Source organism: Pan paniscus, chromosome 22 (genome assembly GCF_029289425.2).
Source record: "Pan paniscus chromosome 22, NHGRI_mPanPan1-v2.0_pri, whole genome shotgun sequence".
NCBI classification, from domain to species: Eukaryota; Metazoa; Chordata; class Mammalia; order Primates; family Hominidae; genus Pan; species Pan paniscus.
In genome coordinates, this window is record NC_073271.2 from 4,779,928 (window position 1) to 4,924,106 (window position 144,179).

Below are 144,179 nucleotides of genomic sequence, written 5' to 3' on the forward strand. Positions count from 1 at the left end.
AGTAAATATATTTCATATATTGTTCATATAATATTAACTAAAATTACACCAAATACATTTTATATACTGTAAATAAATTATCAAAAAGTACAGTAAATATATATTACATAGTTTACATAAAATATCAAAAAATACACGAAATATGTGTTATATATACTGTAAATAAACTATCAAAAACTACAGTAATTATATTGAATATACTGTACATAAAATATCAAAAATTTCACCAAATGTATATTATATACTGTAAATAAAATATCAAAAAGGACAGTAAATATGTATTACATACTGTACATAAAATATCAAAAAGTACACCAAATATGTGTTATATATACTGTAAATAAACTATAAAATCTACAGTAATTATATTTAATATACTGTACATAAAATATCAAAAATTACACCAAATGTATATTATTTACTGTAAATAAAATTCCAAAAAGTACAGTAAATATATATTACACACCCTATGTAAAATATCACAAACTACACCAAATATATATTATATAATTTACATAAAATAGCAAAAGGACATCAAATATATCTTATATACTGTACATAAAATATCAAAAAGTACAGTAAATATATTTCATATATTGTACATATAATATTAACTAAAAGTACACCAAATACATTTTATACACTGTTAATAAAATATAAAGAAGTACAATAAATATATATTACATACTGTACATAAAATATCAAAAAGTACACCAAATATGTGTTATATATACTGTAAATAAACTATCAAAAACTTCAGTAATTATATTTAATATACTGTACATAAAATATCAAAAATTACACCAAATGTATATTATATACTGTAAATAATATGTCAAAAAGGACAGTAAATATATATTACACTCTATGTAAAATATCAAAAACTAAAAATATATATTATATAATTTACATAAAATATCAAAAGGACACCAAATATATCTTATATACTGTACATAAAATATCAATATGTGCAGTAAATATATTTCATATATTGTACATATAATATTATCTAAAATTACACCAAATACATTTTATATACTGTAAATAAATTATCAAAAAGTACAGTAAATATATATTACATAGTTTACATAAAATATCAAAAAATACACGAAATATGTGTTATATATACTGTAAATAAACTATCAAAAACTACAGTAATTATATTGAATATACTGTACATAAAATATCAAAAATTTCACCAAATGTATATTATATACTGTAAATAAAATATCAAAAAGGACAGTAAATATGTATTACATACTGTACATAAAATATCAAAAAGTACACCAAATATGTGTTATATATACTGTAAATAAACTATAAAATCTACAGTAATTATATTTAATATACTGTACATAAAATATCAAAAATTACACCAAATGTATATTATTTACTGTAAATAAAATTCCAAAAAGTACAGTAAATATATATTACACACCCTATGTAAAATATCACAAACTACACCAAATATATATTATATAATTTACATAAAATAGCAAAAGGACACCAAATATACCTTATATACTGTACATAAAATATCAAAATGTACAGTAAATCTATTTCATATATTGTACATATAATATTAACTAAAAGTACACCAAATACATTTTATATACTGTAAATAAAATATCAAAATTTACAGTAAATATATATTACATACTGTACATAAAATATCAAAAAGTACACCAAATATGTGTTAAATATACTGTAAATAAGCTATCAAAAACTACAGTAATTATATTTAATATACTGTACATAAAATATCGAAAATTACACCAAATGTATATTATTTACTGTAAATAAAATAACAAAAAGTACAGTTAATATATATTACACACCATATGTAAAATATCACAATCTACACCAAATATATATTATACAGTTTACATAAAATATCGAAAGGACACCAAATATATCTTATATACTGTACATAAAATATCAAAATATACAGTAAATATATTTCATATATTGTACATATAATATTAACTAAAAGTACACCAAATACATTTTATATAGTGTAAAGAAAATATCAAAAAGTACAGTAAATATATATTACACACCATATGTAAAATATCACAATCTACACCAAATATATATTATATAATTTACATAAAATATCAAAAGGACATCAAATATATCTTATATACTGTACATAAAATATCAAAAAGTACAGTAAATATATTTCATATATTGTACATATAATATTAACTAAAAGTACACCAAATACATTTTATACACTGTTAATAAAATATAAAAAAGTACAATAAATATATATTACATACTGTACATAAAATATCAAAAAGTACACCAAATATGTGTTATATATACTGTAAATAAACTATCAAAAACTTCAGTAATTATATTTAATATACTGTACATAAAATATCAAAAATTACACCAAATGTATATTATATACTGTAAATAATATGTCAAAAAGGACAGTAAATATATATTACACTCTATGTAAAATATCAAAAACTAAAAATATATATTATATAATTTACATAAAATATCAAAAGGACACCAAATATATCTTATATACTGTACATAAAATATCAATATGTGCAGTAAATATATTTCATATATTGTACATATAATATTATCTAAAATTACACCAAATACATTTTATATACTGTAAATAAATTATCAAAAAGTACAGTAAATATATATTACATAGTTTACATAAAATATCAAAAAATACACGAAATATGTGTTATATATACTGTAAATAAACTATCAAAAACTACAGTAATTATATTGAATATACTGTACATAAAATATCAAAAATTTCACCAAATGTATATTATATACTGTAAATAAAATATCAAAAAGGACAGTAAATATGTATTACATACTGTACATAAAATATCAAAAAGTACACCAAATATGTGTTATATATACTGTAAATAAACTATAAAATCTACAGTAATTATATTTAATATACTGTACATAAAATATCAAAAATTACACCAAATGTATATTATTTACTGTAAATAAAATTCCAAAAAGTACAGTAAATATATATTACACACCCTATGTAAAATATCACAAACTACACCAAATATATATTATATAATTTACATAAAATAGCAAAAGGACACCAAATATACCTTATATACTGTACATAAAATATCAAAATGTACAGTAAATCTATTTCATATATTGTACATATAATATTAACTAAAAGTACACCAAATACATTTTATATACTGTAAATAAAATATCAAAATTTACAGTAAATATATATTACATACTGTACATAAAATATCAAAAAGTACACCAAATATGTGTTAAATATACTGTAAATAAGCTATCAAAAACTACAGTAATTATATTTAATATACTGTACATAAAATATCGAAAATTACACCAAATGTATATTATTTACTGTAAATAAAATAACAAAAAGTACAGTTAATATATATTACACACCATATGTAAAATATCACAATCTACACCAAATATATATTATACAGTTTACATAAAATATCGAAAGGACACCAAATATATCTTATATACTGTACATAAAATATCAAAATATACAGTAAATATATTTCATATATTGTACATATAATATTAACTAAAAGTACACCAAATACATTTTATATAGTGTAAAGAAAATATCAAAAAGTACAGTAAATATATATTACACACCATATGTAAAATATCACAATCTACACCAAATATATATTATATAATTTACATAAAATATCAAAAGGACATCAAATATATCTTATATACTGTACATAAAATATCAAAAAGTACAGTAAATATATTTCATATATTGTACATATAATATTAACTAAAAGTACACCAAATACATTTTATACACTGTTAATAAAATATAAAAAAGTACAATAAATATATATTACATACTGTACATAAAATATCAAAAAGTACACCAAATATGTGTTATATATACTGTAAATAAACTATCAAAAATTTCAGTAATTATATTTAATATACTGTACATAAAATATCAAAAATTACACCAAATGTATATTATATACTGTAAATAATATGTCAAAAAGGACAGTAAATATATATTACACTCTATGTAAAATATCAAAAACTAAAAATATATATTATATAATTTACATAAAATATCAAAAGGACACCAAATATATCTTATATACTGTACATAAAATATCAATATGTGCAGTAAATATATTTCATATATTGTACATATAATATTAACTAAAATTACACCAAATACATTTTATATACTGTAAATAAATTATCAAAAAGTACAGTAAATATATATTACATAGTTTACATAAAATATCAAAAAATACACGAAATATGTGTTATATATACTGTAAATAAACTATCAAAAACTACAGTAATTATATTGAATATACTGTACATAAAATATCAAAAATTTCACCAAATGTATATTATATACTGTAAATAAAATATCAAAAAGGACAGTAAATATGTATTACATACTGTACATAAAATATCAAAAAGTACACCAAATATGTGTTATATATACTGTAAATAAACTATAAAATCTACAGTAATTATATTTAATATACTGTACATAAAATATCAAAAATTACACCAAATGTATATTATTTACTGTAAATAAAATTCCAAAAAGTACAGTAAATATATATTACACACCCTATGTAAAATATCACAAACTACACCAAATATATATTATATAATTTACTTAAAATATCAAAAGGACACCAAATATACCTTATATATTGTACATAAAGTATCAAAATGTACAGTAAATATATTTCGTATATTGTACATATAATATTAACTAAAAGTACACCAAATACATTTTATATACTGTAAATAAAATATCAAAAATTACAGTAAATATATATTACATACTGTACATAAAATATCAAAAAGTACACCAAATATGTGTTAAATATACTGTAAATAAGCTATCAAAAACTACAGTAATTATATTTAATATACTGTAAATAAAATATCAAAAATTACACCAAATGTATATTATTTACTGTAAATAAAATAACAAAAAGTACAGTTAATATATATTACACACCATATGTAAAATATCACAATCTACACCAAATATATATTATATAATTTACATAAAATATCAAAAGGACATCAAATATATCTTATATACTGTACATAAAATATCAAAATGTTCAGTAAATATATTTCATATATTTTATATATAATATTAACTAAAAGTACACCAAATATATTTTATATAGTGTAAAGAAAATATCAAAAGGTAGAGTAAATATATATTACACACCATATGAAAATTTCACAATCTATGCCAAATATAGGTTATATAATTTACATAAAATATCAAAAGGACACCAAATATATCTTATATACTGTACATAAAATATCAAAAAGTACAGTAAATATATTTCATATATTCTACATATAATATTAACTAAGAGTACACCAAATACATTTTATATAGTGTAAATAAAATATCAAAAATTACAGTGTATATATATTACATACTGTACATAAAATATCAAAAAGTACACCAAATATGTGTTATATATACTGTAAATAAACTATCAAAAACTACAGTAATTATATTTAATATACTGTACATCAAATATCAAAAATTACACCAAATGTATATTATTTACTGTAAATAAAATACCAAAAATTACAGTAAATATATATTACACACCCTATGTAAATTATCACAAACTACACCAAATATATATTATATAATTTACCTAAAATATCAAAAGGACACCATATATACCTTATATATTGTACATAAAATATCAAAATGTACAGTAAATATATTTCGTATATTGTACATATAATATTAACTAAAAGTACACCAAATACATTTTATATACTGTAAATAAAATATCAAAAATTACAGTAAATATATATTACATACTGTACATAAAATATCAAAATGTACACCAAATATGTGTTAAATATACTGTAAATATGCTATCAAAAACTACAGTAATTATATTTAATATACTGTACATAAAATATCAAAAATTACACCAAATGTATATTATTTACTGTAAATAAAATATCAAAAAGTACATTAAATATATATTACACACCATATGTAAAATATCACAATCTACACCAAATATATATTATACAGTTTACATAAAATATCGAAAGGACACCAAATATATCTTATATACTGTACATAAAATATCAAAATATACAGTAAATATATTTCATATATTGTACATATAATATTAACTAAAAGTACACCAAATACATTTTATATAGTGTAAAGAAAATATCAAAATGTACAGTAAATATATATTACACACCATATGTAAAATATCACAATCTACACCAAATAAATATTATATAATTAACATAAAATATCAAAAGGACATCAAATATATCTTATATACTGTACATAAAATATCAAAAAGTACAGTAAATATATTTCACATATTGTACATATAATATTAACTAAAAGTACACCAAATACATTTTATACACTGTTAATAAAATATAAAAAAGTACAATAAATATATATTACATACTGTACATAAAATATCAAAAAGTACACCAAATATGTGTTATATATACTGTAAATAAACTATCAAAAACTTCAGTAATTATATTTAATATACTGTACATAAAATATCAAAAATTACACAAAATGTATAATATATACTGTAAATAAAATGTCAAAAATCACAGTGAATATATATTACACTCTATGTAAAATATCAAAAACTAAAAATATATATTATATAATTTACATAAAATATCAAAAGGACACCAAATATATCTTATATACTGTACATAAAATATCAATATGTACAGTAAATATATTTCATATATTGTACATATAATATTAACTAAAATTACACCAAATACATTTTATATACTGTAAATAAATTATCAAAAAGTTCAGTAAATATATATTACATAGTTTACATAAAATATCAAAAAATACACCAAATATCTGTTATATATACTGTAAATAAACTATCAAAAACTACAGTAATTATATTGAATATACTGTACATAAAGTATCAAAAATTTCACCAAATGTATATTATATATTGTAAATAAAATATCAAATAGGACAGTAAATATGTATTACATACTGTACATAAAATATCAAAAAGTACACCAAATATGTGTTATATATACTGTAAATAAACTATAAAATCTACAGTAATTATATTTAATATACTGTACATAAAATATCAAAAATTACACCAAATGTGTATTATTTACTGTAAATAAAATTCCAAAAAGTACAGTAAATATATATTACACACCCTATGTAAAATATCACAAACTACACCAAATATATATTATACAGTTTACATAAAATATCGAAAGGACACCAAATATATCTTATATACTGTACATAAAATATCAAAATATACAGTAAAGATATTTCATATATTGTACATATAATATTAACTAAAAGTACACCAAATACATTTTATATAGTGTAAAGAAAATATCAAAAAGTACAGTAAATATATATTACACACCATATGTAAAATATCACAATCTACACCAAATATATATTTTATAATTTACATAAAATATCAAAAGGACATCAAATATATCTTATATACTGTACATAAAATATCAAAAAGTACAGTAAATATATTTCATATATTGTACATATAATATTAACTAAAAATACACCAAATACATTTTATACACTGTTAATAAAATATAAAAAGTGCAATAAATATATATTACATACTGTACATAAAACATCAAAAAGTACACCAAATATGTGTTATATATACTGTAAATAAACTATCAAAAACTTCAGTAATTATATTTAATATACTGTACATAAAATATCAAAAATTACACCAAATGTATAGTATATACTGTAAATAAAATGTCAAAAAGGACAGTAAATATATATTACACTCTATGTAAAATATCAAAAACTAAAAATATATATTATATAATTTACATAAAATATCAAAAGGACACCAAATATATCTTATATACTGTACATAAAATATCAAAATATACAGTAAATATATTTCATATATTGTACATATAATATTAACTAAAAGTACACCACATACATTTTATCTAGTGTAAAGAAAATATCAAAAAGTACAGTAAATATATATTACACACCCTATGTAAAATATCACAAACTACACCAAATATATATTATATAATTTATATAAAATAGCAAAAGGACACCAAATATACCTTATATACTGTACATAAAATATCAAAATGTACAGTAAATATATTTCATATATTGTACATATAATATTAACTAAAAGTACACCAAATACATTTTATATACTGTAAATAAAATATCAAAAATTACAGTAAATATATATTACATACTGTACATAAAATATCAAAAAGTACACCAAATATGTGTTAAATATACTGTAAATAAGCTATCAAAAACTACAGTAATTATATTTAATATATTGTACATAAAATATCAAAAGTTACACCAAATGTATATTATTTACTGTAAATAAAATATCAAAAAGTACAGTAAATATATATTACACACCATATGTAAAATATCACAATCTACACCAAATATATATTATACAGTTTACATAAAATATCAAAAGGACACCAAATATATCTTATATACTGTACATAAAATATCAAAATATACAGTAAATATATTTCATATATTGTACATATAATATTAACTAAAAGTACACCAAATACATTTTATATAGTGTAAATAAAATATCAAAATGTACAGTAAATATATATTACACACCATATGTAAAATATCACAATCTACACCAAATAAATATTATATAATTAACATAAAATATCAAAAGGACATCAAATATATCTTATATACTGTACATAAAATATCAAAAAGTACAGTAAATATATTTCATATATTGTACATATAATATTAACTAAAAGTACACCAAATACATTTTATACACTGTTAATAAAATATAAAAAAGTACAATAAATATATATTACATACTGTACATAAAATATCAAAAAGTACACCAAATATGTGTTATATATACTGTAAATAAACTATCAAAAACTTCAGTAATTATATTTAATATACTGTACATAAAATATCAAAAATTACACAAAATGTATAATATATACTGTAAATAAAATGTCAAAAATCACAGTAAATATATATTACACTCTATGTAAAATATCAAAAACTAAAAATATATATTATATAATTTACATAAAATATCAAAAGGACACCAAATATATCTTATATACTGTACATAAAATATCAATATGTACAGTAAATATATTTCATATATTGTACATATAATATTAACTAAAATTACACCAAATACATTTTATATACTGTAAATAAATTATCAAAAAGTTCAGTAAATATATATTACATAGTTTACATAAAATATCAGAAAATACACCAAATATCTGTTATATATACTGTAAATAAACTATCAAAAACTACAGTCATTATATTGAATATACTGTACATAAAATATCAAAAATTTCACCAAATGTATATTATATATTGTAAATAAAATATCAAATAGGACAGTAAATATGTATTACATACTGTACATAAAATATCAAAAAGTACACCAAATATGTGTTATATATACTGTAAATAAACTATAAAATCTACAGTAATTATATTTAATATACTGTACATAAAATATCAAAAATTACACCAAATGTGTATTATTTACTGTAAATAAAATTCCAAAAAGTACAGTAAATATATATTACACACCCTATGTAAAATATCACAAACTACACCAAATATATATTATACAGTTTACATAAAATATCGAAAGGACACCAAATATATCTTATATACTGTACATAAAATATCAAAATATACAGTAAATATATTTCATATATTGTACATATAATATTAACTAAAAGTACACCAAATACATTTTATATAGTGTAAAGAAAATATCAAAAAGTACAGTAAATATATATTACACACCATATGTAAAATATCACAATCTACACCAAATATATATTTTATAATTTACATAAAATATCAAAAGGACATCAAATATATCTTATATACTGTACATAAAATATCAAAAAGTACAGTAAATATATTTCATATATTGTACATATAATATTAACTAAAAATACACCAAATACATTTTATACACTGTTAATAAAATATAAAAAGTGCAATAAATATATATTACATACTGTACATAAAACATCAAAAAGTACACCAAATATGTGTTATATATACTGTAAATAAACTATCAAAAACTTCAGTAATTATATTTAATATACTGTACATAAAATATCAAAAATTACACCAAATGTATATTATATACTGTAAATAAAATGTCAAAAAGGACAGTAAATATATATTACACTCTATGTAAAATATCAAAAACTAAAAATATATATTATATAATTTACATAAAATATCAAAAGGACACCAAATATATCTTATATACTGTACATAAAATATCAAAATATACAGTAAATATATTTCATATATTGTACATATAATATTAACTAAAAGTACACCACATACATTTTATCTAGTGTAAAGAAAATATCAAAAAGTACAGTAAATATATATTACACACCCTATGTAAAATATCACAAACTACACCAAATATATATTATATAATTTATATAAAATAGCAAAAGGACACCAAATATACCTTATATACTGTACATAAAATATCAAAATGTACAGTAAATATATTTCATATATTGTACATATAATATTAACTAAAAGTACACCAAATACATTTTATATACTGTAAATAAAATATCAAAAATTACAGTAAATATATATTACATACTGTACATAAAATATCAAAAAGTACACCAAATATGTGTTAAATATACTGTAAATAAGCTATCAAAAACTACAGTAATTATATTTAATATATTGTACATAAAATATCAAAAGTTACACCAAATGTATATTATTTACTGTAAATAAAATATCAAAAAGTACAGTAAATATATATTACACACCATATGTAAAATATCACAATCTACACCAAATATATATTATACAGTTTACATAAAATATCAAAAGGACACCAAATATATCTTATATACTGTACATAAAATATCAAAATATACAGTAAATATATTTCATATATTGTACATATAATATTAACTAAAAGTACACCAAATACATTTTATATAGTGTAAAGAAAATATCAAAATGTACAGTAAATATATATTACACACCATATGTAAAATATCACAATCTACACCAAATATATATTATATAATTTACATAAAATATCAAAAGGACATCAAATATTTCTTATATACTGTACATAAAATATCAACAAGTACAGTAAATATATTTCATATATTGTACATATAATATTAACTAAAAGTACACCAAATACATTTTATACACTGTTAATAAAATATAAAAAAGTACAATAAATATATATTACATACTGTACATAAAATATCAAAAAGTACACCAAATATGTGTTATATATACTGTAAATAAACTATCAAAAACTTTAGTAATTATATTTAATATACTGTACATAAAATATCAAAAATTACACCAAATGTATATTATATACTGTAAATAAAATGTCAAAAAGGACAGTAAATATATATTACACTCTATGTAAAATATCAAAAATTAAAATATATATTATATAATTTACATAAAATATAAAAAGGACACCAAATATATCTTATATACTGTACATAAAATATCAATATGTACAGTAAATATATTTCATATATTGTACATATAATATTAACTAAAAGTACACCAAATACATTTTATAAACTGTAAATAAATTATCAAAAATACAGTAAATATATATTACATAGTTTACATAAAATATCAAAAAATACACCAAATATGTGTTATATATACTGTAAATAAACTACCAAAAACTACAGTAATTATATTGAATATACTGTACATAAAATATCAAAAATTACACGAAATGTATATTATATACTGTAAATAAAATATCAAACAGGACAGTAAATATATACTACACACCCTATGTAAAATATCAAAAAATACACCAAATATATATTATATAATTTACATAAAATATCAAAGGGACACCAAATATATCTTATATACTGTACATAAAATATCAAAAAGTATAGTAAATATATTTCATATGTTGTACATATAATATTTACTAAAAGTACACCAAATACATTTTATATACTGTAAATTAAATATCAAAAACTACAGTAAATATACATTACATATTGTACATAATATATCAAAAAGTACACCAAATATGTGTTATATATACTATAAATAAACTATCAAAGTCTACAGTAATTATGTTTAATATACAGTATATAAAATATCAAAAATTACACAAAAAGTATATTATATACTGTAAATAAAATATCAAAAATTACAGTAAATATATATTACATACTGTACATAAAATATCAAAAAGTACACCACATATGTGTTATATATACTGTAAATATCAAAAACTACAGTAATAATATTCAATGTACGTTATATAAAATATCAGAAATTACACCAAATGTAAATTATATGCTGCAAATAAAATATCAAAAAGGACAGTAAATATATACTACACACCCTCTGTAAAATATCAAAAACTACATCAAATATATAGTATATAATTTACATAAAATATAAAAAGGACACCAAATATATCTTATATACTGTAGATAAAATATCAAAATGTACAGTAAATATATTTCATATATTGTGCATATAATATTAACTAAAAGTACACCAAATACATTTTATTTACTGTAAATAGAATATCAAAAAGTACAGTAAATATATATTACATACTGTACATAAAATATCAAAAAGTACACCAAATATGTGTTATATATAGTGTAAATAAACTATCACAAACTACAGTAATTATATTTAATATACTGTACATAAAATATCAAAAATTACACCAAATGTATGTTATTTACTGTAAATAAAATATCAAAAATACAGTAAATATATATTACACACCATATGTAAAATATCACAATCTACACAAAATATATATTATATAATTTACATAAAATATTAAAAGGAAACCAAATATATACTCCACATAAAATATCAAAATGTACAGTATATATATTTCATATATTGTACATATAATATTAACTAAAAGTACACCAAATACATTTTGTATAGTGTAAATAAAATATCAAAAAGTACAGTAAATATATATTACATATTGTACATAATATATCAAAAAGTACACCAAATATGTGTTATATATACTGTAAATAAACTATCAAAATCTACAGTAATTATGTTTAATATACAGTACATAAAATATCAAAAATTACACCAAAAGTATATTATATACTGTAAATAATATATCAAAAATTACAGTAAATATATATTACATACTGTACATAAAATATCAAAAAGTACACCACATATGTGTTATATATACTGTAAATATCAAAAACTACAGTAATTATATTCAATGTACGGTATATAAAATATCAGAAATTACACCAAATGTAAATTATATGCTGTAAATAAAATATCAAAAAGGACAGTAAATATATACTACACACCCTATGTAAAATATCAATAACTACATCAAATATATATTATATAATTTACATAAAATATAAAAAGGACACCAAATATATCTTATATACTGTAGATAAAATATCAAAATGTACAGTAAATATATTTCATATATTGTGCATATAATATTAACTAAAAGTACACCAAATACATTTTATTTACTGTAAATAGAATATCAAAAATACAGTAAATATATATTACATACTGTACATAAAATATCAAAAAGTACACCAAATATGTGTTATATATACTGTAAATAAACTATCACAAACTACAGTAATTATATTTAATATACTGTATATAAAATATCAAAAATTACACCAAATGTATGTTATTTACTGTAAATAAAATATCAAAAATACAGTAAATATATATTACACACCGTATGTAAAATATCACAATCTACACAAAATATATATGATATAATTTACATAAAATATCAAAAGGACACCAAATATATCTTATATACTGTACATAAAATATCAAAATGTACAGTAAATATATTTCATATATTGTACATATAATATTAACTAAAAGTACACCAAATACAATTTATATACTGTAAATAAAATATCAAAAACTTCAGTAAATATATATTACATACTGTACATAAAATATCAATAAGTACACCATATGTGTGTTATATATACTGTAAATAAACTATCAAAAACTACAGTAATTATAATTAATATACTGTACATACAATATCAAAAATTACACCATATGTATGTTATTTAGTGTAAATAAAATATCAAAAAGTACAGTAAATATATATTGCACACCACATGTAAAATATCACAATCTCAACCAATATATATTATATAATTTACATAAAATATCATAAGGACACCAATTATATCTTATATACTTTACATAAAATATCAAAAAGTACAGTAAATATATTTCATATATTGTATATATAATATTAACTAAAAGTACACCAAATACATTTTATATACTGTAAATAAAGTATCAAAAAGTACAGTAAATACATATTAAATACTGTACATAAAATATCAAAAAGTACACCAAATACGTGTTATATATACTGTAAATAAACCGTCAAAAACTACAGTAATTATATTTAATATACTGTACATAAAATATCAAAAATTACACCAAATGTATATTATATACTATTAAATATCAAAAATTACAGTAAATATATATTACACACCCTATGTAAAATACCAAAAACTACACCAAATATATATTATATAATTTACATAAAATATCAAAAGGACACTAAATATATCTTATATACTGTACATAAAATATCAAAAAGTACAGTAAATATATTTCATATGTTGTGCATATAATATTAACTAAAAGTACACCAAATACATTATATATAGTAAATAAAATATCAAAAGGTACAGTAAATATATGTTACATACAGTACATAAAATATCAAAAAGTACACCAAATATGTGTTATATATACTGTAAATAAACTATCAAAAACTACAGTAATTATATTTAATATACTGTACATAAAATATCAAAAATTACACGAAATGTATATTATATACTGTAAATAAAATATCAAACAGGACAGTAAATATATACTACACACCCTATGTAAAATATCAAAAACTACACCAAATATATATTATATAATTTACATAAAATATCAAAGGGACACCAAATATATCTTATATACTGTACATAAAATATCAAAAAGTATAGTAAATATATTTCATATGTTGTACCTATAATATTTACTAAAAGTACACCAAATACATTTTATATATTGTAAATAAAATATCAAAAACTACAGTAAATATACATTACATATTGTACATAATATATCAAAAAGTACACCAAATATGTGTTATATATACTGTAAATAAACTATCAAAGACTACAGTAATTATGTTTAATATACAGTATATAAAATATCAAAAATTACACAAAAAGTATATTATATACTGTAAATAAAATATCAAAAATTACAGTAAATATATATTACATACTGTACATAAAATATCAAAAAGTACACCACATATGTGTTATATATACTGTAAATATCAAAAACTACAGTAATAATATTCAATGTACGTTATATAAAATATCAGAAATTACACCAAATGTAAATTATATGCTGCAAATAAAATATCAAAAAGGACAGTAAATATATACTACACACCCTCTGTAAAATATCAAAAACTACATCAAATATATAGTATATAATTTACATAAAATATAAAAAGGACACCAAATATATCTTATATACTGTAGATAAAATATCAAAATGTACAGTAAATATATTTCATATATTGTGCATATAATATTAACTAAAAGTACACCAAATACATTTTATGTACTGTAAATAGAATATCACAAAGTACAGTAAATATATATTACATACTGTACATAAAATATCAAAAAGTACACCAAATATGTGTTATATATAGTGTAAATAAACTATCACAAACTACAGTAATTATATTTAATATACTGTACATAAAATATCAAAAATTACACCAAATGTATGTTATTTACTGTAAATAAAATATCAAAAATACAGTAAATATGTATTACACACCATATGTAAAATATCACAATCTACACAAAATATATATTATATAATTTACATAAAATATCAAAAGGACACCAAATATATCTTATATACTGTACATAAAATATCAAAAAGTACAGTAAATATATTTCATATATTGTACATATAATATTAACTAAAAGTACACCAAATACATTTTATACACTGTTAATAAAATATAAAAAAGTACAATAAATATATATTACATACTGTACATAAAATATCAAAAAGTACACCAAATATGTGTTATATATACTGTAAATAAACTATCAAAAACTTCAGTAATTATATTTAATATACTGTACATAAAATATCAAAAATTACACCAAATGTATATAATATACTGTAAATAATATGTCAAAAAGGACAGTAAATATATATTACACTCTATGTAAAATATCAAAATCTAAAAATATATATTATATAATTTACATAAAATATCAAAAGGACACCAAATATATCTTATATACTGTACATAAAATATCAATATGTGCAGTAAATATATTTCATATATTGTTCATATAATATTAACTAAAATTACACCAAATACATTTTATATACTGTAAATAAATTATCAAAAAGTACAGTAAATATATATTACATAGTTTACATAAAATATCAAAAAATACACGAAATATGTGTTATATATACTGTAAATAAACTATCAAAAACTACAGTAATTATATTGAATATACTGTACATAAAATATCAAAAATTTCACCAAATGTATATTATATACTGTAAATAAAATATCAAAAAGGACAGTAAATATGTATTACATACTGTACATAAAATATCAAAAAGTACACCAAATATGTGTTATATATACTGTAAATAAACTATAAAATCTACAGTAATTATATTTAATATACTGTATATAAAATATCAAAAATTACACCAAATGTATATTATTTACTGTAAATAAAATTCCAAAAAGTACAGTAAATATATATTACACACCCTATGTAAAATATCACAAACTACACCAAATATATATTATATAATTTACATAAAATAGCAAAAGGACATCAAATATATCTTATATACTGTACATAAAATATCAAAAAGTACAGTAAATATATTTCATATATTGTACATATAATATTAACTAAAAGTACACCAAATACATTTTATACACTGTTAATAAAATATAAAGAAGTACAATAAATATATATTACATACTGTACATAAAATATCAAAAAGTACACCAAATATGTGTTATATATACTGTAAATAAACTATCAAAAACTTCAGTAATTATATTTAATATACTGTACATAAAATATCAAAAATTACACCAAATGTATATTATATACTGTAAATAATATGTCAAAAAGGACAGTAAATATATATTACACTCTATGTAAAATATCAAAAACTAAAAATATATATTATATAATTTACATAAAATATCAAAAGGACACCAAATATATCTTATATACTGTACATAAAATATCAATATGTGCAGTAAATATATTTCATATATTGTACATATAATATTATCTAAAATTACACCAAATACATTTTATATACTGTAAATAAATTATCAAAAAGTACAGTAAATATATATTACATAGTTTACATAAAATATCAAAAAATACACGAAATATGTGTTATATATACTGTAAATAAACTATCAAAAACTACAGTAATTATATTGAATATACTGTACATAAAATATCAAAAATTTCACCAAATGTATATTATATACTGTAAATAAAATATCAAAAAGGACAGTAAATATGTATTACATACTGTACATAAAATATCAAAAAGTACACCAAATATGTGTTATATATACTGTAAATAAACTATAAAATCTACAGTAATTATATTTAATATACTGTACATAAAATATCAAAAATTACACCAAATGTATATTATTTACTGTAAATAAAATTCCAAAAAGTACAGTAAATATATATTACACACCCTATGTAAAATATCACAAACTACACCAAATATATATTATATAATTTACATAAAATAGCAAAAGGACACCAAATATACCTTATATACTGTACATAAAATATCAAAATGTACAGTAAATCTATTTCATATATTGTACATATAATATTAACTAAAAGTACACCAAATACATTTTATATACTGTAAATAAAATATCAAAATTTACAGTAAATATATATTACATACTGTACATAAAATATCAAAAAGTACACCAAATATGTGTTAAATATACTGTAAATAAGCTATCAAAAACTACAGTAATTATATTTAATATACTGTACATAAAATATCGAAAATTACACCAAATGTATATTATTTACTGTAAATAAAATAACAAAAAGTACAGTTAATATATATTACACACCATATGTAAAATATCACAATCTACACCAAATATATATTATACAGTTTACATAAAATATCGAAAGGACACCAAATATATCTTATATACTGTACATAAAATATCAAAATATACAGTAAATATATTTCATATATTGTACATATAATATTAACTAAAAGTACACCAAATACATTTTATATAGTGTAAAGAAAATATCAAAAAGTACAGTAAATATATATTACACACCATATGTAAAATATCACAATCTACACCAAATATATATTATATAATTTACATAAAATATCAAAAGGACATCAAATATATCTTATATACTGTACATAAAATATCAAAAAGTACAGTAAATATATTTCATATATTGTACATATAATATTAACTAAAAGTACACCAAATACATTTTATACACTGTTAATAAAATATAAAAAAGTACAATAAATATATATTACATACTGTACATAAAATATCAAAAAGTACACCAAATATGTGTTATATATACTGTAAATAAACTATCAAAAACTTCAGTAATTATATTTAATATACTGTACATAAAATATCAAAAATTACACCAAATGTATATTATATACTGTAAATAATATGTCAAAAAGGACAGTAAATATATATTACACTCTATGTAAAATATCAAAAACTAAAAATATATATTATATAATTTACATAAAATATCAAAAGGACACCAAATATATCTTATATACTGTACATAAAATATCAATATGTGCAGTAAATATATTTCATATATTGTACATATAATATTATCTAAAATTACACCAAATACATTTTATATACTGTAAATAAATTATCAAAAAGTACAGTAAATATATATTACATAGTTTACATAAAATATCAAAAAATACACGAAATATGTGTTATATATACTGTAAATAAACTATCAAAAACTACAGTAATTATATTGAATATACTGTACATAAAATATCAAAAATTTCACCAAATGTATATTATATACTGTAAATAAAATATCAAAAAGGACAGTAAATATGTATTACATACTGTACATAAAATATCAAAAAGTACACCAAATATGTGTTATATATACTGTAAATAAACTATAAAATCTACAGTAATTATATTTAATATACTGTACATAAAATATCAAAAATTACACCAAATGTATATTATTTACTGTAAATAAAATTCCAAAAAGTACAGTAAATATATATTACACACCCTATGTAAAATATCACAAACTACACCAAATATATATTATATAATTTACATAAAATAGCAAAAGGACACCAAATATACCTTATATACTGTACATAAAATATCAAAATGTACAGTAAATCTATTTCATATATTGTACATATAATATTAACTAAAAGTACACCAAATACATTTTATATACTGTAAATAAAATATCAAAATTTACAGTAAATATATATTACATACTGTACATAAAATATCAAAAAGTACACCAAATATGTGTTAAATATACTGTAAATAAGCTATCAAAAACTACAGTAATTATATTTAATATACTGTACATAAAATATCGAAAATTACACCAAATGTATATTATTTACTGTAAATAAAATAACAAAAAGTACAGTTAATATATATTACACACCATATGTAAAATATCACAATCTACACCAAATATATATTATACAGTTTACATAAAATATCGAAAGGACACCAAATATATCTTATATACTGTACATAAAATATCAAAATATACAGTAAATATATTTCATATATTGTACATATAATATTAACTAAAAGTACACCGAATACATTTTATATAGTGTAAAGAAAATATCAAAAAGTACAGTAAATATATATTACACACCATATGTAAAATATCACAATCTACACCAAATATATATTATATAATTTACATAAAATATCAAAAGGACATCAAATATATCTTATATACTGTACATAAAATATCAAAAAGTACAGTAAATATATTTCATATATTGTACATATAATATTAACTAAAAGTACACCAAATACATTTTATACACTGTTAATAAAATATAAAAAAGTACAATAAATATATATTACATACTGTACATAAAATATCAAAAAGTACACCAAATATGTGTTATATATACTGTAAATAAACTATCAAAAACTTCAGTAATTATATTTAATATACTGTACATAAAATATCAAAAATTACACCAAATGTATATTATATACTGTAAATAATATGTCAAAAAGGACAGTAAATATATATTACACTCTATGTAAAATATCAAAAACTAAAAATATATATTATATAATTTACATAAAATATCAAAAGGACACCAAATATATCTTATATACTGTACATAAAATATCAATATGTGCAGTAAATATATTTCATATATTGTACATATAATATTATCTAAAATTACACCAAATACATTTTATATACTGTAAATAAATTATCAAAAAGTACAGTAAATATATATTACATAGTTTACATAAAATATCAAAAAATACACGAAATATGTGTTATATATACTGTAAATAAACTATCAAAAACTACAGTAATTATATTGAATATACTGTACATAAAATATCAAAAATTTCACCAAATGTATATTATATACTGTAAATAAAATATCAAAAAGGACAGTAAATATGTATTACATACTGTACATAAAATATCAAAAAGTACACCAAATATGTGTTATATATACTGTAAATAAACTATAAAATCTACAGTAATTATATTTAATATACTGTACATAAAATATCAAAAATTACACCAAATGTATATTATTTACTGTAAATAAAATTCCAAAAAGTACAGTAAATATATATTACACACCCTATGTAAAATATCACAAACTACACCAAATATATATTATATAATTTACATAAAATAGCAAAAGGACACCAAATATACCTTATATACTGTACATAAAATATCAAAATGTACAGTAAATCTATTTCATATATTGTACATATAATATTAACTAAAAGTACACCAAATACATTTTATATACTGTAAATAAAATATCAAAATTTACAGTAAATATATATTACATACTGTACATAAAATATCAAAAAGTACACCAAATATGTGTTAAATATACTGTAAATAAGCTATCAAAAACTACAGTAATTATATTTAATATACTGTACATAAAATATCGAAAATTACACCAAATGTATATTATTTACTGTAAATAAAATAACAAAAAGTACAGTTAATATATATTACACACCATATGTAAAATATCACAATCTACACCAAATATATATTATACAGTTTACATAAAATATCGAAAGGACACCAAATATATCTTATATACTGTACATAAAATATCAAAATATACAGTAAATATATTTCATATATTGTACATATAATATTAACTAAAAGTACACCGAATACATTTTATATAGTGTAAAGAAAATATCAAAAAGTACAGTAAATATATATTACACACCATATGTAAAATATCACAATCTACACCAAATATATATTATATAATTTACATAAAATATCAAAAGGACATCAAATATATCTTATATACTGTACATAAAATATCAAAAAGTACAGTAAATATATTTCATATATTGTACATATAATATTAACTAAAAGTACACCAAATACATTTTATACACTGTTAATAAAATATAAAAAAGTACAATAAATATATATTACATACTGTACATAAAATATCAAAAAGTACACCAAATATGTGTTATATATACTGTAAATAAACTATCAAAAATTTCAGTAATTATATTTAATATACTGTACATAAAATATCAAAAATTACACCAAATGTATATTATATACTGTAAATAATATGTCAAAAAGGACAGTAAATATATATTACACTCTATGTAAAATATCAAAAACTAAAAATATATATTATATAATTTACATAAAATATCAAAAGGACACCAAATATATCTTATATACTGTACATAAAATATCAATATGTGCAGTAAATATATTTCATATATTGTACATATAATATTAACTAAAATTACACCAAATACATTTTATATACTGTAAATAAATTATCAAAAAGTACAGTAAATATATATTACATAGTTTACATAAAATATCAAAAAATACACGAAATATGTGTTATATATACTGTAAATAAACTATCAAAAACTACAGTAATTATATTGAATATACTGTACATAAAATATCAAAAATTTCACCAAATGTATATTATATACTGTAAATAAAATATCAAAAAGGACAGTAAATATGTATTACATACTGTACATAAAATATCAAAAAGTACACCAAATATGTGTTATATATACTGTAAATAAACTATAAAATCTACAGTAATTATATTTAATATACTGTACATAAAATATCAAAAATTACACCAAATGTATATTATTTACTGTAAATAAAATTCCAAAAAGTACAGTAAATATATATTACACACCCTATGTAAAATATCACAAACTACACCAAATATATATTATATAATTTACATAAAATAGCAAAAGGACACCAAATATACCTTATATACTGTACATAAAATATCAAAATGTACAGTAAATCTATTTCATATATTGTACATATAATATTAACTAAAAGTACACCAAATACATTTTATATACTGTAAATAAAATATCAAAAATTACAGTAAATATATATTACATACTGTACATAAAATATCAAAAAGTACACCAAATATGTGTTAAATATACTGTAAATAAGCTATCAAAAACTACAGTAATTATATTTAATATACTGTACATAAAATATCGAAAATTACACCAAATGTATATTATTTACTGTAAATAAAATAACAAAAAGTACAGTTAATATATATTACACACCATATGTAAAATATCACAATCTACACCAAATATATATTATACAGTTTACATAAAATATCGAAAGGACACCAAATATATCTTATATACTGTACATAAAATATCAAAATATACAGTAAATATATTTCATATATTGTACATATAATATTAACTAAAAGTACACCAAATACATTTTATATAGTGTAAAGAAAATATCAAAAAGTACAGTAAATATATATTACACACCATATGTAAAATATCACAATCTACACCAAATATATATTATATAATTTACATAAAATATCAAAAGGACATCAAATATATCTTATATACTGTACATAAAATATCAAAAAGTACAGTAAATAGATTTCATATATTGTACATATAATATTAACTAAAAGTACACCAAATACATTTTATACACTGTTAATAAAATATAAAAAAGTACGATAAATATATATTACATACTGTACATAAAATATCAAAAAGTACACCAAATATGTGTTATATATACTGTAAATAAACTATCAAAAACTTCAGTAATTATATTTAATATACTGTACATAAAATATCAAAAATTACACCAAATGTATATTATATACTGTAAATAATATGTCAAAAAGGACAGTAAATATATATTACACTCTATGTAAAATATCAAAAACTAAAAATATATATTATATAATTTACATAAAATATCAAAAGGACACCAAATATATCTTATATACTGTACATAAAATATCAATATGTGCAGTAAATATATTTCATATATTGTACATATAATATTAACTAAAATTACACCAAATACATTTTATATACTGTAAATAAATTATCAAAAAGTACAGTAAATATATATTACATAGTTTACATAAAATATCAAAAAATACACGAAATATGTGTTATATATACTGTAAATAAACTATCAAAAACTACAGTAATTATATTGAATATACTGTACATAAAATATCAAAAATTTCACCAAATGTATATTATATATTGTAAATAAAATATCAAAAAGGACAGTAAATATGTATTACATACTGTACATAAAATATCAAAAAGTACACCAAATATGTGTTATATATACTGTAAATAAACTATAAAATCTACAGTAATTATATTTAATATACTGTACATAAAATATCAAAAATTACACCAAATGTATATTATTTACTGTAAATAAAATTCCAAAAAGTACAGTAAATATATATTACACACCCTATGTAAAATATCACAAACTACACCAAATATATATTATATAATTTACATAAAATAGCAAAAGGACACCAAATATACCTTATATACTGTACATAAAATATCAAAATGTACAGTAAATGTATTTCATATATTGTACATATAATATTAACTAAAAGTACACCAAATACATTTTATATACTGTAAATAAGATATCAAAAATTACAGTAAATATATATTACATACTGTACATAAAATATCAAAAAGTACACCAAATATGTGTTAAATATACTGTAAATAAGCTATCAAAAACTACAGTAATTATATTTAATATACTGTACATAAAATATCGAAAATTACACCAAATGTATATTATTTACTGTAAATAAAATAACAAAAAGTACAGTTAATATATATTACACACCATATGTAAAATATCACAATCTACACCAAATATATATTATACAGTTTACATAAAATATCGAAAGGACACCAAATATATCTTATATACTGTACATAAAATATCAAAATATACAGTAAATATATTTCATATATTGTACATATAATATTAACTAAAAGTACACCAAATACATTTTATATAGTGTAAAGAAAATATCAAAAAGTACAGTAAATATATATTACACACCATATGTAAAATATCACAATCTACACCAAATATATATTATATAATTTACATAAAATATCAAAAGGACATCAAATATATCTTATATACTGTACATAAAATATCAAAAAGTACAGTAAATATATTTCATATATTGTACATATAATATTAACTATAAGTACACCAAATACATTTTATACACTGTTAATAAAATATAAAAAAGTACAATAAATATATATTACATACTGTACATAAAATATCAAAAAGTACACCAAATATGTGTTATATATACTGTAAATAAACTATCAAAAACTTCAGTAATTATATTTAATATACTGTACATAAAATATCAAAAATTACACCAAATGTACATTATATACTGTAAATAATATGTCAAAAAGGACAGTAAATATATATTACACTCTATGTAAAATATCAAAAACTAAAAATATATATTATATAATTTACATAAAATATCAAAAGGACACCAAATATATCTTATATACTGTACATAAAATATCAATATGTACAGTAAATATATTTCATATATTGTACATATAATATTAACTAAAATTACACCAAATACATTTTATATACTGTAAATAAATTATCAAAAAGTACAGTAAATATATATTACATAGTTTACATAAAATATCAAAAAATACACCAAATATGTGTTATATATACTGTAAATAAACTATAAAAAACTACAGTAATTATATTGAATATACTGTACATAAAATATCAAAAATTTCACCAAATGTATATTATATATTGTAAATAAAATATCAAAAAGGACAGTAAATATGTATCACATACTGTAGATAAAATATCAAAAAGTACACCAAATATGTGTTATGTATACTGTAAATAAACTATAAAATCTACAGTAATTATATTTAATATACTGTACATAAAATATCAAAAATTACACCAAATGTATATTATTTACTGTAAATAAAATTCCAAAAAGTACAGTAAATATATATTACACACCATATGTAAGATATCACAATCTACACCAAATATATATTATACAGTTTACATAAAATATCGAAAGGACACCAAATATATCTTATATACTGTACAAAAAATATCAAAATATACAGTAAATATATTTCATATATTGTACATATAATATTAACTAAAAGTACACCAAATACATTTTATATAGTGTAAAGAAAATATCAAAAAGTACAGTAAATATATATTACACACCATATGTAAAATATCAGAATCTACACCAAATATATATTATATAATTTACATAAAATAGCAAAAGGACATCAAATATATCTTATATACTGTACATAAAATATCAAAAAGTACAGTAAATATATTTCATATATTGTACATATAATATTAACTAAAAGTACACCAAATACATTTTATACACTGTTAATAAAATATAAAAAAGTACAATAAATATATATTACATACTGTACATAAAATATCAAAAAGTACACCAAATATGTGTTATATATACTGTAAATAAACTATCAAAAACTTCAGTAATTATATTTAATATACTGTACATAAAATATCAAAAATTACACCAAATGTATATTATATACTGTAAATAAAATGTCAAAAAGGACAGTAAATATATATTACACTGTATGTAAAATATCAAAAACTAAAAATATATATTATATAATTTACATAAAATATCAAAAGGACACCAAATATATCTTATATACTGTACATAAAATATCAATATGTACAGTAAATATATTTCATATATTGTACATATAATATTAACTAAAATTACACCAAATACATTTTATATACTGTAAATAAATTATCAAAAAGTACAGTAAATATATATTACATAGTTTACATAAAATATCAAAAAATACACCAAATATGTGTTATATATACTGTAAATAAACTATCAAAAACTACAGTAATTATATTGAATATACTGTACATAAAATATCAAAAATTTCACCAAATGTATAATATATATTGTAAATAAAATATCAAAAAGGACAGTAAATATGTATTACATACTGTACAAAAAATATCAAAAAGTACACCAAATATGTGTTATATATACTGTAAATAAACTATAAAATCTACAGTAATTATATTTAATATACTGTACATAAAATATCAAAAATTACACCAAATGTATATTATTTACTGTAAATAAAATTCCAAAAAGTACAGTAAATATATATTACACACCCTATGTAAAATATCACAAACTACACCAAATGTATATTATATAATTTATATAAAATAGCAAAAGGACACCAAATATACCTTATATACTGTACATAAAATATCAAAATGTACAGTAAATATATTTCATATATTGTACATATAATATTAACTAAAAGTACACCAAATACATTTTATATACTGTAAATAAAATATCAAAAATTACAGTAAATATATATTACATACTGTACATAAAATATCAAAAGGTACACCAAATATGTGTTAAATATACTGTAAATAAGCTATCAAAAACTACAGTAATTATATTTAATATACTGTACATAAAATATCAAAAATTACACCAAATGTATATTATTTACTGTAAATAAAATAACAAAAAGTACAGTTAATATATATTACACACCATATGTAAAATATCACAATCTACACCAAATATATATTATACAGTTTACATAAAATATCGAAAGGACACCAAATATATCTTATATACTGTACATAAAATATCAAAATATACAGTAAATATATTTCATATATTGTACATATAATATTAACTAAAAGTACACCAAATACATTTTATATAGTGTAAAGAAAATATCAAAAAGTACAGTAAATATATATTACACACCATATGTAAAATATCACAATCTACACCAAATATATATTATATAATTTACATAAAATAACAAAAGGACATCAAATATATCTTATATACTGTACATAAAATATCAAAAAGTACAGTAAATATATTTCATATATTGTACATATAATATTAACTAAAAGTACACCAAATACATTTTATACACTGTTAATAAAATATAAAAAAGTACAATAAATATATATTACATACTGTACATAAAATATCAAAAAGTACACCAAATATGTGTTATATATACTGTAAATAAACTATCAAAAACTTCAGTAATTATATTTAATATACTGTACATAAAATATCAAAAATTACACCAAATGTATATTATATACTGTAAATAAAATGTCAAAAAGGACAGTAAATATATATTACACTCTATGTAAAATATCAAAAACTAAAAATATATATTATATAATTTACATAAAATATCAAAAGGACACCAAATATATCTTATATACTGTACATAAAATATCAATATGTACAGTAAATATATTTCATATATTGTACATATAATATTAACTAAAATTACACCAAATACATTTTATATACTGTAAATAAATTATCAAAAAGTACAGTAAATATATATTACATAGTTTACATAAAATATCAAAAAATACACCAAATATGTGTTATATATACTGTAAATAAACTATAAAAAACTACAGTAATTATATTGAATATACTGTACATAAAATATCAAAAATTTCACCAAATGTATATTATATATTGTAAATAAAATATCAAAAAGGACAGTAAATATGTATCACATACTGTACATAAAATATCAAAAAGTACACCAAATATGTGTTATATATACTGTAAATAAACTATAAAATCTACAGTAATTATATTTAATATACTGTACATAAAATATCAAAAATTACACCAAATGTATATTATTTACTGTAAATAAAATATCAAAAAGTACAGTAAATGTATATTACACCCCATATGTAAAATATCACAATCTACACCAAATATATATTATACAGTTTACATAAAATATCGAAAGGACACCAAATATATCTTATATACTGTACATAAAATATCAAAATATACAGTAAATATATTTCATATATTGTACATATAATATTAACTAAAAGTACACCAAATACATTTTATATAGTGTAAAGAAAATATCAAAAAGTACAGTAAATATATATTACACACCATATGTAAAATATCACAATCTACACCAAATATATATTATATAATTTACATAAAATATCAAAAGGACATCAAATATATCTTATATACTGTACATAAAATATCAAAAAGTACAGTAAATATATTTCATATATTGTACATATAATATTAACTAAAAGTACACCAAATACATTTTATACACTGTTAATAAAATATAAAAAAGTACAATAAATATATATTACATACTGTACATAAAATATCAAAAAGTACACCAAATATGTGTTATATATACTGTAAATAAACTATCAAAAACTTCAGTAATTATATTTAATATACTGTACATAAAATATCAAAAATTACACCAAATGTATATTATATACTGTAAATAAAATGTCAAAAAGGACAGTAAGTATATATTACACTGTATGTAAAATATCAAAAACTAAAAATATATATTATATAATTTACATAAAATATCAAAAGGACACCAAATATATCTTATATACTGTACATAAAATATCAATATGTACAGTAAATATATTTCATATATTGTACATATAATATTAACTAAAATTACACCAAATACATTTTATATACTGTAAATAAATTATCAAAAATGTACAGTAAATATATATTACATAGTTTACATAAAATATCAAAAAATACACCAAATATGTGTTATATATACTGTAAATAAACTATCAAAAACTACAGTAATTATATTGAATATACTGTACATAAAATATCAAAAATTTCACCAAATGTATATTATATATTGTAAATAATGTATCAAAAAGGACAGTAAATATGTATTACATACTGTACATAAAATATCAAAAAGTACACCAAATATGTGTTATATATACTGTAAATAAACTATAAAATCTACAGTAATTATATTTAATATACTGTACATCAAATATCAAAAATTACACCAAATGTATATTATTTACTGTAAATAAAATACCAAAAATTACAGTAAATATATATTACACACCCTATGTAAAATATCACAAACTACACCAAATATATATTATATAATTTACTTAAAATATCAAAAGGACACCAAATATACCTTATATATTGTACATAAAGTATCAAAATGTACAGTAAATATATTTCGTATATTGTACATATAATATTAACTAAAAGTACACCAAATACATTTTATATACTGTAAATAAAATATCAAAAATTACAGTAAATATATATTACATACTGTACATAAAATATCAAAAAGTACACCAAATATGTGTTAAATATACTGTAAATAAGCTATCAAAAACTACAGTAATTATATTTAATATACTGTAAATAAAATATCAAAAATTACACCAAATGTATATTATTTACTGTAAATAAAATAACAAAAAGTACAGTTAATATATATTACACACCATATGTAAAATATCACAATCTACACCAAATATATATTATATAATTTACATAAAATATCAAAAGGACATCAAATATATCTTATATACGGTACATAAAGTATCAAAATGTTCAGTAAATATATTTCATATATTTTATATATAATATTAACTAAAAGTACACCAAATATATTTTATATAGTGTAAAGAAAATATCAAAAGGTAGAGTAAATATATATTACACACCATATGAAAATTTCACAATCTATGCCAAATATATGTTATATAATTTACATAAAATATCAAAAGGACACCAAATATATCTTATATACTGTACATAAAATATCAAAAAGTACAGTAAATATATTTCATATATTCTACATATAATATTAACTAAGAGTACACCAAATACATTTTATATAGTGTAAATAAAATATCAAAAATTACAGTGTATATATATTACATACTGTACATAAAATATCAAAAAGTACACCAAATATGTGTTATATATACTGTAAATAAACTATCAAAAACTACAGTAATTATATTTAATATACTGTACATCAAATATCAAAAATTACACCAAATGTATATTATTTACTGTAAATAAAATACCAAAAATTACAGTAAATATATATTACACACCCTATGTAAATTATCACAAACTACACCAAATATATATTATATAATTTACCTAAAATATCAAAAGGACACCATATATACCTTATATATTATACATAAAATATCAAAATGTACAGTAAATATATTTCGTATATTGTACATATACTATTAACTAAAGGTACACCAAATACATTTTATATATTGTAAATAAAATATCAAAAATTACAGTAAATATATATTACATACTGTACATAAAATATCAAAAAGTACACCAAATATGTGTTAAATATACTGTAAATAAGCTATCAAAAACTACAGTAATTATATTTAATATACTGTACATAAAATATCAAAAATTACACCAAATGTATATTATTTACTGTAAATAAAATATCAAAAAGTACAGTAAATATATATTACACACCATATGTAAAATATCACAATCTACACCAAATATATATTATACAGTTTACATAAAATATCGAAAGGACACCAAATATATCTTATATACTGTACATAAAATATCAAAATATACAGTAAATATATTTCATATATTGTACATATAATATTAACTAAAAGTACACCAAATACATTTTATATAGTGTAAAGAAAATATCAAAATGTACAGTAAATATATATTACACACCATATGTAAAATATCACAATCTACACCAAATAAATATTATATAATTAACATAAAATATCAAAAGGACATCAAATATATCTTATATACTGTACATAAAATATCAAAAAGTACAGTAAATATATTTCATATATTGTACATATAATATTAACTAAAAGTACACCAAATACATTTTATACACTGTTAATAAAATATAAAAAAGTACAATAAATATATATTACATACTGTACATAAAATATCAAAAAGTACACCAAATATGTGTTATATATACTGTAAATAAACTATCAAAAACTTCAGTAATTATATTTAATATACTGTACATAAAATATCAAAAATTACACAAAATGTATAATATATACTGTAAATAAAATGTCAAAAATGACAGTAAATATATATTACACTCTATGTAAAATATCAAAAACTAAAAATATATATTATATAATTTACATAAAATATCAAAAGGACACCAAATATATCTTATATACTGTACATAAAATATCAATATGTACAGTAAATATATTTCATATATTGTACATATAATATTAACTAAAATTACACCAAATAAATTTTATATACTGTAAATAAATTATCAAAAAGTTCAGTAAATATATATTACATAGTTTACATAAAATATCAAAAAATACACCAAATATCTGTTATATATACTGTAAATAAACTATCAAAAACTACAGTAATTATATTGAATATACTGTACATAAAATATCAAAAATTTCACCAAATGTATATTATATATTGTAAATAAAATATCAAATAGGACAGTAAATATGTATTACATACTGTACATAAAATATCAAAAAGTACACCAAATATGTGTTATATATACTGTAAATAAACTATAAAATCTACAGTAATTATATTTAATATACTGTACATAAAATATCAAAAATTACACCAAATGTGTATTATTTACTGTAAATAAAATTCCAAAAAGTACAGTAAATATATATTACACACCCTATGTAAAATATCACAAACTACACCAAATATATATTATACAGTTTACATAAAATATCGAAAGGACACCAAATATATCTTATATACTGTACATAAAATATCAAAATATACAGTAAATATATTTCATATATTGTACATATAATATTAACTAAAAGTACACCAAATACATTTTATATAGTGTAAAGAAAATATCAAAAAGTACAGTAAATATATATTACACACCATATGTAAAATATCACAATCTACACCAAATATATATTATATAATTTACATAAAATATCAAAAGGACATCAAATATATCTTATATACTGTACATAAAATATCAAAAAGTACAGTAAATATATTTCATATATTGTACATATAATATTAACTAAAAGTACACCAAATACATTTTATACACTGTTAATAAAATATAAAAAGTACAATAAATATATATTACATACTGTACATAAAATATCAAAAAGTACACCAAATATGTGTTATATATACTGTAAATAAACTATCAAAAACTTCAGTAATTATATTTAATATACTGTACATAAAATATCAAAAATTACACCAAATGTATATTATATACTGTAAATTAAATGTCAAAAAGGACAGTAAATATATATTACACTCTATGTAAAATATCAAAAACTAAAAATATATATTATATAATTTACATAAAATATCAAAAGGACACCAAATATATCTTATATACTGTACATAAAATATCAAAATATACAGTAAATATATTTCATATATTGTACATATAATATTAACTAAAAGTACACCACATACATTTTATCTAGTGTAAAGAAAATATCAAAAAGTACAGTAAATATATATTACACACCCTATGTAAAATATCAAAAACTACACCAAATATATATTATATAATTTATATAAAATAGCAAAAGGACACCAAATATACCTTATATACTGTACATAAAATATCAAAATGTACAGTAAATATATTTCATATATTGTACATATAATATTAACTAAAAGTACACCAAATACATTTTATATACTGTAAATAAAATATCAAAAATTACAGTAAATATATATTACATACTGTACATAAAATATCAAAAAGTACACCAAATATGTGTTAAATATACTGTAAATAAGCTATCAAAAACTACAGTAATTATATTTAATATATTGTACATAAAATATCAAAAGTTACACCAAATGTATATTATTTACTGTAAATAAAATATCAAAAAGTACAGTAAATATATATTACACACCATATGTAAAATATCACAATCTACACCAAATATATATTATACAGTTTACATAAAATATCAAAAGGACACCAAATATATCTTATATACTGTACATAAAATATCAAAATATACAGTAAATATATTTCATATATTGTACATATAATATTAACTAAAAGTACACCAAATACATTTTATATAGTGTAAAGAAAATATCAAAATGTACAGTAAATATATATTACACACCATATGTAAAATATCACAATCTACACCAAACATATATTATATAATTTACATAAAATATCAAAAGGACATCAAATATTTCTTATATACTGTACATAAAATATCAAAAAGTACAGTAAATATATTTCATATATTGTACATATAATATTAACTAAAAGTACACCAAATACATTTTATACACTGTTAATAAAATATAAAAAGTACAATAAATATATATTACATACTGTACATAAAATATCAAAAAGTACACCAAATATGTGTTATATATACTGTAAATAAACTATCAAAAACTTTAGTAATTATATTTAATATACTGTACATAAAATATCAAAAATTACACCAAATGTATATTATATACGGTAAATAAAATGTCAAAAAGGACAGTAAATATATATTACACTCTATGTAAAATATCAAAAATTAAAATATATATTATATAATTTACATAAAATATCAAAAGGACACCAAATATATCTTATATACTGTACATAAAATATCAATATGTACAGTAAATATATTTCATATATTGTACATATAATATTAACTAAAAGTACACCAAATACATTTTATAAACTGTAAATAAATTATCAAAAATACAGTAAATATATATTACATAGTTTACATAAAATATCAAAAAATACACCAAATATGTGTTATATATACTGTAAATAAACTACCAAAAACTACAGTAATTATATTGAATATACTGTACATAAAATATCAAAAATTACACGAAATGTATATTATATACTGTAAATAAAATATCAAACAGGACAGTAAATATATACTACACACCCTATGTAAAATATCAAAAAATACACCAAATATATATTATATAATTTACATAAAATATCAAATGGAAACAAAATATATCTTATATACTGTACATAAAATATCAAAAAGTATAGTAAATATATTTCATATGTTGTACATATAATATTTACTAAAAGTACACCAAATACATTTTATATACTGTAAATAAAATATCAAAAACTACAGTAAATATACATTACATATTGTACATAATATATCAAAAAGTACACCAAATATGTGTTATATATACTATAAATAAACTATCAAAGTCTACAGTAATTATGTTTAATATACAGTATATAAAATATCAAAAATTACACAAAAAGTATATTATATACTGTAAATAAAATATAAAAAATTACAGTAAATATATATTACATACTGTACATAAAATATCAAAAAGTACACCACATATGTGTTATATATACTGTAAATATCAAAAACTACAGTAATAATATTCAATGTACGTTATATAAAATATCAGAAATTACACCAAATGTAAATTATATGCTGCAAATAAAATATCAAAAAGGACAGTAAATATATACTACACACCCTCTGTAAAATATCAAAAACTACATCAAATATATAGTATATAATTTACATAAAATATAAAAAGGACACCAAATATATCTTATATACTGTAGATAAAATATCAAAATGTACAGTAAATATATTTCATATATTGTGCATATAATATTAACTAAAAGTACACCAAATACATTTTATTTACTGTAAATAGAATATCAAAAAGTACAGTAAATATATATTACATACTGTACATAAAATATCAAAAAGTACACCAAATATGTGTTATATATAGTGTAAATAAACTATCACAAACTACAGTAATTATATTTAATATACTGTACATAAAATATCAAAAATTACACCAAATGTATGTTATTTACTGTAAATAAAATATCAAAAATACAGTAAATATATATTACACACCATATGTAAAATATCACAATCTACACAAAATATATATTATATAATTTACATAAAATATCAAAAGGAAACCAAATATATACTCCACATAAAATATCAAAATGTACAGTATATATATTTCATATATTGTACATATAATATTAACTAAAAGTACACCAAATACATTTTGTATAGTGTAAATAAAATATCAAAAAGTACAGTAAATATATATTACATATTGTACATAATATATCAAAAAGTACACCAAATATGTGTTATATATACTGTAAATAAACTATCAAAATCTACAGTAATTATGTTTAATATACAGTACATAAAATATCAAAAATTACACCAAAAGTATATTATATACTGTAAATAATATATCAAAAATTACAGTAAATATATATTACATACTGTACATAAAATATCAATAAGTACACCATATGTGTGTTATATATACTGTAAATAAACTATCAAAAACTACAGTAATTATAATTAATATACTGTACATACAATATCAAAAATTACACCATATGTATGTTATTTAGTGTAAATAAAATATCAAAAAGTACAGTAAATATATATTGCACACCACATGTAAAATATCACAATCTCAACCAATATATATTATATAATTTACATAAAATATCATAAGGACACCAATTATATCTTATATACTTTACATAAAATATCAAAAAGTACAGTAAATATATTTCATATATTGTATATATAATATTAACTAAAAGTACACCAAATACATTTTATATACTGTAAATAAAGTATCAAAAAGTACAGTAAATACATATTAAATACTGTACATAAAATATCAAAAAGTACACCAAATACGTGTTATATATACTGTAAATAAACCGTCAAAAACTACAGTAATTATATTTAATATACTGTACATAAAATATCAAAAATTACACCAAATGTATATTATATACTATTAAATATCAAAAATTACAGTAAATATATATTACACACCCTATGTAAAATATCAAAAACTACACCAAATATATATTATATAATTTACATAAAATATCAAAAGGACACTAAATATATCTTATATACTGTACATAAAATATCAAAAAGTACAGTAAATATATTTCATATGTTCTGCATATAATATTAACTAAAAGTACACCAAATACATTTTATGTACTGTAAATAGAATATCAAAAAGTACAGTAAATATATATTACATACTGTACATAAAATATCAAAAAGTACACCAAATATGTGTTATATATACTGTAAATAAACTATCACAAACTACAGTAATTATATTTAATATACTGTACATAAAATATCAAAAATTACACCAAATGTATGTTATTTACTGTAAATAAAATATCAAAAATACAGTAAGTATATATTACACACCATATGTAAAATATCACAATCTACACAAAATATATATTATATAATTTACATAAAATATCAAAAGGACACCAAATATATCTTATATACTGTTCATAAAATATCAAAAATTACAGTAAATATATTTCATATATTGTACATATAATATTAACTAAAAGTACACCAAATACATTATATATAGTAAATAAAATATCAAAAGGTACAGTAAATATATGTTACATACAGTACATAAAATATCAAAAAGTACACCAAATATGTGTTATATATACTGTAAATAAACTATCAAAAACTAAAGTAATTATATTTAATATACTGTACATAAAATATCAAAAATTACACGAAATGTATATTATATACTGTAAATAAAATATCAAACAGGACAGTAAATATATACTACACACCCTATGTAAAATATCAAAAACTACACCAAATATATATTATATAATTTACATAAAATATCAAAGGGACACCAAATATATCTTATATACTGTACATAAAATATCAAAAAGTATAGTAAATATATTTCATATGTTGTACCTATAATATTTACTAAAAGTACACCAAATACATTTTATATATTGTAAATAAAATATCAAAAACTACAGTAAATATACATTACATATTGTACATAATATATCAAAAAGTACAACAAATATGTGTTATATATACTGTAAATAAACTATCAAAGTCTACAGTAATTATGTTTAATATACAGTATATAAAATATCAAAAATTACACCAAAAGTATATTATATACTGTAAATAAAATATCAAAAATTACAGTAAATATATATTACATACTGTACATAAAATATCAAAAAGTACACCACATATGTGTTATATATACTGTAAATATCAAAAACTACAGTAATTATATTCAATGTACGTTATATAAAATATCAGAAATTACACCAAATGTAAATTATATGCTGCAAATAAAATATCAAAAAGGACAGTAAATATATACTACACACCCTATGTAAAATATCAAAAACTACATCAAATATATAGTATATAATTTACATAAAATATAAAAAGGACACCAAATATATCTTATATACTGTAGATAAAATATCAAAATGTACAGTAAATATATTTCATATATTGTGCATATAATATTAACTAAAAGTACACCAAATACATTTTATGTACTGTAAATAGAATATCAAAAAGTACAGTAAATATATATTACATACTGTACATAAAATATCAAAAAGTACACCAAATATGTGTTATATATAGTGTAAATAAACTATCACAAACTACAGTAATTATATTTAATATACTGTACATAAAATATCAAAAATTACACCAAATGTATGTTATTTACTGTAAATAAAATATCAAAAATACAGTAAATATGTATTACACACCATATGTAAAATATCACAATCTACACAAAATATATATTATATAATTTACATAAAATATCAAAAGGACACCAAATATATCTTATATACTGTACATAAAATATCAAAATGTACAGTAAATATATTTCATATATTGTACATATAATATTAACTAAAAGTACACCAAATACATTTTATATACTGTAAATAAAATATCAAAAATTTCAGTAAATATATATTATGTACTGTACATAAAATATCAATAAGTACACCATATATGTGTTATATATACTGTAAATAAACTATCAAAAACTACAGTAATTATATTTAATATACTGTACATAAAATATCAAAAATTACACCATATGTATGTTATTTAGTGTAAATAAAATATCAAAAAGTACAGTAAATATATATTGCACACCATATGTAAAATATCACAATCTCAACCAATATATATTATATAATTTACATAAAATATCATAAGCACACCAATTATATCTTATATACTTTACATAAAATATCAAAAAGTACATTAAAGATATTTCAAATATTGTACATATAATATTAACTAAAAGTACACCAAATACATTTTATATACTGTAAATAAAGTATCAAAAAGTACAGTAAATACATATTACATACTGTACATAAAATATCAAAAAGAACACCAAATACGTGTTATATATACTGTAAATAAACTATCAAAAACTACAGTAATTATATTTAATATACTGTACATAAAATATGAAAAATTACACCAAATGTATATTATATACTCTTAAATATCAAAAATTACAGTAAATATATATTACACACCCTATGTAAAATATCAAAAACTACAACAAATATATATTATATAATTTACATAAAATATCAAAAGGACACTAAATATATCTCATATACTGTACATAAAATATCAAAAAGTTCAGTAAATATATTTCATATGTTGTGCATATAATATTAACTAAAAGTACACCAAATACATTTTATGTACTGTAAATAGAATATCAAAAAGTACAGTAAATATATATTACATACTGTACATAAAATATCAAAAAGTACACCAAATATGTGTTATATATACTGTAAATAAACTATCACAAACTACAGTAATTATATTTAATATAATGTACATAAAATATCAAAAATTACACCAAATGTATGTTATTTACTGTAAATAAAATATCAAAAATACAGTAAATATATATTACACAGCATATGTAAAATATCACAATCTACACAAAGTATATATTATATAATTTATATAAAATATCAAAAGGACACCAAATATATCTTATATACTGTACATAAAATATCAAAATGTACAGTAAATATATTTCATATATTGTACATATAATATTAACTAAAAGTACACCTAATACATTATATATATTGTAAATAAAATATCAAAATGTACAGTAAATATATATTACATACAGTACATAAGATATCAAAAGTACTGTAAATAAAATATCAAACAGGACAGTAAATATATACTACACACCCTATGTAAAATATCAAAAACTACACCAAATATATATTATATAATTTACATAAAATATGAAAAGGACACCAAATATATCTTATATAGTGTACATAAAATATCAAAAAGTATAGTAAATATATTTCATATGTTTCATATAATATTTACTAAAGTACACCAAATACATTTTATATACTGTAAATAAAATATCAAAATCTACAGTAAATATACGTTACATATTGTACATAATATATCAAAAAGTACACCAAATATGTGTTATATATACTGTAAATAAACTATCAAAGTCTACAGTAATTATGTTTAATATACAGTATATAAAATATCAAAAATTACACCAAAAGTATATTATATACTGTAAATAAAATATCAAAAATTACAGTAAATATATATTACATACTGTACATAAAATATCAAAAAGTACACCACATATGTGTTATATATACTGTAAATATCAAAAACTACAGTAATTATATTCAATATACGGTATATAAAATATCAGAAATTACACCAAATGTAAATTATATGCTGCAAATAAAATATCAAAAAGGACAGTAAATATATACTACACACCCTATGTAAAATATCAAAAACTACATCAAATATATAGTATATAATTTACATAAAATATAAAAGGGACACCAAATATATCTTATATACTGTAGATAAAATATCAAAATGTACAGTAAATATATTTCATATATTGTGCATATAATATTAACTAAAAGTACACCAAATACATTTTATGTACTGTAAATAGAATATCAAAAAGTACAGTAAATATATATTACATACTGTACATAAAATATCAAAACGTACACCAAATATGTGTCATATATAGTGTAAATAAACTATCACAAACTACAGTAATTATATTTAATATACTGTACATAAAATATCAAAAATTACACCAAATGTATATTATATACTATTAAATATCAAAAATTACATTAAATATATATTACACACCCTATGTAAAATATCAAAAACTACACCAAATATATATTATATAATTTACATAAAATATCAAAAGGACACTAAATATATCTTATATACTGTACATAAAATATCAAAAAGTACAGTAAATATATTTCATATGTTGTGCATATAATATTAACTAAAAGTACACCAAATACATTTTATGTACTGTAAATAGAATATCAAAAAGTACAGTAAATATATATTACATACTGTACATAAAATATCAAAAAGTACACCAAATATGTGTTATATATACTGTAAATAAACTATCACAAACTACAGTAATTATATTTAATATACTGTACATAAAATATCAAAAATTACACCAAATGTATGTTATTTACTGTAAATAAAATATCAAAAATACAGTAAGTATATATTACACACCATATGTAAAATATCACAATCTACACAAAATATTTATTATATAATTTACATAAAATATCAAAAGGACACCAAATATATCTTATATACTGTTCATAAAATATCAAAAATTACAGTAAATATATTTCATATATTGTACATATAATATTAACTAAAAGTACACCAAATACATTATATATATAGTAAATAAAATATCAAAAGGTACACTAAATATATGTTACATACAGTACATAAAATATCAAAAAGTACACCAAATATGTGTTATATATACTGTAAATAAACTATCAAAAACTACAGTAATTATATTTAATATACTGTACATAAAATATCAAAAATTACACGAAATGTATATTATATACTGTAAATAAAATATCAAACAGGACAGTAAATATATACTACACACCCTATGTAAAATATCAAAAACTACACCAAATATATATTATATAATTTACATAAAATATCAAAGGGACACCAAATATATCTTATGTACTGTACATAAAATATCAAAAAGTATAGTAAATATATTTCATATGTTGTACATATAATATTTACTAAAAGTACACCAAATACATTTTATATACTGTAAATAAAATATCAAAAACTACAGTAAATATATATTACATACTGTACATAAAATATCAAAAAGTACACCACATATGTGTTATATATACTGTAAATATCAAAAACTACGGTAATTATATTCAATGTACGTTATATAAAATATCAGAAATTACACCAAATGTAAATTATATGCTGCAAATAAAATATCAAAAAGGACAGTAAATATATACTACACACCCTATGTAAAATATCAAAAACTACATCAAATATATAGTATATAATTTACATAAAATATAAAAAGGACACCAAATATATCTTATATACTGTAGATAAAATATCAAAATGTACAGTAAATATATTTCATATATTGTGCATATAATATTAACTAAAAGTACACCAAATACATTTTATGTACTGTAAATAGAATATCAAAAAGTACAGTAAATATATATTACATACTGTACATAAAATATCAAAAAGTACACCAAATATGTGTTATATATAGTGTAAATAAACTATCACAAACTACAGTAATTATATTTAATATACTGTACATAAAATAACAAAAATTACACCAAATGTATGTTATTTACTGTAAATAAAATATCAAAAATACAGTAAATATGTATTACACACCATATGTAAAATATCACAATCTACACAAAATATATATTATATAATTTACATAAAATATCAAAAGGACACCAAATATATCTTATATACTGTACATAAAATATCAAAATGTACAGTAAATATATTTCATATATTGTACATATAATATTAACTAAAAGTACACCAAATACATTTTATATACTGTAAATAAAATATCAAAAATTTCAGTAAATATATATTACGTACTGTACATAAAATATCAATAAGTACACCATATATGTGTTATATATACTGTAAATAAACTATCAAAAACTACAGTAATTATATTTAATATACTGTACATAAAATATCAAAAATTACACCATATGTATGTTATTTAGTGTAAATAAATTATCAAAAAGTACAGTAAATATATATTGCACACCATATGTAAAATATCACAATCTCAACCAATATATATTATATAATTTACATAAAATATCATAAGCACACCAATTCTATCTTATATACTTTACATAAAATATCAAAAAGTACAGTAAAGATATTTCATATATTGTACATATAATATTAACTAAAAGTACACCAAATACATTTTATATACTGTAAATAAAGTATCAAAAATTACAGTAAATACATATTACATACTGTACATAAAATATCAAAAAGAACACCAAATACGTGTTATATATACTGTAAATAAACTATCAAAAACTACAGTAATTATATTTAATATACTGTACATAAAATATCAAAAATTACACCAAATGTATATTATATACTCTTAAATATCAAAAATTACAGTAAATATATATTACACAACCTATGTAAAATATCAAAAACTACACCAAATATATATTATATAATTTACATAAAATATCAAAAGGACACTAAATATATCTCATATACTGTACATAAAATATCAAAAAGTTCAGTAAATATATTTCATATGTTGTGCATATAATATTAACTAAAAGTACACCAAATACATTTTATGTACTGTAAATAGAATATCAAAAAGTACAGTAAATATATATTACATACTGTACATAAAATATCAAAAAGTACACCAAATATGTGTTATATATACTGTAAATAAACTATCACAAACTACAGTAATTATATTTAATATAATGTACATAAAATATCAAAAATTACACCAAATGTATGTTATTTACTGTAAATAAAATATCAAAAATACAGTAAATATATATTACACAGCATATGTAAAATATCACAATCTACACAAAATATATATTATATAATTTATATAAAATATCAAAAGGACACCAAATATATCTTATATACTGTACATAAAATATCAAAATGTACAGTAAATATATTTCATATATTGTACATATAATATTAACTAAAAGTACACCTAATACATTATATATATTGTAAATAAAATATCAAAAGGTACATTAAATATATATTACATACAGTACATAAAATATCAAAAGTACTGTAAATAAAATATCAAACAGGACAGTAAATATATACTACACACCCTATGTAAAATATCAAAAACTACACCAAATATATATTATATAATTTACATAAAATATGAAAAGGACACCAAATATATCTTATATACTGTACATAAAATATCAAAAAGTGTAGTAAATATATTTCATATGTTTCATATAATATTTACTAAAGTACACCAAATACATTTTATATACTGTAAATAAAATATCGAAATCTACAGTAAATATACGTTACATATTGTACATAATATATCAAAAAGTACACCAAATATGTGTTATATATACTGTAAATAAACTATCAAAGTCTACAGTAATTATGTTTAATATACAGTATATAAAATATCAAAAATTACACCAAAAGTATATTATATACTGTAAATAAAATATCAAAAATTACAGTAAATATATATTACATACTGTACATAAAATATCAAAAAGTACACCACATATGTGTTATATATACTGTAAATATCAAAAACTACAGTAATTATATTCAATGCACGGTATATAAAATATCAGAAATTACACCAAATGTAAATTATATGCTGCAAATAAAATATCAAAAAGGACAGTAAATATATACTACACACCCTATGTAAAATATCAAAAACTACATCAAATATATAGTATATGATTTACATAAAATATAAAAGGGACACCAAATATATCTTATATACTGTAGATAAAATATCAAAATGTACAGTAAATATATTTCATATATTGTGCATATAATATTAACTAAAAGTACACCAAATACATTTTATGTACTGTAAATAGAATATCAAAAAGTACAGTAAATATATATTACATACTGTACATAAAATATCAAAAAGTACACCAAATATGTGTCATATATAGTGTAAATAAACTATCACAAACTACAGTAATTATATTTAATATACTGTACATAAAATATCAAAAATTACACCAAATGTATGTTATTTACTGTAAATAAAATATCAAAAATACAGTAAATATATATTACACACCGTATGTAAAATATCACAATCTACACAAAATATATATTATATAATTTACATAAAATATCAAAAGGACACCAAATATATCTTATATACTGTACATAAAATGTCAAAATGTACAGTAAATATATTTCATATATTGTACATATAATATTAACTAAAAGTACACCATATACATTTTATATACTGTAAATAAAATATCAAAAATTTCAGTAAATATATATTACATACTGTACATAAAATATCAAAAAGTACACCAAATATGTGTTATATATACTGTAAATGAACTATCAAAAACTACAGTAATTATATTTAATATACTGTACATAAAATATCAAAAACTACACCAAATGTATATTATATAGTGTAAAGAAAATATAAAAAAGACGGTAAATATATATTACACACCCTATGTAAAATATCAAAAACTACACCAAATATATATTATATAATTTACATAAAATATCAAAAGGACACCAAATATACCTTATATACTGCACATAAAACATCAATAAGTACAAAAAAAATCTGTTATATGTACTGTACATATCAAAAACTACAGTAATTATATTCAATGCACTGTATATAAAATATAAAAATTACACCAAATGTAAATTTTATAGTGTAAATAAAATATCAAAAAGGAGAGTAAATATATACTACACACCCTAGGTAAAATATCAAAAACTACACCAAATATATATTATATAATTTACATAAAATATCAAAAGGACACCAAATATATCTTATATAGTGTACATAAAATATCAAAACCTACAGTATATATATTTCATATATTGTACATATATTATTAACTAAAAGTACACCAAATACATTTTATATACACTAAATAAAATATCAAAAAGTACAGTAAATATATATTACATAGTGTACATAAAATATCAAAAAGTACACGAAATATGTGTTATATATACGGTAAATAAACTATCAAAAACTACAGTAAATATTTTTAATATACTGTACATAAAATATCAAAAATTACTCCAAATGTACATTATATAGTGTAAATAAAATATCAAAAATACAGTAAATATGTATTACACACCCTATTTAAAATATCAAAAATTTCACCAAATATATATTATATAATTTACATAAAATATCAAAAGGACACCAAATATATCTCATATACTGTACGTAAAATATCAAAAACTACAGTAAATATATTTCATATATTGTACAAATAATATTAACTAAAAGTACACCAAATACATTTTATATACTGTAAATAAAATATCAAAAATTACAGTAAATATATATTACATACTGTACATAAAATATCAAAAAGTACACGAAATATGTGTTATATATACTGTAAATTAACTATCAAAAACTACAGTAATTATATTTTATATACTGTACATAAAATATAAAATATTACACCAAATGTATATTATTTACTGTAAATAAAATATCAAAAAGTACAGTAAATATATATTACACACCATATGTAAAATATCACAATCTACACCAAATATATATTTTATAATTTACAAAAATATATCAAAAGGACACCAAATATATCTTATATACTGTACATAAAATATCAAAATGTACAGTAAATATATTTCATATATTGTACATATAATATAAACTAAAAGTACACGAAATATATTTTATATAGTGTAAATAAAATATCAAATAGTACAGTAAATATATATTACACACCATCTGTAAAATATCACAATCTACACCAAATATATATTATATAATTTACATAAAATATCAAAAGGACACGAAATATATCTTATGTACTGTACATAAAATATCAAAATATACAGTAAATATATTTCTTATGTTGTACATATAATGTTAACTAAAAGTACACCAAATACATTTTATATAGTGTAAATAAAATATCAAAAAGTACAGTAAATATATATTACACACTATATGTAAAATATCACAATATACAAAAAATATATATTATATAATTTACATAAAATAACAAAAGGACACCAAATATATCTTATATACTCTACATAAAATATCAAAATGTACAGTAAATATATTTCATATATTGTACATATAATGCTAACTAAAATACACCAAATACATTTTATATACTGTAAATAAAATATGAAAAATTATAGTAAATATATATTACATACTGTACATAGCATATCAAGAAGTACACCAAATATGTGTTATATATACTGTAAATAAACTATCAAAAACTACAGTAATTATATTTAATATACTGTACATAAAATATCAAAAATTACACCAAATGTATATTATGTACTGTAAATAAAATATCAAAAAGTACAGTAAATATACTACACACCATATGTAAAATATCACAATCTACCCCAAATTTATATTATATTATTTACATAAAATATCAAAAGGACACCAAATATATCTTATATACTGTACATAAAATATCAAATGTACAGTAAATATATTTCATATATTGCACATATAATACTAACTAAAAGTACACCAAATACATTTTATATTGTGTAAATAAAATATCAAAAAGTACAGTAAATATGTATTACATACTGTACATAAAATATCACAAAGTACACCAAATATGTGTTATATATACTGTAAATAAACTATCAAAAACTACAATAATTATATTTAAAATACTGTACATAAAATATAAAAAATTACTCCAAATGTGTAATATACTGTAAATAAAATATCAAAAGTACAGTAAATATATATTACACACCCTATGTTAATTATAACAATCTACACCAAATATATAGTATATCATTTACATAAAATATCAAAAGGACACAAAATATATCTTATATACAATACATAAAATATCAAAAATTACAGTGAATACATTTCATGTATTGTACATATAATATTAAATAAAGTACACCAAATACATTTTATATTCTGTAAATAAAATATCAAAAATTACAGTAAATATATATTACATTCTGTACATAAAATATCAAAAAGTATACCACATATGTGTTCTATATACTGTAAATATCAAAAGCTACATTAATTATATTCAATGTACTGTATATAAAATATCAAAAATTACACCAAATGTAAATTATATGCTGTAAATAAAATGTCAAAAAGGACAGTAAATATATACTACACAGCCTAGGTAAAATATCAAAAACTACATCATATATATATTATATAATTTACATAAAATATAAAAAGGACACCAAATATATCTTATATACTTTAGATAAAATATCAAAAATACAGTATATATATTTCATATATTGTACATATATTATTAATTAAAAGTACACCAAATACATTTTGTATACTTTAAATAAAATAATAAAAAATTCCGTAAATATATATTACATACTGTACATAAAATATCGAAAAGTACAGTAAATATATTTCATATATTGTACATATAATATTAACTAAAAGTACACCAAATATATTTTATATACTGTAAATAAAATATCAAAAATTACAGTAAATATATATAACATAGTGTACGTAAAATATAAAAAAGTACACCAAATATGTGTTATATATACTGTAAATAAACTATCAAAAACTACAGTAATTATATTTAATATACTGTACATGAAATATCAAAAATTACACCAAATGTATATTATATAGTGTAAATAAAATATCAAAAAGGACAGTAAATATATATGACACACCCTATGTAAAATATCAAAAACTACACCAAATATATATTATTTAATTTACATAAAATATCAAAAGGACACCAAATATATCTTATATACTATACATAAAATATCAAAATGTACAGAAAATATATTTCATATATTGTACATATAATATTAACTAAAAGTAACCCAAATACATTTTATATATTGTAAATAAAATATCAAAAATTACAGTAAATATGTATAACATACTGTACATAAAATATCAAAAAGTACACCAAATATGTGTTATATATACTGTAAATAAAGTATCAAAAACTACAGTAATTATATTTAATATACTCTAAATAAAATATCAAAAATTACACCAAATGTATATTATTTACTGAAAATAAAATATCAAAATGTACAGTAAATAAATATTACACACCCTATATAAAATATCAAAAACTACCCCAAATATATATTATATAATTTACATAAAATATCAAAAGGACACCAAATATACCTTATATACTGTACTTAAAATATCAAAATGTACAGTAAATATATTTCATATATTGTACATGTAATATTAACTGAAAGTACACCAAATACATTTTATATACTGTAAATAAAATATCAAAAATTATAGTAAATATATATTACATACTATACATAACATATCAAGAAGTACACCAAATATGTGTTATATATACTGTAAAGAAACTATCAAAAACTACAGTAATTATATTAAATATACAGTACATAAAATATCAAAAATTACACCAAATGTATATTATGTACTGTAAATAAAATATCAAAAAGTACAGTAAATATATATTACACACCATATGTAAAATATCACAATCTACACCAAATATATATTATATAATTTACATAAAATATCAAAAGGACACCAAATATATCTTATATACTGTACATAAAATATCAAATGTACAGTAAATATATTTCATATATTGTACATATAATACTAACTAAAAGTACACCAAATAGATTTTATATTGTGTAAATAAATTATCAAAATATACAGTAAATATGTATTACATACTGTACATAAAATATCACAAAGTACACCAAATATGTGTTATATATACTGTAAATAAACTATCAAAAACTACAATAATTATATTTAATATACTGTACAATAAATATAAAAAATTACACCAAATGTGTAATATACTGTAAATAAAATATCAAAAAGTACAGTAAATATATATTACACACCATATGTTAATTATCACAAACTACACCAAATATATATTATATAATTTACATAAAATATCAAAAGGACACAAAATATATCTTATATACTGTACATAAAATATCAAAAATTACAGAAAATATATTTCATATATTGTACATATTATATTAACTAAAAGTACACCAAATACATTTTATATACTGTAAATAAAATATTAAAATTACAGTAAATATATATTACATACTGTACATAAAATATCAAAAAGTACACCAAATATGTGTTATATATACTGTAAATGAACTATCAAAAACTACAGTAATTATATTTAATATACTGTACATAAAATACCAAAAATTACACCAAATGTATATTATATAGTGTAAAGAAAATATAAAAAATGACGGTAAATATATATTACACACCCTATGTAAAATATCAAAAACTACACCAAATATATATTATATAATTTACATAAAATATCAAAAGGACACCAAATATACCTTATATACTGTACATAAAATATCAAAATGTACAGTAAATATGTTTCATATATTGCACATAAAATATTAATTAAAGTACACCAAATACACTTTATATACTGTAAATAAAATATCAAAAACTACAGTAAATATATATTACATACTGTACATAAAATATCAAAAAGTACACCTAATTTGTGTTATATATACTGTAAATAAACTATCAAAAACTACAGTAATTATATTTAATATACTGTACATGAAATATCAAAAATTTCACTAAATGTATATTATATACTGTAAATAAAATATCAAAAAGGACAGTAAATATATATTACACTCTATGTAAAATATCAAAAACTACACCAAATATATATTATATAATTTACATAAAATATCATAAGGACACCAAATATATCTTATATACTGTACATAAAATATCAAAAATACAGTAAATATGTTTCATATATTGTACCTATAATATTAACTAAAAGTACACCAAATACATTTTATATACTGTATATAAAATATCAAAAAGTACAGTAAATATATTTCATATATTGTACATATAATATTAACTAAAAGTACACCAAATACATTTTATATATTGTAAATAAAATATCAAAAACTACAGTAAATATATATAACATACTGTACATAAAATATCAAAATGTACACCAAATATGTGTAATACATACTGTAAATAAACTATCAAAAACTACAGTAATTATATTTAATATACTATAAATAAAATATCAAAAATTACACCAAATGTATATTATTTACTGAAAATAAAATATCAAAAAGTACAGTAAATATGTATTACACACACTATGTAAAATATCAAAAACTACACAAAATATATATTATATAATTTACATCAAATATCAAAAGGACACCAAATATACCTTATATACTGTACTTAAAATATCAAAATGTACAGTAAATATATTTCATATATTGTACATATAATATTAACTAAAAGTACACGAAATACATTTTATATACTGTAAATAAAACATGAAAAATTATAGTAAATATATATTACATACTGTATATAACATATCAAGAAGTACACCAAATATGTGTTATATATACTGTAAATAAACTATCAAAAACTACAGTAATTATATTTAATATACTGTACATAAAATATCAAAAATTACACCAAATGTATATTATGTACTGTAAATAAAATATCAAAAAGTACAGTAAATATATATTACACACCATATGTAAAATGTCACAATCTACACCAAATATATATTATATAATTTACATAAAATTTCAAAAGGACACCAAATATATCTTAAATACTGTACATAAAATATCAAATGTACAGTAAATATTTTTCATATATTGTACATATAATACTAACTAAAAGTACACCAAATACATTTTATATTTTGTAAATAAAATATCAAAAAGCACAGTAAATATGTATTACATACTGTACATAAAATATCACAAAGTACACCAAGTATGTGTTATATATACTGTAAATAAACTATCAAAAACTACAGTAATTATATTTAATATACTGTATATTAAATATCAAAAATTACACAAAATGTATGTTATATATTGTATATAAAATATCAAAAAGGACAGTAAATATATACTGCACACCCTATGTAAAATATCAAAAACTACACCAAATATATGTTATATAATTTACATAAAATATCAAAAATTACACCAAATATATATTATATACTGAAAATAAAATATCAAAAAGGACAGTAAATATATATTACACTCTATGAAATATATCAAAAAATACAAATATATATTAAATTTACCTAAAATATCAAAAGGATCCCAAATATATCTTATAAACCGTACATAAAATATCAAAAAGTACAGTAAATATATTTCATATATTGTGCACATAATATTAACTAAAAGTACACCAAATACATTTTATGTACTGTAAGTAAAATATCAAAAAGTTCAGTAAACTTATATTACATACTGTACATTAAATATCGAAAAGTACACCAAATTTGTGTTATATATACTGTAAATAAACTATCAAAAACTACAATAATTATATTTAATATACTCTACATAAAATATAAAAAATTACACCAAATATATAATATACTGTAAATAAAATATCAAAAAGTACAGTAAATATACATTACACACCCTATGTAAATTATCACAAACTACACCAATTATATGTTATATAATTTACATAAAATATCAAAAGGACACCAAATATATCTTATATACTGTACATAAAATATCAGAATGTACAGTAAATATATTTCATATATTGTACATATAATATTAACTAAAATTAGAACAAATACATTTTATATACTGGAAATAAAATATCAAAAAGTACAGTAAATATATATTACATAGTCTACATAAAATATTAAAAAGGACACCAAATATGTGTTATATATACTGTAAATAAACTATCAAAAACGACAGTAATTTCATTTAATATTTTGTACATAAAATATCAAAAATTACACCAAATGTATATTATATACTGTAAATAAAAAATCATAAAGGACAGTAAACATATATCACACTCTATGTAAAATATCAAAAACTATAAATATATATTATATAATTTACATAAAATATCAAAAGGACACCAATTACATCTTGTATACTGTACATAAAATATCAAAAAGTACAGTAAATATATTTCATATATTGTACATATAATATTAACTAAAAGTACACCAAATACATTTTATGTACTGTAAAAAAAGTATCAAAAATTACAGTAAATACGTATTACATACTGTACATAAAATATCAAAAAGTACACCAAATACGAGTTATATATACTGTAAATAAACTATCACAAACTACAGTAATTATATTTAATATACTGTACATAAAATATCAAAAATTACACCAAATGTATATTATATACTCTAAATAAAATATCAAAAATTACAGTAAATATATATTACACACCCTATGTAAAATATCACAAACTACACCAAATATATATTATATAATTTACATAAAATATCAAAAGGACACCAAATATACCTTATATACTGTACATAAAATATCAAAATGTACAGTAAATATATTTCATATTTTGCACATATAATATTAACTAAAAGTACACCAAATACACTTTATATACTGTAAATAAAATATCAAAAATTACAGTAAATATATATTACATACTGTACATAACATATCAAAAAGTACACCTAATATGTGTTATATATACTGTAAATAAACTATCAAAAACTACAGTAATTATATTTAATGTACTGTATATAAAATATGAAAAATTACACCAATTGTATATTATATACTGTAAATAAAATATCAAACAGGAAAGTAAATATATACTACACACCCCATGTAAAATATCACAAACTACACCAAATATATATTATATAGTTTACATAAAATATCAAAAGGACACCAAATATATCTTATATACTGTATATAAAATATCAAAATTTACAGTAAATAAATTTCATATATTGTGAATATAATATTAACTAAAAGTACACCAAATACATTTTATGAACTGTAAATAAAACATCAAAATGTACAGTAAATATATATTACATACTGTACATAAAATATAAAAATGTACACCAAATATGTGTTATATATACTGTAAATAAACTATCAAAAACTACAGTTATTACATTTAATATACTGTACATAAAATGTCAAAAATTTCACCAAATGTATAATATACTGTAAATAAAATATCAAAAAGAACAGTAAATATATATTACACACCCTATGTAAAATATCACAAACTACACCAAATATATATTATATAATTTACATGAAATAGCAAAAGGACACCAAATATATCTTATATACTGTACATAAAATATCAAAAATTACAGTAAATATATTTCATATATTGTACGTATAATATTAACTAAAAGTACACCAAATACATTTTATATACTGCAAATAAAATATCAGAATGTACAGTAAATATATATTACATACTGTACATAAAATATCAAAAAGTACACCAAATATGTGTTATATATACTGTAAATAAACTATCAAATACTACAGTAATTATATTTAATATACTGTATATAAAATATCAAAAATTACACCAAATGTATATTATATAGTGTAAGTAAAATATCAAAAAGGACAGTAAATATATTATACACACCCTATGTAAAATATCAAACACTACAACAAATATATATTATATAATTTACATAAAATATCAAAAGGACACCAAATATATATCATATACTGTACATAAAATATCAAAAAGTTCAGTAAATATATTTCATATATTGTACATATAATATTAACTAAAAGTACACCAAATACCTTTCATATACTGTAAATAAAATAACCAAAATACAGTAAATATATATTACATACTGTACTTAAAATATCAAAAAGTACACCAAATATGTGTTATATATTCTGTAAATAAACTATCAAAAACTACAGTTATTACGTTTAATATACTGCACATTAAATATCAAAAATTACACCAAATGTATATTATATACTGTAACTAAAATATGAAAAAGTACAGTAAATATATATTACACTCTATGTAAAATATCAATAACTACACCAAATATATATGATATAATTTACATAAAATATCAAAAGGACACCAAATATATGTTATATACTGTACATAAAATATCAAATAGTACAGTAAATATGTTTCATATTTTCCACATATAATATTAACTAAAACTACACCAAGTACACTTTATATACTGTAAATAAAATATCAAAAAGTACAGTAAATATATATTACATACTGTACATAACATATCAAAAAGTACACCTAATATGTGTTATATATACTGTAAATAAACTATCAAAAACTACAGTAATTATATTTAATATACTGTACATAAAATATCAAAAATTACACTAAATGTATAATATAAACTGTAAATAAAATATCCAAAAGTACAGTAAAGATATATTACACTCTATGTAAAATATCAAAAACTGCACCAAATATATATTATATAATTTACATAAAATATATAAAGGACACCAAATATATCTCATACATTGTATATAAAAGATCAAAAAGTACAGTAAATATATTTCATATATTGTACATATAATATTAACTAAAAGTACACCAAATGCATTTTATATACTGTAAATAAAATATCAAAAATTACAGTAAATATATATTACATACTGTGCATAAAATATCAAAAAGTACACCAAATACGTGTTATATATACTGTAAATAAACTATAAAAACTACAGTAATTATATTTAATATACTGTACATAAAATATCAAAAATTTCACCAAATGTATTTTATATACTGTAAACAAAATATCAAAAATTACAGTAAAAATATATTACACACCCTATGTAAAATATCAAAAACTACACCAAATATATATTATATAATTTACATAAAATATCAAAAGGACACCAAATATATCTTATATACTGTACATAAAATATCAAAAAGTACAGTAAGAATATTTCATACATTGTACATATAATATTAAATAAAAGTTCACCAAATACATTTTATATACTGCAAATAAAATATCAAAAAGTACAGTAAAATTACATTACATACTGTACATAAAATATCAAAAAGTACACCCAAAGTATATTACATACTGTAAATAAAATATCAAAAAGTACAGTAATTATATACTACACAACCTATGTACAATATCAAAAACTACACCAAGTATATATTATATAATTTACATAAAATAAAAAAAGGCCACCAAATATATCTTATATACTGTACATAAAATATCAAAAAGTACAGTAAATATATTTCATATATTGTACATATAATATTAACTAAAAGTACACCATATACATTTTATATACTGTAAATAAAATATCAAAAAGTACGGTAAATATATATTACATACTGCACATAACATATCAAAAAGTACACCAAATATGTGTTATATATACTGTAAATAAACTATCAAAAACTACAGTAATCATATTTAATATACTGTACATAAAGTATCAAAAATTACACCAAATGTATATAACATACTGTAAATAAAATATCAAAAAGGACAGTAAATATATACTACACACCCTATGTAAAATATCAAAAACTACACCAAATATATATTATATAATTTACATTGAATATCAAAAGGCCACCAAATATATCTTATATACTGTACATAAAATATCAAAAAGTACAGTACATATATTTCATATATTGTACATATAATATTAACTAAAAGTACACCAAATACATTTTATATACTGCAAATAAAATATCAAAAATGCAGCAAAAATTTATTACATACTGTACATAATATATGAAAAAGTACACCAAATATTTGTTATATATATTTTAAATAAACTATCAAAAACTACAGTAATTATATTTAATACACTGTACATAAAATATCAAAAATTACACCAAATGAATATTACACACTGTAAAGAAAATATCAAAAAGTATAGTAAATATATACTACACACCCTATGTAAAATGTCAAAAACTACACCAAATACATATTTTGTAATTTACATAAATAAATAAGGCCACCAAATATATCTTATATACTGTACATAAAATATCAAAAAGTACAGTAAATATATTTCATATATTGTACATATAATATTAACTAAAAGTACACCAAATACATTTTATATACTCTAAATAAAATATCAAATATTACAGTAAATATATATTACATACTGTACATAAAATATCCAAAAGTAAAACAAATATGTGTTATATATACTGTAAATAAACTATCAAAAACTACAGTAATTATATTTAATATACTGTATATTAAATATCAAAAATTACACCAAATGTATGTTATATATTGTATATAAAATATCAAAAAGGACAATAAATATATACTGCACACCCTATGTAAAATATCAAAAACTACACCAAATATATATTATATAATTTACATAAAATATCAAAAATTACACCAAATATATATTATATATTGAAAATAAAATATCAAAAAGGAGATTAAATATATATTACACTCTATGTAAAATATCAAAAACTACAAATATATATTAAATTTACATAAAATATCAAAAGGACCCCAAATATATCTTATATACCGTACATAAAACATCAAAAACTACAGTAAATATATTTCATATATTGTGCACTTAATATTAATTAAAAGTACACCAAATACATTTTATGTACTGTAAATAAAATATCAAAAAGTACAGTAAACATATATTACATACTGTACATTAAATATCGAAAAGTACACCAAATATGTGTTATATATACTGTAAATAAACTATCAAAAACTACAATAATTATATTTAATAAACCCTACATAAAATATAAAAAATTACACCAAATATATATTATACTGTAAATAAAATATCAAAATGTACAGTAAATATATATTACACACCCTATTTAAATTATCAAAAACTACACCAAATATACATTATATAATTTACATAAAATATCAAAAGGACACCAAATATATCTTATATACTGTACATAAAATATCAAAATGCACAGTAAATATATTTAATATATTGTACATATAATATTAACTAAAATTACACCAAATACATTTTATATACTGGAAATAAAATATCAAAAAGTACAGTGAATATATATTACATACTGTATATAAATTATCAAAAAGCACACCAAATATGTGTTATATATAGTGTAAATAAACTATGAAAAACTACAGTAATTATATTTAATATACTCTACATAAAATATCAAAAATTACACCAAATGTATATTATTTACTGTAAATAAAATACTAAAAAGTACAGTAAATATATATTACACACCCTATGTAAAATATCACAAACTACACCAAATATATATTATATAATTTACATAAAATATCAAAAGGTCACCAAATATACCTTATATACTGTACATAAAATATCAAAATGTACAGTAAATATATTTCATATATTTTACATATAATAGTAACTTAAAGTACACCAAATACATTTTATATACTCTAAATAAAATATCAAAAATTACAGTAAATATATATTACATACTGTACATAAAATATCGAAAAGTACACCACATATGTGTTATATATACTGTAAATATCAAAAACTACAGTAATTATATTCAATGTACGGTATATAAAATATCAGAAATTACACCAAATGTAAATTATATGCTGTAAATAAAATATCAAAAAGGACAGTAAATATATACTACACACCCTATGTAAAATATCAATAACTACATCAAATATATATTATATAATTTACATAAAATATAAAAGGGACACCAAATATATCTTATATACTGTAGATAAAATATCAAAATGTACAGTATATATATTTCATGTATTGTGCATATAATATTAACTAAAAGTACACCAAATACATTTTATTTACTGTAAATAGAATATCAAAAATACAGTAGATATATAGTACATACTGTACATAAAATCTCAAAAAGTACACCAAATATGTGTTATATATACTGTAAATAAACTATCACAAACTACAGTAATTATATTTAATATACTGTATATAAAATATCAAAAATTACACCAAATGTATGTTATTTACTGTAAATAAAATATCAAAAATACAGTAAATATATATTACACACCATATGTAAAATATCACAATCTACACAAAATATATATGATATAATTTACATAAAATATCAAAAGGACACCAAATATATCTTATATACTGTACATAAAATATCAAAATGTACAGTAAATATATTTCATATATTGTACATATAATATTAACTAAAAGTACACCAAATAGATTTTATATTGTGTAAATAAATTATCAAAAAGTACAGTAAATATGTATTACATACTGTACATAAAATATCACAAAGTACACCAAATATGTGTTATATATACTGTAAATAAACTATCAAAAACTACAATAATTATATTTAATATACTGTACAATAAATATAAAAAATTACACCAAATGTGTAATATACTGTAAATAAAATATCAAAAAGTACAGTAAATATATATTACACACCATATGTTAATTATCACAAACTACACCAAATATATATTATATAATTTACATAAAATATCAAAAGGACACCAAATATATCTTATATACTGTACTTAAAATATCAAAATGTACAGTGAATACATTTCATGTATTGTACATATAATATTAACTAAAAGTACACCAAATATATTTTATATTCTGTAAATAAAATATCAAAAATTACAGTAAATATATATTACATTCTGTACATAAAATATCAAAAAGTACACCAAATATGTGTTATATATACTGTAAATAAACTATCAAAAACTACAGTAATTATATTTAATATACTGTACATAAAATATCAAAAATTACACCAAATGTACGTTATTTACTGTAAATAAAATATCAAAAATACAGTAAATATATATTACACACCATATGTAAAATATCACAATCTACACCAAATATATATTATAAATTTACATAAAATATTAAAAGGACACCAAATATATCTTATATACTGTACGTAAAATTTCAAAATTACAGTAAATATATTTCATATATTGTACATGTAACATTAACTAAAAGTACACCAAATATATTTTATATACTGTAAATTAAATATCAAAAAGTACAGTAAATATATATTACATACTGTACATAAAATAACAAAAGGTACACCAAATATGTGTTATATATACGGTAAATAAACAATCAAAAAATACAGTAATTATATTTAATATGCTGTACATAAAATATAAAAAATTACACAAAATGTATACTATATACTGTAAAAAAATATCTAAAATTACAGGAAATATATGTTACACACCCTATGTAAAATATCAAAAACTACGCCAAATATATATTATATAATTTACATAAAATATCAAAAGTACACCAAATATATATTATATACTGACTAATGTCTACAGGGTTTTTCTCTGGTCGGGGGTGATAAGACGTTCTACAATGGATTGCGAATTAAAATTGAATGTGCACCACCACAGGTATACTAAAAGCCACTCAATTCATGACTTTTAATGGGGGAATCTTCTGTGGCGCACTCTCATGGAGACCACGGCAGACATAGTGAGAGAGAAAAAGGTGAGTAAATATCTGAAACGGAGGCAGAAAGAGAGAGAATGAGAAGCCCTGTGAATGGAAGGGAGAGCGAAAAGGGAAAATGGTCCTATTTACAAATGACAGATGTGAAACCGGGGTTCACATCAACAGTGTCACTGCCAGGAAGGAGGGTCATGCTAGCCATGTCACCGGTAGTGTGGCCCGCAGGGACGCCGACCTGCTGGAGCGTCGTGCCAGCATGGGCTCTGGCAGCCACGTGGGCCAGCAGGAGGGTCCCGCTGCACAGCTGTGGGGTGAGGATAGACTGGGTGGTGATATCGGCCATTACAGGGGCCTCTTCTGCTGGCAAGAGTGTGACAGTAGCAAGTAGATGGACAAGCCTGCGTGTGAGGACGGAATGCAGGAGGGGCTCTTGTGCGGCTGGGTGTGGGGCCCTCACGGGAACCGTGGAGAAATGGCCAGGTAACTGCGTCATGTGGGCTAGTAGATTGGCCAGGGCTTCGAACTGAAGGACAATAACGGGGAGTAGCTGTCAGGCCCTGGGAGTGTCTGAGTGTAAGTGGAGATGGGTTTGGGGTCACTGAGGGATGCGTGGGAGCCATCCCTGTATAGGTACAGGTCATAGGGAGATAGTCTCGTGAGGCCTGTGAGTGTCTAGGGTTGTCCTGGGTGCCTGGGGCTGACTGTGGCAGAAATCTGGGGAAGGCTGGAGAGAAGCTGGGAGACCCAGGAGAGTCCCTGAAGGCAGGGGGTGAAGAGGTGAAAGAAATGGGGGAGGGTTGCAGTAAGGTCCGTGAGTTTGTAGGTGATTCCTGGGTGCGGGAAGCTGACTCCAGGTGAAATCTGGAGACGGTCGGAGTGTAGCTGAGAGAGACAGAAGAGTCCTTGAGGGCTGGGGGTGAGAACATGAGGGAGATTGGGGAGTAAGTCAGTGAAATTCGTGAGTTCGGTGGTGTATCGTGGGTGCCTGGAACTGACTCCAGCTGGAATCTAGCGAAGTTTTGAGAGTAGCTGAAAGAGACACAGGAGTCCCTGTGGGCTGAGGGCAAAGACCTGAGAGAGACCAGGGAGGACCTCAGTGAAGTCTGTGAGTCTGTAGGTGATTCCGGAGTGTGGGAGGCTGAGTGCCGCTGAAATCTGGGCGTGGTGGGAGAGTAGCTGGGACAGACAGGAGAGTCCCAGGGGGCTGGGGGTGAAGACATGACAGAGACTGGGGAGTAACTCAGCGAAACTGCTGAGTTTGGTGGTGATACCTGGGTGCCTGGAACTGACTCCCGCTGAAATCTGGGCATGGTTGGAGAGTAGCTGGGACACACAGGAGAGTCCCTGAGGGCTGGGGGTGAAGACATGAGAGAGACCGGGGAGTACCTCAGTGAAACTGGTGAGTTTGGTGGTGACTCCGGGGTGCCTGGGACTGACTCCAGCTGAAATGTGTGCGTGGTTGGAGAGTAGCTGGGACAGACAGGAGAGTCCCTGAGGGCTGGTGAAGACATGAGAGAGACTGGAGAGTAAGTGAGTGAAATTGGGGAGTTTGGTGGTGCTTCCTGGGTGCTTGGAACTGACTCCGGCTGAAGTGTGGGCGTGGTTGGAGAGTAGCTGGGACACACAGGAGAGTCCCTGAGGGTTGGAGATAAAGACGTGCTAGAGAGTGAGGAGTAACTGAGTGAAATTGGGGAGTTTGGTGGTGATTCCGGGGTGCCTGGAACTGACTGCAGCTGAAATGTGGGCGTGGTTGGAGAGTAGCTGGGACAGACGGGAGAGTCCCTGAGGGATGGTGAAGACATGAGAGAGACTGGGGAGTAACGCAGTGAAATTGGTGAGTTTGGTGGTGATTTCTGGGTGCCTGCAACGGACTCCCGCTGAAGTGTGGGCGTGTTTGGAGAGTAGCTGGGACAGACAGGCGAGTCCCCGAGGGTTGGAGATAAAGACGTGCTAGAGACTGGGGAGTAACTCAGTGAAAGTGGTGGGCTTGGTGGTGATCCCTGGGTTCCTGGAACTGACCCGCGCTGAAATGTGGGCGTGGTTGGAGAGTAGCTGGGACAGACTGGAGGGTCCGTAAGGGCTGGGGGTGAAGACGTGAGAGAGACTGGCGAGGATCTCACTGAGGTCTGTGAGTTTGTAGGTGTTTCTGGGGTGTGGGGTAGAGACTCCCGCTGAAATCTGGGCGTAGTTGGAGAGTAGCTGGGACAGACAGGAGAGTCATGGGTGGCTGGGGGTGAGCTGCTGGATGATGGCAGTAAGAACATGTGGTATATTATTGATGAACGTGGGGACTCTGAGGAATCCTCAGAGGAGGACACGGGAGAGCCCAATGGCTTCATTGATTGCCCATCACGGTGAGGACAGGGAAATGGGAGCTTGTGGGATTCTGGTGATGACAGAGGTGAGTGTGGTGAAGCCCTAGGGGATGGTGAATGGTAGCTCCGGATCCCTGGTGAGGAGCTTCCCCTGAAGCCTGAGTTTCTGAGAGGGGAGAGGGAGAAGCTGGGTGAGGCTCGCATGGACCTTGGGGAGTCCGTGCTGGGGGACCGTTCATAAGAAGAGCCGGACAAGACCCTACTGTTCTTAGGTGCAGACATGATTAGGAAACCTGCAGCTCCCAGGGGCCCCTACTAATTTTCTAACTCGCAGAAGGAAGGAGTGTGTGTGCGTGTGTGTGTGTGTGTGTGCGGTGTGAGGTATGTGCCCCTTAAGAAAATGGAAATCAACCAACCAATGAGACAGACAGACAGACAGACAGACAGACAGACAGAGATTCACTTGCCCAAGTGTTCTGTCCTGTCCTCTGAATCCGCTTCCAAGTCGCAAGACGCTGTGAGCTCCAAGTCAACGCAGAGTCCGCCAACCGCTCCGGCCGCTGATCCGCTCCGCGAAGATCTGAGTACAGGCCAGCCAGGGTGGGTTTAAATAGCCTCGGGCGCAGCCTAGCAGCGGAAAGGGCGGAGCTTCACTCCTCCTTTCCATCAGTCACCCCCAACTTTCCCAGGCTACACCTCGTAGGAAACTGTTCTCCTGCTTTGATTTCATGCGCCACCTTTGGGACAATCTAAGAACTTACAAGTTTTCTTGGCCAGATATATTAGGAATTGTATGCACTGAAACACTGAAAACCAACTAGTGGTTCTGTGGTTCCCACGTTGTGGTTTTGACACCAGCAGCATCCTTGCCACAATCAAACCCCGGAGATCCACAGATCTGCGGTGTAACAATACCTCCCCCTGATCCGGATGCATGGCAGTTTAAGAAGTCTTTCCGTGTAAGGGAAAAGACTTTGAAGAAAAGGTGGAGATATGCGTTGTAGAAACATTCTTTTGCTCTGGAACCACGTAGAGACTTGGGAGCCAGTTGGGTGGAGCATTCGTTGGATGAGGGTGCTCGGGTTAGGAATATCAAGGTGTGGCTCCAGATAATCCAATCATCTAATTAAGATTCCAGTTATGCTCATCTGTTTTAAAATTCCGTTTGGGTAAATTCTTTTAGTCAGACTGAGAATGGCAAAGCCTCAACCCCAATTTCCAGGGAGGGTTGAGAGCCTCAGGTGGAGTTGATCACCAATAGCCTATGGTTTAACCCGTCATGCCTATAGAATGAGGTCTCCATAAAAACCCAAAAGGACTGGGTTCAGAGAGCTTGTGGATAACACTTCCTGGAAGGTAGTGCACCCCTCCCCACACGCCGGGCCCCGCATTTATTTCTGAACTTTTGGCAAAGTCCGCTAAAATACAACGGCAAATGTAAGTGTTTCCCTGCGTGCTGTGAGCTCTTCCAGCCAATGAATGCAACTAAATCTGGGAGTGGTGGCAACCTGATTTATAGCCAGTTGCTGAGAAGCACAGGTAAAACAACGTGGGGCTTCCCATTGTTATTAGTGTGGGAGGCCTGTCTGGCGGGACTCGGCCCTTTGGAATCTAAAGCTATGTCCCGGTAGATAGCGTCACCATTGAATTAGAAGACACACATATGTTGAGAATAATCTTTCTGGTCATTTGCTGCATGTCTTATTTACAATATGTAATCAAATTCTTTATCCTGGCCTTATGGCACCTGGGTTGAGAACCATGATTTGAACCAAACATTGGTCTGTCACGTTCTGAGTTTGAAACTTTATTTTGCCTTTAGCGTTTTGCTATTGCTTTTTCGTTTTCTTTTGTTTCGTTTCGTTTCTAAGTTCTGGGGTATATGTGCAGGATGTGCAGATTTGTTACTAAGGTAAACGTGTGCCATGGTGGTTTGCTGCACCTGTCAACCCATCACCTAGGTATTAAGCCCAGCATGCAGTAGCTGTTTTTCTTAACGCTCTGCCTCCCGAAAGGCCCCAGTGAGTGTTGTTCCCCTTCCTGTGTCCATGTCATCTCATTTTTCAGCTCTCATTATAAGTGAGAATGTGGCGTTTGGTTTTCTTTCCCTGGATTAGTTTGCTGAGCATAATGACCACACATCACCACTGTTTTTGTTTTTTAGTATAAAGAGTAGTATTTTATTGAATAAGATTTGCTCACAGAAAAATAAGCTTAAGTCTACAATGAATGCCAGACTCTACAGCAGAAAGCAATTTTCTCACTTTTCCACACACAATGGTTCCTACTAAGTGAAAAAACTTCATTCACAAATGTACTACTCTGTCTCAAAACATCTCACATAATCATGCACTGTACTAAATCCATTAGATCAGTTCTTCAGTCAGGTTAAAGAAGTATCCCTCTAATAACTGACTTTTATAATGCTATCAATATCCACTCCCAATCAGTCTGCCATTGTTAATGGTGTACAGCATTACTGAATACAATGGAATTGATGACGCCCATATCCACGGACACACCGTGACTTACGGTGGTTTGATTTATGATTTTTCAACGTTATGGTGGGATTATTGGAATATTAGATGCGTTTCTAAGTTACAGTGGGTTTATGAGTATGCGACCCTATACTGCAGAAACAGCTGTATAAGGAAAAACAGGTGTACCTAATAAGAATATGCTTAGTGACTTGGGATAAACCAATAGATGTTCACAACTGATGGAGAGCCGTGAAAGAGAGATAGCGGTAAATAGTTACAATAACACAATTTTCCTGCACCTGTCGAGGATTTCTCCCAAAAAACGCAGAATGTGGGATGCACCTAAGGCATATGAAAGAGAGAGGGCAGAAGGAGTAAGAGAGAAATAGGAGGAAGGAAGGAAGGAAGGAAAGAAAGAAGGAAGGTAGGAAGGAAGGAAGGAAGGAAGGAAGGAAGGAAGGAAGGACGAAAGGAAGGAGAAAACACCCGGTGTTACTAAAAGCCCCCAAAAAATGGTTTCCCCCTGTGGGTAAGCCTACAATGTGGATGAATCTTGAAAATATTGTGCTACGTGTTGTGTCAGTCATAACAGCTCACCTATTGTGCAATTCCGTTGATAGGAAATGTCCACAATATGGAAATCTATGCATATGGGATTGATCGCACTAGGTAGTTGCTACCTAGGGCTGAGGGTCAGGGAGAAGGTTTGAGACAGAATGAGGAGTGACTACTGTCTACAGGGTTTTTCTCTGGTCGGGGGTGATAAGACGTTCTACAATGGATTGCGAATTAAAATTGAATGTGCACCACCACAGGTATACTAAAAGCCACTCAATTCATGACTTTTAATGGGGGAATCTTCTGTGGCGCACTCTCATGGAGACCACGGCAGACATAGTGAGAGAGAAAAAGGTGAGTAAATATCTGAAACGGAGGCAGAAAGAGAGAGAATGAGAAGCCCTGTGAATGGAAGGGAGAGCGAAAAGGGAAAATGGTCCTATTTACAAATGACAGATGTGAAACTGGGGTTCACATCAACAGTGTCACTGCCAGGAAGGAGGGTCATGCTAGCCATGTCACCGGTAGTGTGGCCCGCAGGGACGCCGACCTGCTGGAGCGTCGTGCCAGCATGGGCTCTGGCAGCCACGTGGGCCAGCAGGAGGGTCCCGCTGCACAGCTGTGGGGTGAGGATAGACTGGGTGGTGATATCGGCCATTACAGGGGCCTCTTCTGCTGGCAAGAGTGTGACAGTAGCAAGTAGATGGACAAGCCTGCGTGTGAGGACGGAATGCAGGAGGGGCTCTTGTGCGGCTGGGTGTGGGGCCCTCACGGGAACCGTGGAGAAATGGCCAGGTAACTGCGTCATGTGGGCTAGTAGATTGGCCAGGGCTTCGAACTGAAGGACAATAACGGGGAGTAGCTGTCAGGCCCTGGGAGTGTCTGAGTGTAAGTGGAGATGGGTTTGGGGTCACTGAGGGATGCGTGGGAGCCATCCCTGTATAGGTACAGGTCATAGGGAGATAGTCTCGTGAGGCCTGTGAGTGTCTAGGGTTGTCCTGGGTGCCTGGGGCTGACTGTGGCAGAAATCTGGGGAAGGCTGGAGAGAAGCTGGGAGACCCAGGAGAGTCCCTGAAGGCAGGGGGTGAAGAGGTGAAAGAAATGGGGGAGGGTTGCAGTAAGGTCCGTGAGTTTGTAGGTGATTCCTGGGTGCGGGAAGCTGACTCCAGGTGAAATCTGGAGACGGTCGGAGTGTAGCTGAGAGAGACAGAAGAGTCCTTGAGGGCTGGGGGTGAGAACATGAGGGAGATTGGGGAGTAAGTCAGTGAAATTCGTGAGTTCGGTGGTGTATCGTGGGTGCCTGGAACTGACTCCAGCTGGAATCTAGCGAAGTTTTGAGAGTAGCTGAAAGAGACACAGGAGTCCCTGTGGGCTGAGGGCAAAGACCTGAGAGAGACCAGGGAGGACCTCAGTGAAGTCTGTGAGTCTGTAGGTGATTCCGGAGTGTGGGAGGCTGAGTGCCGCTGAAATCTGGGCGTGGTGGGAGAGTAGCTGGGACAGACAGGAGAGTCCCAGGGGGCTGGGGGTGAAGACATGACAGAGACTGGGGAGTAACTCAGCGAAACTGCTGAGTTTGGTGGTGATACCTGGGTGCCTGGAACTGACTCCCGCTGAAATCTGGGCATGGTTGGAGAGTAGCTGGGACACACAGGAGAGTCCCTGAGGGCTGGGGGTGAAGACATGAGAGAGACCGGGGAGTACCTCAGTGAAACTGGTGAGTTTGGTGGTGACTCCGGGGTGCCTGGGACTGACTCCAGCTGAAATGTGTGCGTGGTTGGAGAGTAGCTGGGACAGACAGGAGAGTCCCTGAGGGCTGGTGAAGACATGAGAGAGACTGGAGAGTAAGTGAGTGAAATTGGGGAGTTTGGTGGTGCTTCCTGGGTGCTTGGAACTGACTCCGGCTGAAGTGTGGGCGTGGTTGGAGAGTAGCTGGGACACACAGGAGAGTCCCTGAGGGTTGGAGATAAAGACGTGCTAGAGAGTGAGGAGTAACTGAGTGAAATTGGGGAGTTTGGTGGTGATTCCGGGGTGCCTGGAACTGACTGCAGCTGAAATGTGGGCGTGGTTGGAGAGTAGCTGGGACAGACGGGAGAGTCCCTGAGGGATGGTGAAGACATGAGAGAGACTGGGGAGTAACGCAGTGAAATTGGTGAGTTTGGTGGTGATTTCTGGGTGCCTGCAACGGACTCCCGCTGAAGTGTGGGCGTGTTTGGAGAGTAGCTGGGACAGACAGGCGAGTCCCCGAGGGTTGGAGATAAAGACGTGCTAGAGACTGGGGAGTAACTCAGTGAAAGTGGTGGGCTTGGTGGTGATCCCTGGGTTCCTGGAACTGACCCGCGCTGAAATGTGGGCGTGGTTGGAGAGTAGCTGGGACAGACTGGAGGGTCCGTAAGGGCTGGGGGTGAAGACGTGAGAGAGACTGGCGAGGATCTCACTGAGGTCTGTGAGTTTGTAGGTGTTTCTGGGGTGTGGGGTAGAGACTCCCGCTGAAATCTGGGCGTAGTTGGAGAGTAGCTGGGACAGACAGGAGAGTCATGGGTGGCTGGGGGTGAGCTGCTGGATGATGGCAGTAAGAACATATGGTATATTATTGATGAATGAGGTGACTGTGAAGAATCTCCAGAGGAGGACACGGGAGAACACAATGACATGAGTGACTGTCCTGCTTGGTTAGGAAAGGGAAACGTAAAGTTGTGGAATTCTGTTGATGATGGATGTGAGAGTGGTGAAGCCCTGCGGGGTGATGTAGAGTACTTCCACATCCCTGGTGAGGAGCTGCCCCTTGGGTCTGAGTTTCTGGGAGGGGAGAGGGAGAAGCTGGGTGAGGCAGGCATGAATCTTGAGGAGTCAGGGCTGGGGGACCGCTCATATTCTCCCGAGACGTGGGAGTCTCTGGGGGACTCCTGGGTGCATGGGGCTGACTCCCGCAGGAACCTGGGGATGGCTGGAGAGTAACTGGGAGCCACAGGAGAGTCCCTGAGGCCTGGGGGTGAAGAGATGAAAGACACAGGGGTGGAGCACCGTGAGGCTCGTGAGTTTGTAGGTGATTCCCGGGTGTGGGGGGCTGACTCCAGCTGAAATCTGGGGTTGTTTGGAGAGTAGCTGGGAGACACAGGAGATCCCCCGAGAGCTGGGGGTGAGCTGCTGGGTGATGGCAGTAAGAACATGTGGTATATTATTGATGAACGTGGGGACTCTGAGGAATCCTCAGAGGAGGACACGGGAGAGCCCAATGGCTTCATTGATTGCCCATCACGGTGAGGACAGGGAAATGGGAGCTTGTGGGATTCTGGTGATGACAGAGGTGAGTGTGGTGAAGCCCTAGGGGATGGTGAATGGTAGCTCCGGATCCCTGGTGAGGAGCTTCCCCTGAAGCCTGAGTTTCTGAGAGGGGAGAGGGAGAAGCTGGGTGAGGCTCGCATGGACCTTGGGGAGTCCGTGCTGGGGGACCGTTCATAAGAAGAGCCGGACAAGACCCTACTGTTCTTAGGTGCAGACATGATTAGGAAACCTGCAGCTCCCAGGGGCCCCTACTAATTTTCTAACTCGCAGAAGGAAGGAGTGTGTGTGCGTGTGTGTGTGTGTGTGTGCGGTGTGAGGTATGTGCCCCTTAAGAAAATGGAAATCAACCAACCAATGAGACAGACAGACAGACAGACAGACAGACAGACAGAGATTCACTTGCCCAAGTGTTCTGTCCTGTCCTCTGAATCCGCTTCCAAGTCGCAAGACGCTGTGAGCTCCAAGTCAACGCAGAGTCCGCCAACCGCTCCGGCCGCTGATCCGCTCCGCGAAGATCTGAGTACAGGCCAGCCAGGGTGGGTTTAAATAGCCTCGGGCGCAGCCTAGCAGCGGAAAGGGCGGAGCTTCACTCCTCCTTTCCATCAGTCACCCCCAACTTTCCCAGGCTACACCTCGTAGGAAACTGTTCTCCTGCTTTGATTTCATGCGCCACCTTTGGGACAATCTAAGAACTTACAAGTTTTCTTGGCCAGATATATTAGGAATTGTATGCACTGAAACACTGAAAACCAACTAGTGGTTCTGTGGTTCCCACGTTGTGGTTTTGACACCAGCAGCATCCTTGCCACAATCAAACCCCGGAGATCCACAGATCTGCGGTGTAACAATACCTCCCCCTGATCCGGATGCATGGCAGTTTAAGAAGTCTTTCCGTGTAAGGGAAAAGACTTTGAAGAAAAGGTGGAGATATGCGTTGTAGAAACATTCTTTTGCTCTGGAACCACGTAGAGACTTGGGAGCCAGTTGGGTGGAGCATTCGTTGGATGAGGGTGCTCGGGTTAGGAATATCAAGGTGTGGCTCCAGATAATCCAATCATCTAATTAAGATTCCAGTTATGCTCATCTGTTTTAAAATTCCGTTTGGGTAAATTCTTTTAGTCAGACTGAGAATGGCAAAGCCTCAACCCCAATTTCCAGGGAGGGTTGAGAGCCTCAGGTGGAGTTGATCACCAATAGCCTATGGTTTAACCCGTCATGCCTATAGAATGAGGTCTCCATAAAAACCCAAAAGGACTGGGTTCAGAGAGCTTGTGGATAACACTTCCTGGAAGGTAGTGCACCCCTCCCCACACGCCGGGCCCCGCATTTATTTCTGAACTTTTGGCAAAGTCCGCTAAAATACAACGGCAAATGTAAGTGTTTCCCTGCGTGCTGTGAGCTCTTCCAGCCAATGAATGCAACTAAATCTGGGAGTGGTGGCAACCTGATTTATAGCCAGTTGCTGAGAAGCACAGGTAAAACAACGTGGGGCTTCCCATTGTTATTAGTGTGGGAGGCCTGTCTGGCGGGACTCGGCCCTTTGGAATCTAAAGCTATGTCCCGGTAGATAGCGTCACCATTGAATTAGAAGACACACATATGTTGAGAATAATCTTTCTGGTCATTTGCTGCATGTCTTATTTACAATATGTAATCAAATTCTTTATCCTGGCCTTATGGCACCTGGGTTGAGAACCATGATTTGAACCAAACATTGGTCTGTCACGTTCTGAGTTTGAAACTTTATTTTGCCTTTAGCGTTTTGCTATTGCTTTTTCGTTTTCTTTTGTTTCGTTTCGTTTCTAAGTTCTGGGGTATATGTGCAGGATGTGCAGATTTGTTACTAAGGTAAACGTGTGCCATGGTGGTTTGCTGCACCTGTCAACCCATCACCTAGGTATTAAGCCCAGCATGCAGTAGCTGTTTTTCTTAACGCTCTGCCTCCCGAAAGGCCCCAGTGAGTGTTGTTCCCCTTCCTGTGTCCATGTCATCTCATTTTTCAGCTCTCATTATAAGTGAGAATGTGGCGTTTGGTTTTCTTTCCCTGGATTAGTTTGCTGAGCATAATGACCACACATCACCACTGTTTTTGTTTTTTAGTATAAAGAGTAGTATTTTATTGAATAAGATTTGCTCACAGAAAAATAAGCTTAAGTCTACAATGAATGCCAGACTCTACAGCAGAAAGCAATTTTCTCACTTTTCCACACACAATGGTTCCTACTAAGTGAAAAAACTTCATTCACAAATGTACTACTCTGTCTCAAAACATCTCACATAATCATGCACTGTACTAAATCCATTAGATCAGTTCTTCAGTCAGGTTAAAGAAGTATCCCTCTAATAACTGACTTTTATAATGCTATCAATATCCACTCCCAATCAGTCTGCCATTGTTAATGGTGTACAGCATTACTGAATACAATGGAATTGATGACGCCCATATCCACGGACACACCGTGACTTACGGTGGTTTGATTTATGATTTTTCAACGTTATGGTGGGATTATTGGAATATTAGATGCGTTTCTAAGTTACAGTGGGTTTATGAGTATGCGACCCTATACTGCAGAAACAGCTGTATAAGGAAAAACAGGTGTACCTAATAAGAATATGCTTAGTGACTTGGGATAAACCAATAGATGTTCACAACTGATGGAGAGCCGTGAAAGAGAGATAGCGGTAAATAGTTACAATAACACAATTTTCCTGCACCTGTCGAGGATTTCTCCCAAAAAACGCAGAATGTGGGATGCACCTAAGGCATATGAAAGAGAGAGGGCAGAAGGAGTAAGAGAGAAATAGGAGGAAGGAAGGAAGGAAGGAAAGAAAGAAGGAAGGTAGGAAGGAAGGAAGGAAGGAAGGAAGGAAGGAAGGAAGGAAGGACGAAAGGAAGGAGAAAACACCCGGTGTTACTAAAAGCCCCCAAAAAATGGTTTCCCCCTGTGGGTAAGCCTACAATGTGGATGAATCTTGAAAATATTGTGCTACGTGTTGTGTCAGTCATAACAGCTCACCTATTGTGCAATTCCGTTGATAGGAAATGTCCACAATATGGAAATCTATGCATATGGGATTGATCGCACTAGGTAGTTGCTACCTAGGGCTGAGGGTCAGGGAGAAGGTTTGAGACAGAATGAGGAGTGACTACTGTCTACAGGGTTTTTCTCTGGTCGGGGGTGATAAGACGTTCTACAATGGATTGCGAATTAAAATTGAATGTGCACCACCACAGGTATACTAAAAGCCACTCAATTCATGACTTTTAATGGGGGAATCTTCTGTGGCGCACTCTCATGGAGACCACGGCAGACATAGTGAGAGAGAAAAAGGTGAGTAAATATCTGAAACGGAGGCAGAAAGAGAGAGAATGAGAAGCCCTGTGAATGGAAGGGAGAGCGAAAAGGGAAAATGGTCCTATTTACAAATGACAGATGTGAAACTGGGGTTCACATCAACAGTGTCACTGCCAGGAAGGAGGGTCATGCTAGCCATGTCACCGGTAGTGTGGCCCGCAGGGACGCCGACCTGCTGGAGCGTCGTGCCAGCATGGGCTCTGGCAGCCACGTGGGCCAGCAGGAGGGTCCCGCTGCACAGCTGTGGGGTGAGGATAGACTGGGTGGTGATATCGGCCATTACAGGGGCCTCTTCTGCTGGCAAGAGTGTGACAGTAGCAAGTAGATGGACAAGCCTGCGTGTGAGGACGGAATGCAGGAGGGGCTCTTGTGCGGCTGGGTGTGGGGCCCTCACGGGAACCGTGGAGAAATGGCCAGGTAACTGCGTCATGTGGGCTAGTAGATTGGCCAGGGCTTCGAACTGAAGGACAATAACGGGGAGTAGCTGTCAGGCCCTGGGAGTGTCTGAGTGTAAGTGGAGATGGGTTTGGGGTCACTGAGGGATGCGTGGGAGCCATCCCTGTATAGGTACAGGTCATAGGGAGATAGTCTCGTGAGGCCTGTGAGTGTCTAGGGTTGTCCTGGGTGCCTGGGGCTGACTGTGGCAGAAATCTGGGGAAGGCTGGAGAGAAGCTGGGAGACCCAGGAGAGTCCCTGAAGGCAGGGGGTGAAGAGGTGAAAGAAATGGGGGAGGGTTGCAGTAAGGTCCGTGAGTTTGTAGGTGATTCCTGGGTGCGGGAAGCTGACTCCAGGTGAAATCTGGAGACGGTCGGAGTGTAGCTGAGAGAGACAGAAGAGTCCTTGAGGGCTGGGGGTGAGAACATGAGGGAGATTGGGGAGTAAGTCAGTGAAATTCGTGAGTTCGGTGGTGTATCGTGGGTGCCTGGAACTGACTCCAGCTGGAATCTAGCGAAGTTTTGAGAGTAGCTGAAAGAGACACAGGAGTCCCTGTGGGCTGAGGGCAAAGACCTGAGAGAGACCAGGGAGGACCTCAGTGAAGTCTGTGAGTCTGTAGGTGATTCCGGAGTGTGGGAGGCTGAGTGCCGCTGAAATCTGGGCGTGGTGGGAGAGTAGCTGGGACAGACAGGAGAGTCCCAGGGGGCTGGGGGTGAAGACATGACAGAGACTGGGGAGTAACTCAGCGAAACTGCTGAGTTTGGTGGTGATACCTGGGTGCCTGGAACTGACTCCCGCTGAAATCTGGGCATGGTTGGAGAGTAGCTGGGACACACAGGAGAGTCCCTGAGGGCTGGGGGTGAAGACATGAGAGAGACCGGGGAGTACCTCAGTGAAACTGGTGAGTTTGGTGGTGACTCCGGGGTGCCTGGGACTGACTCCAGCTGAAATGTGTGCGTGGTTGGAGAGTAGCTGGGACAGACAGGAGAGTCCCTGAGGGCTGGTGAAGACATGAGAGAGACTGGAGAGTAAGTGAGTGAAATTGGGGAGTTTGGTGGTGCTTCCTGGGTGCTTGGAACTGACTCCGGCTGAAGTGTGGGCGTGGTTGGAGAGTAGCTGGGACACACAGGAGAGTCCCTGAGGGTTGGAGATAAAGACGTGCTAGAGAGTGAGGAGTAACTGAGTGAAATTGGGGAGTTTGGTGGTGATTCCGGGGTGCCTGGAACTGACTGCAGCTGAAATGTGGGCGTGGTTGGAGAGTAGCTGGGACAGACGGGAGAGTCCCTGAGGGATGGTGAAGACATGAGAGAGACTGGGGAGTAACGCAGTGAAATTGGTGAGTTTGGTGGTGATTTCTGGGTGCCTGCAACGGACTCCCGCTGAAGTGTGGGCGTGTTTGGAGAGTAGCTGGGACAGACAGGCGAGTCCCCGAGGGTTGGAGATAAAGACGTGCTAGAGACTGGGGAGTAACTCAGTGAAAGTGGTGGGCTTGGTGGTGATCCCTGGGTTCCTGGAACTGACCCGCGCTGAAATGTGGGCGTGGTTGGAGAGTAGCTGGGACAGACTGGAGGGTCTGTAAGGGCTGGGGGTGAAGACGTGAGAGAGACTGGCGAGGATCTCACTGAGGTCTGTGAGTTTGTAGGTGTTTCTGGGGTGTGGGGTAGAGACTCCCGCTGAAATCTGGGCGTAGTTGGAGAGTAGCTGGGACAGACAGGAGAGTCATGGGTGGCTGGGGGTGAGCTGCTGGATGATGGCAGTAAGAACATATGGTATATTATTGATGAATGAGGTGACTGTGAAGAATCTCCAGAGGAGGACACGGGAGAACACAATGACATGAGTGACTGTCCTGCTTGGTTAGGAAAGGGAAACGTAAAGTTGTGGAATTCTGTTGATGATGGATGTGAGAGTGGTGAAGCCCTGCGGGGTGATGTAGAGTACTTCCACATCCCTGGTGAGGAGCTGCCCCTTGGGTCTGAGTTTCTGGGAGGGGAGAGGGAGAAGCTGGGTGAGGCAGGCATGAATCTTGAGGAGTCAGGGCTGGGGGACCGCTCATATTCTCCCGAGACGTGGGAGTCTCTGGGGGACTCCTGGGTGCATGGGGCTGACTCCCGCAGGAACCTGGGGATGGCTGGAGAGTAACTGGGAGCCACAGGAGAGTCCCTGAGGCCTGGGGGTGAAGAGATGAAAGACACAGGGGTGGAGCACCGTGAGGCTCGTGAGTTTGTAGGTGATTCCCGGGTGTGGGGGGCTGACTCCAGCTGAAATCTGGGGTTGTTTGGAGAGTAGCTGGGAGACACAGGAGATCCCCCGAGAGCTGGGGGTGAGCTGCTGGGTGATGGCAGTAAGAACATGTGGTATATTATTGATGAACGTGGGGACTCTGAGGAATCCTCAGAGGAGGACACGGGAGAGCCCAATGGCTTCATTGATTGCCCATCACGGTGAGGACAGGGAAATGGGAGCTTGTGGGATTCTGGTGATGACAGAGGTGAGTGTGGTGAAGCCCTAGGGGATGGTGAATGGTAGCTCCGGATCCCTGGTGAGGAGCTTCCCCTGAAGCCTGAGTTTCTGAGAGGGGAGAGGGAGAAGCTGGGTGAGGCTCGCATGGACCTTGGGGAGTCCGTGCTGGGGGACCGTTCATAAGAAGAGCCGGACAAGACCCTACTGTTCTTAGGTGCAGACATGATTAGGAAACCTGCAGCTCCCAGGGGCCCCTACTAATTTTCTAACTCGCAGAAGGAAGGAGTGTGTGTGCGTGTGTGTGTGTGTGTGTGCGGTGTGAGGTATGTGCCCCTTAAGAAAATGGAAATCAACCAACCAATGAGACAGACAGACAGACAGACAGACAGACAGACAGAGATTCACTTGCCCAAGTGTTCTGTCCTGTCCTCTGAATCCGCTTCCAAGTCGCAAGACGCTGTGAGCTCCAAGTCAACGCAGAGTCCGCCAACCGCTCCGGCCGCTGATCCGCTCCGCGAAGATCTGAGTACAGGCCAGCCAGGGTGGGTTTAAATAGCCTCGGGCGCAGCCTAGCAGCGGAAAGGGCGGAGCTTCACTCCTCCTTTCCATCAGTCACCCCCAACTTTCCCAGGCTACACCTCGTAGGAAACTGTTCTCCTGCTTTGATTTCATGCGCCACCTTTGGGACAATCTAAGAACTTACAAGTTTTCTTGGCCAGATATATTAGGAATTGTATGCACTGAAACACTGAAAACCAACTAGTGGTTCTGTGGTTCCCACGTTGTGGTTTTGACACCAGCAGCATCCTTGCCACAATCAAACCCCGGAGATCCACAGATCTGCGGTGTAACAATACCTCCCCCTGATCCGGATGCATGGCAGTTTAAGAAGTCTTTCCGTGTAAGGGAAAAGACTTTGAAGAAAAGGTGGAGATATGCGTTGTAGAAACATTCTTTTGCTCTGGAACCACGTAGAGACTTGGGAGCCAGTTGGGTGGAGCATTCGTTGGATGAGGGTGCTCGGGTTAGGAATATCAAGGTGTGGCTCCAGATAATCCAATCATCTAATTAAGATTCCAGTTATGCTCATCTGTTTTAAAATTCCGTTTGGGTAAATTCTTTTAGTCAGACTGAGAATGGCAAAGCCTCAACCCCAATTTCCAGGGAGGGTTGAGAGCCTCAGGTGGAGTTGATCACCAATAGCCTATGGTTTAACCCGTCATGCCTATAGAATGAGGTCTCCATAAAAACCCAAAAGGACTGGGTTCAGAGAGCTTGTGGATAACACTTCCTGGAAGGTAGTGCACCCCTCCCCACACGCCGGGCCCCGCATTTATTTCTGAACTTTTGGCAAAGTCCGCTAAAATACAACGGCAAATGTAAGTGTTTCCCTGCGTGCTGTGAGCTCTTCCAGCCAATGAATGCAACTAAATCTGGGAGTGGTGGCAACCTGATTTATAGCCAGTTGCTGAGAAGCACAGGTAAAACAACGTGGGGCTTCCCATTGTTATTAGTGTGGGAGGCCTGTCTGGCGGGACTCGGCCCTTTGGAATCTAAAGCTATGTCCCGGTAGATAGCGTCACCATTGAATTAGAAGACACACATATGTTGAGAATAATCTTTCTGGTCATTTGCTGCATGTCTTATTTACAATATGTAATCAAATTCTTTATCCTGGCCTTATGGCACCTGGGTTGAGAACCATGATTTGAACCAAACATTGGTCTGTCACGTTCTGAGTTTGAAACTTTATTTTGCCTTTAGCGTTTTGCTATTGCTTTTTCGTTTTCTTTTGTTTCGTTTCGTTTCTAAGTTCTGGGGTATATGTGCAGGATGTGCAGATTTGTTACTAAGGTAAACGTGTGCCATGGTGGTTTGCTGCACCTGTCAACCCATCACCTAGGTATTAAGCCCAGCATGCAGTAGCTGTTTTTCTTAACGCTCTGCCTCCCGAAAGGCCCCAGTGAGTGTTGCTCCCCTTCCTGTGTCCATGTCATCTCATTTTTCAGCTCTCATTATAAGTGAGAATGTGGCGTTTGGTTTTCTTTCCCTGGATTAGTTTGCTGAGCATAATGACCACACATCACCACTGTTTTTGTTTTTTAGTATAAAGAGTAGTATTTTATTGAATAAGATTTGCTCACAGAAAAATAAGCTTAAGTCTACAATGAATGCCAGACTCTACAGCAGAAAGCAATTTTCTCACTTTTCCACACACAATGGTTCCTACTAAGTGAAAAAACTTCATTCACAAATGTACTACTCTGTCTCAAAACATCTCACATAATCATGCACTGTACTAAATCCATTAGATCAGTTCTTCAGTCAGGTTAAAGAAGTATCCCTCTAATAACTGACTTTTATAATGCTATCAATATCCACTCCCAATCAGTCTGCCATTGTTAATGGTGTACAGCATTACTGAATACAATGGAATTGATGACGCCCATATCCACGGACACACCGTGACTTACGGTGGTTTGATTTATGATTTTTCAACGTTATGGTGGGATTATTGGAATATTAGATGCGTTTCTAAGTTACAGTGGGTTTATGAGTATGCGACCCTATACTGCAGAAACAGCTGTATAAGGAAAAACAGGTGTACCTAATAAGAATATGCTTAGTGACTTGGGATAAACCAATAGATGTTCACAACTGATGGAGAGCCGTGAAAGAGAGATAGCGGTAAATAGTTACAATAACACAATTTTCCTGCACCTGTCGAGGATTTCTCCCAAAAAACGCAGAATGTGGGATGCACCTAAGGCATATGAAAGAGAGAGGGCAGAAGGAGTAAGAGAGAAATAGGAGGAAGGAAGGAAGGAAGGAAAGAAAGAAGGAAGGTAGGAAGGAAGGAAGGAAGGAAGGAAGGAAGGAAGGAAGGACGAAAGGAAGGAGAAAACACCCGGTGTTACTAAAAGCCCCCAAAAAATGGTTTCCCCCTGTGGGTAAGCCTACAATGTGGATGAATCTTGAAAATATTGTGCTACGTGTTGTGTCAGTCATAACAGCTCACCTATTGTGCAATTCCGTTGATAGGAAATGTCCACAATATGGAAATCTATGCATATGGGATTGATCGCACTAGGTAGTTGCTACCTAGGGCTGAGGGTCAGGGAGAGGGTTTGAGACAGAATGAGGAGTGACTAATGTCTACAGGGTTTTTCTCTGGTCGGGGGTGATAAGACGTTCTACAATGGATTGCGAATTAAAATTGAATGTGCACCACCACAGGTATACTAAAAGCCACTCAATTCATGACTTTTAATGGGGGAATCTTCTGTGGCGCACTCTCATGGAGACCACGGCAGACATAGTGAGAGAGAAAAAGGTGAGTAAATATCTGAAACGGAGGCAGAAAGAGAGAGAATGAGAAGCCCTGTGAATGGAAGGGAGAGCGAAAAGGGAAAATGGTCCTATTTACAAATGACAGATGTGAAACCGGGGTTCACATCAACAGTGTCACTGCCAGGAAGGAGGGTCATGCTAGCCATGTCACCGGTAGTGTGGCCCGCAGGGACGCCGACCTGCTGGAGCGTCGTGCCAGCATGGGCTCTGGCAGCCACGTGGGCCAGCAGGAGGGTCCCGCTGCACAGCTGTGGGGTGAGGATAGACTGGGTGGTGATATCGGCCATTACAGGGGCCTCTTCTGCTGGCAAGAGTGTGACAGTAGCAAGTAGATGGACAAGCCTGCGTGTGAGGACGGAATGCAGGAGGGGCTCTTGTGCGGCTGGGTGTGGGGCCCTCACGGGAACCGTGGAGAAATGGCCAGGTAACTGCGTCATGTGGGCTAGTAGATTGGCCAGGGCTTCGAACTGAAGGACAATAACGGGGAGTAGCTGTCAGGCCCTGGGAGTGTCTGAGTGTAAGTGGAGATGGGTTTGGGGTCACTGAGGGATGCGTGGGAGCCATCCCTGTATAGGTACAGGTCATAGGGAGATAGTCTCGTGAGGCCTGTGAGTGTCTAGGGTTGTCCTGGGTGCCTGGGGCTGACTGTGGCAGAAATCTGGGGAAGGCTGGAGAGAAGCTGGGAGACCCAGGAGAGTCCCTGAAGGCAGGGGGTGAAGAGGTGAAAGAAATGGGGGAGGGTTGCAGTAAGGTCCGTGAGTTTGTAGGTGATTCCTGGGTGCGGGAAGCTGACTCCAGGTGAAATCTGGAGACGGTCGGAGTGTAGCTGAGAGAGACAGAAGAGTCCTTGAGGGCTGGGGGTGAGAACATGAGGGAGATTGGGGAGTAAGTCAGTGAAATTCGTGAGTTCGGTGGTGTATCGTGGGTGCCTGGAACTGACTCCAGCTGGAATCTAGCGAAGTTTTGAGAGTAGCTGAAAGAGACACAGGAGTCCCTGTGGGCTGAGGGCAAAGACCTGAGAGAGACCAGGGAGGACCTCAGTGAAGTCTGTGAGTCTGTAGGTGATTCCGGAGTGTGGGAGGCTGAGTGCCGCTGAAATCTGGGCGTGGTGGGAGAGTAGCTGGGACAGACAGGAGAGTCCCAGGGGGCTGGGGGTGAAGACATGACAGAGACTGGGGAGTAACTCAGCGAAACTGCTGAGTTTGGTGGTGATACCTGGGTGCCTGGAACTGACTCCCGCTGAAATCTGGGCATGGTTGGAGAGTAGCTGGGACACACAGGAGAGTCCCTGAGGGCTGGGGGTGAAGACATGAGAGAGACCGGGGAGTACCTCAGTGAAACTGGTGAGTTTGGTGGTGACTCCGGGGTGCCTGGGACTGACTCCAGCTGAAATGTGTGCGTGGTTGGAGAGTAGCTGGGACAGACAGGAGAGTCCCTGAGGGCTGGTGAAGACATGAGAGAGACTGGAGAGTAAGTGAGTGAAATTGGGGAGTTTGGTGGTGCTTCCTGGGTGCTTGGAACTGACTCCGGCTGAAGTGTGGGCGTGGTTGGAGAGTAGCTGGGACACACAGGAGAGTCCCTGAGGGTTGGAGATAAAGACGTGCTAGAGAGTGAGGAGTAACTGAGTGAAATTGGGGAGTTTGGTGGTGATTCCGGGGTGCCTGGAACTGACTGCAGCTGAAATGTGGGCGTGGTTGGAGAGTAGCTGGGACAGACGGGAGAGTCCCTGAGGGATGGTGAAGACATGAGAGAGACTGGGGAGTAACGCAGTGAAATTGGTGAGTTTGGTGGTGATTTCTGGGTGCCTGCAACGGACTCCCGCTGAAGTGTGGGCGTGTTTGGAGAGTAGCTGGGACAGACAGGCGAGTCCCCGAGGGTTGGAGATAAAGACGTGCTAGAGACTGGGGAGTAACTCAGTGAAAGTGGTGGGCTTGGTGGTGATCCCTGGGTTCCTGGAACTGACCCGCGCTGAAATGTGGGCGTGGTTGGAGAGTAGCTGGGACAGACTGGAGGGTCCGTAAGGGCTGGGGGTGAAGACGTGAGAGAGACTGGCGAGGATCTCACTGAGGTCTGTGAGTTTGTAGGTGTTTCTGGGGTGTGGGGTAGAGACTCCCGCTGAAATCTGGGCGTAGTTGGAGAGTAGCTGGGACAGACAGGAGAGTCATGGGTGGCTGGGGGTGAGCTGCTGGATGATGGCAGTAAGAACATATGGTATATTATTGATGAATGAGGTGACTGTGAAGAATCTCCAGAGGAGGACACGGGAGAACACAATGACATGAGTGACTGTCCTGCTTGGTTAGGAAAGGGAAACGTAAAGTTGTGGAATTCTGTTGATGATGGATGTGAGAGTGGTGAAGCCCTGCGGGGTGATGTAGAGTACTTCCACATCCCTGGTGAGGAGCTGCCCCTTGGGTCTGAGTTTCTGGGAGGGGAGAGGGAGAAGCTGGGTGAGGCAGGCATGAATCTTGAGGAGTCAGGGCTGGGGGACCGCTCATATTCTCCCGAGACGTGGGAGTCTCTGGGGGACTCCTGGGTGCATGGGGCTGACTCCCGCAGGAACCTGGGGATGGCTGGAGAGTAACTGGGAGCCACAGGAGAGTCCCTGAGGCCTGGGGGTGAAGAGATGAAAGACACAGGGGTGGAGCACCGTGAGGCTCGTGAGTTTGTAGGTGATTCCCGGGTGTGGGGGGCTGACTCCAGCTGAAATCTGGGGTTGTTTGGAGAGTAGCTGGGAGACACAGGAGATCCCCCGAGAGCTGGGGGTGAGCTGCTGGGTGATGGCAGTAAGAACATGTGGTATATTATTGATGAACGTGGGGACTCTGAGGAATCCTCAGAGGAGGACACGGGAGAGCCCAATGGCTTCATTGATTGCCCATCACGGTGAGGACAGGGAAATGGGAGCTTGTGGGATTCTGGTGATGACAGAGGTGAGTGTGGTGAAGCCCTAGGGGATGGTGAATGGTAGCTCCGGATCCCTGGTGAGGAGCTTCCCCTGAAGCCTGAGTTTCTGAGAGGGGAGAGGGAGAAGCTGGGTGAGGCTCGCATGGACCTTGGGGAGTCCGTGCTGGGGGACCGTTCATAAGAAGAGCCGGACAAGACCCTACTGTTCTTAGGTGCAGACATGATTAGGAAACCTGCAGCTCCCAGGGGCCCCTACTAATTTTCTAACTCGCAGAAGGAAGGAGTGTGTGTGCGTGTGTGTGTGTGTGTGTGCGGTGTGAGGTATGTGCCCCTTAAGAAAATGGAAATCAACCAACCAATGAGACAGACAGACAGACAGACAGACAGACAGACAGAGATTCACTTGCCCAAGTGTTCTGTCCTGTCCTCTGAATCCGCTTCCAAGTCGCAAGACGCTGTGAGCTCCAAGTCAACGCAGAGTCCGCCAACCGCTCCGGCCGCTGATCCGCTCCGCGAAGATCTGAGTACAGGCCAGCCAGGGTGGGTTTAAATAGCCTCGGGCGCAGCCTAGCAGCGGAAAGGGCGGAGCTTCACTCCTCCTTTCCATCAGTCACCCCCAACTTTCCCAGGCTACACCTCGTAGGAAACTGTTCTCCTGCTTTGATTTCATGCGCCACCTTTGGGACAATCTAAGAACTTACAAGTTTTCTTGGCCAGATATATTAGGAATTGTATGCACTGAAACACTGAAAACCAACTAGTGGTTCTGTGGTTCCCACGTTGTGGTTTTGACACCAGCAGCATCCTTGCCACAATCAAACCCCGGAGATCCACAGATCTGCGGTGTAACAATACCTCCCCCTGATCCGGATGCATGGCAGTTTAAGAAGTCTTTCCGTGTAAGGGAAAAGACTTTGAAGAAAAGGTGGAGATATGCGTTGTAGAAACATTCTTTTGCTCTGGAACCACGTAGAGACTTGGGAGCCAGTTGGGTGGAGCATTCGTTGGATGAGGGTGCTCGGGTTAGGAATATCAAGGTGTGGCTCCAGATAATCCAATCATCTAATTAAGATTCCAGTTATGCTCATCTGTTTTAAAATTCCGTTTGGGTAAATTCTTTTAGTCAGACTGAGAATGGCAAAGCCTCAACCCCAATTTCCAGGGAGGGTTGAGAGCCTCAGGTGGAGTTGATCACCAATAGCCTATGGTTTAACCCGTCATGCCTATAGAATGAGGTCTCCATAAAAACCCAAAAGGACTGGGTTCAGAGAGCTTGTGGATAACACTTCCTGGAAGGTAGTGCACCCCTCCCCACACGCCGGGCCCCGCATTTATTTCTGAACTTTTGGCAAAGTCCGCTAAAATACAACGGCAAATGTAAGTGTTTCCCTGCGTGCTGTGAGCTCTTCCAGCCAATGAATGCAACTAAATCTGGGAGTGGTGGCAACCTGATTTATAGCCAGTTGCTGAGAAGCACAGGTAAAACAACGTGGGGCTTCCCATTGTTATTAGTGTGGGAGGCCTGTCTGGCGGGACTCGGCCCTTTGGAATCTAAAGCTATGTCCCGGTAGATAGCGTCACCATTGAATTAGAAGACACACATATGTTGAGAATAATCTTTCTGGTCATTTGCTGCATGTCTTATTTACAATATGTAATCAAATTCTTTATCCTGGCCTTATGGCACCTGGGTTGAGAACCATGATTTGAACCAAACATTGGTCTGTCACGTTCTGAGTTTGAAACTTTATTTTGCCTTTAGCGTTTTGCTATTGCTTTTTCGTTTTCTTTTGTTTCGTTTCGTTTCTAAGTTCTGGGGTATATGTGCAGGATGTGCAGATTTGTTACTAAGGTAAACGTGTGCCATGGTGGTTTGCTGCACCTGTCAACCCATCACCTAGGTATTAAGCCCAGCATGCAGTAGCTGTTTTTCTTAACGCTCTGCCTCCCGAAAGGCCCCAGTGAGTGTTGTTCCCCTTCCTGTGTCCATGTCATCTCATTTTTCAGCTCTCATTATAAGTGAGAATGTGGCGTTTGGTTTTCTTTCCCTGGATTAGTTTGCTGAGCATAATGACCACACATCACCACTGTTTTTGTTTTTTAGTATAAAGAGTAGTATTTTATTGAATAAGATTTGCTCACAGAAAAATAAGCTTAAGTCTACAATGAATGCCAGACTCTACAGCAGAAAGCAATTTTCTCACTTTTCCACACACAATGGTTCCTACTAAGTGAAAAAACTTCATTCACAAATGTACTACTCTGTCTCAAAACATCTCACATAATCATGCACTGTACTAAATCCATTAGATCAGTTCTTCAGTCAGGTTAAAGAAGTATCCCTCTAATAACTGACTTTTATAATGCTATCAATATCCACTCCCAATCAGTCTGCCATTGTTAATGGTGTACAGCATTACTGAATACAATGGAATTGATGACGCCCATATCCACGGACACACCGTGACTTACGGTGGTTTGATTTATGATTTTTCAACGTTATGGTGGGATTATTGGAATATTAGATGCGTTTCTAAGTTACAGTGGGTTTATGAGTATGCGACCCTATACTGCAGAAACAGCTGTATAAGGAAAAACAGGTGTACCTAATAAGAATATGCTTAGTGACTTGGGATAAACCAATAGATGTTCACAACTGATGGAGAGCCGTGAAAGAGAGATAGCGGTAAATAGTTACAATAACACAATTTTCCTGCACCTGTCGAGGATTTCTCCCAAAAAACGCAGAATGTGGGATGCACCTAAGGCATATGAAAGAGAGAGGGCAGAAGGAGTAAGAGAGAAATAGGAGGAAGGAAGGAAGGAAGGAAAGAAAGAAGGAAGGTAGGAAGGAAGGAAGGAAGGAAGGAAGGAAGGAAGGAAGGACGAAAGGAAGGAGAAAACACCCGGTGTTACTAAAAGCCCCCAAAAAATGGTTTCCCCCTGTGGGTAAGCCTACAATGTGGATGAATCTTGAAAATATTGTGCTACGTGTTGTGTCAGTCATAACAGCTCACCTATTGTGCAATTCCGTTGATAGGAAATGTCCACAATATGGAAATCTATGCATATGGGATTGATCGCACTAGGTAGTTGCTACCTAGGGCTGAGGGTCAGGGAGAAGGTTTGAGACAGAATGAGGAGTGACTACTGTCTACAGGGTTTTTCTCTGGTCGGGGGTGATAAGACGTTCTACAATGGATTGCGAATTAAAATTGAATGTGCACCACCACAGGTATACTAAAAGCCACTCAATTCATGACTTTTAATGGGGGAATCTTCTGTGGCGCACTCTCATGGAGACCACGGCAGACATAGTGAGAGAGAAAAAGGTGAGTAAATATCTGAAACGGAGGCAGAAAGAGAGAGAATGAGAAGCCCTGTGAATGGAAGGGAGAGCGAAAAGGGAAAATGGTCCTATTTACAAATGACAGATGTGAAACTGGGGTTCACATCAACAGTGTCACTGCCAGGAAGGAGGGTCATGCTAGCCATGTCACCGGTAGTGTGGCCCGCAGGGACGCCGACCTGCTGGAGCGTCGTGCCAGCATGGGCTCTGGCAGCCACGTGGGCCAGCAGGAGGGTCCCGCTGCACAGCTGTGGGGTGAGGATAGACTGGGTGGTGATATCGGCCATTACAGGGGCCTCTTCTGCTGGCAAGAGTGTGACAGTAGCAAGTAGATGGACAAGCCTGCGTGTGAGGACGGAATGCAGGAGGGGCTCTTGTGCGGCTGGGTGTGGGGCCCTCACGGGAACCGTGGAGAAATGGCCAGGTAACTGCGTCATGTGGGCTAGTAGATTGGCCAGGGCTTCGAACTGAAGGACAATAACGGGGAGTAGCTGTCAGGCCCTGGGAGTGTCTGAGTGTAAGTGGAGATGGGTTTGGGGTCACTGAGGGATGCGTGGGAGCCATCCCTGTATAGGTACAGGTCATAGGGAGATAGTCTCGTGAGGCCTGTGAGTGTCTAGGGTTGTCCTGGGTGCCTGGGGCTGACTGTGGCAGAAATCTGGGGAAGGCTGGAGAGAAGCTGGGAGACCCAGGAGAGTCCCTGAAGGCAGGGGGTGAAGAGGTGAAAGAAATGGGGGAGGGTTGCAGTAAGGTCCGTGAGTTTGTAGGTGATTCCTGGGTGCGGGAAGCTGACTCCAGGTGAAATCTGGAGACGGTCGGAGTGTAGCTGAGAGAGACAGAAGAGTCCTTGAGGGCTGGGGGTGAGAACATGAGGGAGATTGGGGAGTAAGTCAGTGAAATTCGTGAGTTCGGTGGTGTATCGTGGGTGCCTGGAACTGACTCCAGCTGGAATCTAGCGAAGTTTTGAGAGTAGCTGAAAGAGACACAGGAGTCCCTGTGGGCTGAGGGCAAAGACCTGAGAGAGACCAGGGAGGACCTCAGTGAAGTCTGTGAGTCTGTAGGTGATTCCGGAGTGTGGGAGGCTGAGTGCCGCTGAAATCTGGGCGTGGTGGGAGAGTAGCTGGGACAGACAGGAGAGTCCCAGGGGGCTGGGGGTGAAGACATGACAGAGACTGGGGAGTAACTCAGCGAAACTGCTGAGTTTGGTGGTGATACCTGGGTGCCTGGAACTGACTCCCGCTGAAATCTGGGCATGGTTGGAGAGTAGCTGGGACACACAGGAGAGTCCCTGAGGGCTGGGGGTGAAGACATGAGAGAGACCGGGGAGTACCTCAGTGAAACTGGTGAGTTTGGTGGTGACTCCGGGGTGCCTGGGACTGACTCCAGCTGAAATGTGTGCGTGGTTGGAGAGTAGCTGGGACAGACAGGAGAGTCCCTGAGGGCTGGTGAAGACATGAGAGAGACTGGAGAGTAAGTGAGTGAAATTGGGGAGTTTGGTGGTGCTTCCTGGGTGCTTGGAACTGACTCCGGCTGAAGTGTGGGCGTGGTTGGAGAGTAGCTGGGACACACAGGAGAGTCCCTGAGGGTTGGAGATAAAGACGTGCTAGAGAGTGAGGAGTAACTGAGTGAAATTGGGGAGTTTGGTGGTGATTCCGGGGTGCCTGGAACTGACTGCAGCTGAAATGTGGGCGTGGTTGGAGAGTAGCTGGGACAGACGGGAGAGTCCCTGAGGGATGGTGAAGACATGAGAGAGACTGGGGAGTAACGCAGTGAAATTGGTGAGTTTGGTGGTGATTTCTGGGTGCCTGCAACGGACTCCCGCTGAAGTGTGGGCGTGTTTGGAGAGTAGCTGGGACAGACAGGCGAGTCCCCGAGGGTTGGAGATAAAGACGTGCTAGAGACTGGGGAGTAACTCAGTGAAAGTGGTGGGCTTGGTGGTGATCCCTGGGTTCCTGGAACTGACCCGCGCTGAAATGTGGGCGTGGTTGGAGAGTAGCTGGGACAGACTGGAGGGTCCGTAAGGGCTGGGGGTGAAGACGTGAGAGAGACTGGCGAGGATCTCACTGAGGTCTGTGAGTTTGTAGGTGTTTCTGGGGTGTGGGGTAGAGACTCCCGCTGAAATCTGGGCGTAGTTGGAGAGTAGCTGGGACAGACAGGAGAGTCATGGGTGGCTGGGGGTGAGCTGCTGGATGATGGCAGTAAGAACATATGGTATATTATTGATGAATGAGGTGACTGTGAAGAATCTCCAGAGGAGGACACGGGAGAACACAATGACATGAGTGACTGTCCTGCTTGGTTAGGAAAGGGAAACGTAAAGTTGTGGAATTCTGTTGATGATGGATGTGAGAGTGGTGAAGCCCTGCGGGGTGATGTAGAGTACTTCCACATCCCTGGTGAGGAGCTGCCCCTTGGGTCTGAGTTTCTGGGAGGGGAGAGGGAGAAGCTGGGTGAGGCAGGCATGAATCTTGAGGAGTCAGGGCTGGGGGACCGCTCATATTCTCCCGAGACGTGGGAGTCTCTGGGGGACTCCTGGGTGCATGGGGCTGACTCCCGCAGGAACCTGGGGATGGCTGGAGAGTAACTGGGAGCCACAGGAGAGTCCCTGAGGCCTGGGGGTGAAGAGATGAAAGACACAGGGGTGGAGCACCGTGAGGCTCGTGAGTTTGTAGGTGATTCCCGGGTGTGGGGGGCTGACTCCAGCTGAAATCTGGGGTTGTTTGGAGAGTAGCTGGGAGACACAGGAGATCCCCCGAGAGCTGGGGGTGAGCTGCTGGGTGATGGCAGTAAGAACATGTGGTATATTATTGATGAACGTGGGGACTCTGAGGAATCCTCAGAGGAGGACACGGGAGAGCCCAATGGCTTCATTGATTGCCCATCACGGTGAGGACAGGGAAATGGGAGCTTGTGGGATTCTGGTGATGACAGAGGTGAGTGTGGTGAAGCCCTAGGGGATGGTGAATGGTAGCTCCGGATCCCTGGTGAGGAGCTTCCCCTGAAGCCTGAGTTTCTGAGAGGGGAGAGGGAGAAGCTGGGTGAGGCTCGCATGGACCTTGGGGAGTCCGTGCTGGGGGACCGTTCATAAGAAGAGCCGGACAAGACCCTACTGTTCTTAGGTGCAGACATGATTAGGAAACCTGCAGCTCCCAGGGGCCCCTACTAATTTTCTAACTCGCAGAAGGAAGGAGTGTGTGTGCGTGTGTGTGTGTGTGTGTGCGGTGTGAGGTATGTGCCCCTTAAGAAAATGGAAATCAACCAACCAATGAGACAGACAGACAGACAGACAGACAGACAGACAGAGATTCACTTGCCCAAGTGTTCTGTCCTGTCCTCTGAATCCGCTTCCAAGTCGCAAGACGCTGTGAGCTCCAAGTCGACGCAGAGTCCGCCAACCGCTCCGGCCGCTGATCCGCTCCGCGAAGATCTGAGTACAGGCCAGCCAGGGTGGGTTTAAATAGCCTCGGGCGCAGCCTAGCAGCGGAAAGGGCGGAGCTTCACTCCTCCTTTCCATCAGTCACCCCCAACTTTCCCAGGCTACACCTCGTAGGAAACTGTTCTCCTGCTTTGATTTCATGCGCCACCTTTGGGACAATCTAAGAACTTACAAGTTTTCTTGGCCAGATATATTAGGAATTGTATGCACTGAAACACTGAAAACCAACTAGTGGTTCTGTGGTTCCCACGTTGTGGTTTTGACACCAGCAGCATCCTTGCCACAATCAAACCCCGGAGATCCACAGATCTGCGGTGTAACAATACCTCCCCCTGATCCGGATGCATGGCAGTTTAAGAAGTCTTTCCGTGTAAGGGAAAAGACTTTGAAGAAAAGGTGGAGATATGCGTTGTAGAAACATTCTTTTGCTCTGGAACCACGTAGAGACTTGGGAGCCAGTTGGGTGGAGCATTCGTTGGATGAGGGTGCTCGGGTTAGGAATATCAAGGTGTGGCTCCAGATAATCCAATCATCTAATTAAGATTCCAGTTATGCTCATCTGTTTTAAAATTCCGTTTGGGTAAATTCTTTTAGTCAGACTGAGAATGGCAAAGCCTCAACCCCAATTTCCAGGGAGGGTTGAGAGCCTCAGGTGGAGTTGATCACCAATAGCCTATGGTTTAACCCGTCATGCCTATAGAATGAGGTCTCCATAAAAACCCAAAAGGACTGGGTTCAGAGAGCTTGTGGATAACACTTCCTGGAAGGTAGTGCACCCCTCCCCACACGCCGGGCCCCGCATTTATTTCTGAACTTTTGGCAAAGTCCGCTAAAATACAACGGCAAATGTAAGTGTTTCCCTGCGTGCTGTGAGCTCTTCCAGCCAATGAATGCAACTAAATCTGGGAGTGGTGGCAACCTGATTTATAGCCAGTTGCTGAGAAGCACAGGTAAAACAACGTGGGGCTTCCCATTGTTATTAGTGTGGGAGGCCTGTCTGGCGGGACTCGGCCCTTTGGAATCTAAAGCTATGTCCCGGTAGATAGCGTCACCATTGAATTAGAAGACACACATATGTTGAGAATAATCTTTCTGGTCATTTGCTGCATGTCTTATTTACAATATGTAATCAAATTCTTTATCCTGGCCTTATGGCACCTGGGTTGAGAACCATGATTTGAACCAAACATTGGTCTGTCACGTTCTGAGTTTGAAACTTTATTTTGCCTTTAGCGTTTTGCTATTGCTTTTTCGTTTTCTTTTGTTTCGTTTCGTTTCTAAGTTCTGGGGTATATGTGCAGGATGTGCAGATTTGTTACTAAGGTAAACGTGTGCCATGGTGGTTTGCTGCACCTGTCAACCCATCACCTAGGTATTAAGCCCAGCATGCAGTAGCTGTTTTTCTTAACGCTCTGCCTCCCGAAAGGCCCCAGTGAGTGTTGTTCCCCTTCCTGTGTCCATGTCATCTCATTTTTCAGCTCTCATTATAAGTGAGAATGTGGCGTTTGGTTTTCTTTCCCTGGATTAGTTTGCTGAGCATAATGACCACACATCACCACTGTTTTTGTTTTTTAGTATAAAGAGTAGTATTTTATTGAATAAGATTTGCTCACAGAAAAATAAGCTTAAGTCTACAATGAATGCCAGACTCTACAGCAGAAAGCAATTTTCTCACTTTTCCACACACAATGGTTCCTACTAAGTGAAAAAACTTCATTCACAAATGTACTACTCTGTCTCAAAACATCTCACATAATCATGCACTGTACTAAATCCATTAGATCAGTTCTTCAGTCAGGTTAAAGAAGTATCCCTCTAATAACTGACTTTTATAATGCTATCAATATCCACTCCCAATCAGTCTGCCATTGTTAATGGTGTACAGCATTACTGAATACAATGGAATTGATGACGCCCATATCCACGGACACACCGTGACTTACGGTGGTTTGATTTATGATTTTTCAACGTTATGGTGGGATTATTGGAATATTAGATGCGTTTCTAAGTTACAGTGGGTTTATGAGTATGCGACCCTATACTGCAGAAACAGCTGTATAAGGAAAAACAGGTGTACCTAATAAGAATATGCTTAGTGACTTGGGATAAACCAATAGATGTTCACAACTGATGGAGAGCCGTGAAAGAGAGATAGCGGTAAATAGTTACAATAACACAATTTTCCTGCACCTGTCGAGGATTTCTCCCAAAAAACGCAGAATGTGGGATGCACCTAAGGCATATGAAAGAGAGAGGGCAGAAGGAGTAAGAGAGAAATAGGAGGAAGGAAGGAAGGAAGGAAAGAAAGAAGGAAGGTAGGAAGGAAGGAAGGAAGGAAGGAAGGAAGGAAGGAAGGAAGGACGAAAGGAAGGAGAAAACACCCGGTGTTACTAAAAGCCCCCAAAAAATGGTTTCCCCCTGTGGGTAAGCCTACAATGTGGATGAATCTTGAAAATATTGTGCTACGTGTTGTGTCAGTCATAACAGCTCACCTATTGTGCAATTCCGTTGATAGGAAATGTCCACAATATGGAAATCTATGCATATGGGATTGATCGCACTAGGTAGTTGCTACCTAGGGCTGAGGGTCAGGGAGAAGGTTTGAGACAGAATGAGGAGTGACTACTGTCTACAGGGTTTTTCTCTGGTCGGGGGTGATAAGACGTTCTACAATGGATTGCGAATTAAAATTGAATGTGCACCACCACAGGTATACTAAAAGCCACTCAATTCATGACTTTTAATGGGGGAATCTTCTGTGGCGCACTCTCATGGAGACCACGGCAGACATAGTGAGAGAGAAAAAGGTGAGTAAATATCTGAAACGGAGGCAGAAAGAGAGAGAATGAGAAGCCCTGTGAATGGAAGGGAGAGCGAAAAGGGAAAATGGTCCTATTTACAAATGACAGATGTGAAACTGGGGTTCACATCAACAGTGTCACTGCCAGGAAGGAGGGTCATGCTAGCCATGTCACCGGTAGTGTGGCCCGCAGGGACGCCGACCTGCTGGAGCGTCGTGCCAGCATGGGCTCTGGCAGCCACGTGGGCCAGCAGGAGGGTCCCGCTGCACAGCTGTGGGGTGAGGATAGACTGGGTGGTGATATCGGCCATTACAGGGGCCTCTTCTGCTGGCAAGAGTGTGACAGTAGCAAGTAGATGGACAAGCCTGCGTGTGAGGACGGAATGCAGGAGGGGCTCTTGTGCGGCTGGGTGTGGGGCCCTCACGGGAACCGTGGAGAAATGGCCAGGTAACTGCGTCATGTGGGCTAGTAGATTGGCCAGGGCTTCGAACTGAAGGACAATAACGGGGAGTAGCTGTCAGGCCCTGGGAGTGTCTGAGTGTAAGTGGAGATGGGTTTGGGGTCACTGAGGGATGCGTGGGAGCCATCCCTGTATAGGTACAGGTCATAGGGAGATAGTCTCGTGAGGCCTGTGAGTGTCTAGGGTTGTCCTGGGTGCCTGGGGCTGACTGTGGCAGAAATCTGGGGAAGGCTGGAGAGAAGCTGGGAGACCCAGGAGAGTCCCTGAAGGCAGGGGGTGAAGAGGTGAAAGAAATGGGGGAGGGTTGCAGTAAGGTCCGTGAGTTTGTAGGTGATTCCTGGGTGCGGGAAGCTGACTCCAGGTGAAATCTGGAGACGGTCGGAGTGTAGCTGAGAGAGACAGAAGAGTCCTTGAGGGCTGGGGGTGAGAACATGAGGGAGATTGGGGAGTAAGTCAGTGAAATTCGTGAGTTCGGTGGTGTATCGTGGGTGCCTGGAACTGACTCCAGCTGGAATCTAGCGAAGTTTTGAGAGTAGCTGAAAGAGACACAGGAGTCCCTGTGGGCTGAGGGCAAAGACCTGAGAGAGACCAGGGAGGACCTCAGTGAAGTCTGTGAGTCTGTAGGTGATTCCGGAGTGTGGGAGGCTGAGTGCCGCTGAAATCTGGGCGTGGTGGGAGAGTAGCTGGGACAGACAGGAGAGTCCCAGGGGGCTGGGGGTGAAGACATGACAGAGACTGGGGAGTAACTCAGCGAAACTGCTGAGTTTGGTGGTGATACCTGGGTGCCTGGAACTGACTCCCGCTGAAATCTGGGCATGGTTGGAGAGTAGCTGGGACACACAGGAGAGTCCCTGAGGGCTGGGGGTGAAGACATGAGAGAGACCGGGGAGTACCTCAGTGAAACTGGTGAGTTTGGTGGTGACTCCGGGGTGCCTGGGACTGACTCCAGCTGAAATGTGTGCGTGGTTGGAGAGTAGCTGGGACAGACAGGAGAGTCCCTGAGGGCTGGTGAAGACATGAGAGAGACTGGAGAGTAAGTGAGTGAAATTGGGGAGTTTGGTGGTGCTTCCTGGGTGCTTGGAACTGACTCCGGCTGAAGTGTGGGCGTGGTTGGAGAGTAGCTGGGACACACAGGAGAGTCCCTGAGGGTTGGAGATAAAGACGTGCTAGAGAGTGAGGAGTAACTGAGTGAAATTGGGGAGTTTGGTGGTGATTCCGGGGTGCCTGGAACTGACTGCAGCTGAAATGTGGGCGTGGTTGGAGAGTAGCTGGGACAGACGGGAGAGTCCCTGAGGGATGGTGAAGACATGAGAGAGACTGGGGAGTAACGCAGTGAAATTGGTGAGTTTGGTGGTGATTTCTGGGTGCCTGCAACGGACTCCCGCTGAAGTGTGGGCGTGTTTGGAGAGTAGCTGGGACAGACAGGCGAGTCCCCGAGGGTTGGAGATAAAGACGTGCTAGAGACTGGGGAGTAACTCAGTGAAAGTGGTGGGCTTGGTGGTGATCCCTGGGTTCCTGGAACTGACCCGCGCTGAAATGTGGGCGTGGTTGGAGAGTAGCTGGGACAGACTGGAGGGTCTGTAAGGGCTGGGGGTGAAGACGTGAGAGAGACTGGCGAGGATCTCACTGAGGTCTGTGAGTTTGTAGGTGTTTCTGGGGTGTGGGGTAGAGACTCCCGCTGAAATCTGGGCGTAGTTGGAGAGTAGCTGGGACAGACAGGAGAGTCATGGGTGGCTGGGGGTGAGCTGCTGGATGATGGCAGTAAGAACATATGGTATATTATTGATGAATGAGGTGACTGTGAAGAATCTCCAGAGGAGGACACGGGAGAACACAATGACATGAGTGACTGTCCTGCTTGGTTAGGAAAGGGAAACGTAAAGTTGTGGAATTCTGTTGATGATGGATGTGAGAGTGGTGAAGCCCTGCGGGGTGATGTAGAGTACTTCCACATCCCTGGTGAGGAGCTGCCCCTTGGGTCTGAGTTTCTGGGAGGGGAGAGGGAGAAGCTGGGTGAGGCAGGCATGAATCTTGAGGAGTCAGGGCTGGGGGACCGCTCATATTCTCCCGAGACGTGGGAGTCTCTGGGGGACTCCTGGGTGCATGGGGCTGACTCCCGCAGGAACCTGGGGATGGCTGGAGAGTAACTGGGAGCCACAGGAGAGTCCCTGAGGCCTGGGGGTGAAGAGATGAAAGACACAGGGGTGGAGCACCGTGAGGCTCGTGAGTTTGTAGGTGATTCCCGGGTGTGGGGGGCTGACTCCAGCTGAAATCTGGGGTTGTTTGGAGAGTAGCTGGGAGACACAGGAGATCCCCCGAGAGCTGGGGGTGAGCTGCTGGGTGATGGCAGTAAGAACATGTGGTATATTATTGATGAACGTGGGGACTCTGAGGAATCCTCAGAGGAGGACACGGGAGAGCCCAATGGCTTCATTGATTGCCCATCACGGTGAGGACAGGGAAATGGGAGCTTGTGGGATTCTGGTGATGACAGAGGTGAGTGTGGTGAAGCCCTAGGGGATGGTGAATGGTAGCTCCGGATCCCTGGTGAGGAGCTTCCCCTGAAGCCTGAGTTTCTGAGAGGGGAGAGGGAGAAGCTGGGTGAGGCTCGCATGGACCTTGGGGAGTCCGTGCTGGGGGACCGTTCATAAGAAGAGCCGGACAAGACCCTACTGTTCTTAGGTGCAGACATGATTAGGAAACCTGCAGCTCCCAGGGGCCCCTACTAATTTTCTAACTCGCAGAAGGAAGGAGTGTGTGTGCGTGTGTGTGTGTGTGTGTGCGGTGTGAGGTATGTGCCCCTTAAGAAAATGGAAATCAACCAACCAATGAGACAGACAGACAGACAGACAGACAGACAGACAGAGATTCACTTGCCCAAGTGTTCTGTCCTGTCCTCTGAATCCGCTTCCAAGTCGCAAGACGCTGTGAGCTCCAAGTCAACGCAGAGTCCGCCAACCGCTCCGGCCGCTGATCCGCTCCGCGAAGATCTGAGTACAGGCCAGCCAGGGTGGGTTTAAATAGCCTCGGGCGCAGCCTAGCAGCGGAAAGGGCGGAGCTTCACTCCTCCTTTCCATCAGTCACCCCCAACTTTCCCAGGCTACACCTCGTAGGAAACTGTTCTCCTGCTTTGATTTCATGCGCCACCTTTGGGACAATCTAAGAACTTACAAGTTTTCTTGGCCAGATATATTAGGAATTGTATGCACTGAAACACTGAAAACCAACTAGTGGTTCTGTGGTTCCCACGTTGTGGTTTTGACACCAGCAGCATCCTTGCCACAATCAAACCCCGGAGATCCACAGATCTGCGGTGTAACAATACCTCCCCCTGATCCGGATGCATGGCAGTTTAAGAAGTCTTTCCGTGTAAGGGAAAAGACTTTGAAGAAAAGGTGGAGATATGCGTTGTAGAAACATTCTTTTGCTCTGGAACCACGTAGAGACTTGGGAGCCAGTTGGGTGGAGCATTCGTTGGATGAGGGTGCTCGGGTTAGGAATATCAAGGTGTGGCTCCAGATAATCCAATCATCTAATTAAGATTCCAGTTATGCTCATCTGTTTTAAAATTCCGTTTGGGTAAATTCTTTTAGTCAGACTGAGAATGGCAAAGCCTCAACCCCAATTTCCAGGGAGGGTTGAGAGCCTCAGGTGGAGTTGATCACCAATAGCCTATGGTTTAACCCGTCATGCCTATAGAATGAGGTCTCCATAAAAACCCAAAAGGACTGGGTTCAGAGAGCTTGTGGATAACACTTCCTGGAAGGTAGTGCACCCCTCCCCACACGCCGGGCCCCGCATTTATTTCTGAACTTTTGGCAAAGTCCGCTAAAATACAACGGCAAATGTAAGTGTTTCCCTGCGTGCTGTGAGCTCTTCCAGCCAATGAATGCAACTAAATCTGGGAGTGGTGGCAACCTGATTTATAGCCAGTTGCTGAGAAGCACAGGTAAAACAACGTGGGGCTTCCCATTGTTATTAGTGTGGGAGGCCTGTCTGGCGGGACTCGGCCCTTTGGAATCTAAAGCTATGTCCCGGTAGATAGCGTCACCATTGAATTAGAAGACACACATATGTTGAGAATAATCTTTCTGGTCATTTGCTGCATGTCTTATTTACAATATGTAATCAAATTCTTTATCCTGGCCTTATGGCACCTGGGTTGAGAACCATGATTTGAACCAAACATTGGTCTGTCACGTTCTGAGTTTGAAACTTTATTTTGCCTTTAGCGTTTTGCTATTGCTTTTTCGTTTTCTTTTGTTTCGTTTCGTTTCTAAGTTCTGGGGTATATGTGCAGGATGTGCAGATTTGTTACTAAGGTAAACGTGTGCCATGGTGGTTTGCTGCACCTGTCAACCCATCACCTAGGTATTAAGCCCAGCATGCAGTAGCTGTTTTTCTTAACGCTCTGCCTCCCGAAAGGCCCCAGTGAGTGTTGCTCCCCTTCCTGTGTCCATGTCATCTCATTTTTCAGCTCTCATTATAAGTGAGAATGTGGCGTTTGGTTTTCTTTCCCTGGATTAGTTTGCTGAGCATAATGACCACACATCACCACTGTTTTTGTTTTTTAGTATAAAGAGTAGTATTTTATTGAATAAGATTTGCTCACAGAAAAATAAGCTTAAGTCTACAATGAATGCCAGACTCTACAGCAGAAAGCAATTTTCTCACTTTTCCACACACAATGGTTCCTACTAAGTGAAAAAACTTCATTCACAAATGTACTACTCTGTCTCAAAACATCTCACATAATCATGCACTGTACTAAATCCATTAGATCAGTTCTTCAGTCAGGTTAAAGAAGTATCCCTCTAATAACTGACTTTTATAATGCTATCAATATCCACTCCCAATCAGTCTGCCATTGTTAATGGTGTACAGCATTACTGAATACAATGGAATTGATGACGCCCATATCCACGGACACACCGTGACTTACGGTGGTTTGATTTATGATTTTTCAACGTTATGGTGGGATTATTGGAATATTAGATGCGTTTCTAAGTTACAGTGGGTTTATGAGTATGCGACCCTATACTGCAGAAACAGCTGTATAAGGAAAAACAGGTGTACCTAATAAGAATATGCTTAGTGACTTGGGATAAACCAATAGATGTTCACAACTGATGGAGAGCCGTGAAAGAGAGATAGCGGTAAATAGTTACAATAACACAATTTTCCTGCACCTGTCGAGGATTTCTCCCAAAAAACGCAGAATGTGGGATGCACCTAAGGCATATGAAAGAGAGAGGGCAGAAGGAGTAAGAGAGAAATAGGAGGAAGGAAGGAAGGAAGGAAAGAAAGAAGGAAGGTAGGAAGGAAGGAAGGAAGGAAGGAAGGAAGGAAGGAAGGACGAAAGGAAGGAGAAAACACCCGGTGTTACTAAAAGCCCCCAAAAAATGGTTTCCCCCTGTGGGTAAGCCTACAATGTGGATGAATCTTGAAAATATTGTGCTACGTGTTGTGTCAGTCATAACAGCTCACCTATTGTGCAATTCCGTTGATAGGAAATGTCCACAATATGGAAATCTATGCATATGGGATTGATCGCACTAGGTAGTTGCTACCTAGGGCTGAGGGTCAGGGAGAGGGTTTGAGACAGAATGAGGAGTGACTAATGTCTACAGGGTTTTTCTCTGGTCGGGGGTGATAAGACGTTCTACAATGGATTGCGAATTAAAATTGAATGTGCACCACCACAGGTATACTAAAAGCCACTCAATTCATGACTTTTAATGGGGGAATCTTCTGTGGCGCACTCTCATGGAGACCACGGCAGACATAGTGAGAGAGAAAAAGGTGAGTAAATATCTGAAACGGAGGCAGAAAGAGAGAGAATGAGAAGCCCTGTGAATGGAAGGGAGAGCGAAAAGGGAAAATGGTCCTATTTACAAATGACAGATGTGAAACCGGGGTTCACATCAACAGTGTCACTGCCAGGAAGGAGGGTCATGCTAGCCATGTCACCGGTAGTGTGGCCCGCAGGGACGCCGACCTGCTGGAGCGTCGTGCCAGCATGGGCTCTGGCAGCCACGTGGGCCAGCAGGAGGGTCCCGCTGCACAGCTGTGGGGTGAGGATAGACTGGGTGGTGATATCGGCCATTACAGGGGCCTCTTCTGCTGGCAAGAGTGTGACAGTAGCAAGTAGATGGACAAGCCTGCGTGTGAGGACGGAATGCAGGAGGGGCTCTTGTGCGGCTGGGTGTGGGGCCCTCACGGGAACCGTGGAGAAATGGCCAGGTAACTGCGTCATGTGGGCTAGTAGATTGGCCAGGGCTTCGAACTGAAGGACAATAACGGGGAGTAGCTGTCAGGCCCTGGGAGTGTCTGAGTGTAAGTGGAGATGGGTTTGGGGTCACTGAGGGATGCGTGGGAGCCATCCCTGTATAGGTACAGGTCATAGGGAGATAGTCTCGTGAGGCCTGTGAGTGTCTAGGGTTGTCCTGGGTGCCTGGGGCTGACTGTGGCAGAAATCTGGGGAAGGCTGGAGAGAAGCTGGGAGACCCAGGAGAGTCCCTGAAGGCAGGGGGTGAAGAGGTGAAAGAAATGGGGGAGGGTTGCAGTAAGGTCCGTGAGTTTGTAGGTGATTCCTGGGTGCGGGAAGCTGACTCCAGGTGAAATCTGGAGACGGTCGGAGTGTAGCTGAGAGAGACAGAAGAGTCCTTGAGGGCTGGGGGTGAGAACATGAGGGAGATTGGGGAGTAAGTCAGTGAAATTCGTGAGTTCGGTGGTGTATCGTGGGTGCCTGGAACTGACTCCAGCTGGAATCTAGCGAAGTTTTGAGAGTAGCTGAAAGAGACACAGGAGTCCCTGTGGGCTGAGGGCAAAGACCTGAGAGAGACCAGGGAGGACCTCAGTGAAGTCTGTGAGTCTGTAGGTGATTCCGGAGTGTGGGAGGCTGAGTGCCGCTGAAATCTGGGCGTGGTGGGAGAGTAGCTGGGACAGACAGGAGAGTCCCAGGGGGCTGGGGGTGAAGACATGACAGAGACTGGGGAGTAACTCAGCGAAACTGCTGAGTTTGGTGGTGATACCTGGGTGCCTGGAACTGACTCCCGCTGAAATCTGGGCATGGTTGGAGAGTAGCTGGGACACACAGGAGAGTCCCTGAGGGCTGGGGGTGAAGACATGAGAGAGACCGGGGAGTACCTCAGTGAAACTGGTGAGTTTGGTGGTGACTCCGGGGTGCCTGGGACTGACTCCAGCTGAAATGTGTGCGTGGTTGGAGAGTAGCTGGGACAGACAGGAGAGTCCCTGAGGGCTGGTGAAGACATGAGAGAGACTGGAGAGTAAGTGAGTGAAATTGGGGAGTTTGGTGGTGCTTCCTGGGTGCTTGGAACTGACTCCGGCTGAAGTGTGGGCGTGGTTGGAGAGTAGCTGGGACACACAGGAGAGTCCCTGAGGGTTGGAGATAAAGACGTGCTAGAGAGTGAGGAGTAACTGAGTGAAATTGGGGAGTTTGGTGGTGATTCCGGGGTGCCTGGAACTGACTGCAGCTGAAATGTGGGCGTGGTTGGAGAGTAGCTGGGACAGACGGGAGAGTCCCTGAGGGATGGTGAAGACATGAGAGAGACTGGGGAGTAACGCAGTGAAATTGGTGAGTTTGGTGGTGATTTCTGGGTGCCTGCAACGGACTCCCGCTGAAGTGTGGGCGTGTTTGGAGAGTAGCTGGGACAGACAGGCGAGTCCCCGAGGGTTGGAGATAAAGACGTGCTAGAGACTGGGGAGTAACTCAGTGAAAGTGGTGGGCTTGGTGGTGATCCCTGGGTTCCTGGAACTGACCCGCGCTGAAATGTGGGCGTGGTTGGAGAGTAGCTGGGACAGACTGGAGGGTCCGTAAGGGCTGGGGGTGAAGACGTGAGAGAGACTGGCGAGGATCTCACTGAGGTCTGTGAGTTTGTAGGTGTTTCTGGGGTGTGGGGTAGAGACTCCCGCTGAAATCTGGGCGTAGTTGGAGAGTAGCTGGGACAGACAGGAGAGTCATGGGTGGCTGGGGGTGAGCTGCTGGATGATGGCAGTAAGAACATATGGTATATTATTGATGAATGAGGTGACTGTGAAGAATCTCCAGAGGAGGACACGGGAGAACACAATGACATGAGTGACTGTCCTGCTTGGTTAGGAAAGGGAAACGTAAAGTTGTGGAATTCTGTTGATGATGGATGTGAGAGTGGTGAAGCCCTGCGGGGTGATGTAGAGTACTTCCACATCCCTGGTGAGGAGCTGCCCCTTGGGTCTGAGTTTCTGGGAGGGGAGAGGGAGAAGCTGGGTGAGGCAGGCATGAATCTTGAGGAGTCAGGGCTGGGGGACCGCTCATATTCTCCCGAGACGTGGGAGTCTCTGGGGGACTCCTGGGTGCATGGGGCTGACTCCCGCAGGAACCTGGGGATGGCTGGAGAGTAACTGGGAGCCACAGGAGAGTCCCTGAGGCCTGGGGGTGAAGAGATGAAAGACACAGGGGTGGAGCACCGTGAGGCTCGTGAGTTTGTAGGTGATTCCCGGGTGTGGGGGGCTGACTCCAGCTGAAATCTGGGGTTGTTTGGAGAGTAGCTGGGAGACACAGGAGATCCCCCGAGAGCTGGGGGTGAGCTGCTGGGTGATGGCAGTAAGAACATGTGGTATATTATTGATGAACGTGGGGACTCTGAGGAATCCTCAGAGGAGGACACGGGAGAGCCCAATGGCTTCATTGATTGCCCATCACGGTGAGGACAGGGAAATGGGAGCTTGTGGGATTCTGGTGATGACAGAGGTGAGTGTGGTGAAGCCCTAGGGGATGGTGAATGGTAGCTCCGGATCCCTGGTGAGGAGCTTCCCCTGAAGCCTGAGTTTCTGAGAGGGGAGAGGGAGAAGCTGGGTGAGGCTCGCATGGACCTTGGGGAGTCCGTGCTGGGGGACCGTTCATAAGAAGAGCCGGACAAGACCCTACTGTTCTTAGGTGCAGACATGATTAGGAAACCTGCAGCTCCCAGGGGCCCCTACTAATTTTCTAACTCGCAGAAGGAAGGAGTGTGTGTGCGTGTGTGTGTGTGTGTGTGCGGTGTGAGGTATGTGCCCCTTAAGAAAATGGAAATCAACCAACCAATGAGACAGACAGACAGACAGACAGACAGACAGACAGAGATTCACTTGCCCAAGTGTTCTGTCCTGTCCTCTGAATCCGCTTCCAAGTCGCAAGACGCTGTGAGCTCCAAGTCAACGCAGAGTCCGCCAACCGCTCCGGCCGCTGATCCGCTCCGCGAAGATCTGAGTACAGGCCAGCCAGGGTGGGTTTAAATAGCCTCGGGCGCAGCCTAGCAGCGGAAAGGGCGGAGCTTCACTCCTCCTTTCCATCAGTCACCCCCAACTTTCCCAGGCTACACCTCGTAGGAAACTGTTCTCCTGCTTTGATTTCATGCGCCACCTTTGGGACAATCTAAGAACTTACAAGTTTTCTTGGCCAGATATATTAGGAATTGTATGCACTGAAACACTGAAAACCAACTAGTGGTTCTGTGGTTCCCACGTTGTGGTTTTGACACCAGCAGCATCCTTGCCACAATCAAACCCCGGAGATCCACAGATCTGCGGTGTAACAATACCTCCCCCTGATCCGGATGCATGGCAGTTTAAGAAGTCTTTCCGTGTAAGGGAAAAGACTTTGAAGAAAAGGTGGAGATATGCGTTGTAGAAACATTCTTTTGCTCTGGAACCACGTAGAGACTTGGGAGCCAGTTGGGTGGAGCATTCGTTGGATGAGGGTGCTCGGGTTAGGAATATCAAGGTGTGGCTCCAGATAATCCAATCATCTAATTAAGATTCCAGTTATGCTCATCTGTTTTAAAATTCCGTTTGGGTAAATTCTTTTAGTCAGACTGAGAATGGCAAAGCCTCAACCCCAATTTCCAGGGAGGGTTGAGAGCCTCAGGTGGAGTTGATCACCAATAGCCTATGGTTTAACCCGTCATGCCTATAGAATGAGGTCTCCATAAAAACCCAAAAGGACTGGGTTCAGAGAGCTTGTGGATAACACTTCCTGGAAGGTAGTGCACCCCTCCCCACACGCCGGGCCCCGCATTTATTTCTGAACTTTTGGCAAAGTCCGCTAAAATACAACGGCAAATGTAAGTGTTTCCCTGCGTGCTGTGAGCTCTTCCAGCCAATGAATGCAACTAAATCTGGGAGTGGTGGCAACCTGATTTATAGCCAGTTGCTGAGAAGCACAGGTAAAACAACGTGGGGCTTCCCATTGTTATTAGTGTGGGAGGCCTGTCTGGCGGGACTCGGCCCTTTGGAATCTAAAGCTATGTCCCGGTAGATAGCGTCACCATTGAATTAGAAGACACACATATGTTGAGAATAATCTTTCTGGTCATTTGCTGCATGTCTTATTTACAATATGTAATCAAATTCTTTATCCTGGCCTTATGGCACCTGGGTTGAGAACCATGATTTGAACCAAACATTGGTCTGTCACGTTCTGAGTTTGAAACTTTATTTTGCCTTTAGCGTTTTGCTATTGCTTTTTCGTTTTCTTTTGTTTCGTTTCGTTTCTAAGTTCTGGGGTATATGTGCAGGATGTGCAGATTTGTTACTAAGGTAAACGTGTGCCATGGTGGTTTGCTGCACCTGTCAACCCATCACCTAGGTATTAAGCCCAGCATGCAGTAGCTGTTTTTCTTAACGCTCTGCCTCCCGAAAGGCCCCAGTGAGTGTTGTTCCCCTTCCTGTGTCCATGTCATCTCATTTTTCAGCTCTCATTATAAGTGAGAATGTGGCGTTTGGTTTTCTTTCCCTGGATTAGTTTGCTGAGCATAATGACCACACATCACCACTGTTTTTGTTTTTTAGTATAAAGAGTAGTATTTTATTGAATAAGATTTGCTCACAGAAAAATAAGCTTAAGTCTACAATGAATGCCAGACTCTACAGCAGAAAGCAATTTTCTCACTTTTCCACACACAATGGTTCCTACTAAGTGAAAAAACTTCATTCACAAATGTACTACTCTGTCTCAAAACATCTCACATAATCATGCACTGTACTAAATCCATTAGATCAGTTCTTCAGTCAGGTTAAAGAAGTATCCCTCTAATAACTGACTTTTATAATGCTATCAATATCCACTCCCAATCAGTCTGCCATTGTTAATGGTGTACAGCATTACTGAATACAATGGAATTGATGACGCCCATATCCACGGACACACCGTGACTTACGGTGGTTTGATTTATGATTTTTCAACGTTATGGTGGGATTATTGGAATATTAGATGCGTTTCTAAGTTACAGTGGGTTTATGAGTATGCGACCCTATACTGCAGAAACAGCTGTATAAGGAAAAACAGGTGTACCTAATAAGAATATGCTTAGTGACTTGGGATAAACCAATAGATGTTCACAACTGATGGAGAGCCGTGAAAGAGAGATAGCGGTAAATAGTTACAATAACACAATTTTCCTGCACCTGTCGAGGATTTCTCCCAAAAAACGCAGAATGTGGGATGCACCTAAGGCATATGAAAGAGAGAGGGCAGAAGGAGTAAGAGAGAAATAGGAGGAAGGAAGGAAGGAAGGAAAGAAAGAAGGAAGGTAGGAAGGAAGGAAGGAAGGAAGGAAGGAAGGAAGGAAGGACGAAAGGAAGGAGAAAACACCCGGTGTTACTAAAAGCCCCCAAAAAATGGTTTCCCCCTGTGGGTAAGCCTACAATGTGGATGAATCTTGAAAATATTGTGCTACGTGTTGTGTCAGTCATAACAGCTCACCTATTGTGCAATTCCGTTGATAGGAAATGTCCACAATATGGAAATCTATGCATATGGGATTGATCGCACTAGGTAGTTGCTACCTAGGGCTGAGGGTCAGGGAGAAGGTTTGAGACAGAATGAGGAGTGACTACTGTCTACAGGGTTTTTCTCTGGTCGGGGGTGATAAGACGTTCTACAATGGATTGCGAATTAAAATTGAATGTGCACCACCACAGGTATACTAAAAGCCACTCAATTCATGACTTTTAATGGGGGAATCTTCTGTGGCGCACTCTCATGGAGACCACGGCAGACATAGTGAGAGAGAAAAAGGTGAGTAAATATCTGAAACGGAGGCAGAAAGAGAGAGAATGAGAAGCCCTGTGAATGGAAGGGAGAGCGAAAAGGGAAAATGGTCCTATTTACAAATGACAGATGTGAAACTGGGGTTCACATCAACAGTGTCACTGCCAGGAAGGAGGGTCATGCTAGCCATGTCACCGGTAGTGTGGCCCGCAGGGACGCCGACCTGCTGGAGCGTCGTGCCAGCATGGGCTCTGGCAGCCACGTGGGCCAGCAGGAGGGTCCCGCTGCACAGCTGTGGGGTGAGGATAGACTGGGTGGTGATATCGGCCATTACAGGGGCCTCTTCTGCTGGCAAGAGTGTGACAGTAGCAAGTAGATGGACAAGCCTGCGTGTGAGGACGGAATGCAGGAGGGGCTCTTGTGCGGCTGGGTGTGGGGCCCTCACGGGAACCGTGGAGAAATGGCCAGGTAACTGCGTCATGTGGGCTAGTAGATTGGCCAGGGCTTCGAACTGAAGGACAATAACGGGGAGTAGCTGTCAGGCCCTGGGAGTGTCTGAGTGTAAGTGGAGATGGGTTTGGGGTCACTGAGGGATGCGTGGGAGCCATCCCTGTATAGGTACAGGTCATAGGGAGATAGTCTCGTGAGGCCTGTGAGTGTCTAGGGTTGTCCTGGGTGCCTGGGGCTGACTGTGGCAGAAATCTGGGGAAGGCTGGAGAGAAGCTGGGAGACCCAGGAGAGTCCCTGAAGGCAGGGGGTGAAGAGGTGAAAGAAATGGGGGAGGGTTGCAGTAAGGTCCGTGAGTTTGTAGGTGATTCCTGGGTGCGGGAAGCTGACTCCAGGTGAAATCTGGAGACGGTCGGAGTGTAGCTGAGAGAGACAGAAGAGTCCTTGAGGGCTGGGGGTGAGAACATGAGGGAGATTGGGGAGTAAGTCAGTGAAATTCGTGAGTTCGGTGGTGTATCGTGGGTGCCTGGAACTGACTCCAGCTGGAATCTAGCGAAGTTTTGAGAGTAGCTGAAAGAGACACAGGAGTCCCTGTGGGCTGAGGGCAAAGACCTGAGAGAGACCAGGGAGGACCTCAGTGAAGTCTGTGAGTCTGTAGGTGATTCCGGAGTGTGGGAGGCTGAGTGCCGCTGAAATCTGGGCGTGGTGGGAGAGTAGCTGGGACAGACAGGAGAGTCCCAGGGGGCTGGGGGTGAAGACATGACAGAGACTGGGGAGTAACTCAGCGAAACTGCTGAGTTTGGTGGTGATACCTGGGTGCCTGGAACTGACTCCCGCTGAAATCTGGGCATGGTTGGAGAGTAGCTGGGACACACAGGAGAGTCCCTGAGGGCTGGGGGTGAAGACATGAGAGAGACCGGGGAGTACCTCAGTGAAACTGGTGAGTTTGGTGGTGACTCCGGGGTGCCTGGGACTGACTCCAGCTGAAATGTGTGCGTGGTTGGAGAGTAGCTGGGACAGACAGGAGAGTCCCTGAGGGCTGGTGAAGACATGAGAGAGACTGGAGAGTAAGTGAGTGAAATTGGGGAGTTTGGTGGTGCTTCCTGGGTGCTTGGAACTGACTCCGGCTGAAGTGTGGGCGTGGTTGGAGAGTAGCTGGGACACACAGGAGAGTCCCTGAGGGTTGGAGATAAAGACGTGCTAGAGAGTGAGGAGTAACTGAGTGAAATTGGGGAGTTTGGTGGTGATTCCGGGGTGCCTGGAACTGACTGCAGCTGAAATGTGGGCGTGGTTGGAGAGTAGCTGGGACAGACGGGAGAGTCCCTGAGGGATGGTGAAGACATGAGAGAGACTGGGGAGTAACGCAGTGAAATTGGTGAGTTTGGTGGTGATTTCTGGGTGCCTGCAACGGACTCCCGCTGAAGTGTGGGCGTGTTTGGAGAGTAGCTGGGACAGACAGGCGAGTCCCCGAGGGTTGGAGATAAAGACGTGCTAGAGACTGGGGAGTAACTCAGTGAAAGTGGTGGGCTTGGTGGTGATCCCTGGGTTCCTGGAACTGACCCGCGCTGAAATGTGGGCGTGGTTGGAGAGTAGCTGGGACAGACTGGAGGGTCCGTAAGGGCTGGGGGTGAAGACGTGAGAGAGACTGGCGAGGATCTCACTGAGGTCTGTGAGTTTGTAGGTGTTTCTGGGGTGTGGGGTAGAGACTCCCGCTGAAATCTGGGCGTAGTTGGAGAGTAGCTGGGACAGACAGGAGAGTCATGGGTGGCTGGGGGTGAGCTGCTGGATGATGGCAGTAAGAACATATGGTATATTATTGATGAATGAGGTGACTGTGAAGAATCTCCAGAGGAGGACACGGGAGAACACAATGACATGAGTGACTGTCCTGCTTGGTTAGGAAAGGGAAACGTAAAGTTGTGGAATTCTGTTGATGATGGATGTGAGAGTGGTGAAGCCCTGCGGGGTGATGTAGAGTACTTCCACATCCCTGGTGAGGAGCTGCCCCTTGGGTCTGAGTTTCTGGGAGGGGAGAGGGAGAAGCTGGGTGAGGCAGGCATGAATCTTGAGGAGTCAGGGCTGGGGGACCGCTCATATTCTCCCGAGACGTGGGAGTCTCTGGGGGACTCCTGGGTGCATGGGGCTGACTCCCGCAGGAACCTGGGGATGGCTGGAGAGTAACTGGGAGCCACAGGAGAGTCCCTGAGGCCTGGGGGTGAAGAGATGAAAGACACAGGGGTGGAGCACCGTGAGGCTCGTGAGTTTGTAGGTGATTCCCGGGTGTGGGGGGCTGACTCCAGCTGAAATCTGGGGTTGTTTGGAGAGTAGCTGGGAGACACAGGAGATCCCCCGAGAGCTGGGGGTGAGCTGCTGGGTGATGGCAGTAAGAACATGTGGTATATTATTGATGAACGTGGGGACTCTGAGGAATCCTCAGAGGAGGACACGGGAGAGCCCAATGGCTTCATTGATTGCCCATCACGGTGAGGACAGGGAAATGGGAGCTTGTGGGATTCTGGTGATGACAGAGGTGAGTGTGGTGAAGCCCTAGGGGATGGTGAATGGTAGCTCCGGATCCCTGGTGAGGAGCTTCCCCTGAAGCCTGAGTTTCTGAGAGGGGAGAGGGAGAAGCTGGGTGAGGCTCGCATGGACCTTGGGGAGTCCGTGCTGGGGGACCGTTCATAAGAAGAGCCGGACAAGACCCTACTGTTCTTAGGTGCAGACATGATTAGGAAACCTGCAGCTCCCAGGGGCCCCTACTAATTTTCTAACTCGCAGAAGGAAGGAGTGTGTGTGCGTGTGTGTGTGTGTGTGTGCGGTGTGAGGTATGTGCCCCTTAAGAAAATGGAAATCAACCAACCAATGAGACAGACAGACAGACAGACAGACAGACAGACAGAGATTCACTTGCCCAAGTGTTCTGTCCTGTCCTCTGAATCCGCTTCCAAGTCGCAAGACGCTGTGAGCTCCAAGTCAACGCAGAGTCCGCCAACCGCTCCGGCCGCTGATCCGCTCCGCGAAGATCTGAGTACAGGCCAGCCAGGGTGGGTTTAAATAGCCTCGGGCGCAGCCTAGCAGCGGAAAGGGCGGAGCTTCACTCCTCCTTTCCATCAGTCACCCCCAACTTTCCCAGGCTACACCTCGTAGGAAACTGTTCTCCTGCTTTGATTTCATGCGCCACCTTTGGGACAATCTAAGAACTTACAAGTTTTCTTGGCCAGATATATTAGGAATTGTATGCACTGAAACACTGAAAACCAACTAGTGGTTCTGTGGTTCCCACGTTGTGGTTTTGACACCAGCAGCATCCTTGCCACAATCAAACCCCGGAGATCCACAGATCTGCGGTGTAACAATACCTCCCCCTGATCCGGATGCATGGCAGTTTAAGAAGTCTTTCCGTGTAAGGGAAAAGACTTTGAAGAAAAGGTGGAGATATGCGTTGTAGAAACATTCTTTTGCTCTGGAACCACGTAGAGACTTGGGAGCCAGTTGGGTGGAGCATTCGTTGGATGAGGGTGCTCGGGTTAGGAATATCAAGGTGTGGCTCCAGATAATCCAATCATCTAATTAAGATTCCAGTTATGCTCATCTGTTTTAAAATTCCGTTTGGGTAAATTCTTTTAGTCAGACTGAGAATGGCAAAGCCTCAACCCCAATTTCCAGGGAGGGTTGAGAGCCTCAGGTGGAGTTGATCACCAATAGCCTATGGTTTAACCCGTCATGCCTATAGAATGAGGTCTCCATAAAAACCCAAAAGGACTGGGTTCAGAGAGCTTGTGGATAACACTTCCTGGAAGGTAGTGCACCCCTCCCCACACGCCGGGCCCCGCATTTATTTCTGAACTTTTGGCAAAGTCCGCTAAAATACAACGGCAAATGTAAGTGTTTCCCTGCGTGCTGTGAGCTCTTCCAGCCAATGAATGCAACTAAATCTGGGAGTGGTGGCAACCTGATTTATAGCCAGTTGCTGAGAAGCACAGGTAAAACAACGTGGGGCTTCCCATTGTTATTAGTGTGGGAGGCCTGTCTGGCGGGACTCGGCCCTTTGGAATCTAAAGCTATGTCCCGGTAGATAGCGTCACCATTGAATTAGAAGACACACATATGTTGAGAATAATCTTTCTGGTCATTTGCTGCATGTCTTATTTACAATATGTAATCAAATTCTTTATCCTGGCCTTATGGCACCTGGGTTGAGAACCATGATTTGAACCAAACATTGGTCTGTCACGTTCTGAGTTTGAAACTTTATTTTGCCTTTAGCGTTTTGCTATTGCTTTTTCGTTTTCTTTTGTTTCGTTTCGTTTCTAAGTTCTGGGGTATATGTGCAGGATGTGCAGATTTGTTACTAAGGTAAACGTGTGCCATGGTGGTTTGCTGCACCTGTCAACCCATCACCTAGGTATTAAGCCCAGCATGCAGTAGCTGTTTTTCTTAACGCTCTGCCTCCCGAAAGGCCCCAGTGAGTGTTGTTCCCCTTCCTGTGTCCATGTCATCTCATTTTTCAGCTCTCATTATAAGTGAGAATGTGGCGTTTGGTTTTCTTTCCCTGGATTAGTTTGCTGAGCATAATGACCACACATCACCACTGTTTTTGTTTTTTAGTATAAAGAGTAGTATTTTATTGAATAAGATTTGCTCACAGAAAAATAAGCTTAAGTCTACAATGAATGCCAGACTCTACAGCAGAAAGCAATTTTCTCACTTTTCCACACACAATGGTTCCTACTAAGTGAAAAAACTTCATTCACAAATGTACTACTCTGTCTCAAAACATCTCACATAATCATGCACTGTACTAAATCCATTAGATCAGTTCTTCAGTCAGGTTAAAGAAGTATCCCTCTAATAACTGACTTTTATAATGCTATCAATATCCACTCCCAATCAGTCTGCCATTGTTAATGGTGTACAGCATTACTGAATACAATGGAATTGATGACGCCCATATCCACGGACACACCGTGACTTACGGTGGTTTGATTTATGATTTTTCAACGTTATGGTGGGATTATTGGAATATTAGATGCGTTTCTAAGTTACAGTGGGTTTATGAGTATGCGACCCTATACTGCAGAAACAGCTGTATAAGGAAAAACAGGTGTACCTAATAAGAATATGCTTAGTGACTTGGGATAAACCAATAGATGTTCACAACTGATGGAGAGCCGTGAAAGAGAGATAGCGGTAAATAGTTACAATAACACAATTTTCCTGCACCTGTCGAGGATTTCTCCCAAAAAACGCAGAATGTGGGATGCACCTAAGGCATATGAAAGAGAGAGGGCAGAAGGAGTAAGAGAGAAATAGGAGGAAGGAAGGAAGGAAGGAAAGAAAGAAGGAAGGTAGGAAGGAAGGAAGGAAGGAAGGAAGGAAGGAAGGAAGGAAGGACGAAAGGAAGGAGAAAACACCCGGTGTTACTAAAAGCCCCCAAAAAATGGTTTCCCCCTGTGGGTAAGCCTACAATGTGGATGAATCTTGAAAATATTGTGCTACGTGTTGTGTCAGTCATAACAGCTCACCTATTGTGCAATTCCGTTGATAGGAAATGTCCACAATATGGAAATCTATGCATATGGGATTGATCGCACTAGGTAGTTGCTACCTAGGGCTGAGGGTCAGGGAGAAGGTTTGAGACAGAATGAGGAGTGACTACTGTCTACAGGGTTTTTCTCTGGTCGGGGGTGATAAGACGTTCTACAATGGATTGCGAATTAAAATTGAATGTGCACCACCACAGGTATACTAAAAGCCACTCAATTCATGACTTTTAATGGGGGAATCTTCTGTGGCGCACTCTCATGGAGACCACGGCAGACATAGTGAGAGAGAAAAAGGTGAGTAAATATCTGAAACGGAGGCAGAAAGAGAGAGAATGAGAAGCCCTGTGAATGGAAGGGAGAGCGAAAAGGGAAAATGGTCCTATTTACAAATGACAGATGTGAAACTGGGGTTCACATCAACAGTGTCACTGCCAGGAAGGAGGGTCATGCTAGCCATGTCACCGGTAGTGTGGCCCGCAGGGACGCCGACCTGCTGGAGCGTCGTGCCAGCATGGGCTCTGGCAGCCACGTGGGCCAGCAGGAGGGTCCCGCTGCACAGCTGTGGGGTGAGGATAGACTGGGTGGTGATATCGGCCATTACAGGGGCCTCTTCTGCTGGCAAGAGTGTGACAGTAGCAAGTAGATGGACAAGCCTGCGTGTGAGGACGGAATGCAGGAGGGGCTCTTGTGCGGCTGGGTGTGGGGCCCTCACGGGAACCGTGGAGAAATGGCCAGGTAACTGCGTCATGTGGGCTAGTAGATTGGCCAGGGCTTCGAACTGAAGGACAATAACGGGGAGTAGCTGTCAGGCCCTGGGAGTGTCTGAGTGTAAGTGGAGATGGGTTTGGGGTCACTGAGGGATGCGTGGGAGCCATCCCTGTATAGGTACAGGTCATAGGGAGATAGTCTCGTGAGGCCTGTGAGTGTCTAGGGTTGTCCTGGGTGCCTGGGGCTGACTGTGGCAGAAATCTGGGGAAGGCTGGAGAGAAGCTGGGAGACCCAGGAGAGTCCCTGAAGGCAGGGGGTGAAGAGGTGAAAGAAATGGGGGAGGGTTGCAGTAAGGTCCGTGAGTTTGTAGGTGATTCCTGGGTGCGGGAAGCTGACTCCAGGTGAAATCTGGAGACGGTCGGAGTGTAGCTGAGAGAGACAGAAGAGTCCTTGAGGGCTGGGGGTGAGAACATGAGGGAGATTGGGGAGTAAGTCAGTGAAATTCGTGAGTTCGGTGGTGTATCGTGGGTGCCTGGAACTGACTCCAGCTGGAATCTAGCGAAGTTTTGAGAGTAGCTGAAAGAGACACAGGAGTCCCTGTGGGCTGAGGGCAAAGACCTGAGAGAGACCAGGGAGGACCTCAGTGAAGTCTGTGAGTCTGTAGGTGATTCCGGAGTGTGGGAGGCTGAGTGCCGCTGAAATCTGGGCGTGGTGGGAGAGTAGCTGGGACAGACAGGAGAGTCCCAGGGGGCTGGGGGTGAAGACATGACAGAGACTGGGGAGTAACTCAGCGAAACTGCTGAGTTTGGTGGTGATACCTGGGTGCCTGGAACTGACTCCCGCTGAAATCTGGGCATGGTTGGAGAGTAGCTGGGACACACAGGAGAGTCCCTGAGGGCTGGGGGTGAAGACATGAGAGAGACCGGGGAGTACCTCAGTGAAACTGGTGAGTTTGGTGGTGACTCCGGGGTGCCTGGGACTGACTCCAGCTGAAATGTGTGCGTGGTTGGAGAGTAGCTGGGACAGACAGGAGAGTCCCTGAGGGCTGGTGAAGACATGAGAGAGACTGGAGAGTAAGTGAGTGAAATTGGGGAGTTTGGTGGTGCTTCCTGGGTGCTTGGAACTGACTCCGGCTGAAGTGTGGGCGTGGTTGGAGAGTAGCTGGGACACACAGGAGAGTCCCTGAGGGTTGGAGATAAAGACGTGCTAGAGAGTGAGGAGTAACTGAGTGAAATTGGGGAGTTTGGTGGTGATTCCGGGGTGCCTGGAACTGACTGCAGCTGAAATGTGGGCGTGGTTGGAGAGTAGCTGGGACAGACGGGAGAGTCCCTGAGGGATGGTGAAGACATGAGAGAGACTGGGGAGTAACGCAGTGAAATTGGTGAGTTTGGTGGTGATTTCTGGGTGCCTGCAACGGACTCCCGCTGAAGTGTGGGCGTGTTTGGAGAGTAGCTGGGACAGACAGGCGAGTCCCCGAGGGTTGGAGATAAAGACGTGCTAGAGACTGGGGAGTAACTCAGTGAAAGTGGTGGGCTTGGTGGTGATCCCTGGGTTCCTGGAACTGACCCGCGCTGAAATGTGGGCGTGGTTGGAGAGTAGCTGGGACAGACTGGAGGGTCCGTAAGGGCTGGGGGTGAAGACGTGAGAGAGACTGGCGAGGATCTCACTGAGGTCTGTGAGTTTGTAGGTGTTTCTGGGGTGTGGGGTAGAGACTCCCGCTGAAATCTGGGCGTAGTTGGAGAGTAGCTGGGACAGACAGGAGAGTCATGGGTGGCTGGGGGTGAGCTGCTGGATGATGGCAGTAAGAACATATGGTATATTATTGATGAATGAGGTGACTGTGAAGAATCTCCAGAGGAGGACACGGGAGAACACAATGACATGAGTGACTGTCCTGCTTGGTTAGGAAAGGGAAACGTAAAGTTGTGGAATTCTGTTGATGATGGATGTGAGAGTGGTGAAGCCCTGCGGGGTGATGTAGAGTACTTCCACATCCCTGGTGAGGAGCTGCCCCTTGGGTCTGAGTTTCTGGGAGGGGAGAGGGAGAAGCTGGGTGAGGCAGGCATGAATCTTGAGGAGTCAGGGCTGGGGGACCGCTCATATTCTCCCGAGACGTGGGAGTCTCTGGGGGACTCCTGGGTGCATGGGGCTGACTCCCGCAGGAACCTGGGGATGGCTGGAGAGTAACTGGGAGCCACAGGAGAGTCCCTGAGGCCTGGGGGTGAAGAGATGAAAGACACAGGGGTGGAGCACCGTGAGGCTCGTGAGTTTGTAGGTGATTCCCGGGTGTGGGGGGCTGACTCCAGCTGAAATCTGGGGTTGTTTGGAGAGTAGCTGGGAGACACAGGAGATCCCCCGAGAGCTGGGGGTGAGCTGCTGGGTGATGGCAGTAAGAACATGTGGTATATTATTGATGAACGTGGGGACTCTGAGGAATCCTCAGAGGAGGACACGGGAGAGCCCAATGGCTTCATTGATTGCCCATCACGGTGAGGACAGGGAAATGGGAGCTTGTGGGATTCTGGTGATGACAGAGGTGAGTGTGGTGAAGCCCTAGGGGATGGTGAATGGTAGCTCCGGATCCCTGGTGAGGAGCTTCCCCTGAAGCCTGAGTTTCTGAGAGGGGAGAGGGAGAAGCTGGGTGAGGCTCGCATGGACCTTGGGGAGTCCGTGCTGGGGGACCGTTCATAAGAAGAGCCGGACAAGACCCTACTGTTCTTAGGTGCAGACATGATTAGGAAACCTGCAGCTCCCAGGGGCCCCTACTAATTTTCTAACTCGCAGAAGGAAGGAGTGTGTGTGCGTGTGTGTGTGTGTGTGTGCGGTGTGAGGTATGTGCCCCTTAAGAAAATGGAAATCAACCAACCAATGAGACAGACAGACAGACAGACAGACAGACAGACAGAGATTCACTTGCCCAAGTGTTCTGTCCTGTCCTCTGAATCCGCTTCCAAGTCGCAAGACGCTGTGAGCTCCAAGTCAACGCAGAGTCCGCCAACCGCTCCGGCCGCTGATCCGCTCCGCGAAGATCTGAGTACAGGCCAGCCAGGGTGGGTTTAAATAGCCTCGGGCGCAGCCTAGCAGCGGAAAGGGCGGAGCTTCACTCCTCCTTTCCATCAGTCACCCCCAACTTTCCCAGGCTACACCTCGTAGGAAACTGTTCTCCTGCTTTGATTTCATGCGCCACCTTTGGGACAATCTAAGAACTTACAAGTTTTCTTGGCCAGATATATTAGGAATTGTATGCACTGAAACACTGAAAACCAACTAGTGGTTCTGTGGTTCCCACGTTGTGGTTTTGACACCAGCAGCATCCTTGCCACAATCAAACCCCGGAGATCCACAGATCTGCGGTGTAACAATACCTCCCCCTGATCCGGATGCATGGCAGTTTAAGAAGTCTTTCCGTGTAAGGGAAAAGACTTTGAAGAAAAGGTGGAGATATGCGTTGTAGAAACATTCTTTTGCTCTGGAACCACGTAGAGACTTGGGAGCCAGTTGGGTGGAGCATTCGTTGGATGAGGGTGCTCGGGTTAGGAATATCAAGGTGTGGCTCCAGATAATCCAATCATCTAATTAAGATTCCAGTTATGCTCATCTGTTTTAAAATTCCGTTTGGGTAAATTCTTTTAGTCAGACTGAGAATGGCAAAGCCTCAACCCCAATTTCCAGGGAGGGTTGAGAGCCTCAGGTGGAGTTGATCACCAATAGCCTATGGTTTAACCCGTCATGCCTATAGAATGAGGTCTCCATAAAAACCCAAAAGGACTGGGTTCAGAGAGCTTGTGGATAACACTTCCTGGAAGGTAGTGCACCCCTCCCCACACGCCGGGCCCCGCATTTATTTCTGAACTTTTGGCAAAGTCCGCTAAAATACAACGGCAAATGTAAGTGTTTCCCTGCGTGCTGTGAGCTCTTCCAGCCAATGAATGCAACTAAATCTGGGAGTGGTGGCAACCTGATTTATAGCCAGTTGCTGAGAAGCACAGGTAAAACAACGTGGGGCTTCCCATTGTTATTAGTGTGGGAGGCCTGTCTGGCGGGACTCGGCCCTTTGGAATCTAAAGCTATGTCCCGGTAGATAGCGTCACCATTGAATTAGAAGACACACATATGTTGAGAATAATCTTTCTGGTCATTTGCTGCATGTCTTATTTACAATATGTAATCAAATTCTTTATCCTGGCCTTATGGCACCTGGGTTGAGAACCATGATTTGAACCAAACATTGGTCTGTCACGTTCTGAGTTTGAAACTTTATTTTGCCTTTAGCGTTTTGCTATTGCTTTTTCGTTTTCTTTTGTTTCGTTTCGTTTCTAAGTTCTGGGGTATATGTGCAGGATGTGCAGATTTGTTACTAAGGTAAACGTGTGCCATGGTGGTTTGCTGCACCTGTCAACCCATCACCTAGGTATTAAGCCCAGCATGCAGTAGCTGTTTTTCTTAACGCTCTGCCTCCCGAAAGGCCCCAGTGAGTGTTGCTCCCCTTCCTGTGTCCATGTCATCTCATTTTTCAGCTCTCATTATAAGTGAGAATGTGGCGTTTGGTTTTCTTTCCCTGGATTAGTTTGCTGAGCATAATGACCACACATCACCACTGTTTTTGTTTTTTAGTATAAAGAGTAGTATTTTATTGAATAAGATTTGCTCACAGAAAAATAAGCTTAAGTCTACAATGAATGCCAGACTCTACAGCAGAAAGCAATTTTCTCACTTTTCCACACACAATGGTTCCTACTAAGTGAAAAAACTTCATTCACAAATGTACTACTCTGTCTCAAAACATCTCACATAATCATGCACTGTACTAAATCCATTAGATCAGTTCTTCAGTCAGGTTAAAGAAGTATCCCTCTAATAACTGACTTTTATAATGCTATCAATATCCACTCCCAATCAGTCTGCCATTGTTAATGGTGTACAGCATTACTGAATACAATGGAATTGATGACGCCCATATCCACGGACACACCGTGACTTACGGTGGTTTGATTTATGATTTTTCAACGTTATGGTGGGATTATTGGAATATTAGATGCGTTTCTAAGTTACAGTGGGTTTATGAGTATGCGACCCTATACTGCAGAAACAGCTGTATAAGGAAAAACAGGTGTACCTAATAAGAATATGCTTAGTGACTTGGGATAAACCAATAGATGTTCACAACTGATGGAGAGCCGTGAAAGAGAGATAGCGGTAAATAGTTACAATAACACAATTTTCCTGCACCTGTCGAGGATTTCTCCCAAAAAACGCAGAATGTGGGATGCACCTAAGGCATATGAAAGAGAGAGGGCAGAAGGAGTAAGAGAGAAATAGGAGGAAGGAAGGAAGGAAGGAAAGAAAGAAGGAAGGTAGGAAGGAAGGAAGGAAGGAAGGAAGGAAGGAAGGAAGGAAAGAAGGACGAAAGGAAGGAGAAAACACCCGGTGTTACTAAAACCCCCCAAAAAATGGTTTCCCCCTGTGGGTAAGCCTACAATGTGGATGAATCTTGAAAATATTGTGCTACGTGTTGTGTCAGTCATAACAGCTCACCTATTGTGCAATTCCGTTGATAGGAAATGTCCACAATATGGAAATCTATGCATATGGGATTGATCGCACTAGGTAGTTGCTACCTAGGGCTGAGGGTCAGGGAGAGGGTTTGAGACAGAATGAGGAGTGACTAATGTCTACAGGGTTTTTCTCTGGTCGGGGGTGATAAGACGTTCTACAATGGATTGCGAATTAAAATTGAATGTGCACCACCACAGGTATACTAAAAGCCACTCAATTCATGACTTTTAATGGGGGAATCTTCTGTGGCGCACTCTCATGGAGACCACGGCAGACATAGTGAGAGAGAAAAAGGTGAGTAAATATCTGAAACGGAGGCAGAAAGAGAGAGAATGAGAAGCCCTGTGAATGGAAGGGAGAGCGAAAAGGGAAAATGGTCCTATTTACAAATGACAGATGTGAAACCGGGGTTCACATCAACAGTGTCACTGCCAGGAAGGAGGGTCATGCTAGCCATGTCACCGGTAGTGTGGCCCGCAGGGACGCCGACCTGCTGGAGCGTCGTGCCAGCATGGGCTCTGGCAGCCACGTGGGCCAGCAGGAGGGTCCCGCTGCACAGCTGTGGGGTGAGGATAGACTGGGTGGTGATATCGGCCATTACAGGGGCCTCTTCTGCTGGCAAGAGTGTGACAGTAGCAAGTAGATGGACAAGCCTGCGTGTGAGGACGGAATGCAGGAGGGGCTCTTGTGCGGCTGGGTGTGGGGCCCTCACGGGAACCGTGGAGAAATGGCCAGGTAACTGCGTCATGTGGGCTAGTAGATTGGCCAGGGCTTCGAACTGAAGGACAATAACGGGGAGTAGCTGTCAGGCCCTGGGAGTGTCTGAGTGTAAGTGGAGATGGGTTTGGGGTCACTGAGGGATGCGTGGGAGCCATCCCTGTATAGGTACAGGTCATAGGGAGATAGTCTCGTGAGGCCTGTGAGTGTCTAGGGTTGTCCTGGGTGCCTGGGGCTGACTGTGGCAGAAATCTGGGGAAGGCTGGAGAGAAGCTGGGAGACCCAGGAGAGTCCCTGAAGGCAGGGGGTGAAGAGGTGAAAGAAATGGGGGAGGGTTGCAGTAAGGTCCGTGAGTTTGTAGGTGATTCCTGGGTGCGGGAAGCTGACTCCAGGTGAAATCTGGAGACGGTCGGAGTGTAGCTGAGAGAGACAGAAGAGTCCTTGAGGGCTGGGGGTGAGAACATGAGGGAGATTGGGGAGTAAGTCAGTGAAATTCGTGAGTTCGGTGGTGTATCGTGGGTGCCTGGAACTGACTCCAGCTGGAATCTAGCGAAGTTTTGAGAGTAGCTGAAAGAGACACAGGAGTCCCTGTGGGCTGAGGGCAAAGACCTGAGAGAGACCAGGGAGGACCTCAGTGAAGTCTGTGAGTCTGTAGGTGATTCCGGAGTGTGGGAGGCTGAGTGCCGCTGAAATCTGGGCGTGGTGGGAGAGTAGCTGGGACAGACAGGAGAGTCCCAGGGGGCTGGGGGTGAAGACATGACAGAGACTGGGGAGTAACTCAGCGAAACTGCTGAGTTTGGTGGTGATACCTGGGTGCCTGGAACTGACTCCCGCTGAAATCTGGGCATGGTTGGAGAGTAGCTGGGACACACAGGAGAGTCCCTGAGGGCTGGGGGTGAAGACATGAGAGAGACCGGGGAGTACCTCAGTGAAACTGGTGAGTTTGGTGGTGACTCCGGGGTGCCTGGGACTGACTCCAGCTGAAATGTGTGCGTGGTTGGAGAGTAGCTGGGACAGACAGGAGAGTCCCTGAGGGCTGGTGAAGACATGAGAGAGACTGGAGAGTAAGTGAGTGAAATTGGGGAGTTTGGTGGTGCTTCCTGGGTGCTTGGAACTGACTCCGGCTGAAGTGTGGGCGTGGTTGGAGAGTAGCTGGGACACACAGGAGAGTCCCTGAGGGTTGGAGATAAAGACGTGCTAGAGAGTGAGGAGTAACTGAGTGAAATTGGGGAGTTTGGTGGTGATTCCGGGGTGCCTGGAACTGACTGCAGCTGAAATGTGGGCGTGGTTGGAGAGTAGCTGGGACAGACGGGAGAGTCCCTGAGGGATGGTGAAGACATGAGAGAGACTGGGGAGTAACGCAGTGAAATTGGTGAGTTTGGTGGTGATTTCTGGGTGCCTGCAACGGACTCCCGCTGAAGTGTGGGCGTGTTTGGAGAGTAGCTGGGACAGACAGGCGAGTCCCCGAGGGTTGGAGATAAAGACGTGCTAGAGACTGGGGAGTAACTCAGTGAAAGTGGTGGGCTTGGTGGTGATCCCTGGGTTCCTGGAACTGACCCGCGCTGAAATGTGGGCGTGGTTGGAGAGTAGCTGGGACAGACTGGAGGGTCCGTAAGGGCTGGGGGTGAAGACGTGAGAGAGACTGGCGAGGATCTCACTGAGGTCTGTGAGTTTGTAGGTGTTTCTGGGGTGTGGGGTAGAGACTCCCGCTGAAATCTGGGCGTAGTTGGAGAGTAGCTGGGACAGACAGGAGAGTCATGGGTGGCTGGGGGTGAGCTGCTGGATGATGGCAGTAAGAACATATGGTATATTATTGATGAATGAGGTGACTGTGAAGAATCTCCAGAGGAGGACACGGGAGAACACAATGACATGAGTGACTGTCCTGCTTGGTTAGGAAAGGGAAACGTAAAGTTGTGGAATTCTGTTGATGATGGATGTGAGAGTGGTGAAGCCCTGCGGGGTGATGTAGAGTACTTCCACATCCCTGGTGAGGAGCTGCCCCTTGGGTCTGAGTTTCTGGGAGGGGAGAGGGAGAAGCTGGGTGAGGCAGGCATGAATCTTGAGGAGTCAGGGCTGGGGGACCGCTCATATTCTCCCGAGACGTGGGAGTCTCTGGGGGACTCCTGGGTGCATGGGGCTGACTCCCGCAGGAACCTGGGGATGGCTGGAGAGTAACTGGGAGCCACAGGAGAGTCCCTGAGGCCTGGGGGTGAAGAGATGAAAGACACAGGGGTGGAGCACCGTGAGGCTCGTGAGTTTGTAGGTGATTCCCGGGTGTGGGGGGCTGACTCCAGCTGAAATCTGGGGTTGTTTGGAGAGTAGCTGGGAGACACAGGAGATCCCCCGAGAGCTGGGGGTGAGCTGCTGGGTGATGGCAGTAAGAACATGTGGTATATTATTGATGAACGTGGGGACTCTGAGGAATCCTCAGAGGAGGACACGGGAGAGCCCAATGGCTTCATTGATTGCCCATCACGGTGAGGACAGGGAAATGGGAGCTTGTGGGATTCTGGTGATGACAGAGGTGAGTGTGGTGAAGCCCTAGGGGATGGTGAATGGTAGCTCCGGATCCCTGGTGAGGAGCTTCCCCTGAAGCCTGAGTTTCTGAGAGGGGAGAGGGAGAAGCTGGGTGAGGCTCGCATGGACCTTGGGGAGTCCGTGCTGGGGGACCGTTCATAAGAAGAGCCGGACAAGACCCTACTGTTCTTAGGTGCAGACATGATTAGGAAACCTGCAGCTCCCAGGGGCCCCTACTAATTTTCTAACTCGCAGAAGGAAGGAGTGTGTGTGCGTGTGTGTGTGTGTGTGTGCGGTGTGAGGTATGTGCCCCTTAAGAAAATGGAAATCAACCAACCAATGAGACAGACAGACAGACAGACAGACAGACAGACAGAGATTCACTTGCCCAAGTGTTCTGTCCTGTCCTCTGAATCCGCTTCCAAGTCGCAAGACGCTGTGAGCTCCAAGTCAACGCAGAGTCCGCCAACCGCTCCGGCCGCTGATCCGCTCCGCGAAGATCTGAGTACAGGCCAGCCAGGGTGGGTTTAAATAGCCTCGGGCGCAGCCTAGCAGCGGAAAGGGCGGAGCTTCACTCCTCCTTTCCATCAGTCACCCCCAACTTTCCCAGGCTACACCTCGTAGGAAACTGTTCTCCTGCTTTGATTTCATGCGCCACCTTTGGGACAATCTAAGAACTTACAAGTTTTCTTGGCCAGATATATTAGGAATTGTATGCACTGAAACACTGAAAACCAACTAGTGGTTCTGTGGTTCCCACGTTGTGGTTTTGACACCAGCAGCATCCTTGCCACAATCAAACCCCGGAGATCCACAGATCTGCGGTGTAACAATACCTCCCCCTGATCCGGATGCATGGCAGTTTAAGAAGTCTTTCCGTGTAAGGGAAAAGACTTTGAAGAAAAGGTGGAGATATGCGTTGTAGAAACATTCTTTTGCTCTGGAACCACGTAGAGACTTGGGAGCCAGTTGGGTGGAGCATTCGTTGGATGAGGGTGCTCGGGTTAGGAATATCAAGGTGTGGCTCCAGATAATCCAATCATCTAATTAAGATTCCAGTTATGCTCATCTGTTTTAAAATTCCGTTTGGGTAAATTCTTTTAGTCAGACTGAGAATGGCAAAGCCTCAACCCCAATTTCCAGGGAGGGTTGAGAGCCTCAGGTGGAGTTGATCACCAATAGCCTATGGTTTAACCCGTCATGCCTATAGAATGAGGTCTCCATAAAAACCCAAAAGGACTGGGTTCAGAGAGCTTGTGGATAACACTTCCTGGAAGGTAGTGCACCCCTCCCCACACGCCGGGCCCCGCATTTATTTCTGAACTTTTGGCAAAGTCCGCTAAAATACAACGGCAAATGTAAGTGTTTCCCTGCGTGCTGTGAGCTCTTCCAGCCAATGAATGCAACTAAATCTGGGAGTGGTGGCAACCTGATTTATAGCCAGTTGCTGAGAAGCACAGGTAAAACAACGTGGGGCTTCCCATTGTTATTAGTGTGGGAGGCCTGTCTGGCGGGACTCGGCCCTTTGGAATCTAAAGCTATGTCCCGGTAGATAGCGTCACCATTGAATTAGAAGACACACATATGTTGAGAATAATCTTTCTGGTCATTTGCTGCATGTCTTATTTACAATATGTAATCAAATTCTTTATCCTGGCCTTATGGCACCTGGGTTGAGAACCATGATTTGAACCAAACATTGGTCTGTCACGTTCTGAGTTTGAAACTTTATTTTGCCTTTAGCGTTTTGCTATTGCTTTTTCGTTTTCTTTTGTTTCGTTTCGTTTCTAAGTTCTGGGGTATATGTGCAGGATGTGCAGATTTGTTACTAAGGTAAACGTGTGCCATGGTGGTTTGCTGCACCTGTCAACCCATCACCTAGGTATTAAGCCCAGCATGCAGTAGCTGTTTTTCTTAACGCTCTGCCTCCCGAAAGGCCCCAGTGAGTGTTGTTCCCCTTCCTGTGTCCATGTCATCTCATTTTTCAGCTCTCATTATAAGTGAGAATGTGGCGTTTGGTTTTCTTTCCCTGGATTAGTTTGCTGAGCATAATGACCACACATCACCACTGTTTTTGTTTTTTAGTATAAAGAGTAGTATTTTATTGAATAAGATTTGCTCACAGAAAAATAAGCTTAAGTCTACAATGAATGCCAGACTCTACAGCAGAAAGCAATTTTCTCACTTTTCCACACACAATGGTTCCTACTAAGTGAAAAAACTTCATTCACAAATGTACTACTCTGTCTCAAAACATCTCACATAATCATGCACTGTACTAAATCCATTAGATCAGTTCTTCAGTCAGGTTAAAGAAGTATCCCTCTAATAACTGACTTTTATAATGCTATCAATATCCACTCCCAATCAGTCTGCCATTGTTAATGGTGTACAGCATTACTGAATACAATGGAATTGATGACGCCCATATCCACGGACACACCGTGACTTACGGTGGTTTGATTTATGATTTTTCAACGTTATGGTGGGATTATTGGAATATTAGATGCGTTTCTAAGTTACAGTGGGTTTATGAGTATGCGACCCTATACTGCAGAAACAGCTGTATAAGGAAAAACAGGTGTACCTAATAAGAATATGCTTAGTGACTTGGGATAAACCAATAGATGTTCACAACTGATGGAGAGCCGTGAAAGAGAGATAGCGGTAAATAGTTACAATAACACAATTTTCCTGCACCTGTCGAGGATTTCTCCCAAAAAACGCAGAATGTGGGATGCACCTAAGGCATATGAAAGAGAGAGGGCAGAAGGAGTAAGAGAGAAATAGGAGGAAGGAAGGAAGGAAGGAAAGAAAGAAGGAAGGTAGGAAGGAAGGAAGGAAGGAAGGAAGGAAGGAAGGAAGGAAAGAAGGACGAAAGGAAGGAGAAAACACCCGGTGTTACTAAAACCCCCCAAAAAATGGTTTCCCCCTGTGGGTAAGCCTACAATGTGGATGAATCTTGAAAATATTGTGCTACGTGTTGTGTCAGTCATAACAGCTCACCTATTGTGCAATTCCGTTGATAGGAAATGTCCACAATATGGAAATCTATGCATATGGGATTGATCGCACTAGGTAGTTGCTACCTAGGGCTGAGGGTCAGGGAGAGGGTTTGAGACAGAATGAGGAGTGACTAATGTCTACAGGGTTTTTCTCTGGTCGGGGGTGATAAGACGTTCTACAATGGATTGCGAATTAAAATTGAATGTGCACCACCACAGGTATACTAAAAGCCACTCAATTCATGACTTTTAATGGGGGAATCTTCTGTGGCGCACTCTCATGGAGACCACGGCAGACATAGTGAGAGAGAAAAAGGTGAGTAAATATCTGAAACGGAGGCAGAAAGAGAGAGAATGAGAAGCCCTGTGAATGGAAGGGAGAGCGAAAAGGGAAAATGGTCCTATTTACAAATGACAGATGTGAAACCGGGGTTCACATCAACAGTGTCACTGCCAGGAAGGAGGGTCATGCTAGCCATGTCACCGGTAGTGTGGCCCGCAGGGACGCCGACCTGCTGGAGCGTCGTGCCAGCATGGGCTCTGGCAGCCACGTGGGCCAGCAGGAGGGTCCCGCTGCACAGCTGTGGGGTGAGGATAGACTGGGTGGTGATATCGGCCATTACAGGGGCCTCTTCTGCTGGCAAGAGTGTGACAGTAGCAAGTAGATGGACAAGCCTGCGTGTGAGGACGGAATGCAGGAGGGGCTCTTGTGCGGCTGGGTGTGGGGCCCTCACGGGAACCGTGGAGAAATGGCCAGGTAACTGCGTCATGTGGGCTAGTAGATTGGCCAGGGCTTCGAACTGAAGGACAATAACGGGGAGTAGCTGTCAGGCCCTGGGAGTGTCTGAGTGTAAGTGGAGATGGGTTTGGGGTCACTGAGGGATGCGTGGGAGCCATCCCTGTATAGGTACAGGTCATAGGGAGATAGTCTCGTGAGGCCTGTGAGTGTCTAGGGTTGTCCTGGGTGCCTGGGGCTGACTGTGGCAGAAATCTGGGGAAGGCTGGAGAGAAGCTGGGAGACCCAGGAGAGTCCCTGAAGGCAGGGGGTGAAGAGGTGAAAGAAATGGGGGAGGGTTGCAGTAAGGTCCGTGAGTTTGTAGGTGATTCCTGGGTGCGGGAAGCTGACTCCAGGTGAAATCTGGAGACGGTCGGAGTGTAGCTGAGAGAGACAGAAGAGTCCTTGAGGGCTGGGGGTGAGAACATGAGGGAGATTGGGGAGTAAGTCAGTGAAATTCGTGAGTTCGGTGGTGTATCGTGGGTGCCTGGAACTGACTCCAGCTGGAATCTAGCGAAGTTTTGAGAGTAGCTGAAAGAGACACAGGAGTCCCTGTGGGCTGAGGGCAAAGACCTGAGAGAGACCAGGGAGGACCTCAGTGAAGTCTGTGAGTCTGTAGGTGATTCCGGAGTGTGGGAGGCTGAGTGCCGCTGAAATCTGGGCGTGGTGGGAGAGTAGCTGGGACAGACAGGAGAGTCCCAGGGGGCTGGGGGTGAAGACATGACAGAGACTGGGGAGTAACTCAGCGAAACTGCTGAGTTTGGTGGTGATACCTGGGTGCCTGGAACTGACTCCCGCTGAAATCTGGGCATGGTTGGAGAGTAGCTGGGACACACAGGAGAGTCCCTGAGGGCTGGGGGTGAAGACATGAGAGAGACCGGGGAGTACCTCAGTGAAACTGGTGAGTTTGGTGGTGACTCCGGGGTGCCTGGGACTGACTCCAGCTGAAATGTGTGCGTGGTTGGAGAGTAGCTGGGACAGACAGGAGAGTCCCTGAGGGCTGGTGAAGACATGAGAGAGACTGGAGAGTAAGTGAGTGAAATTGGGGAGTTTGGTGGTGCTTCCTGGGTGCTTGGAACTGACTCCGGCTGAAGTGTGGGCGTGGTTGGAGAGTAGCTGGGACACACAGGAGAGTCCCTGAGGGTTGGAGATAAAGACGTGCTAGAGAGTGAGGAGTAACTGAGTGAAATTGGGGAGTTTGGTGGTGATTCCGGGGTGCCTGGAACTGACTGCAGCTGAAATGTGGGCGTGGTTGGAGAGTAGCTGGGACAGACGGGAGAGTCCCTGAGGGATGGTGAAGACATGAGAGAGACTGGGGAGTAACGCAGTGAAATTGGTGAGTTTGGTGGTGATTTCTGGGTGCCTGCAACGGACTCCCGCTGAAGTGTGGGCGTGTTTGGAGAGTAGCTGGGACAGACAGGCGAGTCCCCGAGGGTTGGAGATAAAGACGTGCTAGAGACTGGGGAGTAACTCAGTGAAAGTGGTGGGCTTGGTGGTGATCCCTGGGTTCCTGGAACTGACCCGCGCTGAAATGTGGGCGTGGTTGGAGAGTAGCTGGGACAGACTGGAGGGTCCGTAAGGGCTGGGGGTGAAGACGTGAGAGAGACTGGCGAGGATCTCACTGAGGTCTGTGAGTTTGTAGGTGTTTCTGGGGTGTGGGGTAGAGACTCCCGCTGAAATCTGGGCGTAGTTGGAGAGTAGCTGGGACAGACAGGAGAGTCATGGGTGGCTGGGGGTGAGCTGCTGGATGATGGCAGTAAGAACATATGGTATATTATTGATGAATGAGGTGACTGTGAAGAATCTCCAGAGGAGGACACGGGAGAACACAATGACATGAGTGACTGTCCTGCTTGGTTAGGAAAGGGAAACGTAAAGTTGTGGAATTCTGTTGATGATGGATGTGAGAGTGGTGAAGCCCTGCGGGGTGATGTAGAGTACTTCCACATCCCTGGTGAGGAGCTGCCCCTTGGGTCTGAGTTTCTGGGAGGGGAGAGGGAGAAGCTGGGTGAGGCAGGCATGAATCTTGAGGAGTCAGGGCTGGGGGACCGCTCATATTCTCCCGAGACGTGGGAGTCTCTGGGGGACTCCTGGGTGCATGGGGCTGACTCCCGCAGGAACCTGGGGATGGCTGGAGAGTAACTGGGAGCCACAGGAGAGTCCCTGAGGCCTGGGGGTGAAGAGATGAAAGACACAGGGGTGGAGCACCGTGAGGCTCGTGAGTTTGTAGGTGATTCCCGGGTGTGGGGGGCTGACTCCAGCTGAAATCTGGGGTTGTTTGGAGAGTAGCTGGGAGACACAGGAGATCCCCCGAGAGCTGGGGGTGAGCTGCTGGGTGATGGCAGTAAGAACATGTGGTATATTATTGATGAACGTGGGGACTCTGAGGAATCCTCAGAGGAGGACACGGGAGAGCCCAATGGCTTCATTGATTGCCCATCACGGTGAGGACAGGGAAATGGGAGCTTGTGGGATTCTGGTGATGACAGAGGTGAGTGTGGTGAAGCCCTAGGGGATGGTGAATGGTAGCTCCGGATCCCTGGTGAGGAGCTTCCCCTGAAGCCTGAGTTTCTGAGAGGGGAGAGGGAGAAGCTGGGTGAGGCTCGCATGGACCTTGGGGAGTCCGTGCTGGGGGACCGTTCATAAGAAGAGCCGGACAAGACCCTACTGTTCTTAGGTGCAGACATGATTAGGAAACCTGCAGCTCCCAGGGGCCCCTACTAATTTTCTAACTCGCAGAAGGAAGGAGTGTGTGTGCGTGTGTGTGTGTGTGTGTGCGGTGTGAGGTATGTGCCCCTTAAGAAAATGGAAATCAACCAACCAATGAGACAGACAGACAGACAGACAGACAGACAGACAGAGATTCACTTGCCCAAGTGTTCTGTCCTGTCCTCTGAATCCGCTTCCAAGTCGCAAGACGCTGTGAGCTCCAAGTCAACGCAGAGTCCGCCAACCGCTCCGGCCGCTGATCCGCTCCGCGAAGATCTGAGTACAGGCCAGCCAGGGTGGGTTTAAATAGCCTCGGGCGCAGCCTAGCAGCGGAAAGGGCGGAGCTTCACTCCTCCTTTCCATCAGTCACCCCCAACTTTCCCAGGCTACACCTCGTAGGAAACTGTTCTCCTGCTTTGATTTCATGCGCCACCTTTGGGACAATCTAAGAACTTACAAGTTTTCTTGGCCAGATATATTAGGAATTGTATGCACTGAAACACTGAAAACCAACTAGTGGTTCTGTGGTTCCCACGTTGTGGTTTTGACACCAGCAGCATCCTTGCCACAATCAAACCCCGGAGATCCACAGATCTGCGGTGTAACAATACCTCCCCCTGATCCGGATGCATGGCAGTTTAAGAAGTCTTTCCGTGTAAGGGAAAAGACTTTGAAGAAAAGGTGGAGATATGCGTTGTAGAAACATTCTTTTGCTCTGGAACCACGTAGAGACTTGGGAGCCAGTTGGGTGGAGCATTCGTTGGATGAGGGTGCTCGGGTTAGGAATATCAAGGTGTGGCTCCAGATAATCCAATCATCTAATTAAGATTCCAGTTATGCTCATCTGTTTTAAAATTCCGTTTGGGTAAATTCTTTTAGTCAGACTGAGAATGGCAAAGCCTCAACCCCAATTTCCAGGGAGGGTTGAGAGCCTCAGGTGGAGTTGATCACCAATAGCCTATGGTTTAACCCGTCATGCCTATAGAATGAGGTCTCCATAAAAACCCAAAAGGACTGGGTTCAGAGAGCTTGTGGATAACACTTCCTGGAAGGTAGTGCACCCCTCCCCACACGCCGGGCCCCGCATTTATTTCTGAACTTTTGGCAAAGTCCGCTAAAATACAACGGCAAATGTAAGTGTTTCCCTGCGTGCTGTGAGCTCTTCCAGCCAATGAATGCAACTAAATCTGGGAGTGGTGGCAACCTGATTTATAGCCAGTTGCTGAGAAGCACAGGTAAAACAACGTGGGGCTTCCCATTGTTATTAGTGTGGGAGGCCTGTCTGGCGGGACTCGGCCCTTTGGAATCTAAAGCTATGTCCCGGTAGATAGCGTCACCATTGAATTAGAAGACACACATATGTTGAGAATAATCTTTCTGGTCATTTGCTGCATGTCTTATTTACAATATGTAATCAAATTCTTTATCCTGGCCTTATGGCACCTGGGTTGAGAACCATGATTTGAACCAAACATTGGTCTGTCACGTTCTGAGTTTGAAACTTTATTTTGCCTTTAGCGTTTTGCTATTGCTTTTTCGTTTTCTTTTGTTTCGTTTCGTTTCTAAGTTCTGGGGTATATGTGCAGGATGTGCAGATTTGTTACTAAGGTAAACGTGTGCCATGGTGGTTTGCTGCACCTGTCAACCCATCACCTAGGTATTAAGCCCAGCATGCAGTAGCTGTTTTTCTTAACGCTCTGCCTCCCGAAAGGCCCCAGTGAGTGTTGTTCCCCTTCCTGTGTCCATGTCATCTCATTTTTCAGCTCTCATTATAAGTGAGAATGTGGCGTTTGGTTTTCTTTCCCTGGATTAGTTTGCTGAGCATAATGACCACACATCACCACTGTTTTTGTTTTTTAGTATAAAGAGTAGTATTTTATTGAATAAGATTTGCTCACAGAAAAATAAGCTTAAGTCTACAATGAATGCCAGACTCTACAGCAGAAAGCAATTTTCTCACTTTTCCACACACAATGGTTCCTACTAAGTGAAAAAACTTCATTCACAAATGTACTACTCTGTCTCAAAACATCTCACATAATCATGCACTGTACTAAATCCATTAGATCAGTTCTTCAGTCAGGTTAAAGAAGTATCCCTCTAATAACTGACTTTTATAATGCTATCAATATCCACTCCCAATCAGTCTGCCATTGTTAATGGTGTACAGCATTACTGAATACAATGGAATTGATGACGCCCATATCCACGGACACACCGTGACTTACGGTGGTTTGATTTATGATTTTTCAACGTTATGGTGGGATTATTGGAATATTAGATGCGTTTCTAAGTTACAGTGGGTTTATGAGTATGCGACCCTATACTGCAGAAACAGCTGTATAAGGAAAAACAGGTGTACCTAATAAGAATATGCTTAGTGACTTGGGATAAACCAATAGATGTTCACAACTGATGGAGAGCCGTGAAAGAGAGATAGCGGTAAATAGTTACAATAACACAATTTTCCTGCACCTGTCGAGGATTTCTCCCAAAAAACGCAGAATGTGGGATGCACCTAAGGCATATGAAAGAGAGAGGGCAGAAGGAGTAAGAGAGAAATAGGAGGAAGGAAGGAAGGAAGGAAAGAAAGAAGGAAGGTAGGAAGGAAGGAAGGAAGGAAGGAAGGAAGGAAGGAAGGAAGGACGAAAGGAAGGAGAAAACACCCGGTGTTACTAAAAGCCCCCAAAAAATGGTTTCCCCCTGTGGGTAAGCCTACAATGTGGATGAATCTTGAAAATATTGTGCTACGTGTTGTGTCAGTCATAACAGCTCACCTATTGTGCAATTCCGTTGATAGGAAATGTCCACAATATGGAAATCTATGCATATGGGATTGATCGCACTAGGTAGTTGCTACCTAGGGCTGAGGGTCAGGGAGAAGGTTTGAGACAGAATGAGGAGTGACTACTGTCTACAGGGTTTTTCTCTGGTCGGGGGTGATAAGACGTTCTACAATGGATTGCGAATTAAAATTGAATGTGCACCACCACAGGTATACTAAAAGCCACTCAATTCATGACTTTTAATGGGGGAATCTTCTGTGGCGCACTCTCATGGAGACCACGGCAGACATAGTGAGAGAGAAAAAGGTGAGTAAATATCTGAAACGGAGGCAGAAAGAGAGAGAATGAGAAGCCCTGTGAATGGAAGGGAGAGCGAAAAGGGAAAATGGTCCTATTTACAAATGACAGATGTGAAACTGGGGTTCACATCAACAGTGTCACTGCCAGGAAGGAGGGTCATGCTAGCCATGTCACCGGTAGTGTGGCCCGCAGGGACGCCGACCTGCTGGAGCGTCGTGCCAGCATGGGCTCTGGCAGCCACGTGGGCCAGCAGGAGGGTCCCGCTGCACAGCTGTGGGGTGAGGATAGACTGGGTGGTGATATCGGCCATTACAGGGGCCTCTTCTGCTGGCAAGAGTGTGACAGTAGCAAGTAGATGGACAAGCCTGCGTGTGAGGACGGAATGCAGGAGGGGCTCTTGTGCGGCTGGGTGTGGGGCCCTCACGGGAACCGTGGAGAAATGGCCAGGTAACTGCGTCATGTGGGCTAGTAGATTGGCCAGGGCTTCGAACTGAAGGACAATAACGGGGAGTAGCTGTCAGGCCCTGGGAGTGTCTGAGTGTAAGTGGAGATGGGTTTGGGGTCACTGAGGGATGCGTGGGAGCCATCCCTGTATAGGTACAGGTCATAGGGAGATAGTCTCGTGAGGCCTGTGAGTGTCTAGGGTTGTCCTGGGTGCCTGGGGCTGACTGTGGCAGAAATCTGGGGAAGGCTGGAGAGAAGCTGGGAGACCCAGGAGAGTCCCTGAAGGCAGGGGGTGAAGAGGTGAAAGAAATGGGGGAGGGTTGCAGTAAGGTCCGTGAGTTTGTAGGTGATTCCTGGGTGCGGGAAGCTGACTCCAGGTGAAATCTGGAGACGGTCGGAGTGTAGCTGAGAGAGACAGAAGAGTCCTTGAGGGCTGGGGGTGAGAACATGAGGGAGATTGGGGAGTAAGTCAGTGAAATTCGTGAGTTCGGTGGTGTATCGTGGGTGCCTGGAACTGACTCCAGCTGGAATCTAGCGAAGTTTTGAGAGTAGCTGAAAGAGACACAGGAGTCCCTGTGGGCTGAGGGCAAAGACCTGAGAGAGACCAGGGAGGACCTCAGTGAAGTCTGTGAGTCTGTAGGTGATTCCGGAGTGTGGGAGGCTGAGTGCCGCTGAAATCTGGGCGTGGTGGGAGAGTAGCTGGGACAGACAGGAGAGTCCCAGGGGGCTGGGGGTGAAGACATGACAGAGACTGGGGAGTAACTCAGCGAAACTGCTGAGTTTGGTGGTGATACCTGGGTGCCTGGAACTGACTCCCGCTGAAATCTGGGCATGGTTGGAGAGTAGCTGGGACACACAGGAGAGTCCCTGAGGGCTGGGGGTGAAGACATGAGAGAGACCGGGGAGTACCTCAGTGAAACTGGTGAGTTTGGTGGTGACTCCGGGGTGCCTGGGACTGACTCCAGCTGAAATGTGTGCGTGGTTGGAGAGTAGCTGGGACAGACAGGAGAGTCCCTGAGGGCTGGTGAAGACATGAGAGAGACTGGAGAGTAAGTGAGTGAAATTGGGGAGTTTGGTGGTGCTTCCTGGGTGCTTGGAACTGACTCCGGCTGAAGTGTGGGCGTGGTTGGAGAGTAGCTGGGACACACAGGAGAGTCCCTGAGGGTTGGAGATAAAGACGTGCTAGAGAGTGAGGAGTAACTGAGTGAAATTGGGGAGTTTGGTGGTGATTCCGGGGTGCCTGGAACTGACTGCAGCTGAAATGTGGGCGTGGTTGGAGAGTAGCTGGGACAGACGGGAGAGTCCCTGAGGGATGGTGAAGACATGAGAGAGACTGGGGAGTAACGCAGTGAAATTGGTGAGTTTGGTGGTGATTTCTGGGTGCCTGCAACGGACTCCCGCTGAAGTGTGGGCGTGTTTGGAGAGTAGCTGGGACAGACAGGCGAGTCCCCGAGGGTTGGAGATAAAGACGTGCTAGAGACTGGGGAGTAACTCAGTGAAAGTGGTGGGCTTGGTGGTGATCCCTGGGTTCCTGGAACTGACCCGCGCTGAAATGTGGGCGTGGTTGGAGAGTAGCTGGGACAGACTGGAGGGTCCGTAAGGGCTGGGGGTGAAGACGTGAGAGAGACTGGCAAGGATCTCACTGAGGTCTGTGAGTTTGTAGGTGTTTCTGGGGTGTGGGGTAGAGACTCCCGCTGAAATCTGGGCGTAGTTGGAGAGTAGCTGGGACAGACAGGAGAGTCATGGGTGGCTGGGGGTGAGCTGCTGGATGATGGCAGTAAGAACATATGGTATATTATTGATGAATGAGGTGACTGTGAAGAATCTCCAGAGGAGGACACGGGAGAACACAATGACATGAGTGACTGTCCTGCTTGGTTAGGAAAGGGAAACGTAAAGTTGTGGAATTCTGTTGATGATGGATGTGAGAGTGGTGAAGCCCTGCGGGGTGATGTAGAGTACTTCCACATCCCTGGTGAGGAGCTGCCCCTTGGGTCTGAGTTTCTGGGAGGGGAGAGGGAGAAGCTGGGTGAGGCAGGCATGAATCTTGAGGAGTCAGGGCTGGGGGACCGCTCATATTCTCCCGAGACGTGGGAGTCTCTGGGGGACTCCTGGGTGCATGGGGCTGACTCCCGCAGGAACCTGGGGATGGCTGGAGAGTAACTGGGAGCCACAGGAGAGTCCCTGAGGCCTGGGGGTGAAGAGATGAAAGACACAGGGGTGGAGCACCGTGAGGCTCGTGAGTTTGTAGGTGATTCCCGGGTGTGGGGGGCTGACTCCAGCTGAAATCTGGGGTTGTTTGGAGAGTAGCTGGGAGACACAGGAGATCCCCCGAGAGCTGGGGGTGAGCTGCTGGGTGATGGCAGTAAGAACATGTGGTATATTATTGATGAACGTGGGGACTCTGAGGAATCCTCAGAGGAGGACACGGGAGAGCCCAATGGCTTCATTGATTGCCCATCACGGTGAGGACAGGGAAATGGGAGCTTGTGGGATTCTGGTGATGACAGAGGTGAGTGTGGTGAAGCCCTAGGGGATGGTGAATGGTAGCTCCGGATCCCTGGTGAGGAGCTTCCCCTGAAGCCTGAGTTTCTGAGAGGGGAGAGGGAGAAGCTGGGTGAGGCTCGCATGGACCTTGGGGAGTCCGTGCTGGGGGACCGTTCATAAGAAGAGCCGGACAAGACCCTACTGTTCTTAGGTGCAGACATGATTAGGAAACCTGCAGCTCCCAGGGGCCCCTACTAATTTTCTAACTCGCAGAAGGAAGGAGTGTGTGTGCGTGTGTGTGTGTGTGTGTGCGGTGTGAGGTATGTGCCCCTTAAGAAAATGGAAATCAACCAACCAATGAGACAGACAGACAGACAGACAGACAGACAGACAGAGATTCACTTGCCCAAGTGTTCTGTCCTGTCCTCTGAATCCGCTTCCAAGTCGCAAGACGCTGTGAGCTCCAAGTCAACGCAGAGTCCGCCAACCGCTCCGGCCGCTGATCCGCTCCGCGAAGATCTGAGTACAGGCCAGCCAGGGTGGGTTTAAATAGCCTCGGGCGCAGCCTAGCAGCGGAAAGGGCGGAGCTTCACTCCTCCTTTCCATCAGTCACCCCCAACTTTCCCAGGCTACACCTCGTAGGAAACTGTTCTCCTGCTTTGATTTCATGCGCCACCTTTGGGACAATCTAAGAACTTACAAGTTTTCTTGGCCAGATATATTAGGAATTGTATGCACTGAAACACTGAAAACCAACTAGTGGTTCTGTGGTTCCCACGTTGTGGTTTTGACACCAGCAGCATCCTTGCCACAATCAAACCCCGGAGATCCACAGATCTGCGGTGTAACAATACCTCCCCCTGATCCGGATGCATGGCAGTTTAAGAAGTCTTTCCGTGTAAGGGAAAAGACTTTGAAGAAAAGGTGGAGATATGCGTTGTAGAAACATTCTTTTGCTCTGGAACCACGTAGAGACTTGGGAGCCAGTTGGGTGGAGCATTCGTTGGATGAGGGTGCTCGGGTTAGGAATATCAAGGTGTGGCTCCAGATAATCCAATCATCTAATTAAGATTCCAGTTATGCTCATCTGTTTTAAAATTCCGTTTGGGTAAATTCTTTTAGTCAGACTGAGAATGGCAAAGCCTCAACCCCAATTTCCAGGGAGGGTTGAGAGCCTCAGGTGGAGTTGATCACCAATAGCCTATGGTTTAACCCGTCATGCCTATAGAATGAGGTCTCCATAAAAACCCAAAAGGACTGGGTTCAGAGAGCTTGTGGATAACACTTCCTGGAAGGTAGTGCACCCCTCCCCACACGCCGGGCCCCGCATTTATTTCTGAACTTTTGGCAAAGTCCGCTAAAATACAACGGCAAATGTAAGTGTTTCCCTGCGTGCTGTGAGCTCTTCCAGCCAATGAATGCAACTAAATCTGGGAGTGGTGGCAACCTGATTTATAGCCAGTTGCTGAGAAGCACAGGTAAAACAACGTGGGGCTTCCCATTGTTATTAGTGTGGGAGGCCTGTCTGGCGGGACTCGGCCCTTTGGAATCTAAAGCTATGTCCCGGTAGATAGCGTCACCATTGAATTAGAAGACACACATATGTTGAGAATAATCTTTCTGGTCATTTGCTGCATGTCTTATTTACAATATGTAATCAAATTCTTTATCCTGGCCTTATGGCACCTGGGTTGAGAACCATGATTTGAACCAAACATTGGTCTGTCACGTTCTGAGTTTGAAACTTTATTTTGCCTTTAGCGTTTTGCTATTGCTTTTTCGTTTTCTTTTGTTTCGTTTCGTTTCTAAGTTCTGGGGTATATGTGCAGGATGTGCAGATTTGTTACTAAGGTAAACGTGTGCCATGGTGGTTTGCTGCACCTGTCAACCCATCACCTAGGTATTAAGCCCAGCATGCAGTAGCTGTTTTTCTTAACGCTCTGCCTCCCGAAAGGCCCCAGTGAGTGTTGTTCCCCTTCCTGTGTCCATGTCATCTCATTTTTCAGCTCTCATTATAAGTGAGAATGTGGCGTTTGGTTTTCTTTCCCTGGATTAGTTTGCTGAGCATAATGACCACACATCACCACTGTTTTTGTTTTTTAGTATAAAGAGTAGTATTTTATTGAATAAGATTTGCTCACAGAAAAATAAGCTTAAGTCTACAATGAATGCCAGACTCTACAGCAGAAAGCAATTTTCTCACTTTTCCACACACAATGGTTCCTACTAAGTGAAAAAACTTCATTCACAAATGTACTACTCTGTCTCAAAACATCTCACATAATCATGCACTGTACTAAATCCATTAGATCAGTTCTTCAGTCAGGTTAAAGAAGTATCCCTCTAATAACTGACTTTTATAATGCTATCAATATCCACTCCCAATCAGTCTGCCATTGTTAATGGTGTACAGCATTACTGAATACAATGGAATTGATGACGCCCATATCCACGGACACACCGTGACTTACGGTGGTTTGATTTATGATTTTTCAACGTTATGGTGGGATTATTGGAATATTAGATGCGTTTCTAAGTTACAGTGGGTTTATGAGTATGCGACCCTATACTGCAGAAACAGCTGTATAAGGAAAAACAGGTGTACCTAATAAGAATATGCTTAGTGACTTGGGATAAACCAATAGATGTTCACAACTGATGGAGAGCCGTGAAAGAGAGATAGCGGTAAATAGTTACAATAACACAATTTTCCTGCACCTGTCGAGGATTTCTCCCAAAAAACGCAGAATGTGGGATGCACCTAAGGCATATGAAAGAGAGAGGGCAGAAGGAGTAAGAGAGAAATAGGAGGAAGGAAGGAAGGAAGGAAAGAAAGAAGGAAGGTAGGAAGGAAGGAAGGAAGGAAGGAAGGAAGGAAGGAAGGAAGGACGAAAGGAAGGAGAAAACACCCGGTGTTACTAAAAGCCCCCAAAAAATGGTTTCCCCCTGTGGGTAAGCCTACAATGTGGATGAATCTTGAAAATATTGTGCTACGTGTTGTGTCAGTCATAACAGCTCACCTATTGTGCAATTCCGTTGATAGGAAATGTCCACAATATGGAAATCTATGCATATGGGATTGATCGCACTAGGTAGTTGCTACCTAGGGCTGAGGGTCAGGGAGAAGGTTTGAGACAGAATGAGGAGTGACTACTGTCTACAGGGTTTTTCTCTGGTCGGGGGTGATAAGACGTTCTACAATGGATTGCGAATTAAAATTGAATGTGCACCACCACAGGTATACTAAAAGCCACTCAATTCATGACTTTTAATGGGGGAATCTTCTGTGGCGCACTCTCATGGAGACCACGGCAGACATAGTGAGAGAGAAAAAGGTGAGTAAATATCTGAAACGGAGGCAGAAAGAGAGAGAATGAGAAGCCCTGTGAATGGAAGGGAGAGCGAAAAGGGAAAATGGTCCTATTTACAAATGACAGATGTGAAACTGGGGTTCACATCAACAGTGTCACTGCCAGGAAGGAGGGTCATGCTAGCCATGTCACCGGTAGTGTGGCCCGCAGGGACGCCGACCTGCTGGAGCGTCGTGCCAGCATGGGCTCTGGCAGCCACGTGGGCCAGCAGGAGGGTCCCGCTGCACAGCTGTGGGGTGAGGATAGACTGGGTGGTGATATCGGCCATTACAGGGGCCTCTTCTGCTGGCAAGAGTGTGACAGTAGCAAGTAGATGGACAAGCCTGCGTGTGAGGACGGAATGCAGGAGGGGCTCTTGTGCGGCTGGGTGTGGGGCCCTCACGGGAACCGTGGAGAAATGGCCAGGTAACTGCGTCATGTGGGCTAGTAGATTGGCCAGGGCTTCGAACTGAAGGACAATAACGGGGAGTAGCTGTCAGGCCCTGGGAGTGTCTGAGTGTAAGTGGAGATGGGTTTGGGGTCACTGAGGGATGCGTGGGAGCCATCCCTGTATAGGTACAGGTCATAGGGAGATAGTCTCGTGAGGCCTGTGAGTGTCTAGGGTTGTCCTGGGTGCCTGGGGCTGACTGTGGCAGAAATCTGGGGAAGGCTGGAGAGAAGCTGGGAGACCCAGGAGAGTCCCTGAAGGCAGGGGGTGAAGAGGTGAAAGAAATGGGGGAGGGTTGCAGTAAGGTCCGTGAGTTTGTAGGTGATTCCTGGGTGCGGGAAGCTGACTCCAGGTGAAATCTGGAGACGGTCGGAGTGTAGCTGAGAGAGACAGAAGAGTCCTTGAGGGCTGGGGGTGAGAACATGAGGGAGATTGGGGAGTAAGTCAGTGAAATTCGTGAGTTCGGTGGTGTATCGTGGGTGCCTGGAACTGACTCCAGCTGGAATCTAGCGAAGTTTTGAGAGTAGCTGAAAGAGACACAGGAGTCCCTGTGGGCTGAGGGCAAAGACCTGAGAGAGACCAGGGAGGACCTCAGTGAAGTCTGTGAGTCTGTAGGTGATTCCGGAGTGTGGGAGGCTGAGTGCCGCTGAAATCTGGGCGTGGTGGGAGAGTAGCTGGGACAGACAGGAGAGTCCCAGGGGGCTGGGGGTGAAGACATGACAGAGACTGGGGAGTAACTCAGCGAAACTGCTGAGTTTGGTGGTGATACCTGGGTGCCTGGAACTGACTCCCGCTGAAATCTGGGCATGGTTGGAGAGTAGCTGGGACACACAGGAGAGTCCCTGAGGGCTGGGGGTGAAGACATGAGAGAGACCGGGGAGTACCTCAGTGAAACTGGTGAGTTTGGTGGTGACTCCGGGGTGCCTGGGACTGACTCCAGCTGAAATGTGTGCGTGGTTGGAGAGTAGCTGGGACAGACAGGAGAGTCCCTGAGGGCTGGTGAAGACATGAGAGAGACTGGAGAGTAAGTGAGTGAAATTGGGGAGTTTGGTGGTGCTTCCTGGGTGCTTGGAACTGACTCCGGCTGAAGTGTGGGCGTGGTTGGAGAGTAGCTGGGACACACAGGAGAGTCCCTGAGGGTTGGAGATAAAGACGTGCTAGAGAGTGAGGAGTAACTGAGTGAAATTGGGGAGTTTGGTGGTGATTCCGGGGTGCCTGGAACTGACTGCAGCTGAAATGTGGGCGTGGTTGGAGAGTAGCTGGGACAGACGGGAGAGTCCCTGAGGGATGGTGAAGACATGAGAGAGACTGGGGAGTAACGCAGTGAAATTGGTGAGTTTGGTGGTGATTTCTGGGTGCCTGCAACGGACTCCCGCTGAAGTGTGGGCGTGTTTGGAGAGTAGCTGGGACAGACAGGCGAGTCCCCGAGGGTTGGAGATAAAGACGTGCTAGAGACTGGGGAGTAACTCAGTGAAAGTGGTGGGCTTGGTGGTGATCCCTGGGTTCCTGGAACTGACCCGCGCTGAAATGTGGGCGTGGTTGGAGAGTAGCTGGGACAGACTGGAGGGTCCGTAAGGGCTGGGGGTGAAGACGTGAGAGAGACTGGCGAGGATCTCACTGAGGTCTGTGAGTTTGTAGGTGTTTCTGGGGTGTGGGGTAGAGACTCCCGCTGAAATCTGGGCGTAGTTGGAGAGTAGCTGGGACAGACAGGAGAGTCATGGGTGGCTGGGGGTGAGCTGCTGGATGATGGCAGTAAGAACATATGGTATATTATTGATGAATGAGGTGACTGTGAAGAATCTCCAGAGGAGGACACGGGAGAACACAATGACATGAGTGACTGTCCTGCTTGGTTAGGAAAGGGAAACGTAAAGTTGTGGAATTCTGTTGATGATGGATGTGAGAGTGGTGAAGCCCTGCGGGGTGATGTAGAGTACTTCCACATCCCTGGTGAGGAGCTGCCCCTTGGGTCTGAGTTTCTGGGAGGGGAGAGGGAGAAGCTGGGTGAGGCAGGCATGAATCTTGAGGAGTCAGGGCTGGGGGACCGCTCATATTCTCCCGAGACGTGGGAGTCTCTGGGGGACTCCTGGGTGCATGGGGCTGACTCCCGCAGGAACCTGGGGATGGCTGGAGAGTAACTGGGAGCCACAGGAGAGTCCCTGAGGCCTGGGGGTGAAGAGATGAAAGACACAGGGGTGGAGCACCGTGAGGCTCGTGAGTTTGTAGGTGATTCCCGGGTGTGGGGGGCTGACTCCAGCTGAAATCTGGGGTTGTTTGGAGAGTAGCTGGGAGACACAGGAGATCCCCCGAGAGCTGGGGGTGAGCTGCTGGGTGATGGCAGTAAGAACATGTGGTATATTATTGATGAACGTGGGGACTCTGAGGAATCCTCAGAGGAGGACACGGGAGAGCCCAATGGCTTCATTGATTGCCCATCACGGTGAGGACAGGGAAATGGGAGCTTGTGGGATTCTGGTGATGACAGAGGTGAGTGTGGTGAAGCCCTAGGGGATGGTGAATGGTAGCTCCGGATCCCTGGTGAGGAGCTTCCCCTGAAGCCTGAGTTTCTGAGAGGGGAGAGGGAGAAGCTGGGTGAGGCTCGCATGGACCTTGGGGAGTCCGTGCTGGGGGACCGTTCATAAGAAGAGCCGGACAAGACCCTACTGTTCTTAGGTGCAGACATGATTAGGAAACCTGCAGCTCCCAGGGGCCCCTACTAATTTTCTAACTCGCAGAAGGAAGGAGTGTGTGTGCGTGTGTGTGTGTGTGTGTGCGGTGTGAGGTATGTGCCCCTTAAGAAAATGGAAATCAACCAACCAATGAGACAGACAGACAGACAGACAGACAGACAGACAGAGATTCACTTGCCCAAGTGTTCTGTCCTGTCCTCTGAATCCGCTTCCAAGTCGCAAGACGCTGTGAGCTCCAAGTCAACGCAGAGTCCGCCAACCGCTCCGGCCGCTGATCCGCTCCGCGAAGATCTGAGTACAGGCCAGCCAGGGTGGGTTTAAATAGCCTCGGGCGCAGCCTAGCAGCGGAAAGGGCGGAGCTTCACTCCTCCTTTCCATCAGTCACCCCCAACTTTCCCAGGCTACACCTCGTAGGAAACTGTTCTCCTGCTTTGATTTCATGCGCCACCTTTGGGACAATCTAAGAACTTACAAGTTTTCTTGGCCAGATATATTAGGAATTGTATGCACTGAAACACTGAAAACCAACTAGTGGTTCTGTGGTTCCCACGTTGTGGTTTTGACACCAGCAGCATCCTTGCCACAATCAAACCCCGGAGATCCACAGATCTGCGGTGTAACAATACCTCCCCCTGATCCGGATGCATGGCAGTTTAAGAAGTCTTTCCGTGTAAGGGAAAAGACTTTGAAGAAAAGGTGGAGATATGCGTTGTAGAAACATTCTTTTGCTCTGGAACCACGTAGAGACTTGGGAGCCAGTTGGGTGGAGCATTCGTTGGATGAGGGTGCTCGGGTTAGGAATATCAAGGTGTGGCTCCAGATAATCCAATCATCTAATTAAGATTCCAGTTATGCTCATCTGTTTTAAAATTCCGTTTGGGTAAATTCTTTTAGTCAGACTGAGAATGGCAAAGCCTCAACCCCAATTTCCAGGGAGGGTTGAGAGCCTCAGGTGGAGTTGATCACCAATAGCCTATGGTTTAACCCGTCATGCCTATAGAATGAGGTCTCCATAAAAACCCAAAAGGACTGGGTTCAGAGAGCTTGTGGATAACACTTCCTGGAAGGTAGTGCACCCCTCCCCACACGCCGGGCCCCGCATTTATTTCTGAACTTTTGGCAAAGTCCGCTAAAATACAACGGCAAATGTAAGTGTTTCCCTGCGTGCTGTGAGCTCTTCCAGCCAATGAATGCAACTAAATCTGGGAGTGGTGGCAACCTGATTTATAGCCAGTTGCTGAGAAGCACAGGTAAAACAACGTGGGGCTTCCCATTGTTATTAGTGTGGGAGGCCTGTCTGGCGGGACTCGGCCCTTTGGAATCTAAAGCTATGTCCCGGTAGATAGCGTCACCATTGAATTAGAAGACACACATATGTTGAGAATAATCTTTCTGGTCATTTGCTGCATGTCTTATTTACAATATGTAATCAAATTCTTTATCCTGGCCTTATGGCACCTGGGTTGAGAACCATGATTTGAACCAAACATTGGTCTGTCACGTTCTGAGTTTGAAACTTTATTTTGCCTTTAGCGTTTTGCTATTGCTTTTTCGTTTTCTTTTGTTTCGTTTCGTTTCTAAGTTCTGGGGTATATGTGCAGGATGTGCAGATTTGTTACTAAGGTAAACGTGTGCCATGGTGGTTTGCTGCACCTGTCAACCCATCACCTAGGTATTAAGCCCAGCATGCAGTAGCTGTTTTTCTTAACGCTCTGCCTCCCGAAAGGCCCCAGTGAGTGTTGTTCCCCTTCCTGTGTCCATGTCATCTCATTTTTCAGCTCTCATTATAAGTGAGAATGTGGCGTTTGGTTTTCTTTCCCTGGATTAGTTTGCTGAGCATAATGACCACACATCACCACTGTTTTTGTTTTTTAGTATAAAGAGTAGTATTTTATTGAATAAGATTTGCTCACAGAAAAATAAGCTTAAGTCTACAATGAATGCCAGACTCTACAGCAGAAAGCAATTTTCTCACTTTTCCACACACAATGGTTCCTACTAAGTGAAAAAACTTCATTCACAAATGTACTACTCTGTCTCAAAACATCTCACATAATCATGCACTGTACTAAATCCATTAGATCAGTTCTTCAGTCAGGTTAAAGAAGTATCCCTCTAATAACTGACTTTTATAATGCTATCAATATCCACTCCCAATCAGTCTGCCATTGTTAATGGTGTACAGCATTACTGAATACAATGGAATTGATGACGCCCATATCCACGGACACACCGTGACTTACGGTGGTTTGATTTATGATTTTTCAACGTTATGGTGGGATTATTGGAATATTAGATGCGTTTCTAAGTTACAGTGGGTTTATGAGTATGCGACCCTATACTGCAGAAACAGCTGTATAAGGAAAAACAGGTGTACCTAATAAGAATATGCTTAGTGACTTGGGATAAACCAATAGATGTTCACAACTGATGGAGAGCCGTGAAAGAGAGATAGCGGTAAATAGTTACAATAACACAATTTTCCTGCACCTGTCGAGGATTTCTCCCAAAAAACGCAGAATGTGGGATGCACCTAAGGCATATGAAAGAGAGAGGGCAGAAGGAGTAAGAGAGAAATAGGAGGAAGGAAGGAAGGAAGGAAAGAAAGAAGGAAGGTAGGAAGGAAGGAAGGAAGGAAGGAAGGAAGGAAGGAAGGAAAGAAGGACGAAAGGAAGGAGAAAACACCCGGTGTTACTAAAACCCCCCAAAAAATGGTTTCCCCCTGTGGGTAAGCCTACAATGTGGATGAATCTTGAAAATATTGTGCTACGTGTTGTGTCAGTCATAACAGCTCACCTATTGTGCAATTCCGTTGATAGGAAATGTCCACAATATGGAAATCTATGCATATGGGATTGATCGCACTAGGTAGTTGCTACCTAGGGCTGAGGGTCAGGGAGAGGGTTTGAGACAGAATGAGGAGTGACTAATGTCTACAGGGTTTTTCTCTGGTCGGGGGTGATAAGACGTTCTACAATGGATTGCGAATTAAAATTGAATGTGCACCACCACAGGTATACTAAAAGCCACTCAATTCATGACTTTTAATGGGGGAATCTTCTGTGGCGCACTCTCATGGAGACCACGGCAGACATAGTGAGAGAGAAAAAGGTGAGTAAATATCTGAAACGGAGGCAGAAAGAGAGAGAATGAGAAGCCCTGTGAATGGAAGGGAGAGCGAAAAGGGAAAATGGTCCTATTTACAAATGACAGATGTGAAACCGGGGTTCACATCAACAGTGTCACTGCCAGGAAGGAGGGTCATGCTAGCCATGTCACCGGTAGTGTGGCCCGCAGGGACGCCGACCTGCTGGAGCGTCGTGCCAGCATGGGCTCTGGCAGCCACGTGGGCCAGCAGGAGGGTCCCGCTGCACAGCTGTGGGGTGAGGATAGACTGGGTGGTGATATCGGCCATTACAGGGGCCTCTTCTGCTGGCAAGAGTGTGACAGTAGCAAGTAGATGGACAAGCCTGCGTGTGAGGACGGAATGCAGGAGGGGCTCTTGTGCGGCTGGGTGTGGGGCCCTCACGGGAACCGTGGAGAAATGGCCAGGTAACTGCGTCATGTGGGCTAGTAGATTGGCCAGGGCTTCGAACTGAAGGACAATAACGGGGAGTAGCTGTCAGGCCCTGGGAGTGTCTGAGTGTAAGTGGAGATGGGTTTGGGGTCACTGAGGGATGCGTGGGAGCCATCCCTGTATAGGTACAGGTCATAGGGAGATAGTCTCGTGAGGCCTGTGAGTGTCTAGGGTTGTCCTGGGTGCCTGGGGCTGACTGTGGCAGAAATCTGGGGAAGGCTGGAGAGAAGCTGGGAGACCCAGGAGAGTCCCTGAAGGCAGGGGGTGAAGAGGTGAAAGAAATGGGGGAGGGTTGCAGTAAGGTCCGTGAGTTTGTAGGTGATTCCTGGGTGCGGGAAGCTGACTCCAGGTGAAATCTGGAGACGGTCGGAGTGTAGCTGAGAGAGACAGAAGAGTCCTTGAGGGCTGGGGGTGAGAACATGAGGGAGATTGGGGAGTAAGTCAGTGAAATTCGTGAGTTCGGTGGTGTATCGTGGGTGCCTGGAACTGACTCCAGCTGGAATCTAGCGAAGTTTTGAGAGTAGCTGAAAGAGACACAGGAGTCCCTGTGGGCTGAGGGCAAAGACCTGAGAGAGACCAGGGAGGACCTCAGTGAAGTCTGTGAGTCTGTAGGTGATTCCGGAGTGTGGGAGGCTGAGTGCCGCTGAAATCTGGGCGTGGTGGGAGAGTAGCTGGGACAGACAGGAGAGTCCCAGGGGGCTGGGGGTGAAGACATGACAGAGACTGGGGAGTAACTCAGCGAAACTGCTGAGTTTGGTGGTGATACCTGGGTGCCTGGAACTGACTCCCGCTGAAATCTGGGCATGGTTGGAGAGTAGCTGGGACACACAGGAGAGTCCCTGAGGGCTGGGGGTGAAGACATGAGAGAGACCGGGGAGTACCTCAGTGAAACTGGTGAGTTTGGTGGTGACTCCGGGGTGCCTGGGACTGACTCCAGCTGAAATGTGTGCGTGGTTGGAGAGTAGCTGGGACAGACAGGAGAGTCCCTGAGGGCTGGTGAAGACATGAGAGAGACTGGAGAGTAAGTGAGTGAAATTGGGGAGTTTGGTGGTGCTTCCTGGGTGCTTGGAACTGACTCCGGCTGAAGTGTGGGCGTGGTTGGAGAGTAGCTGGGACACACAGGAGAGTCCCTGAGGGTTGGAGATAAAGACGTGCTAGAGAGTGAGGAGTAACTGAGTGAAATTGGGGAGTTTGGTGGTGATTCCGGGGTGCCTGGAACTGACTGCAGCTGAAATGTGGGCGTGGTTGGAGAGTAGCTGGGACAGACGGGAGAGTCCCTGAGGGATGGTGAAGACATGAGAGAGACTGGGGAGTAACGCAGTGAAATTGGTGAGTTTGGTGGTGATTTCTGGGTGCCTGCAACGGACTCCCGCTGAAGTGTGGGCGTGTTTGGAGAGTAGCTGGGACAGACAGGCGAGTCCCCGAGGGTTGGAGATAAAGACGTGCTAGAGACTGGGGAGTAACTCAGTGAAAGTGGTGGGCTTGGTGGTGATCCCTGGGTTCCTGGAACTGACCCGCGCTGAAATGTGGGCGTGGTTGGAGAGTAGCTGGGACAGACTGGAGGGTCCGTAAGGGCTGGGGGTGAAGACGTGAGAGAGACTGGCGAGGATCTCACTGAGGTCTGTGAGTTTGTAGGTGTTTCTGGGGTGTGGGGTAGAGACTCCCGCTGAAATCTGGGCGTAGTTGGAGAGTAGCTGGGACAGACAGGAGAGTCATGGGTGGCTGGGGGTGAGCTGCTGGATGATGGCAGTAAGAACATATGGTATATTATTGATGAATGAGGTGACTGTGAAGAATCTCCAGAGGAGGACACGGGAGAACACAATGACATGAGTGACTGTCCTGCTTGGTTAGGAAAGGGAAACGTAAAGTTGTGGAATTCTGTTGATGATGGATGTGAGAGTGGTGAAGCCCTGCGGGGTGATGTAGAGTACTTCCACATCCCTGGTGAGGAGCTGCCCCTTGGGTCTGAGTTTCTGGGAGGGGAGAGGGAGAAGCTGGGTGAGGCAGGCATGAATCTTGAGGAGTCAGGGCTGGGGGACCGCTCATATTCTCCCGAGACGTGGGAGTCTCTGGGGGACTCCTGGGTGCATGGGGCTGACTCCCGCAGGAACCTGGGGATGGCTGGAGAGTAACTGGGAGCCACAGGAGAGTCCCTGAGGCCTGGGGGTGAAGAGATGAAAGACACAGGGGTGGAGCACCGTGAGGCTCGTGAGTTTGTAGGTGATTCCCGGGTGTGGGGGGCTGACTCCAGCTGAAATCTGGGGTTGTTTGGAGAGTAGCTGGGAGACACAGGAGATCCCCCGAGAGCTGGGGGTGAGCTGCTGGGTGATGGCAGTAAGAACATGTGGTATATTATTGATGAACGTGGGGACTCTGAGGAATCCTCAGAGGAGGACACGGGAGAGCCCAATGGCTTCATTGATTGCCCATCACGGTGAGGACAGGGAAATGGGAGCTTGTGGGATTCTGGTGATGACAGAGGTGAGTGTGGTGAAGCCCTAGGGGATGGTGAATGGTAGCTCCGGATCCCTGGTGAGGAGCTTCCCCTGAAGCCTGAGTTTCTGAGAGGGGAGAGGGAGAAGCTGGGTGAGGCTCGCATGGACCTTGGGGAGTCCGTGCTGGGGGACCG